Source organism: Artemia sp. Qi Xiang Cuo, chromosome 2 (assembly GCF_049724085.1).
Source record: "Artemia sp. Qi Xiang Cuo chromosome 2, ASM4972408v1, whole genome shotgun sequence".
NCBI classification, from domain to species: domain Eukaryota; kingdom Metazoa; phylum Arthropoda; class Branchiopoda; order Anostraca; family Artemiidae; genus Artemia; species Artemia sp. Qi Xiang Cuo.
Window position 1 is genome coordinate 28,809,940 of NC_142795.1, and position 140,517 is coordinate 28,950,456.

Below are 140,517 nucleotides of genomic sequence, written 5' to 3' on the forward strand. Positions count from 1 at the left end.
CTACTGAAATATTCCAACCCTTGCATTTCAATGAAAGAAATTCGAAATGAACTTTGAAAAATCAAGAGAATGTAACTGTGACAAGGTAAACCATGACAAAACACTACTGAAATATTCCAACTCTTGAATTTCAACGAATGAAATTCAAAATGAAATTTGAAAAATTAAGAGAATGTAACTGTGACACGGTAAAGCACAACAAAACACTACTGAAATAAGCCAACTCTTGCATTTCAATTAAAGAAATTCAAATGAACTTTGAAAAATCAAGAGAATGTAATCAGACAAGGTAAACCACGACAAAACACTCCTGAAGTATTCCAACTCTTGCATTTCAATGAAAGAAATCCAAAATGAACTTTTGAAAAATCAAGAGACTGTAAGTTTGACAAGGTAAACCGCGAAAAAAAACTAATGCAATAGAAAAAATAGAGAAGGATCACTATATAAAACCAAAAGGATACATTAAAAATCATCAGAAAATAAGTGTGATACGCTAAACGATGACAAAAAATTGCTGAAATGATCAAACTCTAACAGATACACCAAAGAACACAATCATAACCTTTGCAACATCGCCAGAATGACTGTGACATAGTAAACCACAACAAAACACTACTGAAATATTCCCACTCTTGCATTTCAATTAAAGAAATCCAAAATGAACTTTGAAAAATACAAGAAGGAATGTAACGTGTGACAAGGTAAACGACATGACATAAACACTACTGAAATAATTCAACTCTTGCATTTCAATGAAAGAAATCTAAAATGAACTTTGAAAAAATCAAGAGAATGTAACTGTGACAAGGTAAACCACGACAAAACACTACTGAAATATTCCAACTTTGCATTTCAATGAAAGAAACCAAAATGAACTTTGAAAATCAAGAGAATGTAAGGGTGACAAGGTAAACCACAACAAAACACTACTGAAATATTCCAACTCTTGCATTTCAATGAAAGAAATCCAAAATGAACTTTGAAAATCAAGAAGAATGTAATATGACAAGGTAAAACCACTAACAAAAAATCTACTGAAAAATCAAACTCTTGCATTTACCAATGAAAGAAATCCAAAATGAACTTTGAAAAATCAAGAAAATGTAAGTGTGACAAGGTAAACCACAGCCAAACACTACTGAAATATTCCAACTCTTTCATTTCAATGAAAGAAATTCAAAATGAACTTTGAAAATTCAAGAGAATGTAAGTATGACAAGGTAAATCACTACAAAACACTACTGAAATAATCCAACTCTTGAATTTTAATGAAAGAAATTCAAAATGAACTTTGAAAAATCAAGAGAATGTAACTTTGACAAGGTAAATCACGACAAAACACTACTGAAATATTCCAACTCTTGCTTTTCAACGAAAGAAATTCAAAATGAACTTTGAAAAATTAAGAGAATATAACTGTGACAAGGTAAACCATGACAAAACACTACTGAAATATTCAAACTCTTGCATTTCAAAGAAAAAAATACAAAATCATCTTTGAAAAATCAAAAGAATATAGCTGTGACAGGGTAAACCACGACAAAACACTACTGAAATAATTCAACTCTTGCATTTCAACGAGAGAAATCCAAAATGAACTTTGAAAAACACAAGAGAATGTAACTTTGACAAGGTAAACCACGACAAAACACTATTGAAATAATCCACCTCTTGCATTTCAATGAAAGAAATACAAAATGAACTTTGAAAAATCGAGAGAATGTAACTGTGACAAAGTAAACCACGAAAAAACACTACTGAAATATTCCAACACTTGCATTTCAATGAAAGAAATTCGAAATGAACTTTGAAAAATCAAGAGAATGTATCTGTGACAAGGTAAACCCAGACAAAACACTACTGAAATATTCCAACTCTTGAATTTCAAAGAATGAAATTCAAAATGAAATTTGAAAAATAAAGAGAATTTAACTGTGACAAGGTAAAGCACAACAAAACACTACTGAAATAAGCCAACACTTGCATTTAAATTAAATAAATTCAAATGAACTTTGAAAAATCAAGAGAATGTAACTGTGACAAGGTAAACCACGACAAAAAATTCCTGAAATATTCCAACTCTTGCATTTCAATGAGAGAAATCCGAAATCAACTTTGAAAAATCAATAGAATGTATCTTTGACAAGGTAAACCATGACGAAACCCTAGTGAAAAATTCCAATTCTTGCATTTCAACGAAAGAAAATCAAATGAACTTTGTAGAATTAAGAGAACGTAACTGTTACAAGGTAAACCACAACAAAAAACTACTGAAATATTCCAACTCTTGCATTTCAATGAAAGAAATTAAAAATGAACTTTGAAAAATCAAGAGAATGTAACTGTGACAAGGTAAAGCACAACAAAACACTACTGAAATAATCCAACTCTTGCATTTCAATGAAAGAAATTCAAATGAACTTTGAAAAATCAAGAGATTGTAACTGTGACAAGGTAAACCATGACAAAACACTACTGAAATATTCCAACTCTTGCATTTCAATGAAATAAAACTGAAATGAACTTTGAAAAATCAAGAAAATGTAACTGTGACAAGGTAAACCACAACAAAACACTACTGAAATATTCCGACTTTTGCATTTCAACGAAAGAATTTCAAAATGAACTTTGAAAAATCAAGAAAATGTAACTGTGACATGGTAAACGACGACAAAACACTACTGAAATAATCCAACTCGTGCATTTCAATGAAAGAAATTCAAAATTAACTTTGAAAAATCAAGAGAATGTAACTTTGACAAGGTAAACCACGACAAAACACTCCTGAAATATTCCAAATCTTGCATTTCAACGAAGGAAATCCAAAATGAACTTTGAAAAATCAATGGAATGTAACTATGACATGGTAAACCACGACAAAACACTACTGAAATAATCCCACTCTTGCATTTCAATGAAAGAAATTCAAAATGAACTTTGAAAAATCAAGAGAATGTAAATGTGACAAGGAAAAACACCACAAAACGCTACTGAAATATTCCAACTCTTGCTTTTAAATTAAATAAATCCAAAATCAAATTTTAAAAATCAATAAAATGTAACTGTGACAAGGTTAACCACAACCAAAAAATACTGAAATATTCCAAATCTTGCATTTCAATGAAATAAATTCAAAATGAACTTTGAAAAATCAAGAGAATGTAACTGTGACAAGGTAAAACACGACAAAACACTATTGAAATAATCCAACTCTTGCATTACAATGAAAGAAATTCAAAATGAACTTTGAAAAATCGAGAGAATGTAACTGTGACAAAGTAAACCACGAAATAAATCATGACAAAACACTACTGAAATATTCCAACTCTTGCATTTCAATGAAAGAAATTCGAAATGAACTTCGAAAAATCAATAGAATGTATCTGTGACATGGTAAAACACGACAAAGCATTACCGAAATTTTCCAACTCTTTCATTTAAGCTATAGAAATTCAAATTAACTTTGAAAAATCAATAGAATGTAACTGTGGCAAGGTAAACGTCAAAAAAACCCTACTGAAATAATCAAACTTTCATTTCAACGGAAGAAATCCAAAATAAATATTGAAAAATCAAGAGCTTGTATGTGTGACACGGCAAACCGTGACAAAACACTACTGAAATAATCCAACTCTTGCATTTAAATTAATTAAATTAAAATGAACTTTGAAAAATCAAGAGAATGTAACTGTGACAAGGTAAACCACGACAAAACACTACTGAAATATTCCAACTCTTGCATTTCAATGAGAGAAATTCAAATGAACTTTGAAAAATCAATAGAATGTATCTGTGACAAGGTAAACCATGACAAAACACTACTGAAATGTTCCAACTCTTGCATTTCAACGAAAGAAATCCAAAATGAACTTTGAAAAATCAAGAGAATGTAACTGTGACAATGTAAACCACAACAAAACACTACTGAAATATTACAACTCTTGGATTTCAATGAAAGAAATTAAAAATGAACATTGAAAAATCAAGAGAATGTAAGTGTGACAAGGTAAAGAACAACGAAACTCTACTGAAATAATACAACTCTTTCATTTAAATGAAAGAAATTCAAATGAACTTTGAAAAAAATCAAGAGAATGTAACTGTGACAAAGTAAACCACAACAAAACACTACTGAAATATTCCAACTCTTGCATTTAAATGAAAGAAATTCGAAATGAACTTTGAAAAATCAAGGGAATGTAACTGTGACAAGGTAAACCACGACAAAACACTACTGAAATATTCCAACTCTTGCATTTCAACGAAAGAAATTCAAAATGAACTTTGAAAAATTAATAGAATGTAACTGCGACAAGGTAAACCATGACAAAACACTACTGCAATATTCCAACTCTTGCATTTCAACGAAAGAAATTCAAAATGAAAAATCAAGAACTTTGAAAAATAAAGAAAATGTAACTATGACATGGTAAACCATGACAAAACACTACCGACATATTCCAACTCCTGCATTTCAACGAAATAACCTCAAAGTGAACTTTGAAAAATCAAGCGAATATAACTGAGACATGGTAACCACCGACAAAACACTACTGAAATATTCCAACTCTTGCATTTCAATGAAAGAAAACCGAAATGAACTTAAATCAAGATAATGTAACTGTGACAAGGTAAACCACAACAAAACACTACTGAAATATTCCAACTCTTGCATTTCAACGAAAGAAATTCAAAATGAACCTTGAAAAATCAAGAAAATGTAACTGTGACATGGTAAACCACGACAAAACACTATTGAAATATTACAACTCGTGAATTTCAACAAAAGAAATTGAAAACGAACTTTGAAAAATCAAGAAAATGTAACTGTGACAACGTAAAGCACGACGAAACACTACTGTAATATTCCATCTCCTGCATTTTAACGAAAGAAATTCAAAACGAACCTTGAAAAATCAAGAGAATGTAACTGTGACAAGGTAAATCATGACAAAACAATACTGAAATATTCCAACTCTTGCATTTCAACGAATGAAATCGAAAATGAACTTTGAAAAATCAAGAAAATGTAACTGTGACAAGGTAAACCACAACAAAACACTACTGAAACAATCTCACTCTTGCATTTCAATGGAAGAAATTCAAAATGAACTTTGAAAAATCAAGAGAATGTAACTTCGACAAGGTAAACCACGACAAAACACTACTGAAATATTCCAACTCTTGCATTTCAATGAAAGAAATCCGAAATTAACTTTAAAAAATAAAGAGAATGTAACTGTGAAAAGGTAAACCCTGACAAAACACTACTGAAATAGTCCAACTTTTGCATTTTAATAAAACAAATTCCAAATGAACATTGAAAAGTAAAGAGAATGTAATTGTGATAAGGTAAACCACGACAAAATACTACCGAAATAATCCATCTCTTGCATTTCAACGAAAAAAATCCAAAATGAACTTTGAAAAATCAAAAGAATGTAACTGTGACAAGGTAAACCACGACAAAACACTACTAAAATATTCCAACTCTTGCATTTCAATGAAAGAAATCCAAAAAGAACTTTAAAAATCAAGAAAATGTAAGTGTGACAAGGTAAACCACAACAAAACACTACTGAAATATTCCAACTCTTGCATTTCAAAGAAAGAAATCCAAAAGTAACTTTGAAAAATCAAGAGAATGTAACTATGAGAAGGTAAACCATAATAAAAAACTACTGAAATGTTCAGACTCTTGCATTTCAGTGAAAAAAATTCGAAATAAGCTTCGGAAAATCAACAGAAAGTAAGTGTTACAAGGAAAAGCAAGACAAAACGCCATTAAAATATTCCAACACTTGCATTTCAATGAAAGAAATCCAAAATGAACTTTGAAAAATCAAGAGAATGTAACTGTGACATGGTAAACCACGAGAAAACACTACTGAAATAATCCCACTCTTGCATTTCAATGAAAGAAATTAAAAATGAACTTTGAAAAATCAAGAGAATGTAAGTGTGACAAGGTAAACCACGACAAAAAGCTACTGAAGTATTCCAACTCTTGCATTTCAATGAAAGAAAACCAAAATTAACTTTGAAAAATTTAGAGAATATAAGTTTGACACGGTAAACCATGACAAAACACTACTGAAATATTCCAACTCTTGGATTTCAAATAAAGAAAACCTAAATGAACTTTAAAAAATCAAGAGAATGTAACAGTTACAAGGTAAACCCCTACAACACACAACTGAAATGTTCCAACTCTTTCATTTCAACGAAAGAAAGCTAAAATGAGCTTTGAAAAATTAAGACAATTTAACTGTGATTAGGTAAACCACATCAAAACACTACTTAAATATTATAACTATTGCATTTCAATTAAATAAATTCAAAATGAACTTTGAAAAATCAAAAGAATGCAACTCTGACAAGGTAAACCACGACAAAACACTAGTGAAATATTCCAACTCTTACATTTCAACGAAAGAATTTCATAATGAACTTTGAAAAATCTAAAGAATGTAACTGTGACAAGGTAAACCAACAAAATACTTAAATATTACAATTCTTTCATTTAAAAGAAATAAATTCAAAATGAAATTTTAAAAATTAAGAGAATGTAACTGTGACAAGGTAAACCATGATAAAACACTACTGAAATATTCCAACTCTTGCATTTCAACGAAAGAAATCGAAAATGAACTTTGAAAAATCAAGGGAATGTAACTGAGGTATGGTAAACCACGACAAAACACTACAGAAATAATCCCACTCTTGCATTTCAATGAAAGAAATACGAAATTAACTTTGAAAAATTAAGAGAATGTAGCTGCGACAAGTTAAAACAAGACAAAACACTACTTAAATATTCCAACTCTTATATTTAACGAAAGAAATCCAAAATGAACTTTGAAAAATTAAGAGAATGTAACTTTTGACAAGGTAAAACACGAAAAAACACTACTGAAATAATTCATCTTTTGCATTTCAAGGATAGAAATTAAAAATTAAATTTGAAAAATCAAAAGAATGCAACTGTGACAACGTACAGCACGATACAACACTACTTAAATATTTAAAGTCTTGAATTTCAACGCAAGAACTACAAAATGAACCTTTGAACGTAAATAAAATGTGATTGTGACAATGTAAAGCAAAACAAAAAAAAACTGAAATATTCCAACTCTTGCATTTCAACGAAAGAAATACAAAATGAAATTTGAAAAATCAAGAAAATATAAGTGTGACAAGGTAAACCACGAAAAAACACTACTGAAATATTCCAACTCTTGCATTTCAATGAAATAAATCCAAACTGCACTTTGAAAAGTCATAAAAATGTAAGTTTGACAAAGTAAACCACGATAAAACGCTACTGAAATATTCCAAATCTTGAATTTCAACAAAATAAATTCAAAGTGAACTTTGAAAAATATTGGGAATGTATGTGTGACAAGGTAAACCATGACAAAACACTACTGAAATAATCCCACTCTTGCATTTCAATGAAAGAAATTAAAAATGAACTTTGAAAAATCAAGAGAATGTAACTGTGACAAGGTAAACCACGACAAAATGCTACTGAAATATTCCAACTCTTGCATTTCAATTAAAGAAATCCAAAATGAACTTTGAAAAATCAAGCGAATATAAGTGTGACAAGGTAAACCACAACCGAACACTACTGAAATAATCCAAATCATGCATTTAAATGTAGGAAAACCTAAATGAACTTTAAAAATCAATAGAATGTAGATGTGACACGCTGAACCATAATCAAACACTACAGAAATGTTCAAACTCTTGCATTTCAACGAAAGAAATCCAAAAGGAACTTTGAAAAATCAAGAGAATGTAACTATGATAAGGGAATCTAAAACAAAACACGAGTTAAATAATCATAAAATTTCTTTCCAATGTAAGATTGCAGAATTGTGATTTGAAAAATTATTAAACTCGAACTTTAACGCTGTTATGCGCAACAAAATAATACTTTAATATTATAATAAGTTCATGTAAGCGTCATAAATTCAAAATGACATATGAAAAAAATCAAGAGAATGTAACTCTGACAAAGTAAACCACAACAAAACACTAATTAAATAGTCAAAATACTGAATTTAAATGAAATAAATTCCAAATGAGCTTTGAAAAATAAAGGGCATTTATCTATGACAATGTAAACCAAGACAAAACACTACTGAAATATTCAAACTCTTTCATTTCAACGAAAGAAATTCGAAATGAAGTTTGAAAAATTAATAGAATGTAACTGTGACAAGGTAAACCATGACAAAACACTACTGAAATATTCCAACTCTTGCATTTCAATGAAAGAAATTCAAAAAGAACTTTGAAAATCAAGAAAATGTAACTGTGACAAGGTAAACCATGACAAAACACTACTGAATTAATCCAACTATTACATTTCAATTAAAAAAATCCACAATTAAATTTGAATAATCAAGAGAATGTAAGTTTGACAGTGTAAACCACGACAAAACACTACTGAAATAATCCAACTCTTGCATTTCAATGAAAGAAATCCGAAATGAACTTTGAACAATCAAGAAAATGTAACTGTGACAAGGTAAACCACTACATAACTCTACTAAAATATTCAAACTATTGAATTTCAACGAAGGAAATTCAAAATGAACTTTGAAAAATAATGAAAATGTAACATTGAAAATCTAAACCATAACAAAACGCTACTGAAATGTTCAAACTCATAATTTTCAATAAAATAAATTCAAAATGAACTTTGAAAAATCACGAGAATGTAACTGTGACAAGGTAAACCACAACAAAACACTACTGAAATATTCCAACTCTTGCATTTCAGCGATAGAAATTCAAAATGAACTTTAAAAAATTAAGAGAATGTATCTGTGACAAGGTAAACCATGATAAAACACTACTGAAATATTCCAACTCTTGCATTTCAACGAAAGAAAAACGAAAATGAACTTTGAAAATCAAGGGAATGTAACTGTGATATGATAGACCACGACAAAACACTACTGAAATAATCCAACTCTTGTATTTCAATGAAAGACATTCAAAATGAACTTTGAAAAATCAAGAGAATGTAATTGTGAAATGGTAAACCATGACGAAACGCTACTGAAATATTCCAACTCTTCCATTTCAATGAAAGAAATCCAAAATGAACTTTGAAAAATCAGGAAAATGTAACTGTGACAAGGTAACCCATTACAAAACACTAGTGAAATAATCCAACTCTTGCATTTCAATGAAAAAAAGTCAAAATTAACTTTGAAAAATCAAGAAAATGTAACTGTGACTAGGTAAAACATGAACAAACACTACTGAAATAACCCAACTCTTGCATTTCAATGAAAGTAATTCAAAATGAACTTTGAAAAATCAAGAAAATGTAACTGTGACAAGGTAAACCATGGCAAAACACTACTGAAATATTCCAACTCTTTTATTTCAAGGAAAGAAGTCCAAAATAAAGTTTGAAAAATAATGAGAATGTAACTGTGACAAGGTAAACCACAACAAAACACTACTGAAATAATTTCATCTCTTGCATTTCAACGAAAGAAATTCAAAATGAACTTTGAAAAATCAATAGAATGTAACTTTGACAAGGAAAACCACTACAATACGCTACTGAAATATTCCAACTCTTGCATTTTAACGAAAGAAATCCAAAATGAACTTTGAAAAATCAAGAGAATGTAACTGTGACAAGATAAAACACGACAAAACACTACTGAAACATTCCAACTCTTGCATTTCAAAGAAAGAAATACAAAATGAACTTTGAAAAATTAAGGGAATGTAACTGTGACATGGTAAACCACAACCAAACACTACTGAAATATTCCAACTCTTGCATTTCAGTGAAAGAAATTCAAAATGAACTTTGAAAAATCAAGAAAATGTAACTCTGACAAGTTAAACCACGACAAAATGCTACTGAAATATTCCAACTCTTGCATTTCAACGAAAGAAATCCAAAATGAACTTTGAAAAATCAAGAGAATGTAACTGTGACAAGGTAAACCACGACAAAACACTACTGAAATATCCCAACTCTTGCATTTCAATGAAAGAAATTCAAAATGAACTTTGAAAAAATCAGACCTTTGGAGGGGGGAGGGGCCGGGGGAGGGGGTCGTTCTGTGTCTCAATGCACAAAAAAAAGTATAAAAAATGGGGAGGGAATGGGAGGGGGAGGGGAGGGGGAGGGGAGGGGAGGAGGAGGTAGGAGGAGGAGGGAGGAGGGAGGAGGTGGGAGGAGGAGGAGGAGGGAGGAGGAGGAGGGGGAGAAGGGAGGAGGAGGAGGAGGTGGGAGGAGGGAGGAGGAGGGAGGAGGAGGGGGAGGGGCCAGGGGAGGGCCTTTGGGGCACAGGGAGGGCCTCTGGGGCACAGGGAGGGCCTTTGGGTGCCTGGGGGACATTTGGGGACCGGTGGATGGCCTTTGGGACCCCGTTGGTCCTTTGGGAGCTCGATGGGCCTTGGGGGGGCCCGGGGATGGCATTGGGGGGACTGGGGGGGCCTTTGGGGTGCCGGTGGCCCTTTGGGAGCTTGGGGGGCCTTTGAGGGTCCGGGGGGGCAGTTGGGGACCTGGGGGACATTTGGGGACCGGTGGAGGGCCTTTGGGAGCTTGGGGGGCCTTTGAGGACCGGGGGTTCCTTCGGGGTTGGGGTAGGAGGATTGGAACCCTTTGGGGTTGGGTTAGAGGACCTCACAACACTGTTCAAATGAAACTTGTGTATTATAACGACCACAGAGTTTTACCATTAAATTCTCTTCTAAAATCTTTCCTAAAATCATCTTTTAAAATGTCTCTAACCGTTACGCCGAAATAGTTCCATAACCTGTCTAAAACGGTTTCGCCCAAATAATCCCTAAACGTATATTCAGCGTGTTCCTTTGTTATTGGCATCTCTGCGCTAAAACATTTCAAATTAATATGAAACCTTTTCGCGCGCTAAAACAATTCATCGCTAAGATGTTTCTTGCCTAATTGTTTCCATGGCCTTTGGTTATTAATATCCTTTGGAGTTCGACCAAAAGAGTTGTTTCCGAGGCAAAGACATTAATGACTTGGATCTATTCCTGGAGAAATGTTTCTAGGCGAAAATTTTTAAAGTCTGACAGATGATGTCATTGATTGATTGATCTGTCAACAAAGGGAAATTAATTTGTTGTTTCTAAGAGGAATTATTGATTCACGATAGGTGAATTGAGGTCGACTGCACAGGTGTTCCAAGGTCGATGTTGTTGTAAGTGCACGCTCTCAGCGAATGTCAAGGTCGATGTTGTTGTTGTGAAATTTAGGTCATTGACCCCATTAACCACGTGTTCCCCCTAATGAGTCCATGCCCATATTTGGTGCCCCGTCAGTATTCTATGCCCATATATGGACCATAAACCACGTGGTTCGTACCGGTGTTGTAAGTGCACGCTCTCAGTGAATGTCAAGGTCGATGTTGTTGTTGTGAAATTTAGGTCATTGACCCCATTACGTAATCATTCTCCCTAGGGAGGCTATGCCCTTATTTGGTGTGGGCGTCGGAATTTTTAAAAAAAGTGTCCGGATCGGGATTCGAAGGGGTATTGTGGGCGTCGGAGTCAATAAGGCCATTCTACTAAAGTTCATATCTTTTAGCCCTCCCTCTGAGTACTTCGGGGGATTAAGTCATCCCAAAAGACATATTTATCATATTTTCGACCATGCTGAACAAAATGGCTATCTCAAAATTTTGATCGGGTGACTTTGGTAAAAAAATAAGCGTGGGAGGGGGCCTAGTTGCCCTCCATTTTTTTTTGTCCCATAAAAAGGGCACTAGAACTTTTAATTTCCGTTCCAATGAGCCCTCCCACGATATTCTAGGACCACTGGGTCGATACGATCACCCCTGGGGAAAAAACAAAACAAAAACAAACAAACAAACAAACAAACAAACAAATAAACACGCATCCGTGATCTTTCTTCTGGCAAAAAATGCAAAAATCCACATTTTTGTAGATAGGAGCTTGAAACCTCTGCAGTAGGGTTCTCTGATACGCTGAATATGATGGTTTGATTTTCATTAAGGTTCTATAACTTTTGGGGGTCTTCCCCCTTTTTTTGAAAATCAGCCAAATTTTCTCAGGCGCGTAACTTTTGACGGGTAGATCTAAACTTGATGAAATTTATATATTTGAAATCAGCATTGAAATCTGATTCTTTTGATATATCTATTGGTATCAAAAACCCGTTTTCTAGAGTTTCGGTTACCATTGAGCCGGGTCGCTCCTTACTTACAGTTCGTTACCACGAACTGTTTGATCCGAAGAAGAACTGAGTCGTTTCGGAAGCGGCTAAATTTCGATTCTACTTTCCTGAACGTATTTCTACAGGATTGTGGATGGTTAAGTTTTATTTTATTTTCATTGTGCCTTGTTTTGTTTTTTGTATTCCGTCAGTTGTGAGCTTTTGTACATTATGATGGGCAATACAATTTATTATTATTATGTAATAATCATTAAATTCAATTTTACCCATCAAAAAGTGCGAGCCTTGCAAAGTTTACTTTCTTTTTGAAAAAGGAGCAAAATGAAGTATGTAACCTTTGAGAATTTGTTAGATTGTTTTTTAGTGTTTTTTTTTTGTTCAGTGGCGATTGTAAAAACCAGTGGCTCTAAAAAGTCGAAAAAAGCCTCATTCAAGCGGAAATTAAATTTCTAATACCCTTTTTAAGTGGCAGAAAAATATTTAGGACAGAATAGTAGCGTTTTCTGATCTTTTGTGGAGGGAAATAACAGCTTTGGCCCAAAATGATCCAATGAGCTATAGGGTAATAGTTATGATATAGGTAAGTGATTTAAAAGTATCAAAAATGCATGTAAAGCTTTCCCGTTTCAGAGGCAATAAATCCCTAAGGTGACGCATTAGCCCCGAAAGATGTACTAAGTCCATACAAATTGAACGGTTCATGTAGAAATTATTTTTCAGGCTTCATTTCACTAAATTGATTCATTTGAAGCTTTGTAAATTATGCAAAGCGGTTTGTAATTGCACATTAACCAGTAAAGGACTGCTGATGGGTCTTTGTTTAGGTACAGGGAGTGTGATTGAACCTAAAAAAAAAATGCGTTTTTTCCCTACCTTTCCATAAGCCTTCAGGTATATATATAGAAGTAGGTTGGGCAATGGAAGGGGAGTAGGAATTAATACATAATTTCCCTTTATTTTCAGAATTGCTTTTTCGACTGCACTTGGAATATGAACGCTGCAAGATGTTAGTTTCCTTCTTATAACAGACAATCTTTTCTGCGGAAGATGTATGATTACATTTGCATCTTTACCTGCAGAAAAGATTGAAATAGGGGGGGAGATACTTCAGTGCCTTCAGAAAGTTTTACGCTGGGGCTTAAAGTACTTGTCTTCAGCTGAGCCAAAGCATCGGTCAAAGTATTTCTAATTCTCATTGTTTTTCGAAGCTGTAAATTCTCCTCGTTTTTCCTTATTGTGGCTTATGTTGTTTCCTTGCTGTTGTTCTTATCTACATCATTTTCATTACTATTAGAAGTAGTACTTAGATTGTTTTTTCTTCCTTAATGGGAGACCACGGAATCAAATGGGGAGGAAAAAGTCTCCTGGACTTGGATTATGCTGATGATTTAAGCATCCTAGATGAAAGTTTGAGTAAAATGAATGAAGTTTTAGAGGTTGTGTGAGTTCAGGGTGCTAGAATAGGTTTGAAAAATAATTTAAAGAAGACTAAATTAATAATTCTAGGAGTAAGTTAATATGAAAATGTGGCGTTTGGTAACGAAAGGATTTGTACAGTAGAAAGTTTCAATTACATATGGATTATTACTATTAAAGATGGTTGGATCTGTGAAGATATTAACAGTAGAACATTCAAGGCTCAGAGTGTTTTTTCACAGTTAAAATAAGTCTGGAAGAATAGGAAGATAAGTCTGCAAACCAAGATTAGAATCTTAGAAGCTACAGTGATGACAGTGGTCAAATATGGCTCTGAAGCATGGACGCTCCGAAAAGCGGATGAAGATTTGCTAGATGTTTTCCAGAGAAATTGCTTAAGGATTGTTCTGGGTACCCAGCTGACTGACCGTATTTCAAACATTAGGCTATACGAAAAATGTGGTTCAATACCACTTTCTAGATCTATAATGAAAGAAAGGTTGAGGTGGTTAGGGCATGTTGTGCGGATGAAGGATGACAGATTGCCGAAGATCTTTCTTTTCGGCCAACCATCTAGGGCTAAACGGAAAGCAAGTCGTCCTCGTCTGAGGTGAGATGACTTCATAAAGAAAGATTTAATGGACAATGGAACTTCTTTGGTGGGTGTAAAAATGGAGACTCTGAATAGATTGGGATGGAGGAGGAGCGTGCGTAGCTGTGTTGGCCTCAGGCGGCTTGGTGCTGCGATGAGTTGTTAGTAGTAGTAGTAGTAGTCTTCCTTAAAAAGTTATATTTGAGATGCTCAAGCATGACAACATTCAAAATTCCTGGGATCTTTCACAAAATTTTACCAAAATGCCTATCTTTTACTTCTTCTTAAAGTCGTAGAATACTTATATGTGTTTTGAAGATAAATTTCCGATGTTTCTAAAAAGTATACTCAATTCCTTGGTTTCTTGTATGCGCGTCATTTTTGTTGCTGTCATGAATAATGATCAGGTCATTTTCCCTGTTTTAAATAAAAAATATAAATGTTTGAATACACTGAAAAAATATAAATATTTCTACTTTTATAACTTTAATAAGTCAAATAGTATTTATATTTTGATTACTAAATATTAGTATATGTGTATTAAACTGACAATGCACATTCATTTGTATTTTTTTTTCAGTGAATTGCAAATTATGTTCTGGCTTTGGGAAGGCATAGGGATTTTGAGCCCTACTCCTGTTAGTTTCTGCTCGTTTTGAGTTTTACTGGGTTATTTATTGTAATTTCTGTTCGTTTTGGGTTTCATTTATTTATCTACGATGATTTGTGGTAGTTTCACGCTTGGTAGATTATTTGATTTGATTTTTGCTCATTTTTTGTTTAATGAAGTTCTTTACTTTTCTTTGAAAAACTTATTTTGCGGGAAAAGTTTCTTTAATTAAATTATGTTCGTTTTATATTGATAAAATCTTTTCAGGGAAAAAGAAAATAATTCTTTAAATCTTTTCGTTTTTGTAAGACTTTATAGTTTGGCCTGCTATTTGTATGCCGGAGAAAAATTTTCAGTGAATTTCAACAACATACACCCTTTTAAAAATCTGGACACAAATAGTTTTATTTAGTTTCATACCTCCTCTAGTTGACCTGAAATAGAAATCTTGATACCATTCGCAAAAAAATCTGTTTACTTTCTTTGATAGCTTGGATACACTTACGCTATTTCATTTGGTTAAATTTTAAGAGCAGAAGTAGCCCCGAAAGTTTGAATATAATACCCTCAGTTGTTCTTGGGTTCTTGGGTTGTTCTTGGGTTTCTTGGGATACTGCTGAGTTTTTTAAATTAACTCCTGTTCGTTTTTTTATTGACATAGTCTTTTTCATGAAACATTTATATCTTCTCGGTTTTTTCTATAAGAATCCAATGTTTGGCTTGCTATCTGTATGTTGGAGTAACTTTCTGCCCTTTTTTGAAAATTTACATGCTCTTAGTTTGTTTTGATTTAGTTCAATATCCTCCTAAATATTCCTTGAAAGATTCAACTTAATATCCTTAGCTTGCGTAGCAGCAACAGTTGTAGTATCAGCAGAAGCATTAGTTGTAGTATGCTCATAGCACCTTTGGTTTCTTTAACATCGCCTTCAGCACACGCTGAGAGTTTCAACTTAACACCATCAACTGCTCCTGAAGCATTGCTGATACGTCCTCTTGACCACCTGTGTAGGAATAGTGTATTTCGATTTAGTTCAATATTAAATTTAAAAAAAGTTTTTTTTTAACTGAAAGTAAGGAACGACATCAAAACTTAGAACGAACAGAAATTATTCTGTATATGAAAGGGGCAGTCCCCTCCTCAACGCCTCGCTCTTTACGCAAAAGATTTTTATTATTTAAAAAAATTAATTTGTGAGACAGAGTCAAACTTTAGCGTAAAGACCGAGGCGTTGAGGAGGGGACAGCCCCTTTCATATAGGGAATAATTTCTGTTCGTTTTAAGTTCTAATGTTGCTCCTTGCTTTCAGTTAAAAAACTTGTTTTTTCAATTTAATTTCTGATTGTTTTCTTAAGTAATGCAGCTTTGATTTTGGCTCACCGTACATGAATAATTAAAACGAAATCTGCAAATTAATTTTACTTTTTTTTGGCAAAATGGCTTTCTCGAAATTTTGTTCTTACCTAACTTACGAATTAACTTACGTGACGAACTTCTATATTCGTATATTTGTATTACGTATTTTAGGGAGTTCAACCCCTAGTCAATACCTCGCTCTTTACACTAAAGTTCAAATTTTGTTCCGATTCTTTAAGGATGACCCCTTAATCACAAAGGCCGTTAATTAGAATAAATAGTTCTGATGAAATTACAAAAAAACTTTAGCGTAAAGAGCAAGTTAACGACTAGGGGACGAACCCAATCATATACGTATTAATTTCTTTTCGTTTTAAGTTGCTCCTTACTTTCAGTTGATTTTTTTTTTAATTTCTGATGTTTTTTTTTAAAGAATTCTGGGAAATCTGGTGCCCCCTTCATATCAATTTCCCTTCTCCCATGAAAAATTTTTCCATGGAAAGATCCTCCCACGTAACACCCAACCCCCCTGAAATACAAGAAAAAAATCCCCCCTGAAAACTTGTGTATACTTCCCAATGACCAATACTATATGTAAACAATGGACAAAGTTCATAACTTGCAGACCTTCCCCCGGGGACTGTGGGGGATTAAGTCATCCTTAAAGACATTGTTATTGTATTTTTTGACCATGCTGAACAAAATGGCTATCTTAAAGTATTGGTCGGGTGACTTTGGGAATCAATGAGCGTGGGAGGGGGCCCAGTTGCCCTACATTTTTTTGGTAACTTAAAAAGGGCACTAGAACTTTTAATTTCCGTTCAAATGAGCCCTCCCGCGATATTCTAGGACCACTGGGTTGATACGTTTGCCCCTGGAAAAAAAAAACAAACAAGAAAACAAATAAATACGCATCCGTGATCTTTCTTCTGGCAAAAAAAATTACAAAATTCCACATTTTTGCATATTGGAGTTTGAAACTTCTATAGTAGGGTTCTCTGGTACGCTGAATCTGATAGTGTAATTTTCATTAAGGTTCTATGATTTGTAGGGGATGTTTCCCCCTTTTTTCGAAAATAAGGCAAATTTTATCAGGCGCGTAACCTTTGATGGGTAAAACTAAACTTGATGAAACTTGTATATTTGAAAGCAGCATAAAAATTTGATTCTTTTGATGTATAAAAATTTTTTTCCGTTGTTTAGAGTTTTGGTTACTATTGAGCCAAGTCGCTCCTTACTTACAGTTCGTTACTACGAACTATTTGACAGTTTCAATAAAGCCCAAATTTTCTGCTTTAATATCCTTAGCTTTAGTAGGAACAGTAGTAATACCAGCAGTAATACTAGTAGCAGTAGTAGCAGTAGATTCAATAGTAGTAGCTTCAGCTTTAGTAGCAGTAGTAGTAGTAGAAATCGTAGTAATAATAGCAATAATATTAGTATGAGTAGACGCAGTAGCAATAGGACGGAAATATTGTCTCTTGGTTAGTTCAACATCCCCCTCAACTAGCCCTGTTAGTTTCAACTTCTCACACCGAACTGTTCCTAAGATATTGCTGATACGCCCTTTTGACAACCTGCATACAGACAGAGTTCTGTGACAGAGTTCAAGGCTTTGAGGGGGTTGACCTTCCCAAAGGCCTTATTAATGGACCTTTTAACAATGTTGAAGAAAATTGATGTCTCAAAATTTTGATCGGACGTTTTTTTGGAAATGATGACCATGGGGGTTTTGGCTGTTGGTGAGGGCTGGTTGCCATCAAATCCCTTTTAACTCTCAAAAAGGGCACTAAAACTTCCGATTCCCAATCAAGTGAGCCTCAACCGAAGTTTATACGACCATCCATCCCATAAAAACCTTATATACCCCTTGGGAATAACTTACAACCCTTGCCCCAGGGCTCTGGTGGGTTGCAACAACTCTGGAGGCATTGTTATATGTTTTTTTTGTTATTTTGAACAAAATGGCTATCTCACAATTTCGACAATATGCATCTGAAGAAAAGAGGACGTCGGGGGGGGGGGGGGAATAGTTGCCCTCCATCACTTTTGACTCTTAAAAGTGAACTAGTCTTTTTAATTTCCAATTGAATGAGCCCCCGCTAAAATTTATATGACTACCTCATCTGTAAAATCTCTATATACCCTCGTGGTATAATTTAAAACTTTTACCCTTAGGATCTGGCGGGATGTTTCAACTCCGACGGCTTTGTTATATGATCTTTAGACTATTTTGAACAAAATGGCTATCTCGAAATTTCTATCGGATGCGTTTTGGGAAAAGATGACCTGGGGAGGGGGGGGGCTAGCTGCCCTTCAATCATTTTTACTCCTAAAAAGGGAAGTAGAACTTCTGATTTTCTATCCAATGAACCCCCTCCGAAGTTTATACGACCACCCCTTCCATAAAAACGCGGGCAACTATTATAACTTATAGCCCTTACCCTGAGGGTTATGGCGGGGGGGGGGGGTGTCATCCTAAAATACATACTTACTGGACCTTTCAACTACGCTGACCAAAAGGGCTATCTAAAAATTTTGATTGGATATATTTGGGGAAATGATCGGCATAGGGGGGGGGGGCTGGTTACCATCAAATCACCTTCGACTACTAAAAAGGATACTAGAACTTTCAATTTCCAATCGAATTAGCCCCTTTCGAAGTTTCTACGACACCTCCTTCTATACGAAGTGCTCTAGTATCCACATTGCTCTCTATCTAGGCAGCGCTATTGCCCTCCCCATGATATTTTTATATCTTATGTGCATCACACGTATTTGGAAAGATGTTCGTCTGACACAATTATTTCTACGTCTACTTTCTGTAGTTTCTGGCTATACACATAGCTCATTTTCAAGACTACCATACAGGGATGCTAATATATATATATATATATATATATATATATATATATATATATATATATATATATATATATATATATATATATATATATATATATATATATATATATATATATATATATATATATATATATATATATATATATATATATATATATATATATATATATATATATATATATATATATATATATGTATATATATGTGTGTGTATTATAACCTTTATATTGTTTGTTATATTACAACATTTACCTATACTATTGCGGGAACCAGTTTATCTAAAATATTTGCAGGATTTCGAAATTCTTCCCTACAGTTGTATGTCTTGAAGGCAAACCAATGCTGGATTGCGGAAGATTATGCAATTCTTTATTCAACTATATTTCAAGTACATATAATTTATAATGTCAAGGAAAACGAACTATTAACCACCAAGCCCAGTAGCCTAATACAATAGGTCAATGAACGAATCCTATTTCTTCTTTAGTCTTACATAATATCGCACTTTTACTCCTTTTCTTTGCCATTAGATTTTTTGGACAGTAGATCAGATAGTCTAAATCTGCGTTTATAATAAGTCGACTGTCGGTATTGCAGATCTGTGCCATGAAGATAGTCCAGAATTCCTAAGGCTCCAAAACATTGATTAAACCTGGAAATAAAAAGAGGATCAATTCAGGGGGCTTACGGAAAGCAGTATCGGGACGTATATACGCGTGTTCAACATGCAGTAGAAAAAAAACAGCTTTGGTCAACAGAAACTTTTCTCTTCACTGCCAAAGTTTTTCGAATATGTCAGGCAGCGAAAAGTTTGATCTTCGTATAGCAAAACATTGCTACCCGCAAACAGAAATATTTTCTGGTCAAAAACTCTTCGACAGGAGAAATTATTACAGTACCAGGCATCAAACTTTCTGTTTACTTAATTACTTTTGAAGAAGCGAAAAATTCTGCTCTTTTCGCGGTAATATTTTCTCAGAGCTAATGTTGGCAATGAAAGAATGTATCGATATCCAAATGCTAGTAGGCTACTACACGGAAATAATTTTTGCTATTAAACCCTATTCTTGATATCCATACACAAAAAAATCTTTCCAAAAAGAAACTAAAGAGCTTCATTAAAACTTAAAACGAACAAAAAACCATTCCGTACATGAGAAGGCAGGCCCCTCCTTAACCCCGCGCTCTTTACTCTAAATTTGCGTTTTATTCCCAATACTTTAAGAACAACTGCTCTAGACCCAAGGAAGATTAGAATAGAAGCTATGTTCATAATATCTCAAGGAATGAAAGATTTTATTAATGTGTATTTGCTTCAAACAATACCATTTTCAGTTAAAATGTTCTAAAAGGCAATTGGTTACGTACCTATTGTATTCACAAATACATTCAGACTAACAGGGCAAAGTTTTGACATAAAGAGGGGAGTTGAGGGGGGCCAGCTCAGCTAAAACAAGAAATATTTTCCGTTCGCTTTAGGTTTAAGTGCACCTCTCATAGAATGCTGGACCTAATGGATGGGCCTAAGTTTATTATGGATGGCCCATCGTTAGGCCCTGTTAGGCCCATGCATTAGGCCCATCATTCGACTCTGTCTCACAACTCTATTTGTTAAAACAATAAAAAACTTTAGCTTAAAGAGCAAGGCGTCAAGGAGGGGACAGCCCCTTCCATATACGGAATAATTTCTTTTCGTTTTAAGTTTTAATGTCGCTCCTTACTTTCAGTTCAAAACACTTTGCTTTTTGTATTTAATTTCTGAAAGTTTTTTAATTAATGCAGCTTTGATTTTGGCTCAACGTAGATGAATAATTAAAATGAAATTTGTATATTAATTTTACTTTTTTTTGGCTAAATGGCTTTCTCGAAATTTTGATCTGACGTAACTTACGAAATAACTTACGTAACGAACTTCTATATTCGTATATTTTTGTTACTTATATGAGGGGTTCTCCCCCTAGTCAATACCTCGCTCGTTACGCTAAAGTTTGAATTTTGTTCCGATTCTTTAAGAATGACCTCTGAATCACAAAGGCGGTTTAATTAGAATAGATAGCTTTTTTGAAAGTACTAAACAAAACTTTAGCGTAAAGAACGAGGTATTGACTAGGGGAGAACACCTCATATACGTAATAGTCTCTGTTCGTCTTAAGTTTTAATGTTGCTCCTTACTTTCAGTTGAAAAAACTTATTTTTTATTTAATTTCTGATCGTTTTTTTAAAATAATGCTGGGAAATCCAGCGGCCCCCTTCATAGAAATGTCGCTTCTCCCATGACAATATCCTCCATGGAAAGATCCTCCCACGTAGCCTGCTACTCCGAACCCCTCCCTACCAGAAGAAATCCCTCCTGAAAACGTCTGCATACTTCCAAGTAACAAATGCTATATTTAAACAATGGGCAAAGTTCATAACTTAGAGCCCTTCCCCAGGGGACTCTGGGGGATTAAGTCATCCTCAAAAACATATTTATTAGGTTTTAGACTATGCTAAACAAAATGACTATCTCAAAATTTTGATCAGATGACTTTGGGAAAAAGTGAGCGTGGGAGGGGGCTTAGTTGCCCTCCAATTTTTTTGGTCACTAACAAAGGGCACTAGAACTTTTAATTTCCGTTCGAATGAGCCCTCACGCGACATTTTATGACCACTGGATCAATACGATCACCCCTAGAAAAAATAATAATAATAATAAACACGCTAGAAATAAACATGCTACATTTTTGCAGGCAGGAGCTTTAAACCTGTATAGTAGGGTTCTCTGATACGCTGAATATGATGGTTTGATTTTCATTAAAATTATATCACTTTTAGGGGGAGTTTCCCACTTTTTTTGAAAATAAGGGAGTTTTTTCAGGCTCTTAACTTTTGATGGGTAAAACTAAACTTTAATGAAACTTAAATATTTGGAATCAGCATGAAAATCCGATTCTTTTGATGTATCTACTGGTATCAAAGTTTTTATTTTTTAGAGCTTTGGTCACTATTGAGCCGGGTCGCTCCTTACTTACAGTTCGTTACCACGAAATGTTTGACTTAAAGTACTCCTCAAAAAATGTCTTTAAGTATGTATTTAAGTACTTGGAACTGTACTTAAGTACGTACTTAAGTATGGTGGCCGGTTTTTACCCCCCCCCCCCGGTGATTGCCCCTCAGAAAATACCCACCTCCCGGAAAATACCCCCCCCCCCGTGGAAAATACCCCCCCCCCAGAAAATACCCGCCCCGCAGAAAATATCCCCACCGTGGAAAATCCCCCCGCGAATATACGCCCCCCTCCCGAAAAATCCCCCCGGAAAATAACCCCCCCCCCCTCAAATTTATTTCTAAAGTAACAAATAAACTAACAAAAAACCCGGTGTGTTCTCGAATTTTACACAGCGTAACTTGAGTGAATGGCGCATAATACACAAATTCAAAAATTCCTTCCCCCTACGGAAATAAAAAGAATAAAACGGTACTTTTATGCTACACGCACTCTTTTATATATGTCAAACTGGAGACGCGACAGAAAACCCGTGTTGTGTGAGTTAATTCAAGACACTGCTATACAGTAATGAGTGTTTAGCATGATTTTCAATGCGTTGACGATATTTAAGCTGTTGTTTTTTGGGGTTTAGGAGGAGAAAAAGGTACCTAGGTTAGGTTACGTATTTGATATATGCTATGCTTTACCCCCCCCCCCCTTCCCTAATGCGCAAATATATAGCCCAAATTTGTTTTTAGGACTCACATCCCCCTCCCACGTCTTGAGGAATTTCCTGGTGGCACTCATGAAGCTCCCCACTTTGCCACTATTTGTACCGGTAAGCCCGTCATTGTAATCCATTATGATGCACTTAGCATTTTTTGTAATAGGAGGGGAGCTATCACGCTGCAGTACCCATATTATAGGCTGAGTAAAAATAATATTCCCGGGAATGACGGAATATTAGAGATTAATCCGTATCCCCCTTCCAAACCTCCCTCCAAATTTATATTAAGGCCCCCTAAAAAGCAAGAAAACACTGCAAATATATATTTAAAGGGAGATGATAAATATTTTTTTTTACATCTTGGTAACAACAAAGCTTATGATAGCACTTATCCCCCTCCCCAGGGAAATTTCTCAGTGGAATTCATGATCTTGCCCACGTTTCTCCCTTTTGTGCCGGTAAGCATTTGAGTGTAACCCTTTATATTACTCGGAAACAAATATTTCTGCAATTAGAGGTGACCTATCTCCCAGCAGGACCTTAATTACAGGCTTCCTCCCAAAATGCTCCTTCCTCACAGGATAAAACTTCCCTTCGGATCACTATTCTGTATTTATTTGAAGGTTTATTTAATGTTGAAAAATGCGGGCATAAAATACACTTTTTGGGACTTCAAGCACCCTCCCCCTACCCATCAATATGAAGATCCATTGGCATTCCTCCCTAATAGCTGACATACAACAATAAGAAGCTCTACATGATTTTGTCATTTTGTCTATATGTTTTGTTCTGAAAGGAATTGACTTAGTTAAAAGAAGCTCTAAAATAAATAGGCCTATATATGTTAATCTTTTACTTTATATATACTATGTGCATGTTTAGGGTTGAATTGGCCACGGTGTGGCATTGCTGCCTCTGAAACTGTTAAACTCAGTTTTCAATCGATCGGTTATCTCAGGGTTTTCCGTCGGTAGCTTTTCCTCTCCCTTTAGGACAATTCTTTTTTCTGTCGTGAAAATGGCAGAAAAGACCAGTTTGCTATGGCACAATCTTTTATACTTCTCAAAAGAGCACTATAAATTTTTACTTCCGTTTGAATGAGTCCTCTCTCGGTGTTCTAGGGCCATAAGTTGATCCGGTGAGCCCTGAGAGTAAAATCAACAAACAAATAAACACGCATCCATGATCATTCGTCTCAGAAATGATGCAAAATTCCGCCCATTGTAGATAAGGGCTTAAAAAACCTCTGCAATAAGATTTTCTAATATGCTGAATTAGATAATGTAGTTTTTATCAAGATAGTAGTAAGCGGCTAATGCATTGAAACCCAATGCATTGAAAACCTACACACATATCCATGCCTCAGGCGTAGGTTTGCGGGTAGGTCTTCAATGCATTAGCCGCTTACTACTCAAGATCACTCGTCATTTGGAGTATTTCTCCTCCTTTTTTCAAAGTGTAGCAAATCTTCTCAGGTTTGCGACTTTTGGCCGGTAGATTTAAACTTAGCGAACTTTATATGTTTAAAATTCAAGGAACTTTATATTAGCTAAAACTGTTTTTCTTAGAGTTTCAGATATGACCAGCACCAGTCTTTCTTTATTTATTGTTCGTTAACATGGACTGTGTGAAAGATGTATTAAACCGAGAATAAGACTTCTGTGGACGATAATAATAAGCCTTGTCTGTGAGACTGTTTTTGAAATGGAAGCAGAAACTATCTTGGACGAAGTTTTCTGTTAGAACCATATACTTGTTTACCTGTTCTAGCTTGAACATAGAAGAATTGTAGAAAATACAGGCCATCCAAACTTTCTTTTCCCGCTACGTCCCCGAAAGAGAAAGAGAAAAAAGATAACAAGCAAGGACTGTCAAATAACTAATATAGAAACTATTGGAGCTAAAATGAACAAGATTTATCATGAGAGAGAGAGAGAGAGAGAGAGAGAGAGAGAGAGAGAGAGAGAGAGAGAGAGAGAGAGAGAGAGAGAGAGAGAGAGAGAGAGAGAGAGAGAGAGATGGGTGGGGGGGGGTAACTTCTTTTTTATTTTACAATATGAAGATCAAAGTTTTTGTACATGTTTGTTTAGATACAAAAAAATATACTGGGTTAAAAACAAGGATATGGTTAAGGATAAGCGAATGGTGTGAGGTCTAAGTAGAGGAAAACGAATGTTAAAAACGAATTTGCTTGGGAGCTATTGGATGCATTATTAGCAAAATGTAGGCAAACTTGTGTCAACCGTTTCAAGGATAGCAAAATTAAGTCTAAGAAGAAAGAAGAGATAAACGACGAATTCATAAATACAGATAATTCTTAGAGATTGTTTTTAAAAGTTCCGAATGGTGTTTAAAATGCTGCTCCATAATGCGTCCATGACTCGACTTACTGCAACCACTCCGTCTTATCTTGTTTGTTTCAAGTTTTCCTCAAAAAAGCTATCCGACCTCTCCGCTCAACGTATTTTCGGTATTGAGACTTTTACTTTATTGGCCACCATGAGTAGAAGGCTATCTTATACTCCGATCGCTCACCCGTGCTGCCACCTACAACTTTTTTACATAGTTTAATGGGGACAGTGTCAATGACCTCTTTTTCCAAGGTCGATTTATTGTTATTGTTTTGGCCAAGTGCCCGCTAGGGAAGAATGTTATGATCTAGGAAAGAGTATTTGGCCAAGTGCCCGCTAGGGGAGAATGTTATGATGTCAGGAAACAGTATTTATTGTTGGTGTTTTTGGCCAAGTGCCCGCTAGGGAAGAGTGTTATGATGTCAGGAAAGAGTATTTGTAGTTGTAAGCTCGATGCAAATGTTATGATCCAGAAATAGTATTTGTTGTTGTTGTAAGCTCGAGGCAAATGTTATGATCCAGGAAAGAGTATTTGTTGTTGTTGTTTTTGGCCAAGTGCCCGCTAGGGAAGAATGTTATGATCTAGGAGAGAGTATTTGTTGTTGTTGTTTTTGACCAAGTGCCCGCTAGGGGAGAATGTTATGATCTAGGAAAGAGTATTTGTTGTTGTAAGCTCGAGGCCAATGTTATGATCCAGCAAAGAGTATTTGTTGTTGTTGTTGTTTTGGGCAAGTGCATGCTCGAGATAGATTGGAAACAATTCTCAAAGAAACATCTTAGCGATGAATTGTTTTAGCGCGGGAATCAGGTTTCTTAGTAATTTGAAATGTGTCAGCGCAGAGATGCCAAAAACAAAGGGAACTCGCTGAAATTACGTTTAGGGATTATTTGGGCGAAACCGTTTAGACATTTTATGGAATTATTTCGTTGAAACAGTTAGAGACATTTTAAAAGATGATTTTAGAAAAGGTTTTAGAAGAGGATTTGAGGATTAAATTCTGTGGTTGTTATAATACACAAGTTCCATTTAAACAGTGTTGTGAGGTCCCCTACCAAAACCCCAAGGGTTCCGATCCCCCCACCCCAACCCCGAATGAAGCCCCCGGTCCCCAAAGGTTCTCCGGGCTCCCAAAGGTCCCCCAAGCTCCCAAAGGACCACCCGGCCTTCAAGGCCCCCCATACCCTTAAAGGCCCTCCCCGGGCCCTGTCTTTCGTTGATGTGTGTTGTCTGAAACCTATGATTTGGGGTGTATGGGTTGCTATTTTTGACTTTTCTGAGTTGGATTTCTTAGTCTTTCATAGGTATGTGTTGTCTGAAACCCACGATTTGGGATGGGTGGTTTGCTATTTTTGACTTTTCTGAGCTGGATTTCTTACCCTTTCATAGGTGTGTCTTGTCAGAAAATTATGATTTGGGATGTGTAGTTTGCTAGTTGGACTTTTCAGAGCTAGGATTCTTAGTCTCTCATAGGCGTTTGTTGTCTGAAACCTATAGTTTGGGATGAATAGTTTGCTATTTTTATGAGCTAGGTTTCCTAGTATTTCGTAGGTGTGTGTTGTCTGAAACTTATGATTTGGGATATGTAAATTACTATTTCGGGCTTTTCTGAGCTGGGTTTCTTAGCCTTTCGTAGGGGTGTGTTGACTGAAACCTATGATTTGGGATATGTAAATTACTATTTCGGCTTTTTCTAAGCTAGATTTCTTAGCCTTTTGTTGGTGTGTGTTGTCTGAAACCTATGATTTGGGAGGTGTAGTTTGCTAGTTGGACTTTTCAGAGCTAGGATTCTTAGCCTTTCATAGGTGTGTGTTGTCAGAAAATTATGATTTGGGATGTGTAGTTTGCTATTTGGACTTTTCAGAGCTAGGTGTAAAACTATAGCATGATTCTAAAAGACACAATTTCCTAAATGTAAAAAAAAGGTGTTTTATTGAAATATTGGATATGAATACATATATTCTATCGTTTTTATTACTTTGACATCATCTTCATCATCAACCGCTGATCTCTCTCTATGTTAATAACAACTTTTCGTCTTTTAGCTGGTGGGGGGTGAAACTCTTTGCTATCACCATCGATATGTATATCTTCAACCATTCGTCTTTTAGTGGGTGGAGGGTGAAACTCCATTGTATCTTCATCCAATGCCATGTCTACTGGAGTTTTCAACTTTTTCTCCTCCCGTTCTACCGAATTTCCTACACTTGATAATGTTATATCCACCTCTTCAGTTAATGTCATTTCTCTCCATTGGCTACAATCAAAGATTGATTGTGCCTCCTGAAACTTAAAAATAAAATATGAGGATCATGCTAGTAAAGTTTAATCATTCATATACAATACTAAAGAAAACCAATTTTCAATGTTTGTCGACATTAAATTATTAAGAAGGCTATTATTTATTTGAAATATACATTTTACATTTTTAATTTTTATGTTTTTGATTTTATATCGATGAAGAGCTTAATCGCAGCTTCAACTAGTTATTTTTTTTTTGTTTGGCATAGATGAAAGGTCCAATACCCAGGTTAAACCAAGAGGTTTTAATTTCAGGAAAAAATTACATTTTTGACATTGTTTGACAATTTACTAAATTTTAAAGTTTTCTTTAGCTTCAAATGTTTTTGTCGGTCACCGCCTTTAATCATTCATATATAATACTGAAGAATACCAATTTCCACTGTTTGTCGACATTAAATTATTAAGAAAGGCTATTATTTCTTTGAAATATACATTTTACATTTTTAATTTTTATGTTTTCGATTTTATATTGATGAAGAATTTAATCGCAGCTTCAACTAGTTATTTTTTTTTGTTCGGTATAGATGAAAGGTCCAATACCCAAGTTAAACTAAGAGGTTTCAATTTCAGGAAAAAATTACATTTTTGACATTGTTTGACAATTTACTAAATTTTAAAGTTTTCTTTAGCTTCAAATGTTTTTGTCGGTCACCGCCTTTAATCATTCATATATAATACTGAAGAAAACCAATTTCCACTGTTTGTCGACATTAAATTATTAAGAAGGCTTTTATTTCTTTGAAATATACATTTTACATTTTAAATTTTCGTGTTTTTGATTTTATATAGATGAAAAATTTAATCACAGCTTCAACTACTTATTTTTTTTTTGTTCGACATAGATGAAAGGTCTAATACCTGAGTTAAACTAAGAGGTTTCAATTTCAGGAAAAAATTACAATTTGACATCATTTGATAATTCATTAATTTTAAAGTTTTCTTTAGTTTCAAAAAGGTTTTTTTGTCAGTCACAATCTTTTAATCATTCACAAACAATACTAAAGAAAACGACTTTCCAACGGTTAATTGATTTTAAATTATTAAGAAGGCTCTCATTTATTTGAAATATACATTTTGAATTTTTAATTTTCATGCTTTTGATAAGTATCTTGTCCTTTTGGTGTAAATTGCAGCTGAAGGCTTATCGCAAAATCACTGTTTCAAGTTTTTTCATATACTAAAATTGAAGGAAGCTAGAAAATGTAAAAATTCTCTTTACCCGAATATTCTTCAGAGCCCAACCTAACTAAGATGCGAAAACTGTTTCAAGTTTTTTCATATACTAAAATTGAAGGAAGCTAGAAAATGTAAAAATTCTTTTATTATATATATATATATAATAAATATATATATATATATATATATATATATATATATATATATATATATATATATATATATATATATATATATATATATATATATATATATATATATATATATATATATATATATATATATATATATATATATATATATATATATATATATATATATATATATATATATATATATATATATATATATATATATATATATATATATATATATATATATATATATATATATTTATGTTTTTGTCTCTCTCTCTCCTCTCTCTCTCTTTCTCTTTATCTCTCTCCCTCTCTCTCTCTCTCTCTCTCTCTCTATCTCACTCTCTTTCTCTCTTTCTCACTATGCCTGTGTGTCTGAGCGGGTGTTCACATGTTTCCGTGTCTGACTCTGTCCAATTGTAGGTGTTTTGTCGGTTATTGAAGTAAACTTTACTAAGACCTTACCAATATTTTCCCAAACCCAGAATATTCTCCAAATTTCTTTCTAATATTTTCAGTTGATTGTTTCATTGGACTGGTTAAATAGTCCTCTGAACAGTCTATACAAAATCAGATTTATTGAAGTCAACTTTGCTAAGACCTTACCAATATTTTCCAAAAACCCAGAATAGTCTCCAATTTTCTTTTTTTATCTTTTCAGTTGATTATTTTATCGGACTCGGTTAAATAGACCTCTGAAAAGTCTATACAAAATCAGATTTATTGGAGTCAAATTTACTAAGACCTTACCACCATTTTCTAAAAACCCAGCAATTCATACTAATATATATAATTTTAATCATATCCAAACGTAATTCAAAGAAATTTAGTTTTTTTCCACATAGGATATCAATTTTGTCAATATGAACGGCCTATATTTATTTCCATATCATTAATTCTTATGTTTGATCGGGGTGCTGTAAATTTTTCAATATATATATCAAACGAATTGTCTTTTAATGCTGATTTTGAATATCTTTAATTTATTTTGTTTAACTTAATCTATCTAAAGTTATTATAAAATTAAGAATTATTGAATTAGAAATTCTGACGTCATTGTATGATATGTTTCCGCAATACATTTGTATTTGGCTTTGGAGGCAAAATTACTTATAGGCTATTGGAATATATAGGAGTTAGAAACATAATTTCAACCTACTGACGAGAAGAATATTTTATTCGAAATAATTGAAAGTTCCATTAACTATGCATGTGGGGATGACATAAACTCCACAGGCCCATTAGGCACGGGTCATAAGTTTTGCAAATGAAGTTATGTTAATCATAATGAAATATGCCAAAATATGATGAGAAAATAATACTTTAGTAACAAAATTGTGGAAACTACAAAAAGAATTATGGAAAGCATGCCGTCCAGAACGCATCATATTAAATACCTAACTTAACCAACTCTATTTATTAGTTAATTAATTAAAATATACCTGCATAGTAGTTTGTCTCACTGAGACTAAGCTAATTATCTCTTAATGCAGACACAGAAATTGGTTTTACTCAGATTAAGAACTTGAACAAATTAGTTTTACTCAGATCAAGAACTAGTCGTATTCATTCAGAAGGCGTCATCTCAAAGTGGTTTTTAGGCTCATAAGATTTGACATCCAGTTATGTGAGGACACTAGAATGCTTTACGTGCACTATAATTCATCAAAACTTGATTAACTACATGTTTCCCCAACCCTCAGCTTTATTGGCTAAGTAGACAATACAGATATAATTTCACATGGTGGTGTTGCATTACAATCCTTGATGTTTTGATTGAGATTTACTTTCCCTATAATACATTAAAAAATAATAACAATAACAAAATATTCTAAATAAGAACACACGCTTCAATCTTATTCTGGCCTTCCCACCCTAAATTTTTGTTTTATTTATAACTGTTTCTTCTACTAGTCCTGATGTGAGTTAAGAAAACGTGATACTGACTCAATATGTCAATAAAATGTAATCTTTCAATTGACAGAATTTTAACACCTCTCTGAAAAGTAGGTCATCTCCTATATTTGGAGTCCCGTCAGTAACATGAGTAGATTTAACGTAACAGAATAGTTTTACCCTCCCATATTTGGAGTCCAGTTCTCCTGTAAATATATGTATGGTCGTAATGTACGGTGGTGGTTTTCTGGTCGGTGTACAATAGTCTCCCATATATGGATGTAAGACTTGGATCTATTAAGAGCACACTACTTGTAGAGCTGTTTTCTTTTCAAGATTGAACGTCCTGTTTAGAATACAGTCCATCACAAACCAATTGGCTCGGTTAGAATCTGCATTTTCTGGCATTTTGATCCCATTTGGGTAAAAAAGTTTTAATATGGCACAAAGTTGCAGAAAACATGAATTTGCTATAGTTTGTCAGTAAGGAGGACTCAAAACCTCCTGTTTAGGGTTTTAAACTGTAAAAAAAATGATCTGTTATTTTAGAATTTCCGTTCTCTGGCATTTTATCCTCTTTTTGCAAAAATTGATGTTTTGCGGCACAAAATAGCTGAAATCATAGACAGCACCATAGCGCTACCTAAGTACAAACTGATGTGGGTAAAATGTTTCTTTTTATAGACCAGGGCACTTCGCATCGAAGGAAATGTCATAGAAACTTTAAAAAGAGCCATTAGATTGAAATTAAAAGGGCTGTTGTCCTTTTTAATAGTCGAAAGTGATTGAAGGTCAATTAACCCCCTCGCGCGGCCACCATCTCCCCAAACACATCCAACCAAATTCTTAAGATAGCCATTTTGTTTAACGTAGTTGAAAAGTTCGGAAATTAGATCTTTCAGGATGACAACCCCATCCACAGCCCTCAGGGTAAGGGTGGTTAGTTATGCCGTGGGCAAAGTTATGCAAAGTTAGGGCAAAGCTATGCCGTGGGGGTATATAAGGTGTAAATAGAAAGGGCAGTCGTATAAACTTCGGAAGGGGCTCATTGGATTGGTAATCAGATGTTCTAGTTCCTTTATCAGGATTCAAAGTCATCGGAGGGCTGATACTCCCAGCAGGTCGTATTTTCCCGAAATGCATCTGATAGAAATCTTGAGATTGCCATTTATTGTCCTGGAAACTTCAAAAAAAGCTCATTCGATTGGAAATTACAAGAGCTAGTGCCCAATTTAATAGTCATATGTGATTGGAGGGCAACAAGCCCCCTCCCCCGCACCCATCAGTTCCCAAAACACATCTAATCAAAATTTCAAGATAGCCATTTTGTTCAGTGTAGTTGAAATGTCTGGAATTTATGTCTTTTTGAGAATGACATCCCCCCGCCCGCAGCCCTCAGCGCAATGGTTTTAAGTCACGCCTCGAGAGTATATACGGTTTTTATGGGAAGAGTGGTCGTGTTAACTCCGGAGGGGACTCATTGCATTTGAAATCAGATGTTCTATTGCCCTTTGTAAAAGTCAAACTGATCCGGGCAGCCACCATCCCCCACGTCGTATTTTCCATAAATGTATTCGATAGAAATTTTGAGATAGCCATTTGTTCAAAAATAGACCGAATATTTTGCAATAAGGTCTTTGGGGTTGACAGAAGCCCCCAGAGCCTTGGGGTAAGGGTTGTAAGTAATACCTTAGGGGCATATAAGGTTGTAATGCAAAGGGGTGGTCGTGTGAACTGTAGAAAGGCTCATTTGATTGGCAATATATAGTTCTAGATCTCTTTTAAGATTCAAACATGATGAAAAGCAACAAGCTCCCCCTTGACATCCTCTTTTCCCGAAATTGTGAGATAGCAATTTTGTTACCTTTAGCCCAAAAGTCATGCAACAATGTCTTTAGGGTGGGAATAATCCCCCAGAGCCCATGGCCAAGGGTTGTAATTTACGCCCCAGGGCATTTAAGGTTTTCTTGGAATGGGTGGTATTATACAACTTGGATCGGATGGAGCTCATTAGACTGGAAGTCAGAAGTTGTAGTCCACTTTTTAAGAGTCAAAAGTGACTCTTACCAGAACATATCCGATTGAAATTTTAAGAGAGCTATATTGTTCAACATTGTTGAAAGGTCCAATAATTATGTCTTTGGGGGTGTCATCCTCCCCAAAGTCTTCAGGAAAAGGGCTCTAAGCTAGGCAATTTGTTCATTGTTTACACATAGTATATGTTATTAAGAAAGGTATGCATGCTTGAACTGTACTTTCCAAGAAGACGCAGGGCATTCACTTGAGATTTTCAAACGATGTTGAGAAGAGTGCTGAACTAAATCAAAACCCATTATGTGTATACGGATTGTCTATACGGTGTAGCACACGAATAACTAAGTAAAATAAGTTGGAAAACTCAGGAAATGATAAGGGACATGATCAAAATGGCAATTTTTGCGTGCTACCCATACTATTACAATTACCACCACTGCTACTACCACAGTGCTCCATTTACAACATTGAAAGGAAATTTGAACTAAATCAAAAGACGCTATGTGCATGCACACGGTCAAAATACCGTATGTCAAGAATTGATTTGGGACTTTCAGAGAATGCTTAAAGGGGAAAATAATTTCACCAAAAGGCAATATGTGCACACTACTGCTACTACTACTGTTACTGCTACATTTACTACTACTGCTACTACAACTACTACTGATTCTAGTGCAACTAATTGCAAGGTTAAGAGCATTGAAATAAAAATTTCAAGAAGTATATTAAGATACAGATAATCAAAAGGACATATCAGCAATGCCGTAGCATTGGCTAATTGTATTAAGTTGAAACTTCCAGGACTGGATGAGAGGGATGTTCTACTGACCAAAAGGCAACATAATAATGCTACTGCTATTCATTACTATTGCTTGTAATATCAATGCTACTATATCATAGCAACAAGCCGTCTGTATGCAGGTTGTCAAAAGGGTATAACAATAATAACATAGGAATAATTTGGTGCTTGATGCTGAAAATAACAGAGCTTGCTGTGAGTGATGCTGAACTAACAAAAAAAAAATATTTTCATCCTAATACTACTGCTTCTACTCATACTACTACTGCTGTTACTATTATTTATACTTCTATTACTACTATTACCACTAAAGCCTAGGCTACTACAATTAATTCTACTGCTACTACTGCGACTGCTGTTATCAAAACTAAGAATAGGAAGGCAAAATATTCGGGATATGCAGACACTGTACGGAACTAATTCAAAACACAGTATCCCCACACAGGTGGTGAAGCAGACACAAAAGAAAGGCTTCAAGAACGGTTGATAGTATTAATCTGAAACCTTCAGCATGTGTTGAAGAGGATGTTGAAGAAACCAAAGGTGCTATGCACATACTGCTATTAATGCTGTTACAACTATTGCTACTACTGAAGTCAAGGGTATTAAGGTGAGGCTTTTAAGGAATATTAAGGCGGATGTTGAACTAAATAAAAAAAAAACTATGAGCATGTAGGTTTTCAAAAAGGTGACAAAGAAATATCTGAAGAACAACTTAAATCTTTAAGTTAGAGTAAGTTGTGGGGGATTTTGAACTAGACAGAGTACCCTATGTATAGACTTTTAATACTACCGCTACAGTTACTGTAACTAATGACGCTAAGGGTAATAAGGTGAAACTCTTAGGGAACATTTAGGAGGAGTTTTATGTAAACGAAAAAACTGTATGCATTCAGGTTTTCAAAAGGGCATATAAGCAATATCCTAAGCAGTACCACTCTATAATGGATAGAGATATAAATGAAACTTTTAAAGGAGCTAATTCGATTAAAAATTTAATGTTCTGGGGCCTTTTTTAAGAGTAAAAGAGACCGGAGGACAAGCAACCCTTCTCTCAAGCCTATTCATTTTCCAAACACATCGAGTAAAAAAGTTAAGACAGCCATTTTGTTCAGCATAGTAGAACGCTTCAGCAACTACGTTTTTAGAGATATTTAGCATGTCAATCCTCCCCCACGATTATGAAATTGGCCCATTATGCTTTAAAACTAAATGTTGCTTTAAACTAAATCAAAAGACATTGTGTTTATGGTTGCCAATAAGATACCTTAGATATATATCGAGAAAGGTATTAAGTCGGAACCTTTGGAACTACTACTATTACTACTTCTGCTCTTACAATTTAAATTAATAAAAAGATTGTAAGTTTATCCAGGTTGTCAAAGAGCATAGATAGAATCTTTTAGGAATGATATTATGTTTTATTTTTCAGGTCAACTTCAGAAGTTATAAAATTAAACTAAAAAATACTGTTTGTGTCAGAATTGAAAATCGTTGAAAAAGTTTCTCCAATATACAAATAACAACCCAAACTATGGATTCTTATAGAAAAAAATGAAAAGATGAAAAACATTTTTTTTTCCATGGAAAAGACTATGTCAATAAGAAAGAAACAGAAATTAATTTAAAAAAACTTTTTCCACAAAACAGGTTTTTCAAAGAAAAGTGAAGAGTTCCTTTAAGACAAAATGAGCAGATATAAAGTCAAATCATCTTTCAGGCGTAAAACCGCAATAAATCACTATTAATAACTAGATGAAACTCCAAATGAACATAATTTAAAATAAAAAAACGAGTCAAACTCAAAACGAGCAGAAATTAAAATGAATAGGGCTGATAACCCCATGCCTTCTTAAGACCAAAACACAATTTGCGTTTTACTGAAATCAAAATACATTATAAATGTTTTCACTTGTTTTACTTTCATAAATAAATAATTGTCAAGACTTTAAGGGATAATTATCAGTATATGTGAATTAAACTGACAATCCACGGTAATTTTTTTTTTTTTTTTTTTTTTTTTTTTTTAGTAAAGCGCAATTTCAGTACTGGTCTTGAGAAGGCATGGGGTTTAACAGCCCTACTGATGCTAATTTCTTCTCGTTTTAAGTTTTGTTTATTTACTGATATTTATTTGCGGTAATTTACGCTGGGAAGATAATTTTACTTTATTTCTACTCAGTTTTGGCTTAACGGAGTTCTTTAATTTTCTTTGATAAGCTTTTTTTGTTCGGAAAAAGTTATTTAGAGTATTGTAATATTTTTTAATGTATAGTAATCATAAGCAGCGCAATAGCGCCGCCTAAGTAAAGAACGATGTTGGCACAATGTATTATTTTTTCCCCCTTTAGACCAGAGCACTTTGTATCGTAAGGGGTTGTCGTAGAAACTTCAAAAAGGGCTCATTTCATTGGAAATTGGGATGGTTAGGGCCCTTTTTAATAGTCGAAAGTGATTGGAAGGCAACTAACACCCCTTCCACGCCCACCATTTCCCCAAACACATCCAATCAAAATTTTTAAATAGCCATTTTGTTCAGCGTAGTTGATTTCCAAATAGAAATTATGTTTTTGAGGAGGACACTCCCCTACAGCCCTCAGGGCAAGGCCTGTAAGTTATACCCTGGGGTCATATAAGGTTTTTATAGAAAGGTCAAGACTTTAGCACTTTGTACCGTACGGGTTGTCGTAGAAACTTCAAAAAGGGCTCATTTCATTGGAAATTGGGATGGCTAGGGCCCTTTTTAATAGTCGAAAGTGATTGGAAGGCAACTAACACCCTTTCCACGCCCACCATTTCCTAAAAACATCCAATCAAAATTTTGAGATAGCCATTTTGTTCAACGTAGTTGATTTCCACATAGAAATTATGTTTTTGAGGAGGACACTCCCCTACAGCCCTCAGGGCAAAGGCCTGTAAGTTATGCCCTGGGGTTATATAAGGTTTTTATAGAAAGGTTTGTCGTAGAAACTTCAAAAAGGACTCATTCGATTGGAAATTCAAGTGGCTAGTGCCCTATTTAATAGACGAAAGAGGTTGGAGGGCAACTAATCCGCCTCTCACGCCCACCTTTTTCCCATACACATCCAATCAGTAGTAACCCCATAAAATGCTCAAACAAAAGCCCTCCCCAGTTTCAAAGACATTTTCTTGCTTAATGTTTTTTGATGTTTGTCAGTTGTTGGTTATGAGTGTTGGTTATGTGATTTGTTGGTTATGTTTGATGGTTATGTTTGTTGGTTATGTTGGTTATGTTATGTTGATTTTGTTTGATGGTTATGTTATATTGATGTTTGCTGGTTGTTGTTTGATGGCTATGTTATGTTGATGTTTGTTGGTTGTTGGTTATGTTCGATGGCTATGTTGTTTGATGGTTATATTATGTTGATGCTGTTTGATGTTTGTTGGTTATGTTTGCTGGTTATGTTGTTTGATTGTTATGTTGTTTCTTCTTGATTATGTTTGATGTGTGTTGTTTGATGGTTATGCCATGTTTGATGTTTGTTGGTTATGTTGGTTATGTTATGTTGGTTATGTTATGTTGGTTATGTTTGATGATTTTGTGATTTGTTGGTTATGTTGGTTGTGTTGTTTGATGTTTCTTGGTTATGTAATTTGTTGGTTGTTGGTTGTGTGATTTGATGGCTATGTTGTTTGTTATGTTCGAAGGATATGTTTGAAATAAATGGTGTTACTAGGCAAAATTCTCACGTTCTTTCTAGGCAAAATCATGTCTAGACACGTTCCAGGGTGGTAGAAGTCCCCTGCGATATTTTTTCAGACAAAAACATGCATGTCCAGGTGTTTTTCCTCCTATTAATGTCCAAACATAGCTCCCCAGGTGGTTGAACTCTCCCACGATGCTTTTCTAGGCAAAAACATGCCTTATATACATGTCCAAACATAGCTTTCCAGATGGTAGAAGTCCCCCACGATGCCTTTTTAGGCAAAAACATACCTCCCCAGGTGTTTTCCCCAATTTATATGTCCAAACATGAATCTCAGCTATCAAAACTCCCCAAGATGTTTTTCTTGAAAAAACATACCTCTCCAGGTGTTTTTCCTCCTATACATGTCCAAACATAGCTCCACAGGGGGTAGAACTCCCCCATGATGCCTTTTTATTAAAAGCCTTAGAGAACTTTCGGTAAAGTGCCCCAGGCAAGTCGTCTATGAAACCATTCACAGTATTTGCATCAGCAACCATATTCTAAAACTAACCCATTGCATGACAGGTAAGATTCCCCATTTTTTGTCACTCGTTAGAATGATGCGTTACTCTCCCGATTTGATAAACTCCAGGGGATATATGCTCTCAAGATATTAATAACGATAACACAAACATGCATCTTTTCTTTACGTGGGATATTAGATTTCACACTATCACGACAATACGCCTCCCCCCCCCCTCCTAGCATGCGATACAGGAGGAATATGGTTCATATTAGGTGCAATTTTTAGGCATTATTGTGGCTTATAAAGGAATAAAATATAAAGAACAACATGGGTAATTTAAGGAAAGATGAGCGAAGAGGACTCCAGGGGATGGGAGGCGTCTGTGGGGGAAGAAGGCCTGTTTTTCGCTCACCAACTCACCGCTGTTATACTTTAAAAAATCGCTACAAAAAGCGGTAATTTTCAAGTGTATTTTTATTGTTAGCATGCCTCCTTCCACTAGGGTGCCTGCCCTGCTTGCTGCCCGCCACCTAGGGCGTGTCCAGTCCCCCGAGCGGTTTGTCTCAGCCGAGGGCACATCAGGGAGGAGATCATAACATGCGCAAAAAGACCCATGTATTATAGAAACTTGGGGCTCCTAGCATACAACCCCTGAGGGTAGGGGAGGGAGGGAGTGATATTAGATGCAAAGTTAAGACATATTAAGAGCTTTTAAGGAAATGTCCCTTTTTTCATTAAGATAAATTAATGAATATTTAAAAATATCTTAACAATTGGTTCAAACCTCCTAGTAGCATTCATTTTCAGAGGGCGCCTTGATAATAGAACTAATTTTTAGGAATTATTGTGGCTTATAAAAGAACAAAATATATAAACAATAGCATGCATAATTTAAGGAAAGACGAGGGGAGAGGACTCCAGGGTAGGAGGGGGCGTCTGCGAGGGGAAGAGGCCGGTTTTTCCCTCACCAGCTCACCACTATTATATTTATAATTTCTTCGCTAATTTTGAAGTGTATATTTATTGTTATCCTGCCTCCTTCGACTAGGATACCGGCCCTGCTCGCTGTCCACCTCCGAGGAACTGTCTAGTCCCCTTGAACGGTTTGTATCAGCCAAGGGCACATTTTTTTCAGCGAAAATATCCAAAAGGTCGCAAAGGAGGGGAAATTCCTGTTCCACCTATCCCGCGCACTACGGAGAAAGTTGGTCAGTATCTACTCATTTTGGGGGGCAAAATCCGGGCTTCAGCTAGACGATAAAGGAGTTTAAAAAATGGTCTTGCTCAAGATAACTTAAAAAGTAGTAATAGTGGGGAAGTTATCATAGAATTTCAAGGATATGACCATCTCTGACATCACATCATCCCTGTTTCTAGCGCTCAGCTAGCACGATTCACACCCCAGGCAGCCCACCCAAGATTCGAAGCGTTCTATTATTTCTTCAGTATTACCCAAGATTCCCACCCATTTTTGACATATTGTTTTTCTGGGAGATTCCCAGTATTTCTGTGGCCAGGTCTAATATGAATGACGCTAGTGTATCTCACAAGCTAAACTAAAAGGACCCCATGGGGCTCCAGCACGGCACACACACACACACGGGTGCTGTATAATAACGGCAGTACATATCTTAAGCAAAGATACCCAATTAGAGAGGATTGAAAATCAACTTGTGAGAAGAGTTGATGCCCAAATCGTGAAAAAGTATACTTATAGCCCAGAGTGGAATGGGGCTGCCAAACTCTTTTCACACTGACACCATCCCTCATGCTCCCCCCGTCATCCATGTGGTACCAAACCTCACCTCCTAGGACATTTTCAACCCTTTTCGTTCCGAGAATAAACTTTTGGAATCACATTAAACAATATATTTTTGAAAACAGAGAAGTCACCCCCTTTCTTTCTACTGTTTGATACTCTAAGCATTTCACCTAACAATGCAAGACTATTACTGCCCCCTACAACACACCTCTTTAATTGCCCACCGCCACCCCCCTAAAAAACAATTTTCAGATATTTTTTATTAAAAGTTTTACTTCAAGTCGTTCATTCTGGTTTTCACAAACAATTCACGCCACAGTACCACATTACAGCTATTCTCTAGCACCCCTCTGTCATCGCCCCCCCCCCCCGACCCGAAAAAAAACACATTTCAGACATTTATTGTTAAAAGTTTTACTTCAAGTCATTTATTCGGGGTTTCAAAAACAATTTACGCCACAGTACCACACTATGACTACTATCTAGCACCCCCCTATCATCGACAAATCTCCCCCAAAAACACTTTTAAGAAATTTCTTGTTAAAAGTTTTACTTCAAGTCATTCATTCGGGTTTTCGCAAACAATTTATGCCACAGAGTATTTAAAACACTTCTTGGGCTTTTCTTGTTTTGGTAATGATTTTGAAGGTTAACCGCGATTGCTACACTTTGCCCTTGATTTCTACAATGGTGTTGATTTCTAGGGTTACTCGTGATTTCTATAGTTTGATTTGGTTCTTATGAAATTGTCAGGGTTTCATTGTTTTGCTAATGTTTGCATAGAACTTGACCATGTATTCTACACTTTGATCACAATTTCGATGGTATGGTCTTGATTTCTATTACTTCGTCTAGAGTTCTAGGGTTGAATATGTCATGTCAGTAAGTAACTTACAATTTTTCTTGGAACATACTGCCTTTCTCGGCTTTAATGTTTCGTAGTGATAAGAAACATTCGTTTCTCACTTGATGCATTGTAAGAACGTCAGGGAATATGATTTTTTTTACCTGAGACACCAAGCATTCTTGGGTTTAATGTGTCTTGACAATAAGCAATAATCACGTTTTGCTATCCCTATGACACCAATCATCATCAGTGTAAAGGTCTGTATACACACACAAAATAAACCCATACACACAAACACAAAGACACACACACAGACACGCACACACACAGACACAAACACACAGAGACACAAACACACACGAACACAAAACACACACAAACAAAACACGCACAAACGCACGAACACAGAAGACACACACCCACACAAAAACAACACACACAAACACACAAACACAAACCACGCACACAAACAAAAACACACACACTCAACCAAAATCACACACAAACACAAAACACAGACAAAAAACACAAACACTCACCCACACACACACACACACACACACACACACAATCACACACACAAAACCACGCACACACACAAAAACACGCACAGACGCACGAACAAAAAACACACACACTCGCACAAGAACACACACACACAAACACACAAAAACACGTACAAAGACAAACAAAAACTCACACGAACACAAAACACACACACAACAAAACACACACAAACAAACGTAGATACACACACACGCACAAACACACAAACACGAACACAAAATTACACACACACACACACACAAACACACACTCACAAAAAAACACACACACACAAACAAAGATAAACAAACACAAACACACACAAAAACACACCATTGGATTTTCTTTCCTTGAACTGTAAGACCTAGAATAGTTTTGCAGTGTTATATCACGATTTACCTTCTCACGGTTACGCTCTCTTGATGTTTCAAAGTTCATTTGGAATTTTTCGTTGAAATGTAGGACTTGGAATATTTTTATACTGTTGTGTCGTGGCTTACCTTGTCCAAGCTACATTCTGTCATTGTTTCAAAGTTCATTTTAGGAAATGTAACACTTTGAATATTTTCGTAGCGATGTCTCTTGTCAGCGTTACATTGTGTGGATATTTCGAAGTTCAGTTTGGAATTTTTTGTTGAAATGTAAGACTCGGAAAACTTTTATACTGTCGTGTCGTGGGCTACCTTGTCACTATGACATTCTCTTGATGTTTCAAATTTCATTATGGCATTTTTGTATCGAAATTTAAGACTTGGAATATTTTTGTACTGTTGTCTTGTGGTTCACCATGTCAGTGCTACATTCTGCTCATGTTTCAAAACTCACTTCCGGGTTTTTTCATCGCAATGTAAGACTTGAAATACTTTTTTACTGGTTTACCTTGTCAGTCTTACATTCAGTTGATGTTTCAAAATTCAGTTGCAATTTTTTTCCTTGAAATGCAAGACTTGAAATATTTTTGTAATGTTATGTCATGATTTACCATGTAATAGTTACACTCTCATGATGTTCCAAAGTTAATTTTGGAATTTTTTCATTGAAATGTAAGACTTGGAATATTTTTTTAGTGTTGTGTCGTGGTTTACCTTGTCACTGTTAGATTCTGTGAGTGTTTCAGAGTTCAATTCAGGATTTTTCATAGAAATGTAACGCTTAGAATATATTCGTAGCGCTGTGTCTTGTCACCGTTACATTATGTAGATGTTTCAAAGTTCAGTTTGGAACTTTTTTTGTTGAAATATAAGACTTGGAATATTTTGTAATGTATCTCATGATTTACTTTGTCATGTTTACACTCTCTTGATGTTTCAAAGTTCATTCTGAAATTTTTATCTCGAAATATAAGACTTGAAATATTTTTCAACTGTTGTCTCGAGGTTCACAATGTCACTGCCACGTTCTGTTGATGTTTCAAAGTTTATTTCGGGATTTTTTTTTTGTTGAAAGCTAAGACTTGTAAACTTTTTTGTGGTGATTTACCATGTCACTGTTACACTCTCTTGATGTTTCAAGATTCATTTGGAGGTTTGGTCTCGAAATGTAAGACTTGGAATATTTTTTGTAGTGGTTTAGCTTGTCACTGTTACACATTCAAAAGGTTAAGAGAGACATGCAAAAAGCTAGGTTAATTTAAGATTACTTAACGTCGACGCTAAGTGATATTAAATGAACATAACTTTTTGCATGTCTCTCTTAACCTTTTGCTTGTAACAGTGACAAGGCAAACCAGCACACTACAAAAAATATTCCAAGTCTTAAGTTTCAAAAAAAAAAATTTCAAACTGAACTTCGAAACACCTACAGAATGTAACGGTGACAAGACACAACGCTACGTTAAGTGATCTTTCTGAAGTTACATTCTGAAACACCGACAGAATGTACCACTGAAGAAAGTAATCCCCTACAAAAATATTCCAGGTCTTACATTTCAACGGAAAAATTCCAAATGAACTTTGAAACATCAAGAGAATGTAACAGTAAGAAGGTAAATCGTGACATAAAACTAAAAAACTATTTTAGGTCTTACAGTTCAAGGAAAAAAGTTCCAATGGTGTGGTGTTGTGTTCTTGTGTCTTTTTTTTTGTGTGTGTGTGTGTGTGTGTGTGTGTGTGTGTGTGTGTGTGTGTGTGTGTGTGTGTGTGTGTGTGTGTGTGTGTGTGTGTGTGTGTGTGTGTGTGTGTGTGTGTGTGTGTGTGTGTGTGTGTGTGTGTGTGTGTGTGTGTGTGTGTGTGTGTGTGTGTGTGTGTGTGTGTGTGTGTGTGTGTGTGTGTGTGTGTGTGTGTGTGTGTGTGTGTGTGTGTGTGTGTGTGTGTGTGTGTGTGTGTGTGTGTGTGTGTGTGTGTGTGTGTGTGTGTGTGTGTGTGTGTGTGTGTGTGTGTGTGTGTGTGTGTGTGTGTGTGTGTGTGTGTGTGTGTGTGTGTGTGTGTGTGTGTGTGTGTGTGTGTGTGTGTGTGTGTGTGTGTGTGTGTGTGTGTGTGTGTGTGTGTGTGTGTGTGTGTGTGTGTGTGTGTGTGTGTGTGTGTGTGTGTGTGTGTGTGTGTGTGTGTGTGTGTGTGTGTGTGTGTGTGTGTGTGTGTGTGTGTGTGTGTGTGTGTGTGTGTGTGTGTGTGTGTGTGTGTGTGTGTGTGTGTGTGTGTGTGTGTGTGTGTGTGTGTGTGTGTGTGTGTGTGTGTGTGTGTGTGTGTGTGTGTGTGTGTGTGTGTGTGTGTGTGTGTGTGTGTGTGTGTGTGTGTGTGTGTGTGTGTGTGTGTGTGTGTGTGTGTGTGTGTGTGTGTGTGTGTGTGTGTGTGTGTGTGTGTGTGTGTGTGTGTGTGTGTGTGTGTGTGTGTGTGTGTGTTCAAATGTTAGAAAACGTTTACACTGATGATGATTGGTGTCATAGTAATAGCAAAACGTGATTATTGCATATTGTCGAGAAACTGTCAACCCTAGAGCTCCAGACCAAGTAATAGAAATCAAGACCATACCATCGAAATTGTGATCAAAGTGAAGAAATCATGGTCAATTTCTACGCAAACATTAGCAAAACATTCAAACCCTGAATTTCATCAAAAGCAAAAGCAAACTATAGAAATCAAGGGTAACCCTTGAAATCAAGACCACCGTAGAAATCAAGGGCAAAGTATAGAAATCGCGGTCAACCTGTAAAATCATTACCAAAACAAGAAAAGCCCAAGAAGTGTTTTAAATACTCTGTGGCATAAATTGCTTGCAAAAACCCGAATGAATGACTTGAAGTAAAACTTTTAACAAGAAAGGTCTTAAAAGTGTTTTTGGGGGAGATGTGTCGATGCCAGAGGGATGCTAGAGAGTAGTTATAGTGTGGTACTGTGGCGTGAATTGCTTGTGAAAACCCGAATGAATGACACGAAGTAAAACATTTTGACAAGAAATGTCTGAAAAGTGTTTTGGAGGGAGGATGGACCGATGACAGAGGGGTGCTAGAGGGTAGTTATAGTGTGGTACTGTGGCGTGAATTGTTTGTGAAAACCCGAATGAATGGCTTGAAGTAAAACTTTTGACAAGAACTGTTTGAAAGATTTTGTGTGTGTGTGTGTGGGGGGGGGGTGTATGGCGATGACAGAGGGGTGTTGTTGGGGGCAGTAATAGTCTGAAATTTTGAGGTAAACGCTTAGAGTATCAAACAGTAGTAAAGAAAGGGGGGATGACTTCTCTGTTTTCAAAAACGGATTGTTTAATGTGATTCCAGAAACTTATTTTCGGAACGAAAAGGATTGAAAATGTCCTAGGAGGTGAGGGTTTGTACCACATGGATGATGGGGGGGGTATGAGGGGTGGTATCAGTGTGAAAAAAGTGTTGCAGCCCCTTTCCGCTCTGCGCCATAAGTATACTTTTTAACGGTTTGGACATCTACTCTTCTCACAAGGTGATTTTCCATCCTCTCCCATTAGGTATCTTTACTTAAGATGTGTACCACCGTTATTATGCAGCACCCTTGTTTGTGTGTGTGTCGTGCTGGAGCCCCATGGGGTCCTTTTAGTCTAGCTTGTGAGATAGTCCTTTTGTCTAGCTTGCGAGATACACTAGCGTCACAAGGTGATTTTCCATCCTCTCTAATTGGGTATCTTTGCTTAAGATGTGTACCGCCGTTATTATACAGCACCCATGTGTGTGTGCCTTGCTATAGCCACATGGGGTCCTTTTAGTCTAGCTTGCGAGATACACTAGCGTCTTTCATATTAGACCTGGCCACAGAAATCCTACGAATCTTCCAGAAAAACAATATGCCAAAAATGGGTGGGAATCTTGGCAATACTGAAGAAATAATAGAACGCCTGGAATCTTGGGTGGGCTGCCAGGGATGTGAATCGTGCTAGCTGAGCACTAGACACAGGGATGATGTGATGTGAGAGGTCGTCATATCCTAGAAATTCTATGATAGCTTACCTATTATTACTACTTTTTAAGTTATCTCGAGCAAGACGATTTTTTAACCTCCTTTATGACGTAGCTGAAGCCTGGATTTTGCCCCCGAAATGAGTAGACACTGACCAAACTCCCCCGTAGTGCGCGGGATAGGTGGGAATAAGAATGTTCCCTCCTATGCGCATTTTGATATTTTTGCTGAAAAAATGTGAAAAAATATTTTGTGAAAAAATGTGCTAACATTTGAAAAAATGTTAAATTAGAAATCTAACAGTGGTGAGCTGGCGAGTGAAAAACGGGCCACCTTCCCTCGCAGACGCCCTCACCTCCCCTGGAGTCCTCTCCCCTCATCTTCTCTTAAATTACGCATGCTATTGTTTATATATTTAATTTTTTTATAAGCCACAATAATGCCTAAAAATTAAGTCTATTATCAAGGCTCCCTCTGAAAATGAATGCTACTAGGAGGGTTAAACCTATTGTTAGGATATTGTTAAATATTCATAAATTTATCTTAATAAAAAAAGGGATATTTCCTTAAAAGCTCTTAATATGTCTTAAATCTGCGTCTAATATCACTCCCTCCCTCCTCTACCCTCAGAAGTTGTATGCTAGGAGCCCTGATTTTCTATAATACATGGTTATTTTTGACTATATTATGATCCCCTCCCTAATATATTTGCTGAAAAAAGTGTTCCCTGGGCTGAGACAAACCGCTCGGGAGACTGGACAAGGCAGTGAGCAGGGCCGGCGCCCTACTGGAAGGAGGCATGCTAACAATAAATATACACTTGAAAATTACTGCTTTTGTAACGAAAAAATTGTTAATATAACAATGATGAGTTGGCGAGTAAAAACGGGCTTCCTCCCCCAACAGACGCCTTTCCTCCCCTGGAGTTCCCTCCCCTCATCTTTCCTTAAATTACGTATGTTATTCTTTATATTTTATCCCTTTATAAGCCAAAATAATGCCTAAAAATTGCACCTAATATCAACCTTATTCCCCAAGTATCGCATGCTATGAGGGGAGGGGGGCGTATTGTCGTGATAGTGTTAAATCTTTTATCCCACGTAAAGAAACGATACGTTTTCGTTTTATCGTTATTAATATATTGAGAGGAAATCTCCCCTGGAGTGTATCAAATTGGTAGAGTAACGCATCATTCTAACGAGTGCCAAAAATGGAGGATCTTAGCTGTCATGCAATGGGCTATTTTTAGAATATGGTTCCTGATACAAAATACTGTGAATGGTTTCATGGACGAATTGCTTGGGGCGCTGTACCAAAAGTTCTCTATGGCTTTTAATAGAAAGGCATCACGGGGGAGTTCTACCACCTGGGGAGCAATGTTTGGACATGTATAGGAGGAAAAACACCTGGAGAGGTATGTTTTTGCCAAGAAAAACATCGTGGGGAGTTTTACTATCTGAGAGGCATGTTTGGACATGTAAATTGGGGAAAACACCTGGGGAGGTGTTTTTTTGCCTAGAAAGGCATCGTGGGGGACTATGTTTGGACATGTATAGGAGGCATGTTTTGCCTAGAAAAACATTGTGGGGAGTGTTGCTAGGTGAGAGGCATGTTTGGACATGTAAATGGGGGAAAACATCTGGAGAGGTATGTTTTTGCCTAGAAACGCATCTTGGAGGACTTCTTCCATCTAGAGAGCTATGTTTGGACATGTATAGGAGGTATGTTTTTGCCTAGAAAAGCTTCGTGGGAGAGTTCAATCATCTAAGGAGCTATGTTTGGACATGCATAGGAGGAAAAGCATCTTGAGATGCATGTTTTTGTCTAGATCAGCGCAGTGGACTTCTACCACCATGGAACGTAACTAGACATGATTTTGCCCAGAAACAACGTGGGAATTTTGCCTAGTAACACCATTTACTTCAAATATGTCCCGTAAACAGAATAAACAACATAGCCATCAAATCACACAACCAACAACCAACAAATTACATAACCAAGAAACATCAAACAACACAACCAACATAACCAACAAATCACAAAAACATCAAACATAGCCAACATAACATAAACAACATAACCAAAAAACATCAAACATAACATAATCATCAAACGACAAACATCAAACATCATCAAGAAGAGACAACATAACCATCAAACAACATAACCAGCAAACATAACCAACAACCAGCAAACATCAAAAAGCATCATCATAACATAGCCATCGAACATAACCAACAACCAACAAACATCAACATAACATAGCCGTCAGACAACAACCAACAAAAATCAACATAACATAACCATCAAACAACATCAACATAACATAACCAACGTAACCAACAAACATAACCATCAAAAATAACCAAAATAACCAACAAATCACATAACCAACACTCATAACCAACAACCAAAATACATCAAACATAACCAAGAATCATATGTTAATTTCCTTCTGTTAATTTCCCTATCTGTGCCGTTGAAATCCTATGGAAAAAGGGAGGGCAGGTCTTTGAAACTGGGGAAGGCATGTCTTTAAACCTTTTATGGGGTTACTACTCCAATCAAAATTTTGAGATAGCCATTCTGTTCAACGTAGTTGAAAGTTCTGAAAAATAGGTCTTTAAGGATGACAACCCCCCCCCCCAGGGGGCTGTCATCACAAAAATTATTTTGTGCAAAAAGTTTTTTTGATTAATACTGTAAAAAACGAAACAAAAATTAAATGAAAAAAAAAACAAGTTTCCTCAATTGAAAGTAAAAGACAACCCTAAAACTGAAAAATAAACAGGAAATATTCCACATATGAGATGAGCTACCCCCTCCTCAACCCTCAGCTCTTTACACTAAAGTATTATAGTTTTGTTAGTACTTATGATTCGAATTCCATAGTGTTTGTGCTTGAGCAGTCGCTCTTACAGAATTGTGGCAAAAATTCCGAATTTAGCACAAATAGCGGGGGAGTTGAAGAGGGCAAAGCATCCCTCATTTATGGAACAATTTCTGTTCATTTTAAGTTTTATTCTTGCCCTTTACTTCCACCTGTGAAAACGTATTGTTTGGTTGTTAATTGAGATAAAAGAAAATCCTATTAAATACTTACAACGAAGCCAAACTCCTTAACAATATAAAGAAACCTGCAATTATTATGACTGGATTAATTATTAAGTGCAATAATTTCAGTAAAGATATGTTATTTTCTTTTGTATCCATCACTATCCAATAACAATAATTATTTCTTAAATAAACCTTTCCCAGTGTCTTTGAAAACATTTTTAATAAAGAGCAAATAAGATTTTGTGCCAAAAATGCGATAGGTAAACAAAGGAGCCTCACAAAAACAACAACAAAAAAAAACAAACAAAATCATACAAGAAAAATGTTTAATAATATAAAATTGTATGTTCAATGTTTAAAAAATAGTTTGCAAGCACTAAAAAGACACTAGCTCGGAACAAGCTACAATTGTACATTTTAAAACAGCAGGAAAAGAAATACTTGTTAGTGAAATAATTGACAATCGCCTAAGTTTTTGGAGGTATTTAAGTAAATGGCTATGTTTTTGCAGTGAAAGCCAAAAATTAGTCCAAACCATTTAATCCTAGTACTTATCACAATGAACTGGTAATAGTTTAAAAGATGCTTCTAAGGGATATAATTTCGATTTTAGCCTAATTATATTTGTAATATTAGAATATACATATATCTGTTGTCAGGCAGAGGGTATGGGGAGGAGACCTTCAGGCCTTTTTCCTATTCATACCTCAATGTTTTTATGATTTTCAAATATTTCCTCTCATAAAATTTCCAAATTGTCCAAAATGATCCCCCCCCTACCGGCAACCCCTTCACCCACTAAGATCTCAATATCCTTATGATTTCTACACATTTCTCCGCCTAAAACTTGCGAGTTGTCTGAGCCCCCCCTCTCCACGAAAAAATGCCCGCGTTAGTGCTTGTGTATTGGCCAAATTATTGCTCGTTCGCATTGGCATGCAAATACATGATTTATATCTGGGTTGACGTTTACAGTGTGCCTTATCGTAATCCTCCCTTCCGTGCATCTACTTGTTAAGTTGCAATTTAACTTCATGGCAATCACCAGTAATTCCAGACGAATTTTTATTTTTGCCAGATATTTAATGTCTTCTTGTCTCAGCAATATACCAAAAAAGTAATGATGCATGAAAAATGGTTTGTGGTCTTCTGGCGGAATTAGTAAATACAAATCTTTTTTAATTTTTATTAAACAGGTGAAAGGGTGTAAGTGCCTTGTGACAGCGCAGTGGATAAGGCCCCGTCTGAAATTTCAGGGAGTCCTAACTCCTCAAGGAGGGACGTTTCTCAGGATAATATATCAGGGACGTTCTCAGGGACGTTTCTCAGGGTATATAGCCAAGAAACTAACACAGCTTTGTGCTGCTGCGCTGTCCGTAGATGGCTTTGTGCTCTGATGGCTTGTTGTGTTTTTGTTTTTTTTAAGTTATAATTGATAAATGAATTCATGGTGTGTTCCAGAACTCAGTTATTGATAATGATCACTATTTTTTTTATTTTTACAACCTTAAGCCTAATAATCTTATCCTTAACCTTAGCCTTATAACCTTCGCAGATAATAACAAATGAAGCCCATAAAACGGTCATAGTGCATACAACGGAGCAATTCGTTCTGCACTTAAAGCACTACAAACTGCTTACGATTTTGTGTTATCTTGGAAGGGAAACAATGACAGATAATTCATTATCTGTCATTGTTTCTGCAGTTTTTCTGTGTTTCTGCACATGATAAAGCATAAAAATTAGAATTTAGTGGAGACCCGAAGTATTTTTTACTACCGACAGGGTTGTCAACTGTTTAGTCGATGAATGTGTCCCCTGAGCATCCAAAAACATACCATTTTAGCTATAATGCGTCCGTCTTGAAATCTCAAAACTGGAGGTGATTTTTATTTATATCAGTTTTATAATTGACCAAAAGACACTTTGTAAACCTCTTTCAAAGCGACCAGTTACTTGAGTTAATTAAGTAAATTACACTACTTCAGTCTACGCTAGGGGGGTGCCCCCCTCACACCTGGATCCGCCACTGGTGTGAAAGCACGAAACTCGCATTAACATGTAAATAGCTTTGGAGAAAATCCTTTGCTTATGACATCTTTGGCTAAACCTGGATGCTAAAAAAAGTGACTTTTTCATCAAAATATATATCCAGTTGGGAATTGTTTCGTTTTATATCATTGTTTACAAAATTTGTTTCATTTTTGCCCTTTTATGTCACAAATTTCTGAAATTTGTCACTTTTTTGCTCTTTTATGTCATTGTGTCCCAACACTTGGGAATGTGTCCTTTTGACATAAAAACTGCAGAAACATTGCTTCTGAAACATTGCAGAAACATTGTTTCTGTCATTGTATCTGCAGTTTGTAGTGCTGTAAGCACTACATCGTAAGCACTGTAGTGCTTACGATTTCGTGTTATCTTGGAAGGGAAACAATGACAGATAATTCATTATCTGTTAGAAACAAACACACTATTAAAATTAAAATGACAAAACCAGAATAGCCCACTCCAGACTCCTTTTTTTGCTGGTGTGGAACTGGGGTTTGGGGTAAGAATGTAAAAGCCTACAAAATCCACTAAATTCCTGGTTGGATCAAATGTCAAGCAGAACCAGTGGATCACCTGAACATAGATATTAATTCATGCATATTTTGTAACTCACACAATTAAGTCCCTAAAGGCCAGAAGTTTTTGATTTTAGTATTATTCTTGCAATACATATTAAAGGAGACTGAATCCTGGAATACGAACTCAGATTCACAAAGCCAGGCGCGCATGTGGTAATTAATTTTTCAGGGGAGTTTATTTCAAGTAACCAATGAAGAATCGTAACGGTTTGGGGGGCTCGGGGCATCTCCTTGGACATGGCTACTCTGATCTTACGTCATAGAGCTATAAACTGTATAGGATCATTCAAGTTTGCCTTGGACAGGCAACGTTCTTCATGTTTTGTAATTTGTTCTTTTCGCATAATTCTTTCTAGTCACGTGTCAATCCAATAAGTCTTCTTGTAACATATTTGAAAAAAGAAACTTTCGTAATTGTAAAGTTTTCACACTTTTCTTTGTCCAATCACGTTTACGCATGTTTGTACTAATTAGTGCACGTCATTAAGGTCCTTAGAAGTTCATGGAAGATTCTGGGGTATACGCTGAGGCACAAATTTTCATCCCAATCATGAACACAAATTAAAAAATTTATGGGCATCTTCCATTTCAGTCGGATCCAGTCCAAAACAGCCTCATATGAGGCACAAATTATATTAGCGTTTAGTTCGCTGGTATTTCCTTTGTAAATAAGTCTGACAACTTGAACCGGCGAGCATATTCTGGCGACTTGCGAAACTTTGTGTCTGTTCCATGTATGTAGTCTAAGATTCCAATAAGACCATAGCACTGCGTGAACCTGAAATAGGGGATTTTTAAGTATGGGGAAAAAGCGGGGGTATCTGAAAGATTCTTCATGTTTTCTAAAATATATTGGTTGCTACACTCAATGCCAAAAATAATTTATTTTAAACGCTTTTATTTAACTTGGTCTGTTTAGAGGACCATACATTAAATCTTAAAAAATTACAAGGAATACTCCAAAAAAATACTTAGTAAAATAGAAAACAATACTACTTAGTAATCGTTTACCAGGTATGCACTCATCACACACAAGTAGTGCTTTGGCTATTGGCTGTTGGATGAAGCGGTAGAGATTTTTTTGGAATGCAATTTTGTTGCATTTTTCTCTTTACAAACTACGAATCGTAAGGATTAAACACGAAAAGGTTCACTTTTTCGACTTAAAACAATCTCCTGACTAAAAAGAGTCGAATAAAATACTCTAAAAATGACTTTTAGAAAAGTGCTTTACTTTTCCAGTGACCTGAAAAAAAATGAGCTTCCTGAAATTTCTAAACTATAGAAAAAGATAATGGGACAGTCATAATATATATTTTAGACAATCAAAGATGATTCTCTATGGTCTGATCGTCTCCAACTTTGAATTTTGGAAAATTCCACTCCACCTGGTAGCTAGAAAAACAAATTAATTTGTACCTTTTAGCTCACTTGGAGACATAAAAGTTTTTATAATGTTTTTTTTTTCATTTCTTAGCAGTGTTGTTCTATAAAAACAAATTCACAAATAAATTATTTTCTGGGCAGAATCCTCTGATTAAAGGATATACCATAGGATTTTAAAATTCACCGTTTCAAATTAATTATAAATTACCAAGGTGTATCGACAATTTTCAATTAGGTTCAGCTGGATTCCAGAATTACGGGTACCATCTAAATGCTCTGGAAGCCGCTTATAGTTAATGGTTATTATTAGCTTAAAGAAAAAAGTTTTCTTTTGGAAGTAAAGAGCAAAGTTGCAACTCAAAACGAAAAATAGTTACCGCTTAGTGGTTTTGCAACAAATATCTGATAAACTCTTTCAAATAAACTGGGTTTTAATATTGTTCAATATAAGTAAAATTCTGAAAACCTTGCGTTTAACTAAAACACGATAAAACAGGATTAGGAACAAGAAAATCCTTAGGTAGCGTACAGAAAATAAAAGACTAATTTAAAGTCTTTTACAGACGACGAAATCAATAGATTTTACTATACAATTAATTAAAAAAAAACTTTCCGAAAAAGAAATTTTTCAAAGAAAAGTAAAGGTCATTTTTAACTTAAGATCAGCTGATACAAATGCCTGTTAAAATTTAAACTCAAAACGACCTGAAATTACTATTAATAAATAAATGAAACCTAAAACGAGCAGAAATTAAATAAACAACCATAGCAAAAAAACATACAACAAGTAATAATATAAATGAATAAATAAATCTTAAAGCGAGTAACGCTTCAATTTAATATGCAAATCAAGCTTAAAACGAAAAAAAAATATTTTGCTATTGAAGTATAAATAAAACCCAAAATGAACAGAAATTAAATAAAGAATCAATGCAAACAAACATTCAGTAGATACTAATTTAAATGAATAAGTACATCATAAAACGAGTGAAACTTAAGTTGAATATGCAAATCAAGCTTTAAACGAAGAAATATCACTACAAACAAGAGTTTGGGTATCGCCTCCTTCTCTTACTGTAGAAGTCTAAAACCTACTGCGTCATTGGCGCTTCACTGAAAACGAATTTTATTACAAATATTTTCTTTTGTACTTAATATTGAAAATAAACATTAAAATTACAGTAAAATTTGAACTGATGAGCTTTCAGCAATTAATATCATTATACATCGAATATTCAGTTTAATTTATTAGTTCTTTCTAAAACTGTTAAAGACCCCCTAAAATTGTCCCCTTCCTTAACTGTAAAAACCCAAAGCCTACTACGTACTACTGCGTAAAACCTGCCTACTGGATTTTTTTCCAGTTTGTACAGCATTGGAAATTAAAATGAAATTACTGTGAAATAAAATTGTGAACTGATGAATCTTTAAACAGTTAATTTCAATATATATATCAAATATTCAATTTGATTTTGTTTATACTTTCCAAGACTGTTCAGGACACATATAGTTTTCAGTAAAGCGCCATGACGCAGTAGGTTTTAAACTTTTATAGTGAGAGGAGGTGGCGATATCCAAACTCTTGTTTGTTGTGATTTTTGCTCGTTTTAAGCTTGATTTGCATATTCAATTTAAGTTTCACTCGTTTTAAGATTTATCAATTCCTTTAAAATTAGTATCTATTGTATGTTTGTTTGCATTAATTCTTTATTTAATTTCTGTTCGTTTTGGGTTTCATTTATACTTCAATAGCAAAATAAGTTTTTTCGTTTTAAGCTTGATAAGCATATTCAATTTAAGCATTGTTCTTTAAAGAAAAGTAAAGAACTCCATTAAACAAAAAATGAGCAAAAATAAAATCAAATAATCAGTAAAATTACAATAAATAACCAAGTCAAACTCAAAACGAGCAGAAATTAACATAAGTTGGGCTCAAAACCCCTATGCCTTCTCAAGGCCAGAACATAATTTGCACTTTACTGAAAAAAAAATCTAAATGTCTTTGCTTTTATAACTTTAATAAATCAAATAATATTGACATTTTGATTACTAAATATCAGTATATGTAAATTAAACTGAAAATGCACATTCATTTGTATTTTTTTCAGTAAAGTGCAAATTATGTTCTGGTCTTGGGAAGGCATAGGGATTTTGAGCCCAACTTATGTTAATTTCTGCTCGTTTTGAGTTTGACTTGGTTATTTATTGTAATTTCTGTTCATTTTGGGTTTCATTTATTTATCGATGTTGATTTTTGGTAGTTCCACGCTTTGTAGATTATTCGATTTTATTTCTGCTCATTTTTTGTTTAATGGAGTTCTTTACTTTTCTTTGAAAAACTTATTTTGTGAAAAAAGTTTGTATTAATTAATTTCTGTTTGTTTTATATTGACATAGTCTTTTCAGAGAAAAAGAAAATAATACTTTAAATCTTTTCATTTTTTTTTAAGAATTTATGGTCTGGCCTGCTATTCGTATGCTAGAGAAAAATTTTCAGCAATTTTTAACAACATAAACCCTTTTAAAAATCTACACACAAATAGTAGTGTTTAATTTAGTTTCATACCTCCTCTAGTTGACCTGAAATAGAAAGCTTGATACCATTCACAAAAAAATCTGTTTACTTTCTTTGATAGCTTGGATACAATTACGCTATTTTGATTTGGTTAAATTTTAAGAGCAGAAGTAGCCCCAATAGTTTGAACATAATACCCTCAGTCGCTCTTGGGATACTGCTGAGATGCCTTATTGGGAATTAGCATTATCACAGTGCATTTTGATTTAATCTTAAGTCAACATTTAGTTTTTAAACATTTAAAAATTGGATTTGAGGAAGACTAAAATCTATTCTATAAATCATATACAACAAATTTCTATATAAACCTTATATGCCCCCATGGCATAGCTTACAACCCTTGCACTGAGGGCTCTGAGGGGGTTATCATCCTAAAAGACCTAATTTCCAGAACTTTCAACTACGTTGAACAAAATGGCTATCTGAAAGTTTTGATTGGATATGTTTGGGTGAATGGTGGGCATGAGAGGGGGGGGGGGTTAGTTACCCTCCAATCACTTTCAACTATTAAAAAGGGCACTAGCCCTCTGTACTTCCTATTGAATGAGCCGCTTTTGAAGTTTTTACGACAACTCTATCTATAAAAACCTTATATGCCCCCAGGGCAAAACTTAAAACCTTTGGCATGGGGGCTGTAAGGAGTTCTTCATCATTAAGTACATAAATTACAGAACTTTCAACTACGTTGAACAAAATGGCTATCTCTAAACTGTGATTGAATGTGTTTGGGGAAATGATGTGCGTGAGAGGCGGGTAATTACTCTCCACTCACTTTTGACTATTAAAAAGGGCAATTTCAATTTCCAATCAAATGAGCCCTTTTTGAAATTTCTACATCAGCTTTCTATATAAACCTTATATGCCCCCTGGGCATAACTTACAACCCTTGCACTGGCTCTGATATCATCCTAAAAGACCTAATTTCCAGAACTTTCGACTACGTTGAACAAAATGGGTATCTCAAAATTTTGGTTGGATGTAGTTGGGGCAATGGTGGGCATGAGAGGGGGGTTATTTGCCCTTCAATCAGTTTCGACTATTAAAAAGGGCACTATCCATTTCAATTTCTAATCAAATGAGCCCTTTTTGAAGTTTCTACGACAACGCGTTCTATAAAACCTTATATGCCCCCAGGGCATAACTTACAACCCTTGCCCTGAGGGCTGTGGGACAGTGTCCTCCTCAAAAACATAATTTCTATTTGGAAATCAACAACGCTGAACAAAATGGCTATCTAAAAATTTTGATTGGATATTTTTGGGGAAAAGGTGGGCGAGAGAGGGGGGCTAGTTGCCATCAAATCACTTTCGAATATGAAAAAGGGAACTAAACCTTTGAATTTCCAATCGAATGAGCTCTTTTTCAAGTTTCTACGACAAAGATCTCAATAAAAAATTCTATGCCCCCAGGGCATAAGTTATAGCCCTGAAGACTGTGGGGGGGAGTATCCTGCTCAAAGGTATAATTTCCTGAACTTTAAACTGCGTGGAACAAAATGGCTATCTCAAAATGTTGATTGGATGTGTTTGGGGAAATGGTGGGCGTGGAAGGGGTGTTAGTTGCCTTCCAATTACTTTCGCTATTAAAAAAAGGCACTAGGCATTTCAATTTCTAATCGAATAAGCCCTTTTTGAAGTTTCTACGACAACTCGTTTTATAAAAACCTTATATGCCCCCAGGGCATAACTTACAACCCATACCCTGATGGCTGTGAGGGAGTTGTCATCCTCAAAGACCTAATTTAAAGAACTTAAAACTACGTTGAACAAAATGGATATCTCAAAATTTTGATTGGATGTGTTTGTGGGAATGATGGGCGTGGGGGGGCTAGTTGCCCTCCATACATTTTCGAATATTAAAAGCGGCACTAGCCCTTTAAATTTCCAATCGAATGAACCATTTTTTAGGTTTCTACGACAACACCTTCTGTAAAAACCTTATATGCCTCCAGGGCATAACTCACAACCTTGCCCTGAAGGCTGCGGGGGAGTGTCCTCCTCAAAAACATAATTTTGATCTGGAAATCAAATACGCTGAACAAAAGGGCTATCCCAAAATTTTTATTGGATGTGTTTCGGGAAATGGTGGGCTGGATGGGGTGTTAGTTGCCTTCCAATCACTTTCGACTATTAAAATGGGCACAAGCCACTCCAATTTCCAATTGAATGAGCCCTTTTCGAAGTTTCTACGACAATTTCTTCGATACGAAGTACCGTGCTCTAAAGCAAAAAAAAAAAATAAATCATACATTGGGCTAACATCGTTCTTATATGCCCTCGGGGCATAACTTAAAACCCTTGCTCCGAGGGTTGTGGGGGAGTGTCCTCCTCAAAAACATATTTTTTTTATCAGGAAATCAACTACGCTGAACTAAATGGCTATCTCAAAATTTTTATTGGATGTGTTTGGGGGAATGATGGGCGTTTGGGGGGTGCTAGTTTCCCTCAAATAACTTTCGACTATTATAAAGGACACTTGCCCTTTGAATTTCTAATCGATTGAGCCTTTTTTGCAGTTTCTACGACATATCCTTCTATAAAAACCTTATATGGCCCCAAGGCATAACTTAAATCCCTTGCCCTGAAGGCTGTGGGGGAGTGTCCTCCTCAAAAACATAATTTCTATCTGGAAATCAACTACTCTGAACAAAATGGTTGTCTTAAAATTTTGATTGGATGTGTTTCGGGAAATGGTGGGCATGGAAGGGGTCTTATACGAAGTACCCAGCTCTAAAGAAAAAAAAATAATAAATAGTACATTGTGCTAACATCGTTCTTAGATGCCCTCAGGGCATAACTTAAAACCCTTGCCCCGAGGGTTGGGGGGGAGTGTCCTCCTCAAAAACATATTTTCTATCTGGAAATCAACTACGCTGAACAAACTGGCTATCTCCGAATATTGATTGGATATGTTTTGGGGAATGATGGGCGTGGGGGGGGGGCTAGTTGCCCTCCAACCACTTTCGACTATTAAAAAGGGCCCTTGCCACTCCTATTTCCAATCGAATTAGCCCTTTTCGACAACTCCTTCGATACGAAGTGCCTGGGTATGGAGAAAGAAGAAAAATAAATAATACATTGTGCCCACATCGTTCTTTACTTAGGCAGCGCTATTGCTCTGCCTATGATAGTAATTTCTGGTCGTTTTGAGTTTGAATTTAAAAGGTACTTTTATCTGCTGATCTTAAATTAAAAATGGCTTTTACTTTTCTTTGAAAAACTTCTTTTTCGGAAAGTTTTTTTTTAATTAATTTTTGTTTTTTTTTTTTTGCAAAAAGTTTCAACTTTTTAAAAATACCTTATTTCAAAATCAAACTTTTTTTCAAATTCAAATGTCCATTAAAGTATCAAAACTAGTATCAAAGTAACAATATCAAAGTAAAAAAATGAGTTTGTGTCCACCTTGGAGTTTTTATTATCTGATGTTTCAACAATTTTTAACAAAATGGCTATCTCCAAATTTTTATCGGATGGTTTTGAAGCAAAAGGACGTGGGGGGAGGGGGGCTAATTACCTTTCGATCTCTTTGGACTCTTTAAAAGCGAACTAGAAATTTCCATTTTCAATCAAACGAGCCATCTTTGAAGTTTACACGAGCATCACTTCTGTAAGAACCACATATGAACGCAGGGCATAACTTACAACGCCTGTCCCCGAGCCCTTGGAGGTTGTGTCGACCCCGGAACTTTAATATCTGATGTATGAAACTATTTTTAATAAAATGGGTGCCTAAAAATTTTTATCGGATGGGTTCTGGGAAGGAAAAGGCGCGGAGGGGGAGAGTTGCCCTCCGATCTCTTTTGACTCTGAGAAAGTGAACTAGAAATTTTAATTTTGAATCAAATGAGCCCTCTCTTAAGTTTATACGAGTGTCCCTGTCATAAAAACCATATACAGCCCCAGGACATAACTTACAACGCCTGCCCTCGGGCCCTGGGGGGTTGTGTCGACACCAAATTTTTTATCCTACCTTTGAACTATTTAAAAAAATGGCTATCTCAAAATTTTTATCGGACGGGTTTGCAGAAAAAAGGGTATGGGGTGGGGATAGTTGCCCTCAGATCTCTTTTGACTTTTAAAAATTGAACTAGAGCTTTTAATTTCCATTCAAATGGGCCCTCTCTGAAGTTTATACGAACATTCCTTCCATAAGAACCATATATGCCACCACAGAATAACTTGCAGCGCCTGCCTCCAGACCCTGGGGGGTTGTGTCTACACCGGAATTTTTGTTATCTTACCTTTGAGCCACTTTTAACAAAATGGCTATATCAAAATTCTTATCGGATGCATTTTGGGGAAAAGAGGCGTGGGGGAATAGTTGCCCTCTGATCTCTTTTGACTCTTAAAAATTGAACTAGAACTTTCAATTTCCAATCAAATGAGCCCTCTCTGAAGTTTATACGAGCATCCTTTTCATGACAGCTATATATGCACGCCAAGCATAACTTACAACGCCTCTCCCGGGCCGTGAAGGATTGTGTCGACCCTGGAGCTTTCGTTATATGATCTTTGACCATTTTGAAAAAATGGCTCTGTCAAAAGTCTTATCGGATGGGTTTGAGGAAAATAGGTTGTGAAGGGAGGGGGGGGCTAGCTGCCCTCTGATCTCTTTTGACTCTTAAAAAGTGAACAAGAACTTCAATTTCCAATCAAATGAGCCCTCTCTGGAGTTTATACGAGCATCCCTTCCATAAGAACCATATGTGCCCCCAGAGCATTACTTACGACGCCTACCCCCGGGCCCTGGGGGTTGCGTCGGCACAGGAGTTTTCTTATCTGACCTTTGAACTATTTTTAACGGAATTTTTATCTCAAAATTGTTATCGGATGGGTTTGGCGAAAAAAGGGTGTGTGAGGGGGGTTTAGTTGCCCTCGGATATCTTTTGACTCTTAAAAAGTGAACTAGAACTTTCAATTTCCAATCAAATGAACCCTCTCTGATGTTTATACGAGCATCCCTTTCATAAGAACCATATACGCCCAAAGGAAAACGTTTACAATGCCTACCCCCTGGGCCCTAGGGGGTTGTGTCAACACAACCCCCCAGGGCCCTGGGTGTTTTGTTATCTAATTTCTGAACAATTTTTAAAAACTGGCTATCTTATAATTTGTAGCGGATGGGCGTGGGGAAAAACGGGCGTAGGGGGGCTAGTTGCCCTGCAATCTTTTGACTCTTAAAAAGTGAACTAGAAATTTCAATTTCCAATCAAATGAGCCCTCTATGAAGTTTATACGAGCATCCCTTTCATAAGAACAATAAATGTCTTCAGGGTAAAACTTGGAACGCCTTCTCTGGGCCCTGGGGGGTTATATTGACATCGGAGTTTTTCTTATCCGACCTTTGAACTATTTTTAACAAAATATTTATCTCAAAATTTTCCTCAGATGGGTTTGGGAAAAGAATCCATTGGGGGGGGGGGGGGAGGCTAGTTGCCCTCGGATCTCTTTAGATTCTTAAAAAGTGAACTTGAACTTTTAATTTCCAATCAAATAAACCCTCTCTGAAGTTTATACACGCATCCCTTTCATAAGAGCCATATATGCAACAGCACATAACTTACACCGCCTGCCCTCGGACTGTGTCGACACCTGAGTTTTTGTTACCTGAGTTTTAAACAATTTTTAACAAAATGGCTATCTCAAATTTTTTATCAGATGCATGTGGGGAAAAAAGGGTGTGGGGGGGAGCTAGTTTCCCTCCAATCTTTTTTTACTCTCAAAAACTGAACTGCAACTTTCAATTTCCAATCAAATGAGCCTTCTCTGAAGTTTTTAAGAGCATGCGTTCCATAACAACCATAAATTCCCCCAGGGCATAAATTAAAACGACTGCCCTCGGGCCCTGGGGGGCTGTGTCGACCACGGAGTTTTCTTTATATGGTCTTTGAACTATTTTTTTTAAAAGGCTATTTCAAAGTTCTTATCGGATGGGTCCAAAGAAAAAAGGGTATTGATGGGGGGGCTAGGCCTCTGATAGCGTTGCCTCTGATTTTAACTCTCTACAATCTCCAGCAAGTAGCTTTCAGTAAACAGCTAGCTTTTCTGAATTCGACAGTTAGAGAGAAGTTGGTACTTCGTCAACGATCGTTGCAAGTTGTCCTCGATGGCTTCATATCAAAAGAACACCCAATTTTATCAGGAGTACCACAAGGAAGTATTCTTGGGCCAACTCTTATCTTGGTGTTCATAAACGACCTAGGGGACAACCTTGTGAAAAAACCTTACCACTTTGCGGATGACACAACAGAAACATCTATCGCAAAGGACGAAAATCCCAGTGAACCCCACAAGGAGCTTCAGGCTGACCTGGTGAAAATTGAGGCGTGGGCAGATACTTGGCTTGTAAGTTTTAACGCATCGAAAACGAAAGAGCTCCTAAGGCACGTAATATGAGGGCTCATCCTGATTTCGTCTTCAAAGGAGAGGTAATAACGCGAGTTGATACACTGCGTCTACTTGGAGTTAATTTCTCTTCGGATCTCTCATGGACTGAGCATCTGAGTAAAATTAGATCATCTTGCAACAAGAAATTAGGAGTTGTCCTAAGATGCAAAAGTCTTCTCCCTGATGATTCTATCCTGCCACTTTTCAATTCGTGCATCAGACCCGTCAGGGAATGTCCTCTCTTCGCTGGTGCACCAAAAATCCACATCACTCCATCCAACATATTCAAAATAGAGCAGTGCGTGCAGCAACCTCTGGCAAAACGAAAGCTAAAATCCTACAGCTGATCCAGGAACGTTTCGATGTGGCGTCTATGTTGGTTTTCTATAAGTACTTGTACAACCCTCCATCAGAGGAGCTATCGAAGCTCGTTCCTGATAAACCAAAGCCCTTGCGATTAACTCACCGAAGTACAGCTTGTCAGGACTACCTGGAGCAGGGTAATCCCCGCCAAGAATATCTGAAAACGAGTTTCGCCCAGCGATCGGTTGCCACATGGAATAGATTGCCGGCAGCGGTAATCCCGAAAAATCCTTCCCTTGACGCGTTCAACAGAAGGTATAACAAGTTCCTCATTGTTAGAAAATGAGGTAACTACCAGGACTAGCGGCAAATCATCATTTGTGATGGAGACGTGAAGCCTGTAATAAAAAAAAATACCACAAGCTAGTTACTCTGAAGTAATTTTCAAACATATGATGCTTGAACTGGAAATCACTATCGTTTTTTTGCTTTATTTTTCAACTTCGTTCTTCACTTTCATCAGAAAACTTGTCATTTAATTAATTTTCGTTCGCTTTTAGTCTTTAAAAATATGCACAATAAACTTACAGAAGAACTTTTGTCCAACTTCTCGAAAAAACTATAGAAGTCAACATGAGTTTCTGTTAAAATAGGGCATTTAAAATAAGTTTTACTTCGCATCTTCTTAAATTTTGCCAAAAAAATCTGCATATTTTTCACATACATAGGCCAAGGGGTATGATATCTTTGGCATCTTCGAAGAGTTATAGTAAAATCAACTAATTATCTATGAATTATTGTCCTATATGAAATTTATGCAGATTGTACAATTTGAAGGACATTAAAAGAGCTGAAGATGGGCGGTTAATGTAATTTTTGGAAGCTTGTCTTATTGTTTTTTATTTTTTCTGTTGCAATGCTGTAAAGAATGTTAATTTTCATTAGAAAGTATACTCTCATTATTTTTGCTTTACGAACTTTATTATTTTCGAGGAACTGGTCATTAAAAATTGAAATTCCACCGCTGAAATTACCATGGTCGAAAACTGTACTCAGGATACCGACAGTCCCCTACCTTGAACAACAAGAAAAATCACTTTTTGCATGGATGTTTACTTGGTTTCCCTAAAAAAAAATTCGCCGCTACTGGTGCGCATGAAATTGAATATCCATTTCATGAAAGTTGTCTAAAGGGAACTCAAACCTGAGACACCATGAACACAAAGTGGGGTCCTAGACACTAAACCATCGCATTCTGCTTAACAGTGCTTGTTCTAACCTCCTTTGTGCTCCCAATCACACGTTTATTGCGTGTTATAAAATTATGACAACAACATGGAACTTGAAGCTCTATCACAACTTGATGGGCTTTAATTATGCTCTTTTCAAATATAAATCGATGAAATGGAAGTTGATATGATCAAAAGCTTTGAATTGCAACCTGTCTATTTCTTTTCGTCAGTAGACTTTTATGACGATGTTATGACGTCAGTAAACGATTTATGAAACTTATTAAGGGAGCTGGAAGAGGAAGTATGTGAGACGGAGGATTTTTAACCTCAGGTTTAGGATTTTCAGCCATGGACATTATGAGCCATGCTTCCCAGCTGAATTTGATAGTATGATTTTCATTAAGATTTCTTGACTTCCTGGCGAAAGAAAAAAAGTTAATCCTTTTTTTTCAATTGTTTTTTTATATTTTTATTTATTTATTTAATATGTTTTAGAGTTTCGGTTACTATTAGACCGAGCCACTCCTTATTTGCAGTTTCTTACCACGAATTACTACGTTAAAATAAAATAGCCACATTCTTCTGGAATTAAATTATTAACTTCTTCTGGAAGCTAGGACTTTTTAATGATGAAAGTATCTTTGTTCATTTCGTTTTTATAGCCAGTCTATATAAATCAGTGGATTCAATCTATACGTTTATCATTTTTTTGGGATTCAGAAGTTTTTATATTATAACTTTTACATATTTTTGGGATTCAACCATTCAGAGGTCAGTTTGGTCAGGTCCTACCAACTAATGGCAGAGAAGATAATAGTAAAAATAAAATGATTTAAGTATGGACAATGTTCAAGTACATTCTATTATGAATGTAGTCCAATCTGGTTCAAGAAAAACTATTTTGTGCTATACAGTGAAAGCTTTTTCTTCTGATTGAAAAATCAAAACAGGGGATTTTCAATGAAAATACCCGAAAAAAGTATTTGGCAAGTACCCAGAAGTATTTAGGAAGAGGGGGGAATCATTTAGAGGGTAAATTCCCTTGCCCTTCCCCTCATTTGACACTCCTGATTACTCAGAAGGTAATATACGAGTAATATACTTTTCTTCTTCTTTCTGAAAGTGTTTGCTTATGACCATTGTCAATGTCTAATTTACTCATGTAGGTTAGAAGCTTTTTAGTTGATATTGAGGTAAAAATTAATGTCGCAGTAAATTTGCACCAAAGACCATAGGGTCCAAATTATAACCCAACAGTTAGGGGAGGGACATGAGGATCATTATAATCATGATATGATAAAAATGAATGTCGATGTATAAAGTAAGCAAACTCCTTTTCATTCAATTGTAACGTTTCTTATAAGTTAAAGTGGATATTCTGAAGATTATCTCTGCAGGATTATCATTCCTTGCGTCAGCTGAGTGCATATTCTTAGAGAAATACAGCAAAAATATGAGTAAAGAACATTTCTCACTACTTCTTACACATTCAAATTTCAAATAGCTTGTTGATTACCGGGTTTTCTAACAGTAGAGGCGGCTTTCGCCACAAATTAAAGTATTGGAAAAGGTATATGATGAGTCACACTTTAAACCGTTTTTGTGAAGAGAAATCCTGAGTTTCGTAATATATACTAGTAAATCAATTGATTAAATCATGAGTAAATCACTAGTGATTCTTACTTCATGTGATGGTAGTCATGCGCCTCCGATGTCGAAATAAACGGTAGGTGGAAACCACAATGGTCGTTGACCGTATGAATCGTAAGCGTTGCGAGCCAAACCCATATTGTGGCTGCTTGAGGGTAAACAATCACAATGCCAATCACAGGAGGTATTAGATTTGAAATAATGTGTTCAATAGGGTGGCAGTACATGGTTGCAATAGCTATCGGTGCCGTCCATTCATGATGCTGCTTATGAATATACTTGTAAATAAGCCTGTGATGAAGCAGCCTGAAAATAGAAGTTATTATATTAGAAGATTTGGGAATACGGCTTATCCAAATATTCAATATTTTATTCATTAGAATTATATTCGTTTCAGCTAAGAATTGCAGGAAGATTCCCAAATAGGAGATTAGAAAGAGTTTTTGCAAACATGAAAAAACAAGATCTAAAAGATGTGCTAACCACACAGCCCCTCACCATGTTCCCACACAATTCTCAATCCATACAGTTCTCCGCTCACAAACCTTGTCCGCACGACCTCCCATTACACAGTCATTCACTCAGACGCAACTTCCTTTCAATAAATCCGACGTCCGTGGAAAGCGTCACTATACAAGTCTCCCGGCCCCAAAGCTCCCAATCAAGAGTGGGAGCTAACGGGATGGAAGATATCCTACACTTAATGTATTTTGGCTCGTTCTAGTTTTAAAGTTGATTTTAAATTGCTTGCGAATGAAAATAATCTTATCTTTCTCTTTATCATAGGTAGCGCAATAGCACTGCCTACATTTAATTTGTTAAAAACAGTCAAAAAGTACAAAAATTATGCCTCAGCGGCTGAATACCCTTGGAGCGACTGTTGTAAAGTACAAGCTGCCCGTTGTTTACGTCTAGTATTTATTATCATGAAAGGGGTGAGGGACATTATAGTACCATACAGGGTATTTTATCGGGGAAGGAAGGCATCTTTAATCATGGGTCTCCGACATTGCCAGGGGTATCAAGATGAAACCTTCAGGGAATATTGAGGGGGATGTTGAAGCATGTCAAAAGACTATGTAAATCTGTGTTGTCAAAAAGTATACCAGCAATGTCTTAGGAGCAACTAAGGTTATTACTTTATAATTTTTAGAGAATGTTGAGAGGGATTTTGAACTTCATTAATAGACACTATTCAATTAAATTCAATTTATTCAAATAAAAGTAAAACGTAAAACCAATAATAACAATTATCATGGAAGCGAACTTATTGAGGACCAAAACCACAAAAAAATAGAAATGAAGAAGAGAGAAAAAAAAGGAAGAAGAATACCAAAATCGGAATTGAGTTGAAACTCTTAAGGTAAGATGAAAAGGATCTTGAACTAAATCTAAAGACACAATATGCATTCAGATCATCAAAATAGTATCTCTGCATTATCTCGAGAACAGCTAATGGCATCAAGTTTGAAATTTTCAGGTAACGCTGAACTAAATGAAAGGACACTCTGGGTATCCAGATCACTAAAGAGGCATATCTTCAATATCTCAGAAAAGAATGAGGGTGTCAAGTTGAAACAAAGAACGTTGAGGATGTTGGACAAAATCAGAAGACAGTATATGCATCCAAGTTGCCTAAAGGGTGCATATGCAATATCTAAGGAATGGGTAAAGTTATTTTGTCGAAACTTTCGAAGAATGATGAGTGGGATGCTGAAATAAACCAGGAGACACTATGTACACTCAGGCTGTTAAAGAGACGTATCTGCAGTATCTGAGGATGGTAAAGACTTTTAAATTGAAGCTTTCAGGGGATTTTAGACTAAATCAAAAAACATGATATGCATCAAGAGATCAGAATTGCGTATCTGCAATGTCTTAGAAACAGCTAACAGTATCGAGTTGAAGGAAACCATCAGAGATGTTGAACTAAATCAAGTTGAGATTAAGCGCATCCAGGTTGTTAAAGGACTTATCATCAATACCTCAGGAACGACTAAGGGTTTTCAGTTAAAACTCTCAGGGATTGTTGAGGGGGCAATTTAACTAAATAGAAAGACACTGTGTGCCTATATGTATCTATATTACGTCAGAAACGGCTAAGGGCGTTGAGTTGAAACTTTCAGGGAATGGAGATGGGGATGTTGAACAAAATTCGAAGACACTATGCGAACCTTGGTTGTCAGAGTGGCTTAGCTACAAAACTACAGGATTGGCTAAGGGTGCTAAGTTAAAACTTTCAGGGATCGTAGTAGGGGGCGTTAAACTAAATAAAAAGACATTATAAGCATCCAGACTGTCAAAAGGGGCTTATCTGCAGAATCTCAGATACGGCCAAGGATATGACAAACAGCTTAAGGGACCCAGCCGACCCTTTGAGGGAATCTTGGAGAGGCAGATCATGTAAATTTTAAATTCTGAGTTGGGGTACCAAGAAAAACTTATCAAGGACAATAGGTGTTCGAAAAAAAAAATGGTTGTGTTGACTCTTAGTGCAAAATAATCGGCTCAAAATTTCAGGCCATGGAGACATATAAATTAAAGCCTCAGAACCAAAGAAACCTTAATTGGAAAAAATATTTGGTAGCATTTATTCTTGACTTCCCATTTTTTTTTTTAACATTAAATCAGACCTCTTCTTAACAAATGACCTTAAAATACATTTATTTCGACAAACCAGCAGTTAAAACTAAATATAACCCAACAAGATTCATATAATGAAATGGTAGATCAATATTCGTCCATGTTCAAGGTTATAAGCTGATAGTAGTCAGGATGACTTCAACCCTATAAAAGGCCAAAAATTATCCAGATTTTCAATTCATTTATATGAATGATATTGACCATACACATTAGTCAGAAATTCTATGCCATAACTATTATTATCTGTGTAAAAATTGCGCAACTATTAAATCTTCGGTGCAAAGGATTGTCAAAAAATATAGATAGCAAGGAAAACCCTAATTATTGTGCAGAGAACCTAATAAACTGTACAAATTTTCCTTCTATTAGCGAATAAAAAAGAATAATGTCAATTAAAATCTAATGCAAAATTAACTTAATTTAGCTTTTTCTAGAAAAGAAGTTTTTCAAAGAGAAGTAAGTTTTAAACCAAAGACGAACAGAAATGACTTCAAACAATAACTCAAATATAAAACGAATGACTCAGTGAAACCCCGAAACGAACAGAGAAATTGCAATTAATATTCAAGTCAAAGTTAGAAGGAACAAAATTTACCACAAATAGGAGTATCCTAAGCCTTCTGAAAACAAGAGCTTTACTTTGTTGACGCTTTACTAAAGACAAAATATATTTTAAACGTTTTCTCTTTTAGAACGCCAATAAATCAAAAAACGCTGATACTTCCATGAATGAACATCATTATAAATTGAACAGTCATTCTACTTTCATTAGTTGTTTTCGCTAATTTTGGCTATTAATATGATTTTCTTTCTCTCTTTAGTGATGATATGACAGATTAAAGCACATTGCTCGAAAAAAAGCTTATTTTACGTAAAGTCTAAATGACGCTTTGGCCTTTGGAAGGCCACTCTCGTTTGCCGCATTTTTTTTTTTTCGTTTTAAGTTTGAATTGATTTTTCATTGTAATTTCTGCTCGTCTTGGGGTCTTTTTTATTCATTGACTGTGATTTCTGCTTCATTTAAAACTTTTAATTATTATTTGATTTTATTTCTGCTCGTCTTTGGTTTAATTTAGCTCTTTGCTTTTTTCAAAAACCTTTTATTTGGAAAGCTTTCGTGAATTATCTAAAGGATCTTCAAGGTTAACCCTATAGTAAAATTTTGTCCGGGGAGCAGGGGCGTAGCTCCAGAATTTTATTGGGGAGGGGGGAAAGATAGTTCCCCATCCGGCGAATCAAGGGCAATGGGGTTTATAATAATTTTTGTTCTCCAAACTATTGGGGGGCAGCGGCCCCCCGTGTGCCTCCCCCCCAAACGACGCCACTGCCAAGGAGCTGTGTGTATAGGGAACTGTGGTGTTCCAACTTTCGTGGATGAGGATTTATGTTGTGGGACGTCGTGATGGGAAAATAAAGTGGGGGTCTATTGGGGCAACTCTAATTCGGGTCAAGGGAGGTGGCAACATAGTTGTATAACTGCAAGAAAATTTTTTGGGGCAGACAAAAATTTAATGTAACCGTGTAAATATTCATTGAAAAGTGAGTGGAAGTACTTTGGAGAAATTTTATATCACAATTTTGAAATAAAGACAGAGTAGCATATGAAGGTCTTTGTGTAAACGCACAGACACGAGATATAGGTATTAGTTATTTTTTGGTAAATCTGGTTTGAAGTTAGTAGGTTCCAATGAGAATTATATTCAACATTATGAATAATAGTACGACAAATGAACCATTAGAGATATCTTCAGTTCCCAGTGCATTGTTATCAAACATTAATCACAACTACTATTTTCCCGAATGGCTGTCTTTTGTACACAGGCTAGTTTCAAGATTTTAATTTCGAGAGGGTTCAACACATCTAGTGGGGAGGTTGCGTTTATCACCCAGCAAAAGTATTTTTTAAGCCATATATAAGAAAATCCGTATTTGGAAGTAAATTTTCAAGCTTCTGAAGGGGTTCAAGCGGGTAGCCCCACGGGTGTGATGGTACCCCTAAATCTCCTTTTAAATGGTTAGTCAACTTTATTACTTCTATGCCCTATCATGTCATTCAGGTGGAAGAATTGTTTCTAGGCAAGCTCGCACGTTGAAATCTACAATTTCTGGTCACAGACCAAATACCCGTCCCTAACTTTGGAAAATTCTTCAGGACTAAATAAGATAAACAAGGTATTTTATTAAACTTTTTACTTAACAACTTGAGGTAGTTCATGTTCTGAGGTGCAACAAAACTAAGAATCAGGTCTGGTCAAAAATATTGTATTAGTTTCCAAAAAATTGCTCATTCCAGACGACCATCATTTTTCCTGAACTAATATCAAAATGAAATATTATAATAGTTCCTGTCCGTATACTTACCTATGACAGTAATAGAATCCAATTTCTTCAATAAAAGTAAGCAGAATAAAGTGGATGAGGAATGTTTTGAATTCTGGAAGCTGACGAAGATCAGGAAGAGGTTTATACTTGAACAGTTTATACGAGAAGAAGCTAAGAGTGTAAGTAAGAACTAATTGGTTGAATAGAACTTGCCGAACCACCTAAAAATAAATAGGTGGAAAAAATGTAAAATAAAGATAGTTCACGGCAAAGGGGACGCGTAATTCTTTTTTTTTGGGGGGGGGGGGTAGTCATAAGAAAGTATCTGAAAATATACATAAGAAATGCCCAGAAATTCAACGAAATTTAAAATTTGGAGAGGAAAGTCCCTCCCCTCCTCCCCTCCCCCTACGCATGTGCCTGGTTCGGGAGATTTAGACAGCGAATCGTAAAATTAAATTTTTTTTTTTTTTGCTCTCATGGAATCTTGATAGGTAATTCAAGCCTGTTCACTGCACACGGCATTTCAAAAAACAAGTTAAGTTCCCGTTTTGCTTAATTTGCAGGTCCGGGGTGAAAAAAAAAGAAGATATAAAATGTTTGTCTGACCCTTCTTTTTAACCTAAAGCTCAAAAATATCTTTCTGGTGTAAAAGGAATTTTAATCTAATAATTTAATCATAGTTTTATATATTAAATAATTTTGATTTAATTATTTTATAGTTTAAATAATTTATTTAATAATTAAATAATTTAATCTTCTTGATCGAGATAAAAAAAAAAAACTTAATCTAAAAACAGTCGCCCAAATTTTAAACATCATTACACAAAAGCTGTATTCGGCGGAAATGACTGTTACAGTTTAGAATCCAGCGCAAGGGTGTCTTTCAAAATTCCTCTCAAAATAAAAAAGTAAAAATTTTCAAAGGTAGTAGAACATTTCTTAAGATTAATCTGCAGTGCAATGGGAATATAGCATAAATTTCTCTGAAAGTGATAACTAATCAGCCTTTATTATTTAAAAAAATTAATTAAAGCCAAAATCTAAGTCTCCACAAAAGTAGGCTTAGGTTAGATTAGGGATATCCAAGAAGGTTAAGCAGATTAGTTTACTATAAGATAGTAGGGCCAACTGGGAACAGATTCTACTTCCTTTACCCACCCCTGCATTTTAAAGTACCAGAAATATAATTGTGCTATAGTCTCGTCTCCAATAAAGTCGTGAAGCACTTGATGGTGTTGGTTATTTGTTTCGACGGTAGCGCCAGTTTCTATTCTTATAAATTCCTCTTACCCTTTTATCAAACCGATCACAAACCTTCAGCTCTGAAGACAACCGCATAACGTTACATAATAGTCATTATAATAGAGAGAATTGTCATTAGATGGCGTCATTAGATCGTCAGAGAGATGACGTCAGAGACCCCAGAGAGATGTCAGTACGCACATAAATTCAGGAGACTTTCAATCCTCCCAAGAAAGTTTACATTACATTTGTTCTCTTTTTCCTTTCCCTGTTGCCCGTCAGACTCTTCGGCTAGCTCATAATTAACAGAATCTTGAAAGTATGTCTAACAATGCATACATTTCATAATAATTGTAGCCCTGCAGTTCTTCATAGCCCTTTTCTTGAATAACATGAAAAACTGTAGAGACTTAACTAAAGGAAAACAGGACTAAGAGTCAATTTGGGGTAACATACTGCCACTTCAACAAGACTTCGAGAGCTTTAAAGGACACGACTGTAGCTAATAGCAGTATTTGTGCACTAAAATTCATTAGGTTTAAGAAAGATTCAGAATACATGCTTATGAAATAATTTATTATTCCTTATTCCAGACAGGGTTTTATCAAAATAATATTAGTCGAGTAGAAAGTTGAATGAACCTTTGATATAGAATTTTGGAGTTTTGTGTGCTACAAAATATTAAGATAGGGTATTAGAATAAATTTAGCCCATGAAAAATAATTACTGTCTTCAATCTTTGAAGGATACCTGTTATGCAAACTAAACTACTTGCCCCAGATACGAATACACTTGCTTACCTTACTAACAACCCATTATGATGTAAAGTAGCTTGAGGTACTTTTTAATCAGCCCCATCTATTTCGAAAATCATATTTTGTAGTAATCAGCTTGTGTTAATTTATTTGTTATTATTATAATCATTTACATTCTCCGATCATCCACACGTTATAATCAATTACGTACTTCGTCACAAAGCCTTACTTCCGATCGTCCAGTAATAACAAGAAACAATGTGGAAAGCAACCTTTTTCTTCAAAACGGCAGGTATAGGGCACATTATTTGAACATTAGTGGAAAACAATCATATCACTTTCGGGGAATCATGCAAATGAACAGCAGCCTTATTTTGAATCAGTGTGTAAATAAATGACGGTTAAATCATACATAAAAATTATGTCTTGGAATGCAAGATCATTAGTTAAAGTGAATAAGGATTTAGTACTAGACTATTGCATTAAGAATAATATTGACGTGTTTTGCATTCAAGAGACTTATTTGAAACCATATATAAATCCATCATTCAGAGATAATAATATAGTGAGATTAGATAGATGGAATAAAGAGAGAGGTGGAGTGATTATTGGTATTAACAAGGAAATCAACTATATCCCAATTCATTTGTCAATACAGGAGGATCAAATGGAGGTTGTTGGAAGCAAAATACATCTTAAAAACAAAGTAAAGCTGAATATATTCAATATTTATATCCCAGACGGTAATTTACTTTTAAGTGATCGAGGTCTAGAAAAAATTATAGAAACAGTGCCTGGAGGAGAGAAAATAATAATTATAGGTGATTTAAATGCACACAATGGTCTTTGGTGTGGATACGGAAGTGATAATAGAAATGGGAGAACAATCATTGAATTTTAATGAAAAACTCAGATTTATGCCTATTTACTCCCAAGGATCGACCAACTAGAATCAATAACAGAACAGGAAGATCAGTGACCATAGACTTGGCCATAGGATCAGCTTCATTGGCACCAAAAGTATCAGTAACAAGTGACATGGAATCCACCCTATATAGTGATCATTTTCCCATTATGGTAGAGATTTCTCAAGATAATAGTGTATGCAAAAATCATGAAGAAACTAACAAAGTAAATTTAAAGAAGATTAACTGGGAAGATTTTACGAATAAATTACAAGAAACATACGTTCAGTCACAGGTGAATGGTTGTGAAGATGTCGATGAAAAGATAGATGTATTTCAAAATTCACTCTTAGAAATAGCACAAGAACTGGCTCCAAAAAGTAAAAGAGGTCCTATTCAACGCAAACTGAGTGTTTGGTGGAACAATGAATGTACAGTTGCAAAGAAACAGCTATTAGAGGCAAGAAGAAGGTACAATCAGCTTCCAAACTTTGAAAATTTTTTAATGCGTCAAAGAAGATATGCAGTCTTTAGGCGCCAAACAGTGGAAGCAAAGAAAATTTCGTATCAAGAATTCGTGGAGAAGTCGGATTTTAGACAGCCTGCAAGTAGAGTATACAAAACAGTAAAAAAACTGATTACAGGAAAGACAGATGAAAATGATAACCCACCCTTGACTGTTAATGGATAGGAGTTAGTGGAAGAACAAGAAAAAGCGAATAAAGCAGTAGATTTTGTAGAGTCAGTGATTAGAAGACCAGACGATTTTAAGGAGGATGAAAAACTTACATTTGCTAAGGTAATAAGACTCTCTAATATAGAAAATTATATGGATTATAACAGATATTTTACGGTAGAAGAATTATAGAATGTGATTCGAAAGTTACCATTACCACCACCAGGTTTAGACATGATTTCCCCAAAGTATGTCAAACATTTAAGTGACAAATGGATAAAAACATTGTTATAAATTACTAACAAAGCCTGGGAAGACGGAAAATTTCCAAAAATATGGAAGGATGGGTTAGTTACTATGATTCCTAAACAAGGCAAAGATAATTCAAAAATGGAAAACTTAAGGATGATTACTCTACTACCTGTGTTAGGAAAAGTTTATGAAAGAATGGTTAAGGAGAGGCTTACATGGAAAGTGGAAAGAACAAACACTTTGAAAGATGTTCAATGTGGGTTTAGAAAAAAACAGATATACTAGAGAAGTGTTACAAATGTTTGTAAATGATGCAGTATATTGTTTGGAAAATAGAAAAATCTGTTTAGCAGTTTTCTTTGATGTGAGTAGTGCTTTTGATAGTGTGGTTCATCGACATATACTAGAAGGAGTGATTGCAGCAAAAGTTAGAGGACGTTTACTAAGATTTTCTTATGATTATTTACGTGAACGAGAAGTGACAGTAAAAGTGGGTAAAGCATATTCGGAAAGAAAGGTACTGAGAAAACGTGCCGTACCACAAAGCTCCTCATTGGGGCCAGATTATTACAATATAAGTGAATTTCATATACCACTGGATACAGGAGAGGATAGAGCTGGGATTTTCGCTGATGATAATGCAATATGGATAGTGTGTGATAGTGTTGAGGAGGGGCAACGAGTGGCCCAGGAGAAAATAAAATTAATGGAAACATGGGCCATGGAAAATTGTGTGCAGTTTTCGGTCGAGAAAACCAAAGCAATGGTAATCACGCGAACAAAAAAATACTCTGCTCTTTGTCTTTTTCTAAATGGGGAAAAAATTTAAACCGTGAATCAATTTAAATGGCTTGGAATTACCATTGATAGAAAGCTGACGTTTACAGCTCATATAAGACAGTTAAAGAAAACATTTGCCAAAAGATTAAATATTATGAAAATGTTATGTGGAGCAAATTTTGGCCCAAAGCCCAACTTTTTGATGGAATTTTATATAAAATACATAAGAGCGAAATTGGAATATGGAGGAATAATTTATATGGCAGCGTCTAAGTCCTTGCTAGAGGAACTGAAAACTATTCAATACAGTGCTTTAAGGACAGCTTTTGGAGAAAGAAAGAAAACTCCACGAAGCTTTCTTGAATCAGAAAGTGGGATTGAGAAGCTAGGTAGTAGGAGAGACATAGCAACATTAAAGTTCTTACGGAAGACATGGATATCTGACCAGTCGAATCCAATTAAATCAAGAATGCTAAAAGAGGGAAGGTTGTGGTGTTCATGGAAAAAATTATTGTGAGGGTAAAGGAAAAAATTATTGTGAGGGTAATGGAAGAGTTTCAAATGGATTGTCAGTTGACATCAATGTTGAGAGTGTCCAATATGTTTATAACCCCTCAGTGGAAATCCATCCCATACCAGTGCAATACTAAATTTGAAAAGTGGGATAATCTAGATTATGATCAATCACTCAAGATGACCAAAGAAATGCAATATCTTGACACTGTGGATATCTTCACAGATGCATCCAAAGTGGATAATAGAGTGGGGGCGGCTTTTGTAATTCCCTCCAAGAATATAGTTAAACTGATTAAACTAAGTGATGTAACTACAGTTTTTCAAGCAGAAGTAGTTGCAATAGCCAAAGCAGTGAAATACATAATAGATTTGGGACCCACAGGTGAAAAATATATAATCTGTTGGGATTCAACAAGTTGTTTGGAGGCAATCAAGAATATTTATCTAGCAAATAAAGTAGCTCCTGAAATGATCTTTTGCCATGAGGAATTACAGAAACTACTGAAAAAGGAAGTAACCATCACATTGGATTGGGTACCGGGGCATGCGAACATTAATGGAAATGAAATGGCTGACACTGCAGCAAAACAAGCATCCACAGAAGATGGGCAAACATTTTTAGATATCACGCCCAGGATGGTTAATCAAATTGGAGAAGTGATAAAGAAATTGAGAATAAAGACATTCAAGGACAGCCGTGTGTTCTCAACAAATATGTTAGTTATACCAAAGAAAGAAAGGCAATTTGAAAAGAAAATATATGGACCGCTAAGTAAATCTGAAGCCAGGGTGATATTCAGACTAAGGTCAGGTCATGCAGGAATTCAGAAATATAGAGCCCGTTTTTATAATGAAGATCCGAGATGTGCATTTTATGGAAACGAGCAAACGGTAGAACATCTGTTATTTGAATGTACGGGAACAGAAGACAAGAGGAAGGATATTAGACAGTTTAGTAGAGAAAAAAGAATTCGACAGAGTAGTGACATACTAAGTGGAGCAGGCTTGAACAGTGACTGTGCTGATGGACTTCAGTTGATATACAAGTTTTTAAAGGATATTAATGGGATACATCTTATATAAACCAAGTTGGATAGTGATTAGAAGAAGCCTCCTGAGTCCTTGCAGGAAGAGAGGAGGAACCATCCATTTCAATTCAATTCAATTATCACTTTCGGGGAAGGGTTGAGTCCAGCAGCCCCGCTGGGTATATCTCTGTACTGTATTATTTGGATACACAAAAGATGAATAATCATTAATAACGCTCAGTCTCCCAAGGGAACTCCCCCAAACGACTGAACATAATCAGCTTCACTATTCTGTATAAAGTCATCAAAATCAAGCTTTTTTTATATTTCAAATGCGTCTGTCACTGTCGGAAATTTTTCGAAAATTTGACTTTTATGGTATAAAAAACAAGAATTAAAGTAGCCCATTAGTTTGATAAGTACAGATATCGATCTTTCAATCAGCAATGTTTACATGCATCATTTTCGTTTCCCTCGAAGAGAGTAACCCCAACTTGTCGGTGAACATTTAATATGTTTCGTAAGGTTTAGAGAAATATTAAGCATCCTCAAAAAAATTCAACGAGAATATTTACCTTCAGAAGTCGATCAGTTGGCACTGGCTCGTTCGTACCAGGTTGAATTTTCAGTTTCTTCAAAAATTGTGGTGTCTCAAAATAACTGCATAGCATATAAATAAGGCCAAGCGTCCAGTAAACCCCAAGAGCTACGGTGGACGTACCTAAGATAATATACAAGGAAATTTAAGAGGTCACGGTAGTCAAACCAATTTCTCCAAATAAACAGCGAACTTAACAAGTTCATAACACTTAAATCAACATTAGACCAAATATTTTGAAGAAAATTCTTGAAAAAGACTAAGTTATTCTTGAATTATTGCTGTACAAAAGCTGAGCTTTAGGGTAAAGAAAGGGGTTCAGAGGACGGCGGTCCTTATTATATATAGGAATAGCCTTGAATATGGTGTGAGTACTAAAAATTAACAGAAATTATTTTATCAAATAAAAGTTTTCCTAATAAAGGCAAAAAGTGAGATTGAAACTGAAAACGAACATGAATTATCCAATACATTGAGGCGGTTTTGTTAATTCCGTTTGAAAACTTGTGCTTTTGCTTATTTATTTAATGGCTTATAAGGTCACGAAATTGATGGTCGAGCCAGCTTTTCTCAACCAAAATGTGAAACTTTAAAAGGTGATGATTTTAAATGAGAACTGTTATATTTGGTTTAAAAAAATTAAATTACCCAGACACGAGAAAATTTCAAAAACAAAGAGACAATTTAGGAAAAGATTTAAGCTTACCAAAAACATAGTAGTTCCTGTCATCGTCTCCAAGATAATAAGTGATTTTATTCCACCACATTTGCCACACATTGCCTTCTATTTCCCAGACGTTTTTCGCTAGACTAGAAATAGAAATATATACTGGTATATGGTTGGTTCCCTCTCACCAATTCTGATAAAGATGTTACATGGACGTTATGCAACATCTTCACTTCTGATATTCGGTTTCAGTGTGGTATGCCTTTAAAAAAAAAACAAGAATTCTGTACTTTCCAAGCCAATTGTGAAGAGTATTAAAAAAAGAATATCAATTTTGATTGCATTAAATATTAATTTGATTAAATTGATTAAATTTCTACTGACACAATAAAATCTCGCAATGAAAAGGCATTCTTATAGTTCAGTACGAAAATCACATTGTGAATTCTAATTTCCCATCTGGTAGGAGCAGCTTAACATGCCGTACCACCGAGCTCTATTGTTCCAAACTCATCCATTGCTCCAAGACATAAACAAAAACTCTAAACTTCTGCTACTACTACTAACATCTTTTTGCAGCACTAAGCCACCTGAGGCCAACACAGCAAAGCATGCTCCTACTCCACCCCAGTCTATCCAAAGCTTTACTCTTTACCGTCTTATATGAACTTCCTTTAAATTATCTCTTATGAATCCTTCCAACCCCATTTGAGGACGACCTGCTTTTCGTTTGATTCGTTTGGCTCATTCATATAAGATGGCCTTGCCATCTTAATTTTTATTTCATTATAGCCCTAGAAAGGGAAACCAGGTACATCATAGAGTTTGATATACATTCAATAAAACAAGTACTTAAACTATCACTGGAGGATTCCTCTTGATAACATAAAACACATCTTAATCAGCTTTTTGAAACACCAATACTTCAAACCAAACTTAATATTTCCATTGCTATGGCTAAAACTCTATCCTAGTTCACAGACACATCTTCTTATTCTTTCACACTCACTTTATTTCAAGCTCAGCGTGCTTCAATTGCAAAAATACACCCTGCGCTTTGGCAATTCTACCTTTTACATCCTTGCTTCATCCACCATCTTTACTTATTTGTCTGGTTAAACTTCACAAACATATTATCACAAACCCAGTCTATTCAAAGCCTCCCTTTTTACACCCTCCCACGAATTTCCCATTTCCTTTAAATGTTTCTTTATGTCGTCCTCCTACCCAAGACGAAGACGACGTTTACCCTTAGATGGTTGGCCGAAAAGAACAATCTTCGGCAATCTGTCATCCATCATCCGCACAACATGCCCTAGCCACCTCAACCTTTCTTTTATTATAGCCCTAGAGAGCGGTACTGAATCACATTTTTCGTACAGTCTATTGTTTGAAATACGGTCAGTCAGCCGGGTACCAAGAACAATCCTTGAGTAATTTCTCTGGAAAACATCTAGCAAATCTTCATCCGCTTTTCGAAGCGCCCATGCTTCAGAGCCATATTTGACTACTGTCATCCAAATGATAAACAACTACGAGCGCAGAAAATACCACAAAATGAAAACAACAAAATAAGCAAAGTGGTAAAAAAATTGCAGTATGTAAATGGTGAAACCCGCCTTTTACCCCCCCCCCCCCGCAAAAAACATCGCTTAGGGAAAACACACCTCGGAAAATAACACCTCGCGGATGTTCTTTGTTTTTGTGACAACAAAACAGAACTTTTTTTTTAATCATCTTGACAGTCATTTATACAGGTTTAGTTAAATGAGGCTGAGTTGCACGGGGGTTGAGTTGTACGAGGGCTCAGGTAAACGGGGTTCAGTTGCACGAGGGTTCAGAGTTCAGTTAAATGGGGCTCAGTTGCGCGGGGGTTCAGTTGCACGGTGGTTCAGTTGCATGGTGGTTCAGCTACACGGTGGTTCAGTTGCACCGTGGTTCAGTTGCATGATGGTTCAGTTGCAATGGAACTAAAAATTAAACCATGGTATTCAACACGACTGAAAGCTCAAGGGCGCAGATTTCAAACCCTTATCTACAAAAAATGGCATCTGCTTATATTTTTTTTCTATAGTTGATCTCTGCGAACTAGAGTGGTTGTAAAATATCAAGAGAAGGATGACTCAAACAAAAATTTTTAAGTGCTATCATATTTGTTGAGTAACATATGCTATGACGTTAGAAAAGGCCAGAGCAATCTTTTTTACCCTGTGTCAAAATGCTATCAAGCGAGAATTTTAAAATAGCCAATCAGTTTAGAACTCTCCAAAGCTAATAGAAGTTGCCCCGCCATTTCAGAAACCTTATTGCCTTATAGCGGTGCATTCGTACCTAAACGTCTATGCCATTCACATAAATAGGGATTATTACAGACCGTTTGTACAGAAAAACTAACGGCTGTTCAGTACACACAAGCCTGTTAGCGAAAAAATCAGTAGATCTTTAAGGACCGAGGATCTGCGTAAATCGTCAGAAAGTTTATTTTAGGCCAATATTTCTAGGAAATTTTTCAGATCGATATAAAGGGGGACTTAACACTAGGCATCTCTTAATTTAAAGGAATATACAAGCAATATTAAGGGCGGGTGACAGTACCTTCTTTTGTGTGTAGGATAGCCCTGGTTATGATGGTGAGTGTGGAAATAACTAATATTTTCGAAAGAAGTTTAATCAAGTGAAAGGTTTCTTCCTCAGGCCTTCGCTCTTTACGCTGAAGTTTGAAATTGTTTTTCCTCTCAATGCCCTAAGAGCTAATTCTTTTACACAAAAGCTAGCTGACAAAAAATTTAACTTTTATTACAATACCTCGGTAATGTAAGGCATCATTTACTTGTATTTGGTTTATTCAGTAGAATAATTTATTCTTGCAACAGTCAATATTGTTGCATTTTAATTTGCTTTCAGGAAGGTCCTAGATAAACTTTACAGTAAAGGGTAGGAGGGGAGTAGAAGGGTGAAAGCCTGCTTAAATACAGAATTATTCCTATTCGTCTTAAGTTTAAACATTGCTGTTTATTTTCAATAACTTGTTGCTATTGAACAGTTTAATAGTTTTACCAAATTTTGGTGAAAAAATCCCATTTGGCCAGGTTTCTTCGAATTCTGCAAAAAATATTATAACTTTATAGCCATTCAAAGTAAATTTATTACCATTGAAACAACTTTCACGGAAAATTTTTGGAAATTAAAACGATTGTGCAGAATAAATAATAAACTCAATATAGACCAATTCAGTTTTCTTCATTTTCTGCATATTATAATTAATAGAATATTAAACAAGAGCGAATGGGGTAGTCAAATTAGGAAGTTGCACACTCCTTGTTCCAACAGCCGTGGCATTGACATTTGTCCAGTAACCGCAAAAACTGTCCATGATTTGTATGAAGAAAATTTTCTTGCCAACAACGCATTTTGAAGCCTTTTTTGTTCCATCTAAATTCTATTGGCATATTGAATCCATGGTACCCGTAAAGGAGGAAACGAGGGACTTCAGCCACTCCTATCCTACATAAAAGACCAAAATACACCAAGGGCTCCCAGAGTCCCGGACGATTAGCTGGATACACCTTTTTATGAGTGAGGCGAAGGACCCCATCTGAGAATAATGCTAGGAATAGAATTAAACTTGGAAAGGTGTAATTACAGTAAAATAATTTTACTGTGTTTCCAAATTGACATCTTACGAAATGCAAAACAGAAAAATCAACCAATGCGGAAAAACTGGTTTTTCAATAAATTATAGGAAAACTATTTCCTATTTGGTAGATTTGTTGAGCGTTTGCTCCGTAAAATACCAAATGAAGATCAAATTGACAAGAATATTGTCCAAGCTCATTGAACCCTGGTTCAGAACATATTGTCATCGCTTTGACCAAGGCTGTTATTAACGATTTCTTAAATTGCATGTTTAACTATAGTTCTGGTCTTAATAGTAAGGGAATTAGAACTATTCAAAAATTTTATTTTTTAACAAATTATCTGTTTTGTTCTTTCTACTAAAAAAAAAATCTACTTCTAATAACCATAGCAGGCACGTAGGTTATACTTTTGAACACTTTGGGTACACGCCTTTACCTTCCCGAAATATCACGATTTCTCCTCCGATCACTTACCCTTTCCATGTGATTCAGCTAGTAGTGAGCTCTTAAAACCTCTACCTCGCCTCCTAAGCCTCTCTTGAATTATTTCCAGCATAAAGTATGTTTTGTATGTAACCTTAATGGCGAGATGTGCGGGGGGAGGCAGACCTTATGGTATTTTCTAATAGGGTGTAATGTAAACTTGACGTTATTACTTAATGCCTGAACACACTTAGGCTACTGAATCTGAGATGAAGATAAGACTTAGCTCCTTCCTGGTTTTAGAATAATTTGTGAAAAGCATTGAAATAGACTTGTTGGGGCAAATACGATTATGTTTTTTTTTTTTATTATTATTTACAGCGTAGTTTGACACATATACTGTCAGTTAGTGCTGACAAGTTTTATCCTTTTCCTAGAAACGTTTCTTGGTCTCCTAGCATTTTGTGTGTTGGCAGCTTTGTGCGTTTTTCTTTTCATTTTCTCTTGCACATAAAGCCCCTTGCTGTTTATTATAGTATATATTTATTATTCACAATATATTTTATCATATGAAAATCAATTTTATTAAAATAATGTTAAATTGTCAGTGCTTTATTGCTTTTTAATGTAATAAAAAGACTATTTATGAAACTATTAAATAAAAAAAACAAATTTTTTTAACTGAAAGTAAGGAGCAACATTGAAACTTAAAACGAGCAGAAACTATTCTGTAAATGAGGGGTTTTTCCCTCCCCAATGTCTCGCTCTTCAAGCTAAAGTATTTTATAACTTTAAAAAAGCTTCCTATTCTAATTAAACGGCTCTTGTGTTTCAGGAGTCACCCTTAAAGAACTGGGATAAAAAGTTAAACTTTAGCGTAAAGAACGAGGTATTGAAGAGGGGAAAGCCCTCATATAGGCTACGGAATAATTTCCACAGGCTAATTTTAGAAATGTGGAACATCTCCACATGTTAATTATAGGCGGCAAAGACAAAGTAAGGCAAACAATTGTGGCAAATTCCCCCAGCGTAGAATTTCCCCTGGAAAGCTCACCCCCGGAAAATTTCCTTCTGACGGACAATTTTCACTGCCGTAAATCCCCACCCACAGTAAAAATCCTCCCCAGCAGAAATCCGCTCTGCCCCAAGAAAATGTCCGTACAATTCCCAATAACAAATACTATAGTCTACGTAAGCAATGGGACATCTCGTAAATTACAGTCCTTTCGCCAGGGGTTGTGGGGGAGGGGGGTCGTGTTACCCCCAAAGGCATAGTTATTTAGCCTTTCAGCTATGTTGAACAAAATGGCTATCTCAAAATTTCTATCGGATGACTTCCGGGAAAATGGGGCCTGAGAGGGGGCTAGCTACCCTCCAATCTTTTTGTTTGCCTATAACAGCAAGTTTTATTTCCAATAGAATGAAACCTCTCCCAAACTTCTAGGATTATCGGTTCGAACACGCATCCGTGATCTTTCTTCGTGCAAAAAAACGTAAAATTCCACATTTTATAGAGGCTTAAAGCCTCTACGGTAGGGACCTATAAGATGCTGAATCTGAGGGTGCGATTTTTATAAAGATCACTTGACGTTCTGGGGGTGTTTCCCCTTCTTCAAAAATTGGGCAAGTTTTCTCAGATTCGTAACTTTTGATGGGTAACATTAAGCTTAACAAACTTTATATATTGTGAATCAGCTTTAAAATCCAATTCTTTTGATATATCTAATGATATCAAAATTCTGTTTTTTTGAGTTTTGGTTACTATTGAGCCACGTCCCTCCTTACTTACAGTTCGTTACCACGAACTGTTTGATATAGGTATTGTCGAATATTAGGCTTAAAATGGAGAAAAGGAAAAAAGGAAAAAAAGAAAAGAAAATAAAAGTCGACTTAATGAATTTGGCTTCATAGTGACTCGCATCACGAAGGCTTACTTACCATTTCTTATGAAAAAACAAATACATACAAAAAATGAATAACCTGAATTCAATTCACAATCCTATAATAAATTTCAAAAATATATCCCAATAAAATATGCTTTGAAACTACGTTTCTTAGGTAATCAAGAAGCAAGATTCTCTTTCTAAACTAGCTATAAAACCAGGGGCGTAATTTGCTGTGGGTTAGGGGCGTAACTGCCCCCTCCAGCCCCGAGTTCCTCCCCCTCCAGATCTCAGTTTGCTCTCCCAGCTGAAATTTAGTTTCTACAAAAAATTGTGTCAAAACTAAGATATGCCTGCATAATTCAAGTATCCAGAGAAACAGATCAGTTTTATTTAGTATATATTTGCCTTTATGGTAATATATGGATCATCTTTATTTTTAACTGTCATTTTCACTTTATTTTGGAAAATTGGATCCAAATTTGCTCCCCCCCCCCAGGATTTTGACGAATTTACGCCACTGTTCAAAACAACAAATTTCTTGTAACATACTTATAAGAGAAACTCTCTGTTAGGGTTTAATGTAATTGCAAGAATTATGGTCCAGACCCCTAATGCTTGAATACAACCTTAGATTTATATCCAAAAATTTGCTGATTTCGCTTTCATTTTTAGGGATATTATTAATAAACTCGTTGTTCAGAAATAAGTGCAAAAAAGAATGTAAACCAACAGAGTGAATTAACTTTAATTTATATTCAGGCGTTAGAAGGGGGAATGAATTCTTCTAATAAGAACGAATTGAGAATTTTGTTGTTATTGTAATCAGTTTAGATCTAGCACCAAGAATACATTTTTTCAAAATGTGAGTCACCAATTAGTGTGTTTATGATATCAAATAAAAAGAGCAGCACAGCGTCGTTTCAAACACAGCGGCGTCTTTCATTAACCTTAAATTAAATCACCAGCAAAATCTCTCTTAAAAAAACAATGAATAAGTTGTGAAGCCACTTTTTGCAAGTGGTTCAGCTTCGCACTGGACATTCTGCAAAACCATTTTAATTCACGAAAAACCAAATATTAAAAAAAAAACGAAATAAAATATTCACTGGAATGGAAATTCAATCGAAAAAATAAAATTAATCGAACATCCAAAATAGAAAAAATAATGAATTTGCCCCCCCCCCCTCCACTAGCTTTTGAAAAATATATATAAATAACAACTAGAAAATATTATAAAAAATAAATTCTCGTTTTGAAGTACACAAGAAGTTTCTGTCATTAAGTTCTGTATGTTTCCTTCCATTTTCATCCAAGTTTTAATCCTTTTTAAATAATATATTTATCCAATTATTCTCAGTTATTCCCAATGACGTGATGCTATTGACCAAGTTAAAAATAAATACTCTTTAGTGACGAGATGCGTGATGTTTCGACCAATAAAAAATAATGAACAAATAATATTATTTAGGGCTATATCTGCCCCCATTATTCGAGGACGGGCGCATTATCACGTTAGTAACCATTATGTTTAAAGTGTTAGTTGGGGCATCAAATGGTACCACGCTTTTATTAATAGTGTTCCTTCAAAGGAGCCCATAGAACAGAGTATTAACCACAGCTGAATTTAACAGAAAAGACAGATAAACTACTAGCTGTTAGACACAGGCTTGAACTTAGAAACTTATTTTGTGTGTGGGTGGGGGCAAATTCATCAAAACAAAAAAAGGGGAAATATTGAAAATTATCATTTTACAAAAATGTTTTTTATTAAATTTAGTTTACATATTTGTTGTCCAGGAAAGCCAAATGTTCTCCCTTTTTCTTGGGTACATCAATATACATGAATGTTAAAGCATATTTTCATTGTATTTTGCAAAAAAAAAGAGAAAAAAATGTTCATAGGAAGTGACGCTCTTTCTAAAAATTTTCTTGAACCCATGCTCAGTTATAATGTAAAATATACTCGACAACTAATATCCAGCTGAATATCTCAATAATGATACTTACAATGAGACTGTATTCCGTATTGTTAGGAAGAAAACTAAAATCAGTAAAATGGGAGTAACTACAATTTTTAACGCTGTCAGCAGAGATATTCTATGATCTTTTCGTACTTCCATGCTGAAGCTGTATAGAAAAAGTGCTACGGTCACACAAGTGTACTGATCAACGCCTTGTTTTAGAATGATCAGTTTATTTCTTTTCTCGATTAGCGAAGGATTTGCCGGTTGGAATAACTGGTATAACTTCCTGTACTATATCTTTGTTGCGAAAAAACTAATGCGTAATATCTGGAGAATTACGTTAGGAGCACTTGACAAAGGCTATTTTTGGCGGGGCGAGAAGGCATCCACCAAAGCAGATTTTTGTCTTCCTTAGATGGCTCACTATGGAAAGCCTTGACGTTTGGCTCATTTTTGCAAACTGGTTTTTTGAAGGCGCGAACTATTTAAACTATCAAAGACGACACTTGGCACGGTGCTTCTACTTCCTGGTGTCCTCCAAAATGTTGACTTATATATTTGACTGTTTTGCTACTACGGGGAGATTTCGGAAGGGGGTTAATAACCGCCTTCTTGTTTTAGGGTGTCCATTAAACAACTCTTGATTGTTTACTCAAACATGCTGACGAGCATGTTTCGTCCGAAGGCTAAAAATGGTTATCCCAATTCAATATAGAAATAAATATAAAAATAATGAAAATAAATAAATAATAAATAATTTTGTTATTTATTTTCTTAATATAATTTTAATTTTTAATATAATAAATAATAAATAAATTTTATAAAAACAAATTAATATGAAAATAAATTTTAAATATAAAAATAAAGATACCATAATAGGTTTTTAAAACTATTTTACGCTATATTCAGTGATCTGTACTAACCTATCCCTAAATATTTACAATCAAAATACTTTAAAAATTAAAAAAATACCAAGTTTTAGATGATTTCAGGTTGAATCCAAAATAAACTTGCGGTTCACCATTAATTGAAATCCAAACTTAATCAATGAAAATTCAGCTTGTTTTAGATAAATCTAGTTCTGCTGGGTAATGCTGCACTGTCATTGGCATTTATGGTTTTTAGTTCTTATTAAACTCATGCTGAAAAGGCCAGTTATCCCTCTTGTAGTTTCGTATACTCTTTGGGTCAAACTGTAAAACCAATTCAAAGAAAATAATCTTGTTGCAGAGGAAACAATCTCTTGAGCCGACTGAAGTACCCAATTATCAACGGAAAAAGTTAATAACCGCCATTTACGCCTGTAGATTTATTATGCATTGCCTACAAAACATCAGTTTCGAGATACACAACTTTTAGAGGGGTTTCCTCGCTTAAGCTTTGGTTTATACCTTTTCAGCTATGAAAATAATGCTTGGCAAATGAAATTAAGCTATTGAGATAGCTTTATGAGTATACAAACATAATCATCCTGGTCTATTTTTCTTAATTATTCTGGGTATAGAAAAAAGCCCTCATAAACTTAGGATTCTTGGGTTGTTTTTCCTTAGTTAGTTAAGCCAAAAAAAAAAAAAAAAAAAAAAATGAGTACATCAAAAAGGATATTGTTGTGCTGTAACTTGGGAGCTCTGCAGCACACGCTTTAACTCTGTAGCAGACGCTACAAAGTTAAAGCTGGGGGCTTACATTTGTATCGGAAGAACGATGCTCTAGTCTCCTTGGGGGTTCATTTTGTGAAACATAAGCGGTGAAGCATATAATTGCAGGCAAAGAGTGATCAGAAATTTATATTTGACTAACAACATGAGAAAGGGATAGGCTTAAAATGCCAGAAAATACTTTACAGTAAAGAGATTTCCCTATCCTATCAGACTTAATTTTCGATCAATTTTGCCTATAAGATTCTGATTCACAATAACTTCGCTAGTCAACAAAGCTCCCAGGATTTGAGCGACCCAGGCTCAAAGCCCACAGTCTCATAACCCATATAGGTGCCTGCACGATTTATTTACAATATATGGTATACATTAATTATTGATGATTATTATATCTAAAGAATAAATACAGATTATGCTGTACTCAACATCGGAATACAACAAGTAATGAGTAACATACTGCTCACAAAAGTAATCTTAAATGAAAACTTTTTCAACTGTTCAGCCCTATAATAACAAAACTTTCTTACAACTTATTAATTTTAAGACAGCCCATTAGAGACAGTCACATAATATAAAAATATTTCAATTCACTAATTCTCATTAATACAAATTACTACTAAATACGTTTTATCTGGATTTCAAACAGCACCTTTTCTGAAGAAAAAAATATTCTAGGCTGAATCCCCTAGACAAGAATAAAGAAAGCTTTTTGTTGGCCTTTTTACATGAACAATTTTTTTTTGTTACTGAAGTTGATCCTTTATCAGTGGGTCAGAGGGGTCACTTCTCTCCCTTTTGTTCGAAGAGTAAATAAAAACAAGTGACTGAATAGGAAATTTAGGCTTGGGCCTCTTGCCAGTTCGAGAAGATTTTCTTCCCCGAGAGTCATTTGTGAAAACGCGTTAATATCAGCATACTTTGGATATTTGGGCATAAAAGTGTGTTTTTAGGCATCAGACTAAATTTTTAATACACATTTACTACTATATGTGTTTTACTTGGATTTCAAAGAGCACCTTCTCTGAAGAAAAAATATTCTTGGCGGAATCCCCTAGGGTAGAATAGAGAGAGCCTTTTACTGGCCTTTTTACACGAACAAACACTTTTTTTGCTGAAGTTCTTCCTTTAACAGTGGGTCAGAGGGGTGACTTATCTCCCTCTAGTTCGAAGAGTAAATTAAAAGGAATTCACTATACAGGAAATACGTCGTGTGGTTGAACAAATCTAGATTCACTTTGCCTGGGCAACGTGAATAATGCAGCAATTTTTTTTTTCGGCTTCAACAACAAAAGCGGTGTTAGGGCAACACATTGCTTCTCTTTTTTTTCCTTTGTTTTCCGTTTTTTTTTTTATTGTCATCGAATAATCATCCTATATGTAAACTCCTCAAACCTTTAATCTTCAGAAAGACGATGGCACATTCTTTAAAGATAGCCTTAATAGATCCTGTTTCTGCTTAAAACAAACCATATTTTCAATTTCTAGACCCCTAAAATGTTGTTACCTTAAAAAAAAACTAATTCTTTGTTACATCGGCCCGAAACTTAAGATATGTAATTCGTTTTTGATTCAGCTGGAAAAAACAATTTGGTTCCAGAAATGAGGGTCATTAGCCTCAAATGCCAATGAGACATAACAAATATTTATTTGAAAGAAATATCTAACCCTTTTCCCTTTTTTTGAGCTTGCTCTACTATTTTTGTTTAAAAGTCGCTCTCAGTATTAATAGAGATGAAAACAAACATTTATTAACTTAACATATGTATTAAAAACCAATAGTAGCTTCACCAGCCACCAAAAAGTCGCAAACCCATTTTCTTCAAAGATTATCGTGGCTTAAGAGACGCTTTCACCCCATCTTCTCACCCCAAAACAAAAATCTGATGAAACAGTTCGTGGTAACGAACTGTAAGCGACCCGGCTCAATAGTAACCGAAACTCTAAAAACGGGAATTTTGATACCCAGAGATACATCAATAGAATCATATTTTTATACTGATTTCAAATAAATAAGTTTCATCAAGTTTAGTCTTACCCATAAAAAGATACGAGCCTGACAAAATTTGCCTTATTTTCCGAAAAAAGGCGGAAACACCGCCAAAAAGCCATAGAACTTTAATGACCCTACTGCGGACCCTACTGCGGAAGTTTCAAGCTCATATCTGCAAAAATGTGGTATTTTGTATTTTTTTGTCAGAAGAAAGATCACGGATGCGTGTTTATTTATTTTTTTTTTTTTCCAGGGGTGATCGTATCGATCCAGTAGTCCTAGAATATTATAAGAGGGCTCATTTGAACGGAAATTAAAATTTCTAGTGCCCCTTTTTGGTTACCAAAAAATTGGAGGGCAACTTGGCCCCCTCCCGTGCTCATTTTTTTCCCAAAGTCAACCAATCAAAATTTTGAGATAGCCATTTTGTTCAGCATAGTCGAAAATTTAATAAATATGTCTTTGAGGATGACTTAATCCCCCATAGTTCCCAGGGGAAGGGCTGGAAGTTGTGAACTCTGCCCATTGTTTACATATAGTATTGGTTAATGGGAAGTATAAAGACGTTTCTGGAGGGATTTTTTATGATGGGGAAGGGGGTGTCGGAGGAGGGGGCTACGGGGGAGGATAGTAGTAATGTATCTATATATTTGAAACTTGCATGGAAACTTACACCTGAGGCAATAGGCACCACGAAACTTACATGAAAATATACATTGGAATTGCGCAAGAAAAACCCATGGCTGTGTCATTAAACTTACACGTGAACATTTTGAAAAGTTGGCAAGGTTTTGAAAAGTTGGGGAAGGCTCAGAGGCCCTTCGTTCCCCCATTTCTGAGGGCAGGGGAGGGGGGGTCAATTTTTGAGGGAAAACCAAAAATACTCAGAATCAAAAATAAACGGGATCAGCCACACGGGCAAGGCTCAGAGGCCCCTCCTTCCCCCATTTCTGAGGGCAGGGGGGGGGGGGGGTCAATTTTGGAGGGAAAACCAAAAATCCTCAGACTCGAAAATAAATGGGATCTGCCTCAAGGGGAAGCCTCAGAGGCCCTTCTTCCCCCCATTTATGAGGGCTGGGGAGGGGGGGGGGTCAATTTTGGAGGGAAAAACAAAATACTCATAATCGAAAACAAATGGGATCTGCCTGAAGGGGAAGGCTCAGAGGCCCCTCCTTCCACCATTTCTGAGGACAGGGGAGGGGGGTCAATTTTGTAGAGAAATCCAAAAATACTCCGAATCGACAATAAATGGGAGCTACCTCAAGGGCAAGGCTCAGAGGCCCCTCAGTCCACAATTTCTGCGGGCAGGGAAGGGGGGGTCAATTTTGGAGGGAAAACCAAAAATACTCAGAATCGAAAATAAACGGGATCTGCCTCAAGGACAAGGCTCAGAGGCCCCTCCTTCCCCCATTTCTGAGGGCAGGGGAGGGGGGGTCAATTTTTGAGGGAAAACCAAAAATACTCTGAATCGAAAATAAATGGGATCTGCCTCAAGGGGAAGGCTCAGAGGCCATTCGTTCCCCCATTTCTGAGAGCAGGGGAGGGGGGGGGGTCAATTATGGAGGGAAAACCAAAAATACTCAGAATGGAAAATAAATGGGATCTGCCTCAAGGGCAAGGCTCAGAGGCCCCTCCTTCCCCCATTTCTGAGGGCAGGTGAGGGGGGGGGGGTCAATTTTTGTGGGAAAACCAAAAATACTCAGAATCGAAAATAAATGGGATTTGCCTCGAGGGGAAGGCTCAGAGGCCCTTCGTTCCCCCATTTCCGAGAGCAGGGGAGGGGGGGTCAATTTTGGAGGGAAAACCAAAAATACTCAGAATCGAAAATAAATGGGATCTGCGTAACGGGCAAGCCTCAGCGGCCCTTCGTGCCCCCTTTTCTGATGACTGGGGAGGGGGGGTACAATTTTGGAGGGAAAACCAAAAATACTCAGAATCGAAAATAAATGGGATCTTCCTCAAGGGCAAGGCTCAGAGACCCCTCCTTCCTCCATTTCTGAGGGCAGGGAAGGGGGGGGTCAATTTTAGAGGGAAAACCAAAAATACTCAGAATCGAAAATAAAGCGTGATCTGCCTCAAGGGCAAGGCTCAGAGGCCCCTCCTTCCCCCATTTCTGAGGGCAGGGGAGGGGGGGGGGTCAATTTTGGAGGGAAAACCAAAAAAACTCAGAATCGAAAATAATGGGATCTGACACAAGGGGAAGGCTCAGAGGCCCTTCTTTCCCCCATTTCTGAGAGCAGGGGAGGGGGGGTCAATTTTGGAGGGAAAACCAAAAATACTCAGAATCGAAAATGAACGGGATCTGCCTCACGGGCAAGGCTCAGAGGCCCTTCGTTCCCCCATTTCTGAGGGCAGAGGAGGGGGGGTCAATTTTGGAGGCAAAACCAAAAATACTCAGAAACGAAAATAAAAGAGATCTGCCTCAAGGGGAAGGCTCAGAGGGCCCTCCTTCCCCCATTTCTGAGGGCAGGGGAGGGGGGGGGTCAATTTTGGAGGGAAACCCAAAAATACTCTGAATCTAAAATAAATGGGATATGCCTCGAGGGGAAGGCTCAGAGGCCCTTCTTTCCCCCATTTCAGCGAGCAGGGGAGGGGGGGTCAATTTTGGAGGGAAAACCAAAAATACTCAGAATCAAAAATAAATGAGATCTGCCTCAAGGGGAAGGCTCAGAGGCCCTTCGTTCCCCCATTTCTGAGAGCAGGGGAGGGGGGAGTCAATTTTGGAGGGAAAACCAAAAATATTCAGAATCGAAAATAAATGGGATCTGCCTCAAGGGGAAGCCTCAGAGGCCCTTCGTTCCCCCATTTCTGAGGGCAGGGGAGGGGGGGTCAATTTTTGAGGGAAAACCAAAAATACTCAGAATCAAAAATAAATGGGATCTGCCTCAAGGGCAAGGCTCAGAGGCCCCTCCTTCCTCCATTTCTGAGGGCAGGGGGGAGGTGGTCAATTTTGGAAGGAAATCCAAAAAATACTAAGAAACAAAAATAAATGTGATATGCCTCAAGGGGAAGGCTCAGAGGCCCATCATTCCTCCATTTCTGAGGGGAGAGGAGGGGGGGGTCAATTTTGGAGGGAAAATCAAAATGGTCAGAATCGAAAATAAAGCTTAATCGTCCTCAAGGGGGAGGCTCAGTGGCCCCTCCTTCTCCCATTTCTGAGGGCAGGGGTGGAGGGGGGGGTCAATTTTGGAGGGAAAACCAAAAATACTCAGAATCGAAAATAAACGGGATCTGCCTCAAGGGCAAGGCTCAGAGGCCCCTCCTTTCCCCATTTCTTAGGGCAGGGGAGGGGGGCAATTTTGGAGGGGAAACAAAAATTCTCAGAATTGAAGATAATTTCCATTCGTCTTAGTTTTTTTTAACGATGCTCCTTATTTCTAGTTGAAAATGCTTATTTTTTAATTTAATTGGGAATGAAAAGTCAAACTCTAACATAAAGAACAAGATATTTTGGAGGGGGTAGCTAACTTCATATACGGGATAATTTTGTTGGGACAAATTTTCGAAGGTGCCCAACTCACCTGCCCAGAGTCTCAGGCAAGTGACCCTCAATTTGAAAAAGTGTAAATTGGCTAAGACTTTCTCTACTGAGCGGAGACAATGAATAAGTACTATTGGGAAAGTGATTGTAGACGCTAGGCATCCGTGAAAAAGTGCTAAATTAAGAGAGGAATCTGGGACAATATTTGGGGGCGCCCACCCACCCAGAGTCTCGGGCATGTGACCCAAAAATTTTAAAAACACACAGAGACGACAGACACAAAGAGACGAATCACACACAGAGAGGACAAACACACAGAAACGACACATAGAGACGACACATGCACAGAGACGATACACACACACAGAGTCAACACACACAGAGAGACGAGACACACACACAGAAATGACTAACACACATAGAGACGACACACACACAGAGACTACACACACACACAGATACGAAACACACAGAGAGACGACACACACACACAAACAGAGACAACAACCACACAGAGACGACACACACAAACAGAGAGGACACACTCGAAGTGACGACATACACATAGAGACGACACACACACAGAGACGACAAACACACAGAGACGACACACATACAGAGACGACACACACACAGAGACGACACAATCAAAGTGACGACTAACACAGAGAGAGGACAAACACACAGAGACGACAGACACAAAGAGACGAATCACACACAGACACAAAGAGACGAATCACACACAGAGAGGACAAACGCACAGAAACGACACATAGAGACGACACATGCACAGAGACGATACACACACACAGAGTCAACACACACAGAGAGACGAGACACACACACAGAATTGACAAACACACATAGAGACTACACACACAAAGAGACGTCACACACACAAAGATACGAAACACACATATAGACGACACACACATAGAGATAACACACACACATACAGAGACACCATCCACACAGAGACGACACACACACACACAGAAACGACACACTCAAAGAGACGACTTACACATAGATACGACACGCACACAGACAAGACACACACACAGAGTCAACACAGACAGAAATACGACAGACACACAGATATTACACCCACAAGGAGATCACTTATACATAGAAAAGACGCACGAACAGAGATGACACAAACACAGAGAAAACACCTATACAGAGACGACACGCAAATAGAGAGAAAACCATAGATATGAACACAACACCGCGACTACACCATGGCATATCGGACAAACACACAGAAACGACCCCTACACACACAGAGCCAACACACACATATTGACAACAAAGAAACCGAGTTTACAGACACTCATCTCCGTAGCACCCACAGATACGTCACTTTCAAAGAAACGACACACACACACAGAGAACACTCACACACAAAGGGGCCGAACACCCCCAAGCGACAACTGCACAGCAGTTCCTCCCACACATAAACGACACATAGAGACGACACATGCACAGAGACGGTACACACACACAGAGTCAACACACACAGAGAGATGAGACACACACACAGAAATGAAAAACACACATAGAGACGACACACACAAAGAAACGTCACACATACACAGATACGAAACACACATAGAGACGACACAAACATAGAGACAACACACACACACAGACAACATCCACACAGAGACGACACACACACAGAGACGACACACTCAATGTGAAGAATTAAAAACAGAGACTACACACACACAGAGACTACAAAAACACAGACACTACACACACTCACACACAAACAGAGACGACACACACATAGAGACCACACAGACACAGAGACGACACACACACAGAGACGACAACACATAGAGAGACGACACGCACACAGAGAATACCCACACACAGACACTACACACACAAAGATATTACAAACTCACAGAGACGACACATTCACAAAGAGACGACACACACACACAGAGAGTCAACTCACAAACAGAGAGGACAAACACACAGAGACGACAGACACATAGAGCCGACTCACACACAGAGAGGAAAAACACACAGAGACGACACATAGAGACGACATATGGACAGAGACGATACACAAACACAGAGTCAACACACACACAGAGACGAGACATGGCGTATCTGATGAAATAATTCAGGTCTTATGATCAATTTAATTTTTTTTTTTTTTAATACAGTAGTTTTTTTTAGTAAGGACACTCAAGAAAACACACACACAGAGATAACACACACACAGAGATACTAAACACATAAAGAGACGACACATGCATAGAGACAACAAACACGCACACAGATACCACACCCATACAGAGACGAAAAACAAACAGAGACGAGACACACACAGAGACGACATACTCAAAGAGACGACTTACACAGAGAAACGACACACACACACACACACACACACACACACACACACACACACACACACACACACACACACACACACACACACACACACACACACACACACACACACACACACACACACACACACACACACACACACACACACACACACACACACACACACACACACACACACACACACACACACACACACACACACACACACACACACACACACACACACACACACAGACACACAAACACAGAGACACACACAGAACACCCACACATACAACACACACACAAAGACACGACACACACACACACAGATAAGTAACACACACAGAGACGACACACACACACAAACGACACACACACACAGAGGAAACTCACATACAGAGAGGACAAATACACAGAGACGACAGACACGAAGAGACGACTCACACACAGAGAGGACAAACACACAGAAATGACACACACAGAGAGACAAAACACACACATAGAGAAAACACACACACAGAGATACAGACAGACAACACACACATAGAGGCGACAGATGCACAGAGGTGAAACACACATAGAGACGACAAACATACAGAGAAGACACAAAAACAGAGACGACACACTCACATAGAGACGACACACACACACCCAAAGACAAAAAACACAGAGACAACACACGCACAGTTACGACACATGCACAGAGACGACACACACACAGAGTCCACTCACAAACAGAGAGGACAAACACACAGAGACGAAAGACACAAAGAGACGAATCACACATAGAGATTAAAAACACACAGAAACGACACATAGAGACGACACATGCACAGAGACGATACACACACACAGAGTCAACACACACAGAGAGACGAGACATGGCATATCTGATGAAATAATTTAGGTCGTATGATCAATTTAATTTTTTTTTTTTTAATACAGTAGTTTTTTTTAGTAAGGACACTCAAGACAACACGCACACAGAGAAAACACACCCCCAGAGATACAAAACACACATAGAGATGACACATGCATAGAGACAACACACACACACACACACAGAGACGACACTCATACAGAGACCATACACACACAGACACGACACCGACACAGAGACGACATACTCAAAGTGACGACTTACACATAGAGATGACACACACACACACACACACACAGAGACGACAAACACACAGAGACGAGACACATAGAGAGACGACACACACACAGAGAGATGACAAACACAGAGACGACAGACACAAAGAGACGACTCACACACAGAGAGGACAAACACACAGAAATGACACACACAGAGAGATGATACACACACATAGAGACAACACAGACACAGAGACGACACACACACACACACAGAGACGAAACACACACAAAGACGACACATACACAGAGGAGACACACACATAGAGATGACAAACATACAGAGAAGACACAAAAACAAACACGACACACTGACACAGAGATGACACACACACACACACACACCCACACACACACACACATACACAAAGACACAAAACAAAGAGAAGAGGACACACACAGAGAGACGATAAACATACAGAGAAGACACAAAAACAGAGACGACACAGAGACGACACACATAGAGAGACGTCACACACACTGAGACGACACACTCAAAGTGATTACTTACACATAGAGACTACACACATAGAGACGACAAACACACAGAGACGACACACATAGAGAGACGACACTCACACAGAAACGACAAACACACAGAGACAACACACACACAGATACTAAACACACAAAGAGACGACACAAGCACAGAGAGTACAAACACACAGAAACTATACACACACACACAGAGGCAACACACACAGAGAGACAACACAGACATAGAGATTACACACACACAGATACGAAACACCCACAGAGACGACACATGCACAGAGACTAATCACACAAACACATAGTCCACTCACACACAGATATGACAAACACACAGAGACGACAAACACAAAGAGACGAATCACACACAGAAACGACACATAGAGACGACACATGCACAGACACGGTACACACACAGAGAGTCCACTCAAGCACAGAGAGGACAAACACACAGAGACGACAGACACAAAGAGACGAATCACACATATAGATGACAAACATACAGAAACGACACAAAGAGACGACACATGCACAGAGACGATACAAACACAGAGTCAACACAAACAGAAAGACGAGACACACACACACAGAAATGACAAACACACATAGAGACGACACACACACAAAGAGACGTCACACACACACTTTCTTTAAAATCTGAGCTAATAAGGGTTTTTGGCCGTAAACTAGTTTTTTATAAGAAAATTATGGAAAATACAATTCCCTTGTTCAAATATGAAACTTAAGTCTATTTTTGTATCGAAAAATAAAACTATTTATGTAAAATCTGAGCTAATAAGGGTTTTCGACCGTAAACTCTAGTTTCTTGTAAGAAAATTATGGAAAATACAATTCTCTAGTTCAAATGTGAAAATTAAGTCCAGTTTTGGATACTCATAATGATAAGGACTGATGATTCTAATTCAATATTTTTTCCATAAAAACAGACTATTTTTTTTTTAAACTTCGAAATTATTCAACTTTATTTATTTTTTATCTTTTTTTTTGTACGTATCTTAAAATTACAAAATATGCCTACGGCTCTAACAATTCTTTTATCCATTAAAGTAAATAAAGTGAAAACATTTAAAACGTATTTTGTTTTCAGTGAAACACAATGATGTCCTGGCCTTGAGAAGCCATGGGGGTTATCAGCCCTACTAATAGTAGGAAGGCTTTTTGCTATCTGACGGGGAACCTCTGCTGCCATCTATAACCAGTCTAACTGTACCTAACCACATAGACAATGTTACTGATCTACTAACGGTACTTGATTTCTAGGAATTATGCGGAACTCTAAAGAGATGGAAATTATATTTTAATATGGCTTCCCTACTTTAGTGTCAGAGATAAATTCGGGAGTTAATATTCTTTCGAAGCCTTTATAATGCATCTTGATTCTTGAAGTCATCTCTTGGATAACATAGTTTTAAGAAGTTTCTAAGTGCAACAGATACAGAGGGAAATGCTTATGGCTTCACTTAGAGGAAGAGATGTAGCATTTAGTTTGCAGGGTATATGCGATGTGTAATTTAAAATTCTTTAGACATAGAGATAAATTCAGGAATTATTATTTCGAAGCCTTTATAACGCAACTTGGAATAAATATTAGAATAACAACACTAGTATCAATCTTTGGAAACGGTTAACGGTGACAAGAACATTTTGCGACTTAACTTGGCTTTACTTCACGGTTGTGTTCGGTATAATACACAAATACCAATCGAGCAGTGTTGCCAATATAAAATATGTTTTTAACAATGGAGCATGCTTGGGAGTTGATACTAATAGAGATGTAGATGTCAAGAAAGGAATTTCAATAAAGAAATTCAGAACAGTCCTTAGAAATCCTTAGAAATGAACTAGTGAGACGATTGTGGATTTGAACATCAAGGACCGCAACCATCAATGACCCTATCTACCAAGGACCTAAACCACCAAGAGGCCCCCTTTCTCCGACTTTTTGGGGCCCCATCCCCCCAACTTTTTAGGCCCCTCCCCCGTTTTTTATACATTTTTTGAAGTTTTTTTAATTTTTTTTATTATATTTTTAACATTATATTTTTTTCAACTTTTTTTTACATGTCTTAGAATGAGATGAAACATACTTAAAACACTAAAACTTTACATTTAATATTTTCCAAGCTCAAAATGAGAATGGTATAGATATGTTAGTCATGACCTTTACTATTAGAAAAATAATGTTTGTAGTAGCACTTTTTTTTACTGAATTTTTTTATGCACTTAGAAATTATTCAACTTTTTTTACGTATCTTAAAATTATGTGAAATATGCTTACAGCTCTACCAATCGTACTCTATGCTTGCTCATAGAAACGACGTGGCTTTCCCACTGCTACTCTATGGCGGGTTATTGACACCACCTGGTTTATTGCATGTATTAAATCAGTATTTTTCTACACAGTGGAACGATAAACACACAAGTCATATCTTTAAAAAAGTGAAGATGGAGCATTTTAAGAAAGTGTGTTCACGTGTTAATGGCATTGTAGCATTGAATGCCGACAAGGAGAAGTATTTGAACTATGAAACAAAGTACAAGTGGTAGCACTATTGGAAATGTATGCGTGCATTGTCATGACAGTAAGGAATTTAATTTCTTTGGGGTACCAAAAATTTCAACTCTTATAATGGTGGATATGCGAGTTTGAGATTTCCGGAGATGATCGCACTCAAAGAGAATGCCAACATAAAAATAATAGGTGATGAAGAGGGACATCTTTTTGCTAGTGCTTGTTGTAACATTCTACCTATTGTTACAACCTATCTTCAGCTTTTGAGAATTAGCATTCAAATGAAAGCAAAGGGGAAAAGAAAGGCCTAGTTTTCTACTAATATCATAAACAATATCTTGTCTACGTGCCGGAACTGTTACCTTTGTAAAAATAATGTTGTAATAGACAGTGAAATTGCCGGAAAAATAAAAAGGGCATTGGTAGAAAATATCACTAAGGAATATAAAGATGAATCGATGAAAAACAAAGTTTTTCATCGATGAAAAACAAAGAAGAAAATATCACTAAGGAATATAAAGATGAATCGATGAAGAACAAAGTGCCAGAAAACATTACTACCATTGATCAAACAGTCAATAAATCAAATAATACCAAAGACGAAACTCATATTGAAGCTGTCGATGACACACCAGTAAATATTGTTTATGACTCAAAATTGAACAATGATTATTCTACTGATTATGAGCTAAGAGAAGAAAATAGCTACATTATCAAGAGAGAACATGGTGAACTATTTTATAGAACAGATTCAAAGTGTTCAAATTTGCTCATTGATATTAATAATGTATCATAATATATTTTTTGTATTAATATTCTACATGACATTACTTCATTAAAAATATACTATGCATTACATTGTTATGTGTTCATTATTTTTAGGATATGCTAGAACTTCAAACGTTTAAAATATCAACTAAAACATCGAAGATGTAAGAAAAGGAATTTGCATACATCTATTGTCAGACACACGGGATAACATTGACAAAATATAAGTATCAGTGAATAAATTCTTTATCGACATCCTTTGTCGGATACGTTGGATAACATTGTCAAAATCTAAGTATCAGATTGAACAAATTCTTTATCAACATCCTTTGTAGGATACATCAGATAATATTGTCAAAATCTATGTATTAGAGTGGATAAATTCTTTATCAACATCCTTTTGTCGGATACTTGGGATAACATTGACAAAATATAAGTATCAGAGTGAATGAAATTGAGAAAATCTAAGCAGCAGAATAAATAAATTCTTTATCAATATGTGGTAAAGCTTTCTAATTTAGTTAATTATTAAATTAGTAAAAATATATTAAGACGCAAAAACAAAGTTTCAAAATACCACTTTTTAAGATAAGGATACAAATCGTGGAATGTGTGGGCTCGAGGGAACTTGCTCAATAACCAAGTTTCTGGCTAAATGCGTCAATTTACCGGAAGGACGTGGTTAGGTTTTTCATATATATACCCCGATTTTTGGGACTGAAGGCAGACTTTTTGACTTGCCGGGTGAACCTCTGCCCGTTTGTTTTCTCATTAGAAATACCTTGGACTTTGTATTATAATCGTAAGTGTCTAAGTATCTTATTTATATTTTATTGTTGTTTTATTGAGACTTGTGGGCAACTTGGGACAGCCAGTCCCAGTAGCCAGATTATATCCAATTTTATTATCTGATAAATGAATAAAAGTATTGTATTTTAGACGAACTCTCTTCGATCTATTTTTAGACTCTCGAACATACTCAGTCGGTACGCCTCATTAGTTCGGTCATAGCCTAAGGCACTCTACCAAAGTTCAATTACCTTAGGGCCAGAGTTTATCTCCCCTATAAAGGGAGAATAAAGGCATCTCAGACTACAACCCCCAAATACCACAAATAACGCTTCACAACAACTAATTATTATAAATAAGGCTAATTATTTTCTTACTCGTTTTATAAATACAATTAAAATAAACCAGAAACGGAAGGTTTATATTGTAGTGGCACATTGTATTTAGAAAACGAGTAATAAAATAATTAGCCTCTTACTTAACAAAAAAAATTATTTGTATATATTAGTGTGTGATTTTTTTTCCTTATGTATACAAACGTTAATGCTTTGTTTGTATGCTGATATCAATTTTTTTCTTTAGATCACAGACCTAGTTTTTTTTCTTTTTTTTACAACCTATTTTTGGTTAATTTTTACCGATATCAACCAAATTTGAATGCAACTTCAGACAGTTTGGGTTCTTGTATGATGCTAATATCAACCTATTTTTGGTTCATTGCTAGAGCTTGTAGTTAATACAGGCCAAAATAATCTTTGTGACCAGGATTGAAACTTTTATCATTTCCGAAATGAACGTCAACAGAATCCAAAAATAAGTGAGATTTTACTACCAATTTATTCACTGATAAGTGAATTTAAATCCGTAATTTTCAATGCTTAAGATGTATAAGCAAATGGCTTATAGCCTAAACATTCATTAAGTTAATGTAAAATGTGAAGAAAATGTAAAGTGTTGTGTTTAAAGAAATCTGTGGTTACAGAACAAATTGTTATATGTAATTTAACCAAGGCATTTCTAAAACAAAAAAAAAATAAACGTTATATCAACCAAATCACACAGATAAATTAAACTATTAACTGGAATTAAATTGAAACTCAAAAAATTCATAAAACTTTTCTAATATAAATCTAATTTAAGCAAAACCACTAATATTATGTTTAAGCCGCTTGGGGTCAAGTTAAAACAGAAGAGGCATATGAAGAGTGTAAACAAGTATTTGTCAGTCCTAGCGACGGAGAAAAAAAGAAACAATGATGAATTTCAAACTTAAATCCTTCGACAAAAAAAAAGAACTTTGCCTGTATTGAAGCAGAAACATAACCCTAAGGAAACACATTAAGGTTATATGCACATAATTACCCAAAAATGGCAGCAAAATAGCTTTAAACGAAATTAAGTTTTATTAAAAGTAAAACATTGAGAATTGGGACAATTCTTCTTTAAATGGGGAGTATTGTGGTAAAGCTTTCTAATTTAGTTAATTATTAAATTAGTAAAAATATATTAAGACGCAAAAACAAAGTTTCAAAATACCACTTTTTAAGATAAGGATACAAATCGTGGAATGTGTGGGATGGAGGAAACTTGCTCAATAACCAAGTTCCTGGCTAAATGCGTCAATTTACCGGAAGGACGTGGTTAGGTTTTTCATATATATACCCCGATTTTTGGGACTGAAGGCAGACTTTTTGACTTGCCGGGTGAACCTCTGCCCGTTTGTTTTCTCATTAGAAATACCTTGGACTTTGTCTTATAATCGTAAGTGTCTAAATATCTTATTTATATTTTATTGTTGTTTTATTGAGACTTGTGGGCTACTTGGGATAGCCAGTCCCAGTAGCCAGAATACATCCAATTTTCTTATCTGATAAATGAATAAAAGTATTGTATTTTAGACGAACTCTCTACGATCTATTTTTACCCTCTCGAACATACTCAGTCGGTACGCCTCATTAGTTCGGTCATAGCCTAAGGCACACTACCAAAGTTTAATTACCTTAGGGCCAGAGTTTATCTCCCCTCTAAAGGGAGAATAAAGGCATCTAAGACTACAACCCCCAAATACCACAAATAACGCTTCACAACAAATATCATTTGACAGATACGTTTGATAGTGTAAGAGTGATTCAATTCTCTATCAAGATCTTTTGTCAGATACATGGGATAACATTGACAAAATCTAAGTATCAGAGTGTATAAAATTAAGAAAATCTAATCATCAGAATGAAAAAATTCTTTATCAATATCATTTGAGAGATACTTTTGATAGTGTCAGAGTGATTAAATTCGCTATCAGCATCAATTGTCAGATACATGGGATAACATTGACAAAATCTAAATATCAAAGTGAATAAAATTGAGAAAAGTTAAGCATCAGAATAAATAAATTCTTTATCAATGTCCTTTGACAGATACGTTTGTTAGTGTCAGAGTGTTAGTGCAATGAAATACTGTCATGTAGAATTGTAGAATATTAATACAAAAAATATATTATGATACATTATTAACATCAATGAGCAACTTTAGACATTTTGAATCTGTTCCATAAAATTGTTCACCATGTTCTCTCTTGACAATGTAGCTGTTGTCTTCTCTTAGCTCGTAATCAGTAGAATAATCAAAATTCCATTTTGAGTCATACACAATATTTACTGGTGTGTCATCGACAGCTTCAATATGAGTTTAGTATTTGGTATTATTTGATTCATTGACTGTTTGATCAATGGTAGTAGCGTTTGCTGGCGCTTTGTTTTTCATCGATTCTTCTTTATATTCCTTAGTGATATTTTCTACCATTGTCCTTTTTATTTTTCTGGCAATTTCACTGTCTATTACAACATTATTTTTACAAAAGTAACAGTTCCGGCTCGTAGACAAGATATGGTTTATGATATAAGCAGAAAAGTAGGCCTTTCTTTTCCCCTTTGCTTTTATTTGAATGCTAATTCCCGAAAGCTGACGATAGGTTGTAACAATAGGTAACATGTTACCACAAGCACTAGCAAGAAGATGCCCCTCTTCATCAGCTATTATTTTATGTTGGCATTCTCTTTAAGTGTAATGATCTCCGGAGATCTCAAACTCGCATATCCACTATCATAAGAGTTGAATTTTTTTGGTACTCCAAAGAAATTAAATTCCTTACTGTCATGACAATGCAAGCATACATTTCCAATAGTACTACCATTTGTAATTGTATTATAGTTCAAATACTTTTTCTTGTCGGCATTCAATGCTACAATACCATTAGCAAGTGAACACACTTTCTTAAAATGCTCCATCTTCCCTTTTTTAAAGATATGACTTCTGTGTTTATCGTTCCACTGCGTAAAAAAATACTGACTTAATACATGAAATAAACTAGGTAGTGTCAATAACCCGTCAGAGAGTACCAGTGGGAAAGCCACGTCGTGTCTATGAGCAAGCATAGAGTACGATTGGTAGAGCTGCAAGCATATTTCACATAATTTTAAGATACGTAAAAAAGTTGAATAATTTCTATGCATAAAAAAATTCAGTAAAAAAAAGTGCTACTACAAACATTATTTTTCTAATAGTAAAGGTCTTTACCAACACATCTATACCATTCTCATTTTGAGTTTTGAAAATATTAAATGTAAAGTTTTAATGTTTTGAATATGTTTCATCTCATTCTAAGACATGTAAAAAAAAGTTGAAAAAAATAATATGTTAAGAATATAATAAAAAAAGTAAAATAACTTCAAAAAAAGTAAAAAATGGGGGAAGGGGCCTAAAAATTTGGGGGGACGGGGCCCCAAAACGTTGGAGAAAAGGGGTCTCTTGGTGGTTGAGGTCCTTGGTGGCTAGAGTCATTGATGGTTGCGGTCCTTGATGTTCAAATCCATAATACTCTCACTAGTTCATTTCAAAGGTTTTCTAAGGACTGTTCTGAATTTCTTTATTAAAATTCTTTTCTTGACATCTACATCTCTATTAGTATCAACTTTTTAGCATGCTCCATTTTTAAAAGCATATTTTATATTGGCAACACTGCTCGGTAGGTATTTGTGTATTATACCGAACCCAACCGTAAAGTAAAGCCAAGTTAAGTTGCAAAATCTTCTTGTCACCGTTAACCGTTTCCACAGATTGATACTAGTGTTGAAATTCTAATATTTATGCCAAGTTGGGTTATACAGGCTTCGAAATAATAATTCCTGAATTTATCTCTATGTCTAAAGAATTTTAAATTATATATCGCATATGCACTGCAAACTAAATGCTTCATCTCTTTCCCCAAGTGAAGCCATAAGCATTCCCCTCTGTATCTGTTGCACTTAGAAACATCTTAAAACTATGTTATCCAAGATATGAATTCAAGAATCAAGATGCATTATAAAGGCTTCGAATGAATATTAATTCCCGAATTTATCTCTGACACTAAAGTAGGGAAGCCATATTAAAATATAATTTTTATCTCTTTAGAGTCTGCCGTAATTCCTAGAAATCAAGTACCAATAGTAGATCAATAACATTGTCTGTGTGGTTAGGTACAGTTAGACTGGTTATAGATGGCAGCAGAGGTGCCTCGTCGGATAGCAAGAAGCCTTCCTACTACTAATGTTGATTTTTGCTCGTTTGGAGTTTGACTCGGCTATTTATTGTAATTTCTGTGTGTTTTGAGTTTCATTTATTTATTGATTGTAATTTGTGGTAGTTTTACTGTTGGAAGAGTGTTTGACTTTATTTCTGCTCATTTGTGGCTTAATGGAGCTCTTTACTTTCTTTAAAAAACTTGTTTTATGAAAAAAGTCTTTAAACTAATTTCTGTTCGTTTTTTATTGATATACTGTTTTTTATGAAAAAAATATCATTCTATATCTTTTCGGATTTTTTCCATAATAATCCATAGTTTGGCTTGCTATTTGTATGTTGGGAGATACTTTTGCAGTAACATTTAATCCTGACACAAACAGTATTTTTTCATTTAATTTTTTACTGTTAGTGTTGATAGCCACCAGTGCTATACCAGTAGGCCACGATGCCACCAGTGTTATAGTGGTAAGCTACAATGCCACCAGTATTGGGGTGGTAATGTACGGGTGTCACCACTTTTTGGAAGGGAAAGCCCCGGCCCCAAATTATAATGTGATGCCCGCGTCTACCCCACCTGTTCTGCAAATATCGGGTTTGGTACTACCCTATTTACAGTATACCGTGTCCCAGGGTATGATAACGCGATCGAGTAGTCCAATGGCCACTTTCTAAAGCCAAGTGTACCTGCCCTGGGTTACCACTAAAAGTCTCTCACTCTCTCCTTGGAGGTAACCCCCCTGTCATATAATGAATGAATGAATTTGAATGAATTTTATTAATAACCTGTCTTACAATAAACAGAAAAAGACATAGCACGAACTAGAAAAGAAAGAAAAAGCAAAAACTGGCAAAAAAAACAAATACAAACAGAAAGAACTACATAATAACACAACTATTTGAGAAGGTGGGCCCACTCGTGATCCAGGAGCTCTAGTTTTTTCACGTAATTCTGAATTACCTCCTCCACGGCACTCAGAGGCTCAACAATTCCATATTTCACAGCAATATGGTGGTTTCTAACAAAAGGCGGCACTTGAAGAAGATATCGGTCATATTTTAAAAAAACCGACCTTATGCTTTTTCTGTTTTGTGAACTCCGAAGCTTCCAAACAGTTAACATGTACCAGAAATGACGCAACGCTACTGTATTGTAAAGACGAGCCAAATATTCACTGCTCGAATTGCAACGGCTTGTGATAGCATCTGCCCAGGCGCTGCGCACTTTTTTAGAAAGGTGTTCAATAAGCAAAGACTGGGTTTCTCGAAGATTACGACCAATCGGGAGGCCAAGGTACGTAATGTGACTAGACGGTGTTACGGTAATTCCACCAATCCTGACTGTATCATTATCTTCAGGGCAATTAAAAAACAAAACAGCAGACTTTTCTACATTAAACTGCAAACCAATATCAGCATAACATTTTTCAAGACGCGAGAAATTATTTTCTAATGAAGAAACCAACCGAGACATATTTAAAATATCATCTGCAAAACCCAGAATTGACAAGTCAATATGCTTGCAAATGTAACTCGGAGAGATAACCTGTTGTGCATCATTAACACTGTTATTATACAAAGTAGGAGACTATATAGCCCCTTGCTTAATTCCCTTATGTACGGATATCTCCCCACTAAGCTCACCATCTTGCAAACGAACACGAAGCTTGAGGTTCCTATACATATCACGTAGTGACCTTACAATAGAAGAACGCACGCCTCGCTTACACAGCTCAACCAAAATCTGGGCATAAATCCCAGAGTCAAAAGCTCTCCTGACATCATTCTGACCTAAGATCAAAGTTTTTCACGAGAGATGAGCATCAAGTAATATGTTAGCAAGAAGATAAAGTACATGACTTCACCCGAGGCCTTTTCGAAAACCAAACTGGTGTGGAAGCATCTCACACTTATCATAAATCTCATCAAACAAAATAATCTCGAATAGTTTACAAAATACTGAAGATATCGTTACTGCCGATACGAAGAAGGCTGTTCGGCTGGCTTCCCCTTCTTTAATATCGGTATAACTATACCCAGACTAAAGCAACTCAGGACTATCCCTTGCGTCAAAATCATCTGAAGCAGAAGGGCAATGTGAGGGTAAAAACATACCCTCCTAAAGTAATAGGCAGAGAACAAATACTTTCACAGCCTATTGATTATACCTTTCTTAGCTTTTTAAAAGCATGGCAAATTGTGACCGGCGACACTGAGAAATCGTTGAAGGTGTCGGTAAGCATAGCAGCCAGCTCAATTCTCGTAATTAGACTGCAGAACTGGATCAGGCGCTTTGAACTCGGACTCAAAGTAAGCACTCCACTGATTAGCAGAAATATTAGACGTAGGCTTGGCTTCTTCAGGCTTAGACCGAAGCGACCAAATAAGGTTCGGATTCTTACTGAGCTTTTTCACAAAATTTTCTTTGAGGGTTGCACGGTGGGCATCTAACGTTTTATTGAACTTTCGTTTAGTATGGATTCGAATCTCATTCACTATTCCACTCCGTGGCTTCCCGCTATCATACCAAACTTTCAGCCATAGCTTCACTGACGCAAAAGCCGTCTCTAGCTCTAGATTTCTAGACCACCATGTCACCTGCGATCTATTACGGATATGCTTCACAGGAACTGCTACACTCTCCGCGATCCTCGGAGCATGCGGTATTTCTGCAAAGTACATGTTTATATGCAGATGTATTTCATTTTCATTGCAATAAGAGTTTGCATTTCTCTGCAGCAGATAGAAGGGAACTTTTATTTTACTCAGGATATCCCCAGAAGTAGCCGCAAAGAGATCATTTGACACTTGTTTCCAGTCACTGTATACTCTCCATTGGGATTTGCACGGACCCGACAACTTTGGACAGTCCAGTGTTATTGACAATGACAAAGGCAAATGGTCAGAGTAAGAACCATCAGCTGCAACTTTTACTTCGTCACTCACCGGAAAGTTCGTTAACACATGATCAAGATTTGAGACGGTGTTGGCAACACTGATAAATGTGTAAGCTTTGTCCTTATCAACGACACTAAACTGATCAGGAAGGGAACCTCACAATTTGAGTTTTGTCAGATTCTGGATTAAGTTGATCAAAGTTGAACTCCACTGTTAGGATAACTATTATAGTCACCGGAATTTGAGCCTTCACATGACAACTTATATGGGTACCTAAACCCCTGAATTTTCTGTGCGAGAGGAACGATCTATAAATAGTAGGAAGATATACGTTTATTATCACAGTATCGCGAACTTTAACAGCAAGGAATTGTTTACTTGATGCTAAAAGTTCAGCCTGAAGAGAATTTCTCCCCCAAGTGGCTAAACCACCACATGGCCAACCTCCGGATTTCACACGTTCAGTTGGTCGAATAAAACACTGGAGTGAACTTGAGAACTTGAGCAGGTTAGTATTTTCCTCGGAAAGCAGGTGCTCTTGTATACAAATTACTTCATTTGTTAGGCTCATAGTATCAAGCAGAACTGTTTTCTCAAGTGCTTTCCCATTTATATTCCAAGACAGAATATTACACATTTTGGGAGCTTGATCCATCTTTCAAGGTTTTTCTGTTATCAAGACAGGTATAGTGATAACATGTGTGCCTAGTCGAATTGCAATTCAGGCATCGAGTAGGATTTTGACACGGGTTCTCAGGGGAGCTTGTGTGGCCAGTTTCTCCACAGCGGCTACAAGTTTCAGTTTTCTTACAGTCCACCACTATGTGCCTCACATTAGGACACCGATAACACAGGCGAGGCAAAAATCGGAATTACTCTTGACGGAATAATTCAAAACCAATTTTCATCAGGTTTGTTAAGGCAGCGGACAAATCACTGTTAGAGGGGTAATACATTTTAAACGCTTGCGATTTGCCACACTTGATTGCTTTTTCACAGTCTTTTGACAGATTTTTCAGAAGGTCCTCCGTCACGTTGCTGGGGAGACGTTTCACTATACCGATGAACTGGGAATTAACAAGTCGATTGTCAATTTTATGGCTAATTTTAAGGGCAGCCGAGACTTTTTCGGCGGCCTGCTTCGAAGAGACTGACAGTTGCTATTCCTTATTTCTCCGCCTGAGCACTGCATCTGCTAATGTTGTATCGCCCGGTGCCAAGCTTGTTATAAAGCCCTTACGCTTTCCCGGATCGTCTAACTCAGGAGGCATATTTGTCACGACACCCGAGAATAGCTGTTTTTCCATACGTGGTGCTTTAGATACTGACGAGGATGCTGTAGCCTGATTATGGGAATTAGCAGTAACTTTCAGCCCATTGTTCATAGTATCTAACTTGCAGGACAACTGTTGCAGCTCACTGGCCATTTTTATCCTAATTTAGCTCACTTTGGTAGTAATACAGACTACAATTTCATGACCACCAGTGGGAACAGACTCCGGTTCGAGAATAACGAAAGTCGGAAGCTCTTTACCGTCCTTAGCACAGCGCCATATGGCTTTTGCGATATCTGTCAAGTTATCGCAGTCTTTTTTGCATTCGCGTAATCGTTCTTCATATCCGAGTTCAGCCACATATTAAGTCCACATCAGTTTTTTGGCTTCCATAATACTGGCATGATCAAAAAACTCTATTCCTTTGTTAACGAACATATCAGTCTTAATACACTTTGTCATGCATCTAGATACAAAGTTCAAAACTGGGTTCAATACCAGCATAGTTTTCATTTCATTAACTTGGATTAAGTCCAAAATACATTCACCACTTTCTTTGATAATTAATAATATCGAGATCTAGGCAGATATTTAAGGGTTGAACTATATATTCAATATTTTTCTGGTGGTTACCTTGCAAGAAAAGTAAGTGAAGCGTTGAAGGCTGTATACCTTGTCCCCACTATTTATGGGGCGAGCCCAGCGGGTACCACGGCTATTGCTCAAACCTCTTCACCCCCCCCTCTGCTCTCTTTTCTTTCCCGAACTCATTTGAAGCGTAAATTCCTCTAAATATCAGATATCCTATTTATTTAAAATCACACTGCTTGATGGCTAACCTCCAATATTATCAGTGAAAAAAATTCCAATTCATACCACTTTTACAAAATATAAATAAATGTTCAGAAACTTTGTTAGTAGATTAAGCCAAGGTTTTATCATAGGTCAGGAACTATAATCCTTTGACAAATATTGCGAAATCCAGTGGCTTCACTGGGATTATAATTCACTGATAAAGCTTATTGGTTTGATAATATGCAATTTTGGACAGATACATTCGCTATGAACTCTGAATCAATAATAATGACGGTATCTCGTAACTCTATTCCTACCCTGCCCGAGTTCCGAGAAAATTAGTAGACAGTTTGTAGAAAATACCTTACTTGTATTCTTCCAAACGTTCACATATAATAACAAAAAAACATGTTTCCCGGATCGGGGTCTAAACGCAGAGTAACTCAAAAATAATATTCTTCACAGCAACTGTTTATAGGGGTGGACCTTTGCTTGGCCCAGCCAATCCTGTCAATCCCCATTCAAAACCCATTCTACTTTTTCTCAGCTTTATCTTTCAATGAATCAAACCAGGAAGTCCAAAATAGAATTTAGTTCAAAGTTTACTTATTGCAAAGAACTATAGCTTAGCAACGAGACTTTAAATTGCCATTGAAAATTATAATATAGGCAAATCTAAGCAAATATAATTACGGAACGAAAACAGGTCATTTATCTGAAAAGAAAAGAAACAGGGGTAGAGCCCCAACCCATCCCCCGTAAGATAAATGACCTCCTGCGCGCTACCTTGGTCCACCCTTACAAATATAAACACATAACTTCAACTTTACAAAATCCATTTGCCTTCTCTCTTCATCCAGAGTCTGTGCTACTACTTTCACCGCTTGGCTCTGGATTGGTCGTCATCAACACGTCTCGAATGTAGATCCACCATGATCTAGATCGGATAGCATCCGCCTTGGGTTTTGAAAGATGAAGTCCCCAAGATTCGTAGAAAATGATTGTGTGCAGCACAATCAAAAGCAAAAACTTTCTCGCTCTCACGAATTTACATTTGAGAGGAGCAGAGAATCAGTTTCTGGCACATTTGATGATGCCAGCGATTTTGAAAAATTGGCTGTACTAGCCTCTTAATTTCCATCTAAGGAAACAACCCCACATCTCAATAAAAAAAGTAAATTGCCCCTTGGCATAATTTCAAATAATCTAAGGCCGAACATGAAAAAGCCTGCAAAAACGATAAGGGTACTGGGAATGAAGTAAAATTTTGAGCGAACCGTGAATCGCCTTTTTTCTGGATTTCCTCCTCTGGGATAATCAAATGTAGAATATACGTTGATGCTAATTGAAGATGAAACTTAAATACATCTCCCACTGAATACAATTTGCCGGAAATAATTGTCGGTTCCCATGAAGAGTAGAAACTATGAATAGGGCTACTGGATAAAGGTTTGGGTGAAATGTGAAGTGACTGGGAGAGAGTATCCCCCAAAGACTCCAGATCAGAGAGGCAAAGCCTCGGTAAAGGGATCACAACTTGTTCGCCAGTTGTGCATTGCGGAAAAGGGTTATCTTTCGTGACATCCCGCAGGGGATCTTCCCCAAGGAATTTCTCCCACTCATATAGGATCGACATATCATTTGATTTGATAATACTAATCTCTGATTCTAATCTCAGACTAATCCCAAGTTTTTCCAATTCGGCTCGAAATTCAATATCTCCCAACTTTCCCTCAACCCGTTGCGGGTCATTCATCTCTAATTTGTAACCCTCTTGTTTTATTCCCCATCGGTCTTTGACATCTTTTTCCCCTTTATTATTTATGTTATCAAGGCACAGCCCATCTAACATTTTATTTTTCTCCCTATTACTTATGTTATCAAGGCACATCCCATCCAACATTTTTTATTTATCGCCACTGCTGGCTGAATCTCTGAATTTTGTCTCTTTTTTACACTCCTCTTTTCATCTCTACTTTTCTCAATTTTGTCATTTGCGCAAATTAATAAATCATCGTTAAATATGATTTGGACTCCAGTGTCCACCATCTTTGACTGCATTTTTTCATTGTAGCTCCGTTAAATATCACTTTTCGCTCTTTTAGTCTTATTTATTTTTACCGCAGAAATAAATATTTCGTCATGAAATGGGAACTGAACTCCGACATTTGGTTTTTCATTTTCTACTAAAATTTCTCGAACTTTACGAAGAAAAGCGCGTACAATAAATTTCGTCTCATTTTTTTTTGGTAAAATCAGTGTTTCATTTTGGCCTGTGCTTGTTAGCGTCTCATATTCATTCAAAGTGTTCTCAAGTTTTCCATTTTCTAGAAAGATATCTGCAAAGTCTCCTCCTACTAAAACATCCACTGCTAGAATAGGTACTAAGCCTACTGTTATCGTTTTTCTCTGGACAGTACTGTCCTTCTTTGCAATTTCTATTCTTACCCTAACAGACCGGCATTGGTGCTTATTTCCATAATAACATACTGTTGTAATATTATTTTTAATGTCTATTTCCATCTTTTTAATTAGGTCCATTCGCAAAAAAGTTTGCTCCCTCCCTGAGTCAATTACCATTTCGGTCAATTTTCCGTTTAATTTTCCTTCTATTTTATTTGATTTCACAGACTTGTCAATGTTTCCTTCATTATAGGCTATAGCCCAATTTGTTCTTTTTCTCTCTTCCTCCTCTGTTTGCTCTCTGGCTTTTCTTTCAGCCTTTTTACGTTCTCTGGCTATCCTATCAACCTCTTCGTTTTGTTCTCTAGCTATTCTATCAGCCTCTTCCTTTCGTTCTCTAGTTATTCTATCTGCCTCTTCCTTTCGTTCTCTAGCTATTTTATCATCCTTTTCCTTTCGCTCTCTGGTTATTCTATCGTCTCTATCTCTTTTAAATTCATCTATTTCGCCTTTATTTCTTCCATATATTCGCGATACTCTTTCTGACTATCTTTTTCAATTTGATCTATGTCATCCTGTAATTTTTTCATATATTCTCGGTTCTCTCTCTCAAAGGCCTCCATATTAGCCTTTCTTTCTATTTTCCTACTTTTTCTATGGGCTTCACTCGCCCTTCTCGGTCTTGAGTTAATCTCATCTCTGTCCGACATTATTTCAGAATTCCGTTAACTTCAAAATGCCTATTCAATCTAAATGATAATTCTTTTATCCATGTAACTTCCTGTCTCTTGCGAAAAATTGCTGCGTGTCAATTAGGCTGTTATTTTTGCACACTAATTAGTTGCGCGATATATTGATTCGTATTTTTTTTTATGATCTAAGAAGGCACAGACCATAATAGATCTTCATAATTCTATTAATTGATTTCGTATTTTTTTTTCTTTATATGTAATCACAATAGGCTACTCTGTAGGCTAAATTAACTTGTCTCTTCGAAAACATGGAATTCTTTTACTGTCAGGTTTACTGATAGGACCTTTTCTTGCTGCAACCAATGTTGGTGTTGATAGCCACCAGTGTTAAACCGCTAGGCCATGATGCCACCAGTGTTATAGTGGTAAGCTAAAATGTCACCAGTATTTGCGTGGTAATGTACGAGTATCACCACTTATTGGAGGGGAAAGCCCCAGTCCCAAATTATAATATGATGCCCACGTCTACCACACCGGTTCTGCAAATATCGGGTTTGGTGATACCATATTTACAGTATACCCTGTCCCAGGGTATGATAACGTGATCAAGTGGTCCAATGGTCACTTTCTAAAGCCAATTGTACCCGCCCTGGGTTACCACTAAAAATCTCTCACTCTCTCCTTGGAGGTAGCGAACCCCCTGTGAATATAATAATGACGGTATCTCGTAACTCTATTCCTACCCTGTCTGGGTTCCGGAAAAACTAGTAGACAGTTTGTAGAAAATACCTTACTTGTATTCTTCAAAACGGTCACATATAATAACAAAAATATATGCTTTCCCGAGCGGGGTCTAAATGCAGACTAATTCAAAAATAATATTCTTTACAGCAACTGTTCATAGGGGTGGACCTTCGCTTGGCCCTCCACTCCTCTCAATCCCCATTCAAAACCCATTCTACTTTTTCTCAGCTTTATCTTTCAATGACTCAAGCCAGGAAGTCCAAAATAGAATTTAGTTCAAACCTTACTTATTACAAAACAACTATAGCTTAGCAACAAGACTTTAAATTACCATTGATAATTATACTATAGGCGAATTTAAGCAAAAGTAATTACGGAGCAAAAACAGGTCATTTATCTGAAAAGAAACAGGGGTAGAGCCCCAACACCTCCCCCCGTAGGATAAATGACCACCCACGCGCTACCTTGGTCCACCCTTACAAACATAAACACATAACTTAAACTTTACAAAATCCATTTGCCTTCTCTCTTTCACCAGAGTCTGTGCTACTACTTCCACCGCTTGGCTCTGGATTGGTCGTCATCAACACGTCTCTACTGTAGAACCACCATGGTCTAGATCGTATAGCATCCGCATTAATTTTGAAAATTGAAGTCCCCAAGAATCGTAGAAAATGATTGTGCGCAGCACAATCAAAAGAAAAAATTTTCTCGCTCTCACGAATTTACATTTGAGAGGAGCAGAGAATCAGTTTCTGGCACATTTGATGATGACAGCTATCATGAAAAATTTGCTGCACTAGCCTCTTAATTTCCATCTGTGGAAACAACCCCACATCTCAATAAAAAAGTATATTGCCCCTTGGCATAATTTCAAATAATCTAAGCCCGAACATGCAAAGGCCTGCAAAAACGATAAGGGTACTGGGAGTGAAGTAAAATTTTGAGCGAACCATGAATCGCCTTTTTTATCGGTTTCCTCCCCTGGGATAATCAAATACAGAAAATGCGTTGATGCTAATTGAAGATGAAACTTAGATACATCTCCCACTGACTACAATTTGCCGGAAATGATTGTCAGTTCCCATGAAGAGTAAAAATTATGAATAGGGCTACTGGACAAAGGTTTGGGTAAAATGTGAAGTGACTGGGAGAGATTATCTCCCAAGGACTCCCGATCAGAGAGGCAAAACCACGGTAAAGGGATCACAACTTGTCCACCAGTTGTGCATTGAGGAAAAGGGCTATCTTTCGTGACTTCCCACAGGGGATTTTCCCCAAGGGATTCCTTCCCCTCATAAAGGATCGACACATCTTTTGAGTTGATAATGCTAATCTCAGATTCCTTTTCAAGTTTTTCCAATCCGACTCGACATTCAATGTCTCCCAACTTTCCCCCAACCCGTTGTAGGTCATTCATCTCTATATTGTAACCATCTTGTTTTACTTTCCATGGGTCTTTGACCTCTTTTTCCCCCCTATTATTTATGTTATCAAGGCCCAGCCCATCCAACATTTTTTTTTTCTTTTTCGCTACTGCAGGCTGAATCTCCAAATTTTGTCTCTTTTTTCGACTCATCTTTTCATCTCTACTTTTCTCAATTTTGTTATTTGCGCAAATTAACAAATCATCGTTAAATATGATTTGGACTCCAGTGTCCACCATCTTTGACTGCATTTCTTCATTGTAGCTCCGTTTAATATCTCTTTTCTCTATTTTAATCTTCTTTATTCTTACCGCAGAAACAAATATTTCGTTATCAAATGGGAACTGAACTCCGGCATTCGGTTTTTCATTCACTACTAAAATTTCTCGAACTTTCCGAGGAAAAGCGCGTACAATAAATTTCGTGTCATTTTTCTTTGGTACAATCAGTGTTTCATTTTGGTCTGTACTTGTTAGCGTCTCATATTCATTAAAAGTGTCCTCAAGTTTTCCATTTTCTGGAAAGATATCTCCAAAGTCTCTTCCTACTAAAACATTCACTGCTAGAGTAGGTACTAAGCCTACTTTTATCTTTTTCTCTGGACCATACCGTCCTTCTTTGCAATTTCTATTCTTACCCAAGCAGACGGGCATTGGTGCTTATCTCCATAATAACACACTGTTGTAATATTATTTTTAAGGCATATTTCCGTCTTTTTAATTAGGTCCATTCGCAAAAAAGTTTGCTCACTCCCTGAGTCAATTACCATTTCGGTCAATTTTCCGTTTAATTTTCCTTCTATTTTATTTGATTTCACAGACTCGTCAATGTTTCCTTCATTATGGGCTATAGCCCAATTTGTTCTTTTCCTATCTTCCTCCTCTTTTTGCTCTCTGGCTTTTCTTTCAGCCTTTTTACGTTCTCTGGCTATCCTATCAGCCTCTTCGTTTTGTTCTCTGTCTATTCTACCCCCCTCTTCCTTTCGTTCTCTAGCTATTCTATCAGCCTCTTCCTTTCGTTCTCTAGATATTTTGTCATCCTCTTCCTTTCGCTCTCTGGCTATTCTATGCTCTCTATCTCTTTTAGTTTCATCTAATTTGGCCTGTATTTTTTCCATATATTCGCAATGCTCTTTCTTATTATCTTTTTCAATTTGATCTATGTCATCCTGTAATTTATTCATATATTCTCGGTGCTCTCTCGCAAAGGCCTCCATATTAGCCTTTCTTTCTATTTTCCTACTTTTTCTATGGGCTTCACTCGCCCTTCTCGGTCTTTAGTTAATATCATCTCTGTCCGACATTATTTCAAAATTCCGTTAAATTCAAAATACCTCTTCAGTCTAAATGAAAATTCTTTTATCCATGTAACTTCCGGTCTACCCTGAAAAGTTGCTGCGTTTCAATTAGCCATTTATTTTTTTACACTAATTAGTTGCGCGATATATTGATTCGTAAATTTTTTATTATGATCTAACAAGGCACAGCCCATAATAGATCTTCAAAATTCTATTAATTGATTCCGTATTTTTTTTCTTTTTATATGTAATCACAATAGCCTACTCTGTAGGCTAATTTAACTTGTCTCTTCGAAAATATGGAATTCTTTTACTATCAGGTTTACTGATAGGACCTTTTCTTGCTGCAACTAATGTTGGTGTTGATAGCCGCCAGTGTTATACCGGTAGGCCATGATGCCACCAGTATTATAGTGGTAAGCGGCAATGCCACCAAGATTGGCGTGGTAATGTACGATGTTCTTCGGTTCGTTGAAGGAAGAGCCCCGGCCCCATCTTATAATTTTGGACCAGTACCCTTCACGCCGTTTCAGCAAATACCTGGCTAGGAATTACACTACTCCGAGCATACCGATCCGCTGGGTCTGATTATGCGATCAAGTGGTCAAATTGCCGCTGTCTAAAGCCAAGTTTACCCGCCCTGGGTTACCACTAAAAACTCTCACTCTCTTCTTGGAGGTAACAAACCCCCCTGTCAATATAATAATGACGGTATCTCGTAACTCAATTCCTACCCTGCCTGGGTTCCGGGAAAACTAGTAGACAGTTTGTAGAAAATACCTTACTTGTATTCTTCCAAACGGTCACATATAATAACAAAAAAATATGCTTTCCCGAGCGGGGTCTAAATGCAGACTAACTCAAAAATAATATTCTTTACAGCAACTGTTCATAGGGGTGGACCTTCGCTTGGCCCTCTGTTCCTCTCAATCCCCCTTCAAAACCAATTCTACCTTTTCTCAGCTTTATCTTTCAATGACTCAAACCAGGAAGTCCAAAATAGAATTTAGTTCAAAGCTTACTTATTGCAAAACAACTGCAGCGTAGCAACGAGACTTTAAATTGCCATTGAAAATTATACTATAGGCAAATCTAAGCCAATGTAATTACGGAACGAAAGCAGGTCATTTATCTGAAAAGAAAATAAACAGGGGTAGAGCCCCAACATACACCTCCTCAATCTGTCCTGAAAAAAAAACTTAATATCATTCCCATAATATTTATCTATACTATTTGACAACCTGGATACACTTACATTCATTTTATTTGTTTAAATTGTAGGAGTAGAAGTAGTTATAGTAGTAGCCCCGAAATTTTCTACGTATTATCCCCAGTCGTTCTCGATATACTGCTGAAGTGTCTTATTGGCAATCACAATTTCACAGCCTTTTGATTCAATTTTAAAACAGCGTTTAGTTTTAAAGCATAATGGGCCAATTGCATAATTATGGGGAGCTGACATGCCCATATCGTTAAAGATATAGGTGCTGGACCGTTGTACTGTGCTGAACAAAATGGCTGTTTAAAAATTCTGACTGGATATGTTTCGAAAATGAATGGGCTTGAGAGAAGGGCTGCTTGTCCTCCAATCTCTTTTAACTCTTAAAAAGAGTACTAGAACTTTTAATTTGAAATCGAATTAGCGTCTTTAAATGTTTCAGTGATATTTCTAGCTCTTATAGAGTTACGTTGCCTGTGATATTGCGTATATGCCCATTTGAAAACGTGCATGCCTACAGCTTTTTGTTTAATGGAAATTCCCCTTTAACGTTCCCTAAAAGTTTCACTTTAATATCCTTAGCGTCATTAGTTATAGTAACTGTAGTGGTAACATTAAAAGTATACACATGGTACTTTCTGGCTAGTTCAAAATTTCCCAAAACTTACTCTTAAAGGTCTCACTTAATAATATAAGTTGTTATTCAGATATTGGTTTGCCACCTTTTTGAAAGTCCATATGCTCATAGTTTTTTTTTATTTAGTTCAACATCCGCCTAAATATTCTTTATATTTAATTACTGAAGTCATTGTTATATGCTAATTGGACTTTTGATTACAGAACGGCTATCTCACAATTTTGATCGATTACGTATGGTGAGAAAAAATGTCAGGGAAGGAGGGGACTATTTTCCCTCCATTAAGTTTGACTCTTAAAAGAGAGCTAGAACTAGACCCCGGCACCACGCCGGCGCATCGACCGACACCAACAACGAGAGGCCCGGTTGACCGCCACCAAAATGTCGCAATGCCGCCGGAGTGTCGCACGCACGCCACCGCCAACAGAGGTGGCGACGTTTAGCTGACTTTAAATTAATTTTGCGGCAATTCTTTATTGCGTCAACCACAAAGTCTGAGCTTTTCTTTTCTCGTTTGGTTAAGTATTTCGATTTTCCTGACGAGAAATCAAGCAGGGCTTGCACTATCCCCGAATTTTGGGGGATTTCCCGAAAAATCTATGTGTCACCCCGAAAAAAAAATTTGGTTTCTCGAATCCCCGAAAATCATCCACTCACGGTGACACCCCTAGTGATTTATCACTAGTGAATATCCCTGACAAATATTACTTTGTATACAATAATTCTACACTACTCTCTTGTTCGTTAATTTTCGTCAATTGTGTTAATTTGCATATAAACCAGACAGATACAATTGCAATATACATGGTTCTTCATATGTTGACAAAAGTATCATCTTTATGAAATTAAATAAATTTTTTTTTTAACTGAAACTAAGGAGCGACATTAAAGCTTAAAACGAACAGCAATTATTCCTTATATGAAAGGGGCTGTCCCCTCCTCAACGCCTCGCTCTTTACGCTAATGTTTTTTATTGTTTTAAAAAGTAGAATGGCGAAAAAGACTCAAACTTTAGTGTAAAGAGCGAGGCATTGCGGAGAGGACAGCTCCTTTATATACGAAATAATTGTTGTTCGTTTTAAGTTTTAACGTCGCTCCTTACTTTCAGTTGAAAAAACTCGTTTTTGTTTAAAATCTGAACGTTTTTCAACTAATGCAGGTTCAATTTTGGCTAACCGTGCATGAAAAATTTAAACACAATTTGCATATTAATTTTGGAAGACTTATTCCGGCTATGAAGGGTCTCCCCCTCCTCAATACCTTCCTGTTTACAATAAAGCAGTTAGAACTTTTGAAAAAGCTTCCTATTCTAATTAAACAGGCCCTGTGTTTCAATTTTGTTAAAAAGTCAAACTTTAGCGTAAAGAATAAGGTATTGAAGAGGGGGCAAGCCCTCATATATGGCATAATTTCTGTAATGAAGAATTTCGTAAAGAATAAGGTATTGAGGAGGGGGCAACCCTTCATATATGGCATAATTTATATTTGTTTTTCAAATAATGCCGGTAAATCTGGCTCACCCTCTATGAAATATACTTTTCCCCTTCACGGAAAACTCCTCCGTGGAAATTTCATCCAAAAAGTGCATCCCCCCGTCAAATTTCCTCCAGACAGTTCTCTCCTCGCTGAGAATCCCCCTTCTCTGTAAAATTGCTCGTGGACGATTAACCCGGAAAAGTTCTTCTTAGCATTTTTTTTTTGGAATAAGACTTTAATCTCTAATCGGTTTCTCGATCACTCCAGAAATGCCGATTTCCGTGGAAATTATTTCCCAGAAAAAAAACGCAGGAAAAAGAGACCCTGGACAATTCCCCCGGAACATCTCCATATAAAAATTTGGCATAGAGAATGTAAGACAATTAAAAAGAATTTTGCATAGTAATTCTGTCTAAGCCCCCCAGTGTAACATTTCCCCTAGAATATTCACTCGTCAGAAATTTCCCTTCCAAAGGAAGATTACCCCCTTAGAAATCCACCCCCAGCACCTCCTCCCCTTCCCCCCAAAAATGACTGTATACTTCCCAATAACAAATACTATATGTAAACAATGGGCGAAGTTCACAACTTGCAGCCCTTCTTCCGGGGACTGTGGCGAGTCATTTTACACCTAAAGAAATAATTACTATATTTTCGACTATGCTGAACAAAATGGCTATCTCAAAATTTTGATCCGGTGAATTCGGGAAAAAAATAACAAGGGAGTGGGCCTAGTTGCCCTCCAATTTTTTGTCCTTTAAAAAGGGCATTAGAACTTTTTATTTCCGTTCGAATAAGCCCTCTCGTGTTATTTTAGGACCACAGGGTCAATACGATCACCCCTGGGAAGATAAAAAACAAACAAATAAACACGCATCCGTGATCTTCCTTTTGGCAGAAAAAAAGATACAAAATTTCACATTTTTTGCATACAGGAACTTTGAATCTCTACGATTGGATTTTCTGATATACTGAATCTGATGGTTTGATTTTTATTAAGCTTCTATGACTTTTAAGGGATGTTTTCCCTCTTTTTCAAAAATAAGGCAAATTAGACACGCTCGTAACTTTTGATGGGTAACACTAAAATTGGCTGCCACAAACTGTTTGATCAGATTAAACCATTTTGAATGCAGTTTTTCAATTGCTATAAGATTCTTATAAGATTATCATTCGTAGTCAAGAATTTTATTTTTAAATTGAACGGAACACGTACACTATACAGGTTCAGTTGGATTTTGAAACTGATAGTCAACAGTTTGTTGCGACAGCTGAATCGTAAGTTCGTAGAATTTTGTTTTCTTCTGCTATTTTTAGATACATTTTCTTAGTGTTTAATACACAATTATTGAGCGCCTGATAGATAAAAGAAAATACAGTCTTATTTCTGAAAAATGTCCCCCCTCCCTACAAAAAACCGTTTATTGAAACAAGAGTTAGCTATAGACTATGTATAATGTTGGGGAATTGAATATTGAAACGGAAGTGACTCCCAAAATATTATTTATAAAAAAAATTGTATGATATTGCTTATAGGGGGGATAGGGGGCTATCATTTTTAAATGATAACACCGCAATTTTTTTTATTGAAAGCAGGGATGCCAAAAAGCTAATTATTTTTTTTATTAAAGCGGAGACGGAAGAAAATGATATCAAATTCCCTAGGAAACCAGACACATATTTTGATAGACCCAGGGCCCCCATTAGGACTTGTTGGCCTAATTTGCTTTTGCGTGTGCTCCCTTTTAATTAAATTCCTTGGATCTTATTGAATTCCACGGCGAATCTAATATCTATTATTTCAACTATTATGCAAGGGTTCTGAAACGCCATAGGCATTTTGTTTCTACCAGATTTCTACTTCTCTTGATGAATAACGAAGAAGACCTGAGTCCAGCCAGCGACTTGTGAAGTTTTTAAATCATGAATAAACCCGAATCTGTTGTAAATTCAAGCTGGGATTTGACAAAGACTGATGAAAACGTTAATGTTTGCGGTCAGCATTGATCGTGGCGACGGCACGCCACCGACATCTCACCGGCAGAGGCACGCCGCTGCTACTATTTTTGGCCCCGTCGCCACCGGCCTTTCTTTATCGGCGCGGTGCCGGTATCTAACAAAAACTATACATTTCCCATCCAATGAGCCTCCTCTAAAGTTCAAAAGACCACCCCTTCCATAAAAATGATCATAAAAATTAGACGATTTCATTTATTGTTACAAAAAAAAATATTGAAACGTGGTGGGACTTGTTTACTTGTAGTTATTTAATAAAAATCGTGAATTAACTATAAGAATAATAATTTTGTTGTTGTCAGCGAACCACTGAAGACAAGCGAGCAATCAATACTATGTAGCGCTAGTACAGACTTTCCGGGGCTTTACAAGTGACAAGTTGGCTAATTAACACGGCTGGCTTACTGACAAGTTGGCTAAGTAACACAGATTCGCCTTGCAAGTAATTTTCAAGACTAGTGAAAAAGTTTCTGGTTGACACTCACAAGCTAGTCAGGATTAGCTAGACTGGAAAACTAAATCGTTAAACGATTTGAAACTGTTTCTGGATAGGGATTGTTAGCAACAAATTCAAATTTTTAAAAAAAAAAAAAAAAAAAAAAAAAAAACATTTTGCTATCTTTATTTTACAAATCAAGAACTGTAAAGTGAACAGTCTTTTTGGTGAATTCGTGCTCATAGCTGTGACAATGTTTACAATTTCTAGTGTTTGTTCACCTAATCAAAAAATTACTAGACATACGTTTAATTACTATCAGGCTTATATATTCACTACAAACACTATCTACAAAAAAATTTCGCTCCTCGTATCTTTAATAATTCATTTTTCTCACGTGTTCAAATTAATGTTCCACTTATTCTTCTTTCTTAACATGTCCAAATACCGACTGTTGAATGGGTGACAGAGATAACAGAGTTCGATGTCGCTTGTACTGGAGTGACTTCCTAAACTGCATATCTGTACCATGGATGTAGTCCAGAATTCCGAGTACACCAAAACACTGGTTGAATCTTAAAGATAAATTAAAATAAAATAAAAACAAGTTTTTTTTAACTGAAAGTAAGGAGTGACATTAAAACTTAAAACGAACAGAAATTATTCCGTGTATAAAAGAGACTGTCCCCTCCTCAACGCCCTGCTCTGTACGCTAAAATTTTTTATTGTTTTATAAAGTAGAGTTGTGAGAAAGAGTCAAACTTTAGCGTAAAGAGCGAGGATGTTGAGAAGGGACCAGCCCCTTTCATACACGGAATAATTACTGTTCGTTTTAATGTAACTCCTTACTTTCAGTGTGAAAATACTTGTTTTTTTATGTAATTTTTGAACGTTTTTAAATTAATGCAGGTTTTAAATTTGGCTCACCGTGCATGAATAATTAAAACATAATTTGCAGATTAATTTTATCTTTTTTGGCTAAATGGCTTTCTCAAAATTATTCCGTAAATGAAAGGGGCTGTCCCCTCCTCAGCGCCTCGCTCTTTACGCTAAATTTTTTTATTGTTTTATAAAGTAGAGTTGTGAGAAAGAGTCAAACTGTACCGTAAAGAGCGAGGTGCTGAGGAGGGGACAGCCCCTTTCATATACGGATTAATTTCTGTTCGCTATAAGTTTTAATATCGCTCCTTACTTTCAGTTAAAAAAAACTTTTTTTTTATTTAATTTCTGAACGTTTTTCAATTAATGCAGATTTTGAATTTGGCTCAACGTACATGAATAACTAGGTGAAACTTGCATATTAATTTTACTTTTATTGGCTAAATGGATATCTTGAAATTTTTATCGGGTGATGTTGAGAAAATAAGAAGTGGGGGAGTAAACACGCATCCGTGATCTTTCTTCTGGGAAAAAATAAAAAAATTCCACATTTTCAAACAGTTCGTGGTAACGAACTGTAAGTAAGGAGCGACCCGGCTCAATGGTAACCGAAACTTTAGAAAACGGTATTTTGATACAAATAGATACATCAAAAGAATTAGATTTTAATGCTGATTTCAAATATATAAAGTTTAATCCTATCAATCAAAAGTTACGCGCCTGAGAAAACTTGGCTGATTTTTGAAAAAAGGGGGAAACACCCCCTAAAAGTTATAGAACCTTATAGAAAATCACACCATCATATTCAGCGTATCAGAGAACCCTATTGTAGAGGTTTCAAGCTCTTATCTACAAAAATGTGGAATTTTGCATTTTTTGCCAGAAGAAAGATCACGGGTGCGTGTTTATTTGTTGTTTTTTTCCCCAGGGGTGATCATATTGACCCAGTGGTCCTAGAATATCGTGGGAGGGCTCATTGGAATGGAAATTAAATGTTCTAGTGCCTTTTTTAAGTGACCAAAAAAATGGAGGGCAACTAGGCCCCCTCCCACGCTCATTTTTTCTCAAAGTCACCTGATGAAAATTTTGAGATAGCCATTTTGTTCAGCATGTTCGAAAATATTATAGGTATGTCTTTTAGGATGACTTAATATCCCGAAGTTCCCAGGGGGAGGGCTGAAAGTTATGAACTTTACCCAATGTTAACATATAGTATTGGTTATTGGGAAGTATACAGACGTTATCTGGATTTTTTCTGGTAGTGGGGGGGGGGGCGGGGTTATGTGTTAGGATCTTTCTATGAAGGAAGTTTTCATGGGGGAAGGGACATTCCTATGAAGGGGACGCCAGACTTCGCAGCATTATTTAAAAAAAGATCAGAAATTATAAAAAAAAACAAGTTTTGCAGCTGCAACAGTAACAACATCAAAACTTTAAACGAACAGAAAATATTACATATATGATTGGGTTCACCCCCTAGTCAATACCTCGCTCTTTAAGCCAAAGATTTTTTAGTACTTTCATAAGAGCTATTTATTCTAAGTAACAGCCTTTTTGATTAAGCAGTCATTTTTAAAGAATCTGAACAAAATTCGAACTTTAGCTTAAATAGCAAGGTATTGACTAGAAGGAAAATCCCCTAATATATATATTAAAAATGTATGAATATAGAAGTTCGTTACGTGAGTTAATTCGTAAGTTACGTCTATTTTTTACTAATAAAAAGTTCGTAAATAAAATTAAACAAGTTTCGAGAAAGCCATTTAACCAAATAAAAGTAAAATTAATATGCAACATTTTGTTTTAATTATTCATGCACGGTGAGCCAAAATCAAAACCTGCATTAATTCAAAAACGTTCAAAAATTAAATAAAAAAAACAAGTTTTTTTTTAACTGAAAGTAAGGAACGACGTTAAAACTTAAAACGAACAGAAATTATTCCGTATATGAAAGGGGCTGTCCCCTCTTCAACGCATCACTCTTTACGCTAAAGTTTGACTTTCTCACAACTCAATTTTTTTTAAACAATAAACTTTTGTTTTAATTGCAATTTTTTTTATTTAACTTTAACAGATTCAGATTCAGCTTATCAAAGAACACTATTAAAGAAGTTTCAAACTCCTATCTGCAAAAATGCGGAATTTTGCATTTTATTTAACTTTAACGAAAATTATACCATCACATTCAGCTTATCAGAGAACCCTATTAAATAAGTTTCACGCTCCTATCTGCAAAAAGGTGGAAATTTGCATTTTTTGCTCGAAGAAAGATCACGATGCGTGTTTTTTTTTTCAGGGGTGATCGTTTCGACCCAGTGGTCATAGAATATTGTGAGAGGGCTCATTCAAACGGAAATTAAAAGTTCTAAGTGACCAAAAAACTGGAGGGCAGCTAGACCCCCTCCCATGCTCATTTTTTACCAAAGTCACTTGATTGAAATTTTGAGATAGCCATTTGTTTCACGAAAAATGTAAAAACTACACGAAAAATCTAAAAACTATGTCTCTAAGGATGACTTAATCCCCCACAGTTCCAAGGGGAAGGGCTGCAAGTTTCGACCTTTGCCTAATGTATACATATAGTATAGGTTAGTGCGAAGTATACAGACATTTTTCGGGGGATTTTTCTGGTAGGGGGGGGGCTGGGGGAGGGGTTTACATGGGAGTATCTTTCCATGGAGGAATTTTTCATGGGGAAGGGAATTTTTGATGAAGGGGGTGCCAGATTTCCCAGCATTATTTAAAAAACGATCAGAAATTAAATTTAAAAAAAAATGTTTCTTCAACTGAAAGTAAGGAAGAATATGAAAAGCTTTACTAGCAGAAATTATTACATATATTAGGGGGTTCGCCCTGTCGTCAATACCTCGCTCTTTACGCTAAAGTTTTTCTTAGTACTTTCAAAAGAGCTATTTATTCTAATTAAGCGGCCTTTGTGATTTTAGCGTAAAGAGACCAGGGGGCGAACCCCCTCATATACGTATATCAAACCGAACAGAAATTATTCCGTATATGAAGGGTTGCCTCCTCTTCAATACCTTGCTGTTTATTTCTATATTTTGTTATATTTCTACTGTTTGTTCCATTTTTTTAAGAACGGCTACTGAAACACAAGGGCCTTATAATTAAAATAGGAAGCCTTATTAAAAGTCCTAACAGCTATCGTCTTATTCAAAAACTTATTGTTGACAAAACTGTCTAGCCTACAAAACATCTGTGTTTTGTAGCCAGTGAACTAGTGACATTTTGCTGAGGCTACCCTGAATTATGCAAGGAAATCTTTGACAGGTAAGTGAGAATTTACACATTTAAATATATAGAACCTTAATGAAAATCACACCATCATATTCAGCGTATCAGAGAACCCTACTGTAGAGGTTTTAAGCACCTATCTACAAAAATGTGTAATTTTCCATTTTTGGCCCGAACAAAGATCACGGATGCGTGTTTATTTGTTGTTTTTTTTTTTCTTTTCCCCAGGGGTGATAGTATTGACCCAGTGGTCCTAGAATATCGTAGGAGGGCTCATTGGAACGGAAATTAAAAGTTCTAGTGCTCTTTTTAAGTGACCGAAAAATCGAGGGCAACTAGGCCCCCTCCCACGCTCATTTTTTTCTCAAAGTCACCCAATTAAAATTTTGAGATAGCCATTTTTTTCAGCATAGTCGAAAATCCAATAAATATGTAACTATATCTGCAACGTATTTTTTGCCAGAAGAAAAATATACGAATATAGAAGTTCGTTACGTAAGTTAATTTGTAAATTACGTCAGAACCAAATTTAGAGACAGCCATTTAGCAAAAGAAGAGTAAAATTTTTATGCAAATTTTGTTTACTTATTCAAGGACGGTGAGCCAAAATAAAAGCTCCATTAACTAAAAAACGATCAGAAATTAAAAAAAAAAGCAAGTTTTTTAAACTGAAAATAAGGAGCGACATTAAAACTTAAAACGAACAGAAATTATTCCGCATATTCCGTATAATTATTCCGTAAAGAGCAGGAACTTTATTTTTTAAAACAATAAAAAACTTTAGCGTAAAGAGCGAGGCGTTAAAGTTTTTTATTGTTTTAAAAAATAAAGCTGTGAGACAGAGTAAAACTTTAGCGTAAAGAGCGAGGCGTTGAAGAGGGGACAGCCCCTTTCATATACGGAATAATTTCTGTTCGTTTTAAGTTTCAATGTAGCTCCTTACTTTCAGTTTAAAAAACTTGTTTTTTTATTTAATTTCTGATCGTTATTTAGTTAATGCAGCTTTTATTTTGGCTCACCGTCATTGAATAACTAAATAAAATTTGCATAAAAATTTTACTTTTCTTTTGCTAAATGGCTGTCTCTAAATTTAGTTCTGACGTAATTTACAAATTTAACTTACGTAACGAACTACTATATTCGTATATTTTTCTTCTGGCAAAAAATACAACGTTGCAGATTTTTGCAGATATGAGCTTGACACCTATGTAATAGAGTTTTTTGATACGCTGAATCTGACGGTGTGATTTTCATTAAAATTCTTTCATTTGTAGGGGATGTTTCCCCCCTCTTTAAAAAATAAGGTAAATTTTCTCAGGCTCGTAGTCTTTGATGAGTAATACTAAACTTAATAAAATTTATATATTTAGAATCAGCATTATAAGGCCATTCTTTTGATACATTTATTGACATCAAAATTCCGGTTTTAAAAGTTTCGATTACTATTGAGCCGTAACGCTTGTTTTTTTTTTGTTTTTTTTTTATTACCTATATGTTATTACGTATATGAGGGGGTTCTCCCCTTAGTCAATACCACGCTCTTTACTTTAAAAGTTAAAAAAAAAATTAATTAACAAACCCCTGAATCACAAAGGCCGTTCAATTAGAATAGATAGTTCTTTTGAAAGCACTAAAAAAAACTGTAGCGTAAAGAGTGAGGTATTGACTTGGGGGAGAACCCCCTCATATGAATAATAATTTCTGTTCGTTTTAAGATCTAATGTTGCTTCTTACTTTCAGTTGAAAAAACTTGTTTTTTTTTATTCAATTTCTGATCGTTTTTTAAATAATGCTTGGAAATCCGGCGCCCCCTGCATAGAAATGCCCCTTACCCCAAAGAAACATCCTCCATGGAAAGATTATCCCGAGTAACCCCCTCCTCCAGCCCCCCACCAACCGAAAAAAAATCTTTCCTGAAAATGTCTGTATACTTCCCAATAACAAATACAACATGTAACCAATGGGCAAAGTTCATAACTTGCAGCCCTTCCCCTGGGAACTGTGAAGGATTAAGTCATCCTAAAAGACATATTTATTAGATTTTCGACTATGCTGAATGAAAAGGCTATCTCAAAATTTAATTCGGTGACTTTGAGAAAAAATGAGCATGGGAAGGGAGCTAGTTGCCCTCTATTTTTTTGGTCACTTAAACAGGGTACTGGGACTTTTAATTTCAGCTCCAATGATTCCTCATACGATATTCTAGGACAACTGGGTCAACACGACTACACCTGGGAAAAAGAAAAAAAAATAAATAAACACGTATCCGTGATCTTTCTTCTGGCAAAAAATGGAAAATTCCACATTTTTGTAGATAGGGGCTTAAAACCTCTACTGTAGGGTTCTCTGATACGCTGAATATGATGGTGTGATTTTCATTAAGGTTCTATATATTTAAATGTGTAAATTCTTACTTACCTGTCAAAGATTTCCTTGCATAATTCAGGGTAGCCTCAGCAAAATGTCACTAGTTCACTGGCTACAAAACACAGATGTTTTGTAGGCTAGACAGTTTTGTCAACAATAAGTTTTTGAATAAGACGATAGCTGTTAGGACTTTTAATAAGGCTTCCTATTTTAATTATAAGGCCCTTGTGTTTCAGTAGCCGTTCTTAAAAAAATGGAACAAACAGTAGAAATATGACATAAATAGCAAGGTATTGAAGAGCCCTTCATATACGGAATGATTTCTGTTCGGTTTGATATACGTATATGAGGGGGTTCGCCCCCTGGTCTCTTTACGCTAAAATCACAAAGGCCGTTTAATTAGAACAAATAGCTCTTTTGAAAGTACTAAGAAAAACTTTAGCTTAAAGAACGAGGTATTGACGACAGGGCGAACCCCCTAATATATGTAATAATTTCTGTTAGTAAAGCTTTTCATGTTCTTCCTTACTTTCAGTTGAAGAAACATTTTTTTTTAAATTTAATTTCTGATCGTTTTTTAAATAATGCTGGGAAATCCGGCACCCCCTTCATGAAAAATTCCCTTCCCCATGAAAAATTCCTCTATGGAAAGATCCTCCCATGTAAACCCCTCCCCCCGCCCCCCCCTACCACAAAAAATCACCCCGGAAAAAGTCTGTATACTTAGCAATAACCTATACGATATGTAAACAATGGGCAAAGTTCGAAACTTGTAGCCCTTCCACTTGGGACTGTGGGGGGTTAAGTCATCCATAGAGACATAGTTTTTACATTTTTCGCGTAGTTTTTACATTTTTCGTGAAACAAATGGCTATCTCAAAATTTCAATCAAGTGACTTTGGTAAAAAATGAGCATGGGAGGGGGTCTAGCTGCCCTCCAGTTTTTTGGTCACTTAGAAATTTTAATTTCCGTTTGAATGAGCCCTCTCACAATATTCTATGACCACTGTGTCGAAACGATCACCCCTGAAAAAAAAAACACGCATCGTGATCTTTCTTCGAGCAAAAAATGCAAATTTCCTCCTTTTTGCAGATAGGAGTTTGAAACTTCTTTAATAGGGTTCTCCGATAAGCTGAATGTGATGGTGTAATTTTCGTTAAAGTTAACTAAAATGCAAAATTCCGCATTTTTGCAGATAGGAGTTTGAAACTTCTTTAATAGTGTTCTTTGATAAGCTGAATCTGAATCTGTTAAAGTTAAATAAAAAAAATTGCAATTAAAACAAAAGTTTATTGTTTAAAAAAAAGAGTTGTGAGAAAGTCAAACTTTAGCGTAAAGAGTGAGGCGTTGAAGAGGGGACAGCCCCTTTCATATACGGAATAATTTCTGTTCGTTTTAAGTTTTAACGTCGTTCCTTACTTTCAGTTAAAAAAAACTTGTTTTTTTATTTAAATTGTCAACGTTTTTGAATTAATGCAGGTTTTGATTTTGGCTCACCGTGCATGAATAATTAAAACAAAATTTGCATATTAATTTTACTTTTATTTGGTTAAATGGCTTTCTCGAAACTTGTTTAATTTTATTTACGAACGTTTTTATTAGTAATAAATATACGTAACTTACGAATTAACTTACGTAACGAATTTCTATATTCATACATTTTTAATACATATATTAGGGGGTTTGCCTCCTAGTCAATACCTTGCTCTTTAAGCTAAAGTTCGAATTTTGTTCAGATTCTTTAAAAATGACCGCTTAATCAAAAAGGCTGTTACTTAGAATAAATAGCTCTTATAAAAGTACTAAAAAATCTTTGGCTTAAAGAGCGAGGTATTGACTAGGGGGTGAACCCAATCATATATGTAATATTTTCTGTTCGTTTAAAGTTTTGATGTTGTTACTGTTGCAGCTGCAAAACTTGTTTTTTTTTATAATTTCTGGTCTTTTTTTGAATAATGCTGGGATGTCTGGCGTCCCCTTCATAGGAATGTCCCTTCCCCCATGAAAACTTCCTTCATAGAAAGATCCTACCACATAACCCCCGACCAACCCCCCCCCCCACTACCAGAAAAAATCCAGATAAGGTCTGTATACTTCCCAATAACGAATACTATATGTTAACATTGGGTAAAGTTCATAACTATCAGCCCTCCCCCTGGGAACTTCGGGGTATTAAGTCGTCCTAAAAGACATACTTATAATATTTTCGAACATGCTGAACAAAATGGCTATCTCAAAATTTTGATCAGGTGACTTTGGTAAAAAAATGAGCATGGGAGGGGGCCTAGTTGCCCTCCATTTTTTGGTCACTTAAAAAGGGCACTATAACTTTTAATTTCTATTCCAATTAGCCCTCCTACGATACTCTAGGACCACTGGGTCAATACGATCACCCCTGGGAAAAAAAAACAAATAAACACGTAAGTAAGGAGCGACCCGGCTCAATGGTAACCGAAACTCTAAAAAACGGAATTTTGATACCAATAGATACATCAAAAGAATCAGATTTTAATTCTGATTTCAAATATATAATTTTCATCAAGTTTAATTTTACATATCAAAAGTTACGCGCCTGAGAAAATTTGGCTGATTTTCGAAAAAAGGGGGAAAGACCCCCTAAAAATATAGAACCTTAATGAAAATCACACCATCATATTCAGTGTATCAGAGAACCCTACTGTAGAGGTTTCAAGCTCCTATCTACAAAAATGTGGAATTTTCCATTTTTTGCCAGAAGAAAGATCACGGATGCGTGTTTATTTGTTTTTTTTTTGTTTTTTTTTCTTTTCCCCAGGGGTGATCGTATCGACCCAGTGGTCCTAAAATGCTTGAAAGGGCTCATTGGAACGGAAATTAAAAGTTCTAGTGCCCTTTTTAAGTGACCAAAAAAATGGAGGGCAACTAGGCCCCCTCCCGCACTCACTCTTTTCCAAGTCACTGGATCAAGATTTGGGGATGGCCATTTTGTTCAGCATGGTCGAAGAATATAATAACTACGTCTTTAAGTATTACTTAATCGCTTCGAGCTCCCGGGGGGTGGGCTGAAAATTTTGAACTTTACCCAATGTTAACATATAGTATTGGTTATTGGGAAGCATACAGACGTTTTCAGGGGGAATTTTTTCTGGTAGTGGGGGGGGGGGGGGGGGGGGGCACGGGAGGTATGTGGGAGGATCTTTCCACGAAGGAAGTTTTCATGGGGGAATGGACATGGCTATGAAGGGGGCGCTGGATTTCCCATCATTATTTTAAAAAAAAAATCAGAAATTAAATATAAAAAACAAGTTTTTCAACTGAGATTAAGGGGAGGTGAAAGTATAGGTGGTATTGACTAAGAGGAGAACCCCCTAATATACGTAAAAAAAAAACAAAATAAAACAAGCAATACGGCTCAATAGTAATCGAAACTTTTAAAAACGGAATTTTGACGTCAATAAATGTATCAAAAGAATGGGCTTATAATGCTGATTCTAAATATATAAATTTTACTAAGTTTAATATTACTCATCAAAGGCAACGAGCCTGAGGAAATTTACCTGATTTTTAAAGAGGGAGGAAACATCCCCTACAAGTGAAAGAATTTTAATGAAAATCCCACCGTCCTGCTCATCCTGCTCTATGATGAATTTCAAGGGGGAGCAAAAACCAGTGAAATACAGAGTTGAGAGTAGACTCATTTAGTTTGATGAAAACATAATAAAACGGATGCTTCAAAAAAAAATTTTATATACATTTACTATTCTGCATTATATTTTTTTTATTTTTTACATTTTTTTGTTATTTTTTCCTACTCAGTCAGTTGTGTGCTTTTTTGCAAAATGATGGGCAATAAAAATCATTTATTTATTTATATTTTTAGGGAAATATTAGCACGATGCTTACTTTAGATGATGATAATCATGTGACTCGGGAGATGTGAATAACGGAAAATGATATCCAGAGTGAGCATTAAGCGTATTCATTATAGCCATCGAATACCCAAGCCACTGCGTTGCAACATGTGATCCCATAATAAAAGCTCCAAGAAAAGGAGGCAGCAAATTTGAAAACACGTGTTCAAGTGGATGGCAATAAATGGCTGTGACAGCAATTGGCGCTGTCCATTCATGGTGTTGCTTATGAATGTATTTGTATAAGGACTTGTGATGCAGTAGCCTGTAAGAAAAGAATTTTTAAAGCATAATTTTTCAAGCAAACTCCTTTAAATACATTTTAAGCTGAGTAGCTCTAAAACGGACCATTTTGACTTGTTGTTTCCTAAGAAGGTTGTTTCTAGAAATCCCTAGCCTGTAAGAAAAGAATTTTTAAATCGAACTACCTTAAGTAGCATTACAGCTGATTAGTTCCATAATGGAACATTTCAACTTGATGTTTTCCTAGAATGTTGTCTATGGAGAGTCCTACTGGTATATGAAAAGCTTGCATTACTGTTTCTTGTTCAGGTGACTCTTAAACACTTCAACTGAATTGCCATTGATTGTATCCTCAGAAAGCTTGTTCCATTAATTCAATATTGGACAAGAGAAGTTCTTCTCGGAAATTGCAAGGAAGGTTTTTTTTTTATAAAATAAACCTGTATTATGCCTTTTCCTGATAACTTGTCTCTCTCCGTTAGAATTATGAAACATTTTTGGCGTATTCAAAGACCTTAGAATAGAAAAAAAATCCCATAATTGTGGACAGAACACACCCTGTATGTACAGATTTTAAAAGGGAGAAGTACAATGGCATACTCAGAGAGCAAACTCGCACGCGGTATTTTTTTTCGGAGGGGCTCAACAGCTTACTAGTTTTTTTTTGGTGGGAGGGGGGGTCCAATAATAAAAATGAATTTAATTAACTATTTGATTAAGAAGTGTCCATAAATTCAAAAAAAATTGGATATCGGGGAACGGCCCCTTCCCACCCCCTCTTTGTGCGTCCCTGCCGCACAGCCAATCAGGTATACTCCGACCATGGGAATTCCAAATCACATTGGGCTTTTCGTGTAGTTTTGCCCATATTTGGAACTTCATAAATATAGAATTTTTGGATAAACCCTTTCGTTTTGGGCATTACAAAAATAATGTAAATAAATAGATAAATATCAATAGGAAATGAACCTAATACGTCACAACAAGTTAATTGAGGCATTGCAAGGTTGTATATAATATCAACAATTGTATTCTTATATTTAATCATTTTTAATGACAGCGCAATATATTTTAGATCAAATTTTGTTTCGCGGGTCTTTCCAGTTCCACCACTTAGCTGTGTTGGCTTCAGTCAGCTTGGTGCTACGGTGAGTTTTTAGTAGTAGTAGTAGTAGTAGTAGTGGCAGTAGTAATATCAAGATTGTGCTGCTCTCTCTTATGATTCTCGTTTGTACTTTCTACCATGCAGTATTGGTAAAAGTATTTTTTTGGCGAAACAGGAAAACAATTTTCTTAAGAAACAATTTTTGGCAGTAACCATCGGACGCATCCCTTAATAAACATATTGTTTTGTGTGCATATTTAGTATAATTAAAAAATAGACAAAACGGGGATCGGAAAAAATTGAGATCTGATCCTTTTAATGAATCAGCGCATGAAAATACATAGAGAAAAAGAATTAACTCGTGAGTTTTTTTTTGTACCTTTGGAATAAAAGAAATTGTGGATAAATTTTGAAATCTCATTAATTCAGTGACCTTGAAAACAATTTCTCGGACTACAAAGCTGTAACTCCACTGTGACGTCACTGCCTGCTTGATTGGATTGAGTTTATATTGGCGACGGTTTTTGGCATTGATTTGGAGTGGATTTTTATCTATTGAATATTATTACAGTAAGTTTAATTATGAAATAATGGATGACTCTGATATTATTTTTAGTCCAATATTGAATGTTATTTCTCGATTGATGATCGATGGTATCAAAGTAGAGACAATAATTGCTAAGTCGAAAAGCTTTTTCCTTCATTAAACCATTCTAAAGGCAAAGCAGGTCTTATATCAGGTGCTAGAAATTGGAACACATTTAATTAGATGCCAAAAAGACGATGAAAATGTCCTTGACATTTGTAAGTGGTTATTATCTACGGCATCGAAAGAAAAACGTAAGATCCCGATATTCGTGATATACTCACCGTGTGAAATTCCAACAATTGGTGATGCGATCGTTGCAACGTTAACCTGTCGCATGAATGAACTTTCCCGTAAAATTGATAGTTTGTCTGAGCTAAATAAGCAATATCTCGCAGTACAGGCAACCTCTGCCTGGCCCTCTTCCGCTCAGTCGTCTTGCACCAAGGACCAATCGAATCCTCCTGCCTATGCTGTTGTGTTAAAAAATTACCCGTCCAATCTTTCATCTCTATTATTAAGGAAAGTTTATTGATCAAATATGTCCTGAAGCTACAAATGATATTTCAGAGGTGAAACGTTCTTCATCAGAATGGAAAATTGTCGTAAAAAGTAAACCTGCTGCCTCCTCAATTGCTGACCAGATGAAAAGGTTCCAACCCGGCCTTTTAGCCTCTGTTAAATCTCCCGCCTTCATCGGTGTAATAAAAGGTGTACCGACAGAAATGAATGAAAAAGATCTAGAAAAAATTATTCCAAAGTGTGTCAAAGCTTTGCAGTGTGGTAAGTCACGTGAGTAGAAATGACCCTATAACTCCCACGAGAACACCATATATGGGCATAGAGTCATTAGGGAGAACACGTGGTTAATGGGGTCAATGACCTAAATTTCCAAGGTCGTTGTTGTTGTTGTTGTAAGTGCACGCTCTCAGCGAATGCTATGCCGTCCAGGAATTTGGAACACCTGTGCTGTCGATTCACCTATCGTGAATCAATAATTCCCCTTAGAAACAACAAATTAATTCCCCTTTCTTGACAGATCAATCAACCAATGACATCATCTGTCAGACTTTAAAAATTTTCACCTAGAAACGATTCTCCAGGAATAGATCCCAGTCATTAATGTCTTTGCCTCGGAAACAACTCTTTTGGTCGAACTCCAAAGGATATTAATAAACATTGCCATGGAAACAATTCTTCAAGAAACATCTTAGCGATGAATTGTTTTAGCGCGGGAATCAGGTTTCCAAATAATTTGAAATGCATTAGCGTAGAGATGCCAAAAACAAAAGGAACACGCTGAAATTACGTTTAGGGATTATTTGGGCGAAACTGTTTTAGACAGGTTATGGAATTATTTCGACGAAACAGTTAGAGACATTTCAAAAGAAGATTTTAGTAAAGGTTTTAGAAGAGGATTTGAGGGTGAAACTCTGTGGTCGTTATAATACACAAGTTTCATTTGAACAGTGTCGTGAGGTCCTCTACCCCAACCCCAAAGGGTTTTGATCCCCACCACCCCAACCCCCAAGGAAGCGCTCGGTCCTCAAAGGTCCCCCAAGCTCCCAAAGAGCCCCAGCCCCCCCCCCACCCTCCACAGACCCTCACCGGCCCTCCCCTGGTCCTCAAGGGCCCCCTAGCCACTCATAGGTCCCCCCGACCCCCAAAGCTCACTTCAGTCCCGCAATGGTCCTCTCCATTGTCTTCAAGGGGCCCCCGGGCCCCCAAAGGGCCCCCCCGGACCCCAAATGCCCTCCCCCAGACCCCCAAAGGTCCCCCGAACCCCAAACGCTCTCCTCAGACCCTCAAAGGCCCTCCCCTGGTCCTCAAAGGGCCCCCGGACCCCAAATGCCCTCCCCCAGTCCTCAAAGGTCCCCCGGGACCGAGAAGCGCCGCGCGCCAGGAAAGCGCCACATGGGGATGCGCCGCAGGGGGATTCGCCGCGGGTCGGGGGAAGCGACGCAGGGAGGTGCCGCAGGGATGCGCCGCAGGAATGCGCCGAAGGGATGCGCCGCAGAGATGCGCCGCAGAGATGCGCCGCAAAAAGTAAACTAAAAAGTAAAAATTTCGAAAGGTTATCCCCCAAACGCCCTCCTCAGACCCCCCAAGGCCCCCCCCTGGGCCTCAAAGGTCCCCCGGGCGCCCCAAGGGCCAACCCGCCCCCAAGGGTCCCCCGGGCCCCCAAAGGTCCTCCCCCGGTCCCCAAAGGTCCGCAGGGCTCCCAAAAGACCACCCACTCTTGACGGGCCCCTGAGCGCAAAATGCCCTCCCTGGGCCCCAAAGGTCCTCCCCCTGGCCCCATACATGAACAAAAAAACTTACACACATACAAAAACTTACACACACACACAAAAACTTACACACACACACACGACCACTTACACACACACACGAACAAACAATCACAAAAGAAAACAAATACACACACACACACAAAAACTTACACACACACACACACACAAAAACTTACACAACAAAACGAAAACATACAAGCAGGGGAAAAATTTCATGCAAAAACACACATACCCCACACCACAAACACAAACAATTACACATGAAAACACAAAAACTCACACACACACTCACGAAAACTTACACACACACACACAAAACTTCCACACACCCACACACACGAAAAAATACACACACACGAAAAAAATTACACACACAAAAACTTACACACACACACACACACACACACACACAAACTAACAAAAACACCCACAAAAAACATAAACACACACCCAAAAACTTACACACACGCACATACACACAAACATACACAAACACACACAAAAAACTAACAACCACAAACAAAAACTCACACACATAAAAACTAACACACAAACAAAAAAAATAACACACACACAAAAACAAACACACACACAAAAAAACATAAACACACACACAAAAACTTACACACACACACATGAAAACTAACACACACACTCAAAAACTTACATGCACACAAAAACTTACACACACACAAAAAAACTTACACCCACACTCAAAAAATGAAATTCACACAAAAAATAATAAGAACATACAATCTTACACACACAAAAACTTGTATACACTCACAAAAAATTACAAGGACACACAAAAACTTACACACACACACACACGAACACTAACGCACACACGCCAAAACTTACACACACACACACAAAAACTAACAAACAAACACACACACACACACACACAAAAACTTACACATGCACACGAAAACTTACATGCACAAAAAAACTTACATGCACACAAAAACTTACACACTCACACACTCAAAAAACTTACACACACGCACACACGAAAACTAACACACAAACTCAAAAAAATAAACACACACAAAAACTTACAAACACACAAACACACAAAAACAATCTTAAAAAAGACCACAAAAAAACTCAAACACACACGAGAAAAAACTTACACACACACACACACACACAAAACTTACACACACACACATACTAAAAAATAAACAAACTAGACAACTCTGACAAGAAATCAAAATAATAAAAGCAAAAGAAAACTTACACACACATACACATGAAAAATAACACACACACACCAAAACTAATACAAACGCACAAAACTTACACACACACACACACACACAAAAACTTACACACACACACACAAACACTTACACATGCACACAAAAACTTACATGCACACAAAAACTCACACACAAACACACACACAAACTTACAAAAACAATAACGAAAACTTACACACAAACACAAACAAATACACAATCACAAACTAAGACACACACACACACACACAAACAACCGCCAGCACCCAAACATAAAAACAAACACAACCCCATTACAACCACACACACACAAACAAAAAAAACCAACACAAAAACTAACATCAACACGCAATATATTAGACTCACACAAAATAAAACCCACACGCAAAAACTAACAAACAAACGCAAAAACTTACATGCACACAAAAACTTACATGAACTAAAAACCTTAAACACACAATAAAACTTACACACACGCACAAAAACTAAAACACAAAAACAAATACATACAAACACAAACACAAAAACTTACACACACACGCCAAAACTTACACACACACAAAAAAACTCACACACACACACACACACACAAAACTAAAACAAACACACGAAAACAAACATGTACGAACAAACTTACACACACACACACGAAAACTTAAGCACACACGAACCCAAATTAAAGAAAACGAGAATAGAAAAAATCCCTCTTACACAACACAACCACAACACAAATACAACCAAACGCAAAAACGTACACAAGAGCTTAGACACACAAAAACTTACACACACACACACACAAAAACTTACACCCACACACAAAAACTTACACACACACACACACACAAAAACTTACACACACACACAAAAACAAACTCACACAAACACACTTACACACACGCAAACAATAATTAAAACAAACAAACAAAAATAAACAAAACACCAATATCACAAATACCCTCTAGAAAGCACACTTACACACACACACGCAAACACATACACACACACAAAAACTTACACACACACACACACACAAAAACTTAAATAAGCACACAACCAAATTCGTGCACACTAAAACTTACATACACACAAAAACACACACGTACAGCACACGCACACACACAAACACACACACACACACGAACACACACACACAAAACTTACACACACGCATCACACACACACACACACACACTCACACACACACACACACACACACACACACACACACACACAGCACACACACACACACACACACACACACACACACACACACACACACACACACACACACACACACACACACACACACACACACACACACACACACACACACACACACACACACACACACACACACACACACACACACACACACACACACACACACACACACACACACACACACACGCACACACACAAACACACACACACACACACACAAACACACACACACAAACAAACACACACACACACAACCCAACACACACCCACACCCACACACACACACGCCCACCAACACCCACTAGTAAGCGCACACTCACACACACATAAGCACACACACACACAGAAACTTACACAAGCACACAGAAACAAACACACACAAATAGACAAAAAATTACGATGTCACAATGACATAAAGAAATATAAAGTTAAATTCTAAATTTGTCTGTGGAAGACAGAAAAAGCAATACCATACTTGTGAATCTTTTCCCAGAAAAAAAAAATTTCTCGTTCGATTTATAATTTTCTAAACGAAGTCATGCAAAGTTGTTGTTCTCTTCTGAATTTTCTCAATGAAAAAGAAATAAGTTATTGATCATTTCCATTCACTCAAAATAATATAAAATTTCCACTTCAGTTCATATTTTTCTCAAAGAGATGAAAAAATTTAAAGTTTTGTTCCAAATACTTTCCCGGGAGAAGAAAAGCTCAACTTCGATTTAAAATTTTTCCAATGAAAATGAAATAAGTTTTTAATCAAGTCTATTTTCCAAAACAACGTAAACGTTTTTCACTTCATTTCATATTTTTCTCAAACATATTAAAAAATTTAAAATACTGTTCAAAATTTTTCATATAATTTAAAGAAGTTAAAGTTTTGTTATGAAATTTACAAAAGAACACATTTAAATACTAATTTCCCCATATAAAATAAAAAGCTTACGCGTCAGTTTTAAGTTCACCTAGACATAAAAAATTTTAAGTTCATTTCTAAATTTTTCCTCAGAAGATAGAAAAAGTTATCCTATTATTGTGAATATTTTCCCTGAAGATGAAAAATTTCACCATAATACTAAATTTTCTTAAAATCGATTTTAACCTTTCTCAAAGAGATGAAAATATTTAAAGTTCTGTTCTAAATATTTCCCCGGGAGAAGAAAAGTTTCCCGGAGAATAAAAATTTCTAGTTCAATTAAAAATTTACTCAACAAAGTCATAGAAAGTTCAAGTTCTCTTCTGAATTTTCTCAATGAAAAGGAAATAAGTTATTGATCATTTCTATTCGTACAAAATAATATAAAAATTTCCACTTCAGTTCAGATTTTTCTCAAAGAGATGAAAAAATTTAAAGTTCTGTTCCAAATATTTTCCCGGGGAAGAAAAGTTAAACTTCGATTCTAAATTTTTCCAATGAAAATGAAATAAGTTATTGATTAATTCTATTTCCCCAAAAAAATATAAAAATTTTCCACTTCAGTTCAGGTTTTTCTCAAACAGATTAAAAAATTTTAAATGCTGTTCCAAATTTTTTATAAAAGTTAAAAAAGTCAAAGTTCTCTTATTAATTTTACCAGAAAAAACAATTAAATTCTAATTTCACCAAAGAAAATAAAGAGCTTCCGCGTCAGTTTTAAGTTCACCAAGACATAAGAAATTTTAAGTTCACTTCTAAATTTTTCCATAGAAGATAGGAAAA

The 140,517-nt window shown here is 36.3% G+C and overlaps 2 protein-coding genes and 1 pseudogene across 4 annotated transcripts in view; 1 reads left to right on the forward strand and 2 right to left on the reverse strand.

Moving 5' to 3' along the window:
* Positions 1-19,406: 19,406 nt before the first annotated feature.
* Positions 19,407-84,876, reverse strand: LOC148955099 (fatty acid hydroxylase domain-containing protein 2-like). 2 transcript variants are annotated; one of them, XM_089100333.1, is made up of 6 exons: positions 84,691-84,876; positions 76,776-76,879; positions 76,047-76,192; positions 69,354-69,535; positions 64,383-64,655; positions 19,407-19,703 (listed from the first exon to the last, which is right to left on the reverse strand). In XM_089100333.1, exons 1-6 carry the CDS (start codon positions 84,801-84,803, stop codon positions 19,559-19,561), a joined length of 963 nt encoding a protein of 320 aa, XP_088956459.1. In that variant the 5' UTR covers positions 84,804-84,876; the 3' UTR covers positions 19,407-19,558. The 2 variants fall into 2 exon arrangements, with proteins under 2 accessions (XP_088956459.1, XP_088956453.1); XM_089100327.1 differs by lacking the exon at positions 19,407-19,703 and adding an exon at positions 49,597-51,595 and having other exon boundaries at positions 84,691-84,874.
* On the forward strand, positions 73,871-75,526 carry LOC148955100 (uncharacterized; annotated as a pseudogene).
* A 37,174-nt stretch (positions 84,877-122,050) lies between the features above and the next one.
* LOC148955101 (fatty acid hydroxylase domain-containing protein 2) overlaps positions 122,051-140,517 on the reverse strand; it is a 95,757-nt gene continuing 77,290 nt past the window's right edge. For both annotated transcript variants that reach the window (XM_089108055.1, XM_089108054.1), the window contains 2 exons: positions 132,121-132,393; positions 122,051-122,314 (listed from right to left, as the gene is read on the reverse strand). In XM_089108055.1, coding sequence (XP_088964181.1) covers positions 122,158-122,314; positions 132,121-132,393 — 430 coding nt within the window. In that variant the 3' untranslated portion in view covers positions 122,051-122,157. The remainder of the gene's footprint in view (positions 122,315-132,120; positions 132,394-140,517) is intronic.

What these genes read in the sequence shown, in the direction of transcription:
- LOC148955099 (XM_089100333.1), bottom strand. Translation starts at nt 84,803, where the DNA reads ATGGAAGTACGAAAAGATCATAGAATATCTCTGCTGACAGCGTTAAAA. An exon ending in ATACGGAATACAGTCTCATT is followed by an intron (nt 76,880 to 84,690) that starts GTAAGTATCATT and finishes TTCTATTTCTAG; the next exon opens with TCTAGCGAAAAACGTCTGGG. An exon ending in CATGACTACCATCACATGAA is followed by an intron (nt 19,704 to 64,382) that starts GTAAGAATCACT and finishes TTTTATTTCCAG; the next exon opens with GTTTAATCAATGTTTTGGAG.